Source organism: Oreochromis niloticus, linkage group LG3 (genome assembly GCF_001858045.2).
Source record: "Oreochromis niloticus isolate F11D_XX linkage group LG3, O_niloticus_UMD_NMBU, whole genome shotgun sequence".
Classification (NCBI taxonomy): domain Eukaryota; kingdom Metazoa; phylum Chordata; class Actinopteri; order Cichliformes; family Cichlidae; genus Oreochromis; species Oreochromis niloticus.
Window position 1 is genome coordinate 14346310 of NC_031967.2, and position 143009 is coordinate 14489318.

The 143009-nt window shown below is 40.3% G+C and overlaps 9 protein-coding genes across 15 annotated transcripts in view; 3 read left to right on the forward strand and 6 right to left on the reverse strand.

Moving 5' to 3' along the window:
• Positions 1–581: 581 nt before the first annotated feature.
• Positions 582–4742, reverse strand: dctn6 (dynactin subunit 6). Its single transcript, XM_005468253.3, has 7 exons — positions 4522–4742; positions 4221–4285; positions 4009–4114; positions 3806–3894; positions 1898–1945; positions 1250–1392; positions 582–1141 (listed from the first exon to the last, which is right to left on the reverse strand). The coding sequence occupies exons 1-7, from the start codon at positions 4554–4556 to the stop codon at positions 1043–1045; spliced, it is 585 nt and encodes a 194-aa protein (XP_005468310.1). The 5' UTR covers positions 4557–4742; the 3' UTR covers positions 582–1042.
• Positions 4743–6676: 1934 nt separating this feature from the next.
• LOC100690306 (zeta-sarcoglycan) lies at positions 6677–60418 on the forward strand. The gene is made up of 8 exons (XM_003450333.5): positions 6677–7061; positions 19900–20094; positions 28759–28860; positions 39299–39386; positions 41777–41899; positions 42949–43021; positions 55746–55869; positions 59253–60418. The coding sequence occupies exons 1-8, from the start codon at positions 7023–7025 to the stop codon at positions 59442–59444; spliced, it is 936 nt and encodes a 311-aa protein (XP_003450381.1). The 5' UTR covers positions 6677–7022; the 3' UTR covers positions 59445–60418.
• A 4123-nt stretch (positions 60419–64541) lies between these two features.
• On the reverse strand, positions 64542–74391 carry LOC100690038 (tetratricopeptide repeat protein 31). 3 transcript variants are annotated; one of them, XM_025905609.1, is made up of 19 exons: positions 74204–74389; positions 74021–74043; positions 72816–73013; positions 72630–72696; positions 72347–72528; positions 72186–72266; positions 72030–72098; positions 71765–71947; positions 71387–71554; positions 70781–70844; positions 70559–70649; positions 70332–70473; positions 69300–69404; positions 68966–69065; positions 68547–68802; positions 67549–67623; positions 67320–67422; positions 66633–66748; positions 64542–65164 (listed from the first exon to the last, which is right to left on the reverse strand). In XM_025905609.1, exons 4-19 carry the CDS (start codon positions 72679–72681, stop codon positions 65128–65130), a joined length of 1824 nt encoding a protein of 607 aa, XP_025761394.1. In that variant the 5' UTR covers positions 72682–72696; positions 72816–73013; positions 74021–74043; positions 74204–74389; the 3' UTR covers positions 64542–65127. The 3 variants fall into 3 exon arrangements, with proteins under 3 accessions (XP_025761394.1, XP_005468311.1, XP_003450380.1); XM_005468254.4 differs by having other exon boundaries at positions 72801–73013; XM_003450332.5 differs by lacking the exon at positions 72816–73013 and having other exon boundaries at positions 74204–74391.
• Positions 74392–75160: 769 nt separating this feature from the next.
• Positions 75161–84017, reverse strand: mfsd8 (major facilitator superfamily domain containing 8). Of its 2 annotated transcripts, none has more exons than XM_003450331.5 (12): positions 83440–84017; positions 82925–83010; positions 82678–82721; positions 79713–79953; positions 79490–79603; positions 79257–79401; positions 78242–78300; positions 77877–77985; positions 76859–76993; positions 76676–76779; positions 76305–76531; positions 75161–76185 (listed from the first exon to the last, which is right to left on the reverse strand). In XM_003450331.5, the coding sequence occupies exons 1-12, from the start codon at positions 83493–83495 to the stop codon at positions 75979–75981; spliced, it is 1527 nt and encodes a 508-aa protein (XP_003450379.1). In that variant the 5' UTR covers positions 83496–84017; the 3' UTR covers positions 75161–75978. The 2 variants fall into 2 exon arrangements, with proteins under 2 accessions (XP_003450379.1, XP_005468312.1); XM_005468255.4 differs by having other exon boundaries at positions 75979–76185; positions 82925–83007.
• Positions 84018–92504: 8487 nt separating this feature from the next.
• Positions 92505–98431, forward strand: LOC102080609 (butyrophilin subfamily 1 member A1). The gene is made up of 10 exons (XM_005468256.4): positions 92505–93189; positions 93370–93432; positions 93681–94043; positions 94145–94438; positions 94546–94644; positions 94773–94808; positions 94909–94923; positions 95678–95701; positions 95810–95854; positions 95950–98431. Exons 1-10 carry the CDS (start codon positions 93186–93188, stop codon positions 96546–96548), a joined length of 1542 nt encoding a protein of 513 aa, XP_005468313.1. The 5' UTR covers positions 92505–93185; the 3' UTR covers positions 96549–98431.
• Positions 98432–98493: 62 nt separating this feature from the next.
• LOC102080699 (uncharacterized) lies at positions 98494–111236 on the reverse strand. Of its 2 annotated transcripts, none has more exons than XM_019352992.2 (8): positions 111080–111236; positions 106794–106904; positions 106136–106220; positions 105091–105286; positions 102561–103636; positions 101634–102433; positions 99826–100032; positions 98494–99731 (listed from the first exon to the last, which is right to left on the reverse strand). In XM_019352992.2, exons 1-8 carry the CDS (start codon positions 111219–111221, stop codon positions 99487–99489), a joined length of 2862 nt encoding a protein of 953 aa, XP_019208537.1. In that variant the 5' UTR covers positions 111222–111236; the 3' UTR covers positions 98494–99486. The 2 variants fall into 2 exon arrangements, with proteins under 2 accessions (XP_019208537.1, XP_019208532.1); XM_019352987.2 differs by having other exon boundaries at positions 106788–106904.
• A 2962-nt stretch (positions 111237–114198) lies between these two features.
• Positions 114199–118876, reverse strand: LOC100712389 (ciliary neurotrophic factor). The gene is made up of 3 exons (XM_003450330.5): positions 118486–118876; positions 117692–118003; positions 114199–115322 (listed from the first exon to the last, which is right to left on the reverse strand). The coding sequence occupies exons 1-3, from the start codon at positions 118591–118593 to the stop codon at positions 115182–115184; spliced, it is 561 nt and encodes a 186-aa protein (XP_003450378.1). The 5' UTR covers positions 118594–118876; the 3' UTR covers positions 114199–115181.
• A 5639-nt stretch (positions 118877–124515) lies between these two features.
• LOC102081064 (E3 ubiquitin-protein ligase ZFP91) lies at positions 124516–133569 on the reverse strand. Of its 2 annotated transcripts, none has more exons than XM_013274483.3 (11): positions 132923–133569; positions 132661–132692; positions 132428–132556; positions 132272–132308; positions 132083–132166; positions 131812–131973; positions 130434–130478; positions 129615–129693; positions 129408–129522; positions 129147–129246; positions 124516–127085 (listed from the first exon to the last, which is right to left on the reverse strand). In XM_013274483.3, the coding sequence occupies exons 1-11, from the start codon at positions 133255–133257 to the stop codon at positions 126164–126166; spliced, it is 2040 nt and encodes a 679-aa protein (XP_013129937.1). In that variant the 5' UTR covers positions 133258–133569; the 3' UTR covers positions 124516–126163. The 2 variants fall into 2 exon arrangements, with proteins under 2 accessions (XP_013129937.1, XP_013129936.1); XM_013274482.3 differs by having other exon boundaries at positions 132428–132559.
• Positions 133570–141190: 7621 nt separating this feature from the next.
• The window catches only part of LOC109197608 (mucin-5AC-like), a 6048-nt gene continuing 4229 nt past the window's right edge, over positions 141191–143009 (forward strand). For both annotated transcript variants that reach the window (XM_019353007.1, XM_025905603.1), the window contains exon 1: positions 141191–143009. This exon is cut by the window's right edge. In XM_019353007.1, the coding sequence (XP_019208552.1) occupies positions 141228–143009 (1782 nt within the window). In that variant the 5' untranslated portion in view covers positions 141191–141227.

Below are 143009 nucleotides of genomic sequence, written 5' to 3' on the forward strand. Positions count from 1 at the left end.
GCACTGAGCACGACACCAGCCCTTTAGACTCTGAAGAGCATGAGCAGTGGCCTTGAGCTTGTTTTACAGCTAAAGGAAGCAACTGTAAACTGTGACTTCTGAACTTTTTATGTCAGGTGATTCAGGCGGTGATGCTCTACTGACTGTCCACCAAACACACACACACACACACACACATTCAAATCTGTGTCTGTGCTACAGATGGGCTCAGCAACTCTAAAAGGGGGCTTAGACACGATGAGGGGAGGGCAGCCAGGCATTAATCAGACCCATCCTGCAGCAGAAATTCAACCACACCCGCTCTGTGTGGAATTCCCACTCTACCCACTCACAGCACCAATTTGGCAACCCCTGGTGGGATGGCACATGACTGGCAACACCAACATATCCAAGAAAGGGGGCTGCCACACCCATTCTTATCTTTTCAAGGCCTCACTTTTGCTCAGTAATCGCATTTATTAAATGATAAACGAGTCGCAGCCAAATCACGCTTTCTTTGAAAGGACTATTTTTAACCACGCACAAACTCGATCGTATGAGTATTATTTCTGGCACACACAAAAACGATATTTTTAGTCATGTTATTTATAAATGCTGCTTTAATTGGATATTTTGTATCACCTGATGAAACAAAGGCTTCATAGCCAAGAGCTGCTCAACAGTTCCTCCTAGTGGTCAAATAATATAATAATAAACTGAGCTTGAAAGGAAACCTATTTGAATCTTTACTGCATTATTTATGTCATTTTATTGGAACATTTATAAATATAGATGAGACACATTAACATAAACAGACATGATACATTTGAGATTTCAGGTCCAAAGTAGATCATAAATAGTCACAATAGTGATCTAAAAAGCCAAAGTGCACGTGGTCGTTTTCGCTGGATCCGTGAAGACGGCCATGAAGAATCAGAATCAGACAGCGAAATGCTAAAGTGTAAGATAAGTACACATGAATTTAAGTGAAGTGCATGAGTGTAAGGTGTCTGTGTCTGGAGGTGCTTGGGACTGCAGGAGGTTTCAATCCTCTGGATCCTCATTAGTTTCTTACAGGCGTGCCGTTTCCTTTCACCGTCTTCTTCAGGTGGTGGTAGTTGGGAAGGATCTTCATGAGGAAGTCCAGCTGCAGAGTCTGAGGCTATGTGATTAAAAAATAAATTAAAAATCATCCTAGGTTATTACAAATGTGCCTACAAGCCAACAGAACCTGGAGGATCGCAGACAAGCATCAGCATGAAGCACTGACCTGTGGCTTTTCACTCTGCACACGCCTGATGCAGTTTGATCCGTACACGACTGTGTTCTCCGGCACGACCTCGCACGTGTTGATTTGACAGCACGCGCCGACGATGCAGCCGCTGGTCAGGATCACGTTCCTCCCGAGATCAGCTGGCAATGAACATTAGAAAAACACACTGTGAAAAATATGAAAACTGGGCTTACTGTAAAACCATATTTACACGTGAGTTTTAGTGGTTTTTGTAGATTTAAGTAAAGACGTGAACAAACAATTTGTCTTTGTGACAGGCTGCTAGTAACACAGTAGCTAATGATGCATTATAGTAATCTTTGCTAGGTTTTCTGTTATGTGTTGTGACACAACACTGTCAAATACAAAGTTCATCTCTTAGCTAAGTGACTTTATGCTTGAATGATTGATAGGTTGGTAGTGAGTGGCTTTGACAGACAAACGAAAATGGTCAGGTACAAGGACTAGACTGGAAATGGGTGAAAAAGCAGCCAATGTCCAATGAGAAATTTTAAAAGACCTTCAGAAAGCCTGGAGAACTATTGCTCAAGAGCACTTTAAAGTCTGGATCCTTGGAAGCAAAATATCAAGACCTCAGGGCAGGCTCAAGACTCGAGTTTTATCTAATGTTAATGCAGTACTTACCCTTGGACTCAATCACATTGTTGTCTCCAATTTTCAAAGCTTGAGAGACTGTGTCAGAATTGTCAAGGACTTCAACCAGTAAATCAGGGGAATGAAACAACTGATATGTAATCAAAAGATATTGCATACTGGCTTATATTGCTGTTTTCATATGTGCTTTTCCTTATTTTCTGTCACATGTTACAGTAGTGAGTAAACATGGACAAAGTTTTAAATACTAAAGTACAAGTAATCCCTGTGACCACTGAACTCATTTTCTACTCTGGACAATGTCAAAGCGAGAGCATAGCTCTAAAATAGTCATCTCAGGCACACAGCTATAGCTGTGACCACAGAAGCTCCACCCACCAGCCATTTAATCCATCTGTTTGATAGTGACAGCCAATCAGAAGAAAGTTGTCTTAAGATGATGGTTCTCAAAATTTTTCCACCATGCCCACTTTGGAATCTAAAAGTTTGTTTTTTATAATGTTTTTTTTTAACAATAAACAATAACAATAAAAAAAGATCCAAGATAAATTTGACTGAAATGTGATGCAGCACATTAAAAACTAGCCGAAAATGCATACCAAGGATCCCAGCTGAGCACAAATACAAGGAAACGATGACACAGTGATGAATAATCAGACTTTCCAATATTTGAAATGCTTGTTATCTTAACTTCACTGTCTTCAAACATTCTCAAAACTATGTCAAAAAAAAAATTTGTTTATTTAACAGTTTGTGGTGCATAAACTGCAACTAAACATGGCACTACTTTGTCCTAAACCTCTCGGGCATGAGAGGAAAATCCCTGCTCAGCACAGGGGTGCGACTCGGCCAGTCAGCCAACAAAAATTGCCCCCTTTGGCACTGCTGGTAACTTTTACATCTTTAGCCTGAGGCGATAACGCTATGTGGATTGTGATCATTGGTTTCCTGTAAACCTGGTGGAGTTTTTAATCAGAGATTTAATCATTTACGAATGTGTTACGACGAAGTATTTTTCTACTAAATCATCGTCTTTCAAAGAATTGCCACAGTTTGACATCTTCGAGTTAAAAATTCATAGAAAATAAACAAAGGGAAATTGATTAAAACTGCTTGTTGGCATGGCAACCTACATGTTTTTAAATTCCAGGAAACAAAACAGTTTTCACACACTGTGCCAAAAAACACCCCCCCCCCCCCCCCCCCCCCCCAAAAAAAACTGGCCTCCTGTTTCTTAACTACCCCTTCATAAAACAGTTCATGTCACATTCATGTCATGTCGTCCAAATCAAATGTGTCTCTCACAAGGAGGCCTGCCCCACATGTTTGAAAACAGCTGGGTTGAGTGGATGAATTTAGAGGCAGCACAGTTACTTTTAGAATAGTTACTAGAACAGTTACTTTTTAGAATATAATAGAAGTGTGGGGTAGATGGAAATGAGCATTAAGTAATTGCACTGTACTGTATGTACATAGTATGTGATGCGCAAGCCAAAGCCTGTTAGTGCCCTCTGGTGGACAAACTCTATATGGACAACAATATTCCCAAAAGAGAAAATCATTTTAACTTGTAAGGCAACAACAACAAAATTTAAAAGATAATTTAAAAATAATAATAATTAAAAAAAAATCAGGTTTGTATGTATTTATTGATGTGCTAATAATTATAGAGGGCCACGAGTGCCAAAATGAATCAAACAAATACATCATTAAATGTGTCATTAAGTCATTAAAATTGGAAACAAATACAAATAATTAATTAAATGTATTATATTAATTGATACATAATTAATTATTCATATATTTAAATAATTATTCATTGCCATTTTAAATTAATTAACCACATATTTAATTAAAGGTTTCATTACGTATTTATTTAATTATTTTTGGCACTCGTGGGCCTCGATAAACAATGGCTATTGTTACAGCAAAGGATACCACATCCAACTTCAAACACATTGTTAGTCCCGATTGTCATGGCCTTTGGCTCGACTCCCTCCGACTCTGGCATTATATTCTCTGGATAACTATCAAGAGACATTAAAGGAATGAAAGTGTGCATGAAAATGATCACTCGGAAAAAAAAGAAAAAGAAAAAAAAAGAAGCGAGACTGTAAAGTCACACATCACCTATGGGTTACCTGTTAATGATAAGCGCCTGCTCCTCGATTAGATTCCCCTCTCCGATGATTATAGGCCCTGCTTCTGCTATGATCCGCGCTTTTGGGTGGACCACAGTTCTAGCGCCTGTGAATGAAGAACTGGATTTACATGGAGCTTAAAGCAGCAGCTGTAGATTTCTTTCTTTATTTCTTTCTTTATTTTGAAGGTCGTAATGATATAAAAGACTCACCGATAGTCACATCTCCTCTTATTTCGCTTTCAACACACACAACGGCTCCAGCGGCGATTTTAGCACTGCAGGAAAACACGCACAGACACACAGAGATATACGAAGATCATCATTCAAATAAACGAGGGCTACACGACAACGAGAATAAGCAGCACATATAGATCATCGCCTGGCTGCTACAGTGTCAGCCAGTGCAATACATGGAGAATATGATTGAACATTTTAATTTCCTGAAATCTGTCATTGCTTCAAAATACGCCACGCACGGTGCAGTGCAGGTTGGAAAGCAGGGGGGGTCTACCTTTTCTGTGCCATTAGTTGCTTGGCGTCTGACATCTTTGAGATGAAGAATAAATTGATCCACGGTCGATTATTTATCCTTCAGCTTGGGAGCTCTTGGCTTGATTGCATTTGTCTGGCTGGAATATCGTTTTCCCCCTCTGCTGGGACTCTTATATAAATGCTCCAATGGACTCCAACGCTAAAATCGAGGGGCACAAAGTGCGGATTGCAACGTAAGCGACGCACAGTCTGATTTATCTTTGATTTCAAGCCCAGTTTAATGAGCACCAGAAGTTTGTTTGTGTTTTTACACACTCACGCTGACATAAAGATCGCCTCCTTTTTGCTGCACTGTCGGTGTGCCTCCTGCAGGGTGCAACAATCACCAACTTTTGGGAGCTGATGGAGCTGTACAATGAGCCAGTGACATTAATGCCTTTAACTAACAGAGAGGAAACAAACTCTGTGCTGACCTGCTTGTTCATTTAGTGTCAAATACTCTCACATTTTTGTGTCTACTGATTTCTCCCGGAGAGCTTAGGCTCTTTCAGAATAATCCAATTTCTGCCTTTAGATTGTCCGTTAAGTGGGATTTATATTTTGTAAAGTCAACCGGAGTTCACTAGGAGTAAACCGGAAATTGAACAATATCTTATTTTCAGATTAAAACGGTCTACTTTGCAATGTTTAAAACAGAAGCTCAGTTCAATTTCCTAGTCATTACAAAGTGCATCTGATGTTTGTTATGTCACCCTGTTATTATTATTATCATTATTATTATTATTATTATTATGAGAACTTGATGCTTGGGACGCTCATCTTGTAACCGGAAGGTTGCCGGTTCGATTCCCAGCTCTGTCTGTCTTGGTCATTGTGTCCTTGGGCAAGACACTTCACCTACCGCCTACTGGTGATGGCCAGAGGGGCCGATGGCGCGATATGGCAGCCTCGCTTCTGTCAGTCTGCCCCAGGGCAGCTGTGGCTACAACTGTAGCTTGCCTCCACCAGTGTGTGAATGTGAGAGTGAATGAATAGTGGAATTGTAAAGTGCTTTGAGGGACTCGAAAAGCGCCATATAAATGCAATCCATTATTATTATTAATATTTTTTAAAAATAAATTTGTTGGGGAATGCCAGGTATTTAACCTCTTGTGGGGGTTGTCCCCTTTGGCGGTGGTCTTGAAGTCTGTGGACCCACTCTTAATTGTGTGAGTCATCCAATGAATTTAATGAAAAAGGCTTGGGTCATCATTGTGCCCTATACCATTATGTGACCTAATGAGGTCACCTGAGGCAAGGTCTGAGTGGGGGTTGAAGGGATTTCAGGATGGCATTGTGGGTGGCTGACAGCTGGTGCCGTAAGCCATGACTGTCGTAAGTCATGTCGTAAGCCATGACTTCTGTTCAATGATGGTCCTTTACGGTGGACATAAATGGCCTCCTTTACCCCTTTTTAAAGACACATGTCTTCTCAGTCCAAAATGTGAATGTTGGCATCCTTGAAAGACTGACCTTTATAGTTTAAGTACACATGTATTAGTGTAAAGCAGATGCGTTCTGCCAGAGGTTTCTTCCTGTTAAAAGGGAGTGTTTCCCTTCCCACTGTTGCCAGTGGCTGCTGGAGTTTCTCTCTATATTTTTAGGCTCTTTACCACACATTGAGGTGACTAAGTTGAAGACACCCACATTCTAATGAATGCATCAGAGAGCAACTTGGGGTTCAGTATCTTTTCCGAAGATATTTTGACAAGCCAGGGATCAAACCACCAACCTTCCAATTATTAGATGACCTGCTCCTGAACTAGAACCATCCAACAAAGGATGTAGGAAAAGGAGCTTTCAGTGGGGAGGAAACGAGGAAGACCTCAGAGGAGGGTCATGTAGTAAAGGTGGACATGCAGAGGGTTGGTGTGATAGAGGAGGATGCTGGGATTGACTGATGGAGACAGCTAATAAAGCAACTAAAGCAGAAGAAGAAGGAGAAGAACGTGGTCACTTCTGTATACAGATTAATTCGCACAATTTAAAGTAAATTAAATCGCTTATAACTACAAACAGCATGTTGATTGCTGTGTTTTCCCCTTCTTGAGCAGCGCTGAATAAGCGACACCATTTTCCGACTTTTATTTTGAAGTTAAGCAGCGGAAGTCCCGCGGGTTATTCCGTCATACTTGTCGGCTGTTGAGTTTTGAAGGAGAGCGAAGCGCGTCAAAGCGAGCTGCGGAGGGGGAGAGCGCAAGTCGGAGTACATTAATTAGACGGCAGCCCGTTTGAACACCGGCTTCCGTACACAATACAGCTTAAACACAACTTAAGTGTACAGTTAATATATACATTAAAAAAAAAAAACAACCTTCCTGAAACAGTAGGTATATATTTTTTATGCCTCTTCATTTCTCTCTTGTTCTTTCTGTAATGAGAGTGAAGAAGTGGGTCTAGCCGCGCGGCGGGGGAGCTGAATTTCACGCGTTCGCGTCAACTTTGTGGAAATATGTGAAGTGTGACAAATGCCACTGGAAAATGGAGCAGTCGGCTACTCTGGACATAGAGACTCTGAAGGTAAGCCAGTCACAGTGGAAAAAACACCTTTTTTAGTCTTCGTTTTAATTGGAACCGCGCACGTGCACAGGTGGCATTAACCATAGCTTAAGGCGCATGTCCAGTTTGGCATTAAAGGAGTTTCAGGCGTGTTCTGGCGGGCAGGAGGACACCTGTGGATGCCGGTGACATTTTTATCAACGTGGATGATGTTGTTCGTTTTAAATGCAGCAGCTCAAACTCGCGCAGAGTCCTCTCTGCAACAGGTGCGCCCTCCGGCTTCAAGTGTTCCTGTTAAAGAAAAAAAAATCCCAGCTAATTAAAGATGAATGGAAAGTGTCTGCTTCTCTCTACAGGCAGTAGTGTGATTAATAACAACTGACCAGCGCTCAGGCACTTCAAGAAGCCTGTCTGCATGGACTCCTTCACACATCTCCCCCTGCTCCTCCTCCTCCCCCTCTTCCTTTGCACTACACCTCATATTGTATGCATCCTGCTCTTCAAGAATCACTATAATGTGACAGCCTATGAATATTCTGCTGCTATGCTTTCTCATTATTATTCCAGCCTAGCAGTGGAGGCAGTAACCTCTGGGTACAGTATGTGCATCTTGTCAGTTCTGCAGCCCCCCCCCAAAAAAAGCTACTCTGAAGTCCATCACCCGGTGGCTGGGTGACTCTTATCAGTCGAGAAACCCCTCCTGCCCCGCTCAGAATCCGTCCTGCAACTTTTCCTTTCACCATTTCCTCCCCGTTTCCTGCGAACGCTGTGCTCCGTTGAATCCTCTGAATTGACACTGTGTTATCTAATTAAAACAGAGGCTTTGTTCGGGGTGCTTTGTGACATTATTTCTGTTGATAATGCTGCGCTCAGTCTGGCACTTCACCCTACCCCTGCCCCCAGTGCGTTCCTCTGATGAATGTAAATGATGACTACGGGGTGCTGTCCAAAATGGCCCCGTTGGCTCTCGGAGGATTTGCCGGGGATTAACAGGGAAAGCTAGTTTACTGTGGAGAAGTGTGCGTCTGTTTACATCAGCAGTTTGTCGACTGTCTCGCACACCATCAGTACCACGTTCCAACCTCGCCAGAGCTGCTGAAGAGACTTCACACCAGCTCTCGACTGTAATTAACGATGCGAGGGTCAGAAGGTATCGTCGGCCACATGATAGGTGAGCCACGGCCGCCCTGCCCGTGTTGCCACAGCGTCCTTGAGTAAGGCCCAAATTGCTCCCCGAGGCAGCTGCCGTTTGTGTGCGCAAGGAAAACACATTGTGAAAACACTCTGTAAGAACCCATCTACCTCTAAAAGGCTCTGTATAAGTGCAGGCAATTTGCCATTTGACGGAAGTGTCTTCAAAAGCAGAGCTGTGTGCAGCAGCAAAAAGGAAACTCGCCCCCAGCCCTCCCCCCTCAAATGGCATCTTCAAACAGCCTGTGATGTGATGCTCACTCTTGGTGCCTGTGAGTGCTCCGACTGAACAGCTGCGACCTTTTGTTGCGCCGGGCTTATTGGAGATCTTTGATCCCCGCTGGTCTCGTACTTACAGTAGAGTTACCTTGTTGCTTTGACTTTTTAAGGAAGCGCGCACCCGTCCATCGATTTGCCCAGAAAGGGCAACCAAACCGCAGAAGATGAACCCATTGACAAACTCCGCCGCTATTGTATCTCCTGCAGAGATGAAGGAGCCGCAAAAATTGGATTTCGCGTACAAGTGGAATGACTATTGACAGCAGCACCACCCTACCCACCCCTAGCACCCAAGTGCTTGATTGTCACATCAACAAAATGTGAGCGGGTAACGTCGATGCGGCGAGCTTGGCTTTGAGGAGCGTAATTGGCTTTCCCGCTTACAGTCGTGTATTCAGGCTCAACTGTGCGACCCTTTTGATTGAACTTTCTGTCAAAATAAAAGCCCAAAGAACTGAAATAAATAGGTGCTTTAATACTGTGTGTCAGACTTGGAGCTAGATCGTGTCCATCTATTTTCCGTGCTGCTGCCTCAGCGATTGTGCAGCGCTCGCACGCGGGATGGACGCGTACGAGCTTCCCAGTCATTAGTGCATCTCAAATGTTTTCTTACCTCCAGCTGAGGCGGCCCCGTGGGACTCCAGTGGCACCGCCGAGCGAGAGAGTGCTCGCCGATTTGCTGATTAACGTTATCAAGCATTAATAACGTCTCATTTTCTTTCATTAGGGGCTTCTCAGCTGTATTTTGCTGCCTCTGCAGCATGTCGTGCATTTGATCAAAGCAGCGTGTAGAATATCACCCTCTGTGCTAATTGCTGAAGATGAGGCACGCCAGCAGTGGGAAGGGACTGCTGGGTAATTGCTGGCTTTGGCTTTGGATCCAGCTGTAAGGTCTGTAGTGAAAGCTCTCAGGACCTGGTCCCACCCCCGAGGCGAAAAGTAAAGTGACAGATTCAGATCTCAGCACAAACTTAAATGGGATTGATGAAGAGGCATGTGCGAGGATAACTTTGGTTGTGCAACAAATCCACGAGGATGTTTCCAGCACACTGTTTCAGCTACAGAGATATCAGCTTTTTGGCCTTTTGTACCTCAGAGAAGCTCGTTTCTGTGTAGGAGTTTACTTCCTATTAATAGAACCTGCATGTAAAATGGGCTGTAGATGGTAAACCATCTGAGAGGATTTCAGACCCACCTGTTCACGATAATTCGTTGACATTTGTCTTGAGTGCTGTAGATCATATTTCGATGATTTCAGCGCTGATAGCTCTGTTAAATTGCTTAAACTTCTCCTTGAAGGAAACTCGTCTACAAATCGGTATTTAGAGATTTTAGGCGTCAGGTTAAAATCATTGTCAGACCTGTAATTGTGAACACAAATGTATGGTTGTTGTCAGTGGTGTAAAGCTTAATTGTTTATTTTCAGAAGACTTTGAGGCTCATTTTGGTTAAACTACATGAATACTCAACAATGGTCAGATTATTTTTTACTTTAAAGCAGTTCTTGTGACCTGTGAAAATTTTAAAAGGTCGAGATTGCTGCGTAATATAACAACACATAATGCTTTATCACAAATTTACACACGTGCAATAGTAGTTGCTGGGCGTGGGGGATCGATACAGCATATAGTGTTGCGACATGTTGCATGGTGATTATGTGTGTGATACAGGGTAACCAAATTTCAAATACTTATTAAATAAATTAAAATACTCCGGAAATAGTACGAACTAGAGGGATCATCTCATGCACCACCATCCTGTTATAATGTTAGTTGAGCAAAATTACATTAAATTGGCTCGACTGAAAATCCATCCAACACTGGGTACACTTAGTTTGACAAAGCTGCCTAATTCAGACAAAGCTAACAGCTGAGTCGCACCGGTAAAAATAGGAACGCAACATCGTTCATCTACATCTAAAAACAAGAACCAGTGTCTGCCTGGTGATTGTATTGAATTTCAATTGTGACCGCTTTTGATGACAGGGTGATAGCACAGGTCGCCTGATAGGAGGCAGCTTGTCTGCAAACAGTTACAGTCTGACTTGGACTGACTGCAGTCACTCTCAGATTGTCAAAGGGTTGCAAATAACTGTTGTCTAATTTATAAACAGATTGCCATCAGTCTGAAAGAGTCTTTGTCAATGAGCACAACCCGAGGGGACTCAGCCTGCCAGCTGCTTGTACTCTGGTTATATTCCTGTAGAACAGGAAGGCTGATGAGAGCAAATGTAATAGTTAATTGTGAGTTTATGTATATGTGATATTTGTATTTTTTACATATATTCATCACAGTTAATTGTTGTGTTATCAGAAATAGACTCCATGTAATTCCCAGCTTGACCCCCAGTCAATCACAGACTGATATACGTGATAACAGGGGTTGTATTTGTGATCTCATTTTTCAGCATAAAAATCAAATACAATTAATAATTTATAAAAAAAACTTTATCTCATATATTGACAAAGATTAAGTTTAAGCACATAATTTGCAGTGGAAAATTGTTATAAATCACAATATATGTCATTGCAGTCCTAAAAATCTGAATAATATTGCTTCGTGGGGTTTCTGGTGATTATCCTGTCTTATGGTTGCCAGTGAATAAAGCGTCAGCAGGTAAACAGGTGGTCTTTGTAGTACAGACTTTTAAATAAGTCGTAATTCCAACACAGAATCAAGAGGCTTTGAAGTGGATGTAGAAGCATGCATATAAATTAGAATTAGAAAGAAAATACTTTGATGAATTGCCAAATGCACTTGAATGGGCATTAAGATATCTGGGTATGCCTAAAATGTAGACTTAAATCTTCAGTAGTTTTTGCTTAAACCCAACCTGTGTATCGACTGATGTTAGCTATTAGCTAGATGTATCGGTATCAGTATTTATAACAGCTCATAAATGAATGTTTAGAAAAGTAAAGAAGAGATGAAAGAAACACCCTTCAACCATGGTATCAGTGTTGATATTGCCTGCTTTTTCCACTAGAGGTCACTCTGCAATTTCTCTGTTGTCAACACGTGTTTGAAACAACACAAACACAACATAAGAGCAGAGTCAGGCAAGAGTAAACGAGTAATCCACAACTTGTTGGTACAATAAAACATTAAACTTTATAGTTTTCTCTTACTAAGGACTCATAAATAACTGCACCTAACAAATGTCAGAGATTTTCTTTGTCAGAAAGAAAAAATAGATAACAAAAAATAGATTTTTAAATCACCAAATGTCAATATCGGGCTTAAATACCCCATTTTGGTCAGGCTCTACTTTTAACTTCTTTCTAATTGCACAAATTGTGATATTCTAGACCAATCATTAAAAAACTGATAATTAGAGCAGTTTTATTTGTTATCAGTGTTTTCTTCTTAAAAGTCACAGTTGTTTCTTGCACTTGGGTGCAGTTGGACATCTTCATTGGTCCAGGCCAGCGTGTTTGAGAGCGTCAGCTGTGACCAGCATGCTGAAATGACAAATTGACAAAGTGCCAGCCACTATGCACTCCTCCATTAGCTCTATGAATAACCAAGCTTTAGGAGGCAAGAGTGGACCAGGGTAATATATGCATTAAAAACCCTTGCAAAGAAATCACAGGATCTGCTAGCATTGGGAACAGTGGGTTGCCATAGAAATTACAAGTGCTGAAGTTTCCCCTAGCAACAGTGGATTGAAAATAGACTAAAAGTGTCCAGCAGGGCCATGGCTGTAGGCTAAAAGATTGGTTCGAAATAGTTTTTTTTCTTGGAGTTATTAATGTTGATAGGTCCTCTTGGATACCAGTTGTGTAAAGATCTCATGATAATTTTGAGGGTTCAGTAGCTCAGGTCAGTTTTGTGTAAACATCTTCCAGTGTTGTGAAAAGTTGTGGCTGTGAAAATGACTTGCATGACTACACCGAGAGGTGATTTTATGCCTCTGTGTAAGCACCTCTCATAGTGTTCTTGTCCCTCAGCTGTATCGCTGGTTAAATTGGAATCACTGACATTTCTAGGCCAGCGATATGGGTCATTTGTATTTGCTGCTAAGTCGCAACATCCATTTGTGAGACATCTGCCAGCACCAGCAGATGTGACCCAAACTGTTCATCCATGGAAACAATCACTTGAAGAGTGGATTAGGTTGTTTAACAGCAGTAAGCTTGTGGAAGTCTTGTGTTAGATGCCGTGTTTGCAGCGAGGTATGCTGTTATTATCCCCCCCGCTTTAGAGATTGCTCAATCATCCTTGCCCTTCCAAGGAACAATGTCAGTAAAGTGAAGGGTTTGGGAAAAAAAAGGTGCTTCATTGCTTCACTGCACAGCTGAAATATGTGATTTTAAAGGGTTTGTAAAAATTTTAAATGACAGAAATGACTTGGATTATATAATAGGTCATTAATGTGCCATGAGCAGATTTTCTTCTCCTTACTTTGCAGGTATTAGTTTTATTCTTCAAGGCTTAGCTGTCCTATGTTTGAATGGCTTTTTTTAAAGAAGGATCTAGGACACCAGTTAATGGTTAATTTAATTATTGATTGAGCTGTCAACGTAGAAAAGGGGGTTTATTGTACTACATAGGGTGACAATGGTGGATGCTGGGCTCAGTCTGAAGTATGACTTCAAATAGCTCTAAAGTTTTTTTTCCAGAGCGGAATAATGGCGCCAACATGGAAGTGGCAGAAATTGGAGTTTCTCTAGGTCAGGGGTGTCAAACATAAGGCCTGGGGACCAGAATTGGCCTGGCAAAGACGCCAATCTGGCACAATGGAAGATTGATAAAGTCTCCACCCAAATTTTCATTCGTACTACACCAAAGCGGTTAAGTAATAGATACACAATTAAATGACAGAAAGTTACTGTTTTTCCACTATCTATTTATATAAATGACTGTTTTTATCATACTGGCTCTGCTTAACAAAAATAAATTGTGAATAAACAAAAACATTTTATAAATACAGGATAATCTGGGCAACTATCTACCAGAACGTTTCCAGTTTATGAATGAAACTTGAAACTAACCATGTTAACTTCTGGCTGCAATAAACCAAAGTGGCGGCCGATTCTCAAATAAAATAATATTCAACAATATTTATTATTTATTTTCAATATGGGCTGGAGGGTTATCTAATAATAAAATAAAACATGTTCTTTTACATTTCAGAAGGGCTTTTGAGAAAGTTTTCTCAAGTCCTTAAATTAACAAAAGAAAGTAGTTTGAGTTTCCCCTTTCGTTGTTTTTCGTTAACAACATTTCACATGTAACCAAGCTCAGGAAAGACGGACAGCAGCTCTTTTCTCTCTTTCTGTTTCCCTCACTTACTTCTTGGGACTTCTGCATCTCGTCTCGTCACAGACGTTTCTGATTACACACACAAACACACATATGCACACACACATCCTCAATGAAGTGACGTGATTGGCTGAGTAGCATCACCTGGATGAATTGCATAGGTTTGGGACTTTCTGTGTGTTTGTTGTGACTTACCAGTGTCGACTATCATAGTTAAAAATAGAACATTTATTAAGTGTTGTAAAAAAACATGATAATATTGTAAACAGGTGATGGTTACTCACCAGTAACCAGTGCATCCTCAGCTTATTGACACACTCCAGTAGAAGAAGGTGACTGCTCCTAACAGCATTCACTCCCTCCCCTCACTGAAACTTCTCTTACTCGCTAGGAAGAGACTTACCTCCCACAGCAAACATTGAAAGTCAGACTGAGTCACTCACAAAAGTGCAGTTAGGCTATTAGGTGTTGAGTGAAGCAGTGGAGACAGGCGAACTGTTGCAGGCTTAATTTTGGATTTAACTACCAGTTTATTATCTGTTCTTTCTCTCTCTGCGTGCTGTTTAAATGCCCCACTGTGCCCGGTCCTTGGCTTACAGGTGGGCCTGCAGTTTGTGCTGACTGAGTATTTTGTTGTGGTTTAGTCAGGAATATTTTTTGGTAGCATTAGAGACATTTATTCTGGTAATGTAATTGTCCTCATTTGATATGCCACCAAGCACCTCCTTCATTCCCATAACATCAAATACCTCAATCCACTGGGCACTGAAATAAATGGCCATATTGGCCGTGTAGTATAAATCTGATGTTCACAGTCCTAAATGCTCACACTGACCATTTTTTCCTATTCTTGGCTCTGCATGATGTCAATGATAAAAGATATTCCGAATACGGTCATGCCCACAGCTCTGGCTGCGAGCACAAAAGCCCCACCCACCTGCTGCTGATGAAACCTTCTCTTTAAAAGGGGCATCCAGTGGGAAGAAAGTTGGCATGAAGGGGAGGGGAGAAGGGAAGGGGAAAAAATCACTTTTTACAGACAGAGGATAAACTGGGGAGCTGCACGAAGGCCTGGTATAAGATAAATAAGGATTATTTTGAAGTGTGAGTCATGAAAACTCTCTAGTAGAGTTCAAGAATAAAAATACGGAGCATGGAATGAGCAGCAGAGGTCCCATTTACATTTTTGTGTGTGTGTGTATATAAAATGTTACAGTGAAAGAATAGTTATAGTGTATACATGATGTGATAGGTTGCCCCTGAGTGTAGGAAAGCTATAAGATTAATTCATGTTTTGTCCCCTTGGGCTTTTGAGTATCACATTCTTCAATGAAGTCACGAGTTGGAGTTGTGGAGCGAGTTCCATGAACTCATCCACAGCCCGAAGGTTGTGTGTCTATTTCTAGCACCAACCTTTTACCACCACTCCACACACTGCCTGATGATGCAATGCTGCACAGTTGTACAAAAACACCTTCAGTGTCTCTGCTTTTATAATGACTAAAATTCATCAACCGCTCACCCTTGTAAGAGATATTGATTTGTTGCAACAACACAATACCTTCACAGCCTGCGACTCTCTGTCCTGACTGTTAAAACAGATATTGTGCAGCACAACTCCCTCTATAAGTAAGACGTCTGCTACCATATATATATATATATATATATATATATATATACATATATATATATATATATATTCTGCTTCACCGTGCTCAAACCCTGGCAAAGTAGTTGAGTTCTTCTTGGAAAAAGTCTTTACCCTGCTGAGAGTCTTTGCCCGTTCTGCCACAGTTAATGAGAGCCTGTCAGGGGGGGAAAAACACATACAAGCTAATGATGCCTGCCATAAGTGTCTTATGCTAATGGCATGCTGAGTGTGAATAAAGCATGTGGGGCAGGGCTTTACTTGTGAATGCATTACACATCTGGGGGTCCCTCAGGGGGGAACTGTGCACAGGTGTGTCAGTTATGGATATGTGTGTAATGCAATTAAAGCATTTCATACTGCTTTGATAAATTTATAGTTTCTGTTTCTTTGTGGGTCTAAAAAAAAAAGTCAAAAAGAACAAAATTGACATAATAAAGCTGGACGTTTTATCTTGGATTGTATGGGCTGGTATCTTTTCTTCATGTATATCTATGAGAGTGAGTGGCATGCCAAACTTAGTATAAATTCAGGCCAGCTACAGCTGAGCAGAGCAGCTGAGAGCTCAGCCAACCTTGCACCCTGTGATCGAGAGTTTCACGCTGTCAGCCAGCGGTCACGATCTGCTGAAGAACAGCGACTGCTCGCCCTCATTCGGACAGCCGCACTTGACAGACATCATCTTCTCTGATCTCAGATCAGAGCTCCCATGTCGCAGCTTCTTCGTGGCTGGCAGGCACCTAGTTATTCAGGCAGAGTGGTGAGGCACTTTGATGGCGCAAAATCGACCCTTCAATCAAATTCCAGTTTATCCTGTTTTGATTGATGTGGAGTGGATGGAAAAACACAGAAATGATAATCGTAATTTAAACTGTGTTATGTGGATGGGGTGAAGTGGAGCACTAAATTCTCTGTCATGTTTTGTTATTTTGGGTTCAGCAGACTGCATAAAAAAATGAAAGAAAAGTACATTTTTATTTTTTTATTTTCAGTTGTTTTGAACGTTACACACTAACAGTGCCTCATTGGACATTATTTCATCTCACAGTTAAGACCTCCAAATGCTGGCATATTGTAGAAAAAACCAAAACAAATGTTAGTAATAAATCAGCTTTGAAGTCATAGTGTGTAGAGGGCCATCACTGTCCTCAAAGCCAAAAGCTTATTTAAGTGATTTTTCTTGAACAAGATCTGCTGGTGCCTATTTGTACAGGACAGACAGAACAGAGCAAAATGAAGATCTGAAGGGACTCTAGCAGGGCTTTAACCCCCCTGAGCACATGTTCAGATCTTTTAAGATAACGATCTATGAACACTGAGTGTAGACATACAGTATTGTTCAAAATTCTTGAGCTGCCCTTGATTTCTTTATATTTTGCTTCCCTTTTAAAATTGGTCTTGAACAATAGTCCTCCAGGCTTTCTGACGGTCTTTCAAAGTTTTTCTGTGGACATTTGGACATTTCCACATCTGCAAAAAAACGGTGGAGGGTCAGTGGTGCTGGAAACAAGCACAGTGAGATTTTTGTTCCATTGTGTAAAAGCATCTGGAAAGCTTCTGATTGGCAACAGCTTAATTTTTCTTGCCTAAGAGAGTTCAGGCTGTGTTGAAGAATAAAGGTGGTCATAAAGTTATTGACTTTCAGGCTTCTTTTTACTGTATTTCCATGTGTGTTTGCGAATATTTCAATAAATCTCTGAAGGCTATTCACTATTTTCCCACCAAATACAAAGAGATGAGCAGTGGCTCAGGACACTTCTGTGTCTCCGCAGTGCTAAACATGCCTGTAGCTTAAGTTATTGCTTTGGCGTGGTTTGAATCTCCGAAAGGAGGCAGCTTTAATGATGTAGAGAGAAGAGCTCGCTTTTTAGCCTTTTACTTATTAAAGATGGCCTGATCCGGCTTTTCTTCTAGTTCCATAGTGATACCTCGACTGTGTGTATCTGCTGATAACAGGAACTGAGCTGATACCAGTGTTAAATTAATAATGTGTGACCATAACTGAACAGCAGAGACCGAGAATCATTGTTATATGTGTAAAGAAACATCAGACTCAACTTTAAAAATCCTTTCAAACTTTGTAACATAAAGTGTAAGAAAAAAATACATTCAAGAAATTTCCAGAATTTCTGGTGTTAGTTAAATAATAATTGATATCAAGAAGATAAATACAATGGAAAAGCAATGTACTTGTTTTATGCCTCTAATTTATTTGCACTGGACTGACTTTGAATATCACAGTGTCTGCTACTGTTTCATTGTCACACAGCTACGGAGCTGACAGGAGACAGCTGAAGTGAAATAATATTTAATGGCATTAACAACGCGTTACTTTATCACAAGTATAATGAAAGCTTAAAGCAGCGTCCTTCTAACGTCTTGGACAAACTCTCTGAACAAAGTGAGAGTGAAAGTGAGCAAATGAGTGAGAGAAAGAGAGAAAGCCACATCTGATCTTTTCACCCATGGTCGCTCACTTTAACCACAGTTTGTTCTTAAATTAAACAGTTTTGCAAACATACAGACAGAAGCTGTTGGTGTAGCTACAGTGAAACACCTCCGACTCCAACAGAGAAGTGAACTGTGTTGACCGACACCGGATGATTGTCAGAGAGATTACTTTACAATATAAAGTGCCTTGAGGCGACTGTTGTTGTGATTTGGCGCTGTATAAACAAAAGTGAATTGAATTGAATTGATATGGGCTCCACCTTTTTGGGTCTATATCAGGCTGATATCCAGTCCAAACATCGAGTCGGCACATCCCTATTACTTATGCTAATTGACCTTAGACTGTACATAAAAGATGGCTATCACCTTTTGACTTTCTGGCCACACGATTTGAAGCCTCAGAGTTGGTGCACCGACTGGCACATTTTTGTTTTTGTAACCATAGGTGAGTGTTTGCAGATACCTGCTGGCCACAGCTACCCATGCCCAACAAAATCCAGATGATTTAGCTTAAAAAAAATAATCTGTGATATTGATTTGAAGGGTTAATTCTTATCTTGTGTTGTCTTGAGGCTGGAGTTGACCCATGGTCACTGTCAAAACACACTTAATAGATGAATCATTCATCACAGTAATTGGTTGTAAAAATCAGAGGGAGTTTCTAAGTTGCATACTGAACAGCAGGGCTTCGTGCATTATGTTGGTCTGTGCTGATGTCGCAAGTATTTTACTTGAAACGTCACGCAACAGTCGAGGTTGTTAACAGTGTGTTTTCTCAAACATTAATTTAGGTGACGAAATGTGAACAGGAATGAGCCACAGCCCGGCGGAAGTGAGTTTGGGCTTTGAGACAGTCCTCCCTCTAAAGCAGGTGGGCTGGATTTATAACAATGCAAAATGAGAACATCACCGAGAAGCTGAAAATGGCACAAGGACCATTTTCCTCTCGATTATCTCGTTCTCATAATCATTGGAAGTCAAATTAATTGAAAAAAAATAATTGAAAATAAAATAGTCTGGGGAGAACTCCTATACCTAAGTCGTGTACTGACTGCCTGTGGCAACCGTCTGAGTGTGTTTCACATCTTGTGCTGGATGTAGCTCCATAAAGCCAGCCATGTGAAATATTTTCCACTGAAAGGTTGATGGGTAGTAACATTGTGAAGTTCTCAGCCCGAGGCGAGTGCTGCACAGGTCATCTGCAGGAAGCCGTTGCTCTCAGTGACTTTCTTTTCCAAGTACTGGAATGACAAAATGTCAACAAGTAATTAGCAGTGAAAACAAAGCTGTGACACGTTATTAAGCCGGTACAAATGAAGTTTGATTTTTAAAGAACGTAAAAACGAGAAGAAGAGAAAGGTCAAGGGCCTTGTTTTCCAGAGTGTAACTTACATTAATCACTATGATTAGCTCGTTAGTATCTAGATTTGGCTGTAGATTTATGTTCATTGACTTGCAGTGTATGCTGTTTAAGAGCTTTTCCACTTCGGGGCCAGTTACTCCGACAACTGATGGCTTTTCTTCTGATCAATGAATGTTGACAGACGATCCCTCTTTCCTTCAGTGGGTTGAAATGCACAACCTTTTAAGGCTTTGATTTGGTTTCTTATGTTTTTTTTTAAATAAAATTAAGTCACGAAATGACCTTGTCTTTTGGACACAGCTTGATTAATCACTGGGCTACTGTGCTGTTTCCAGGTTTATGCACATTGCAAACAACCAATAAATAAATTGGCTATTTGCAATTTCCTCAATAGAAATCTGTAATTGTGGTCTATGATGTCGAGATATAAATTCTTAATCTAGTGCTAATACCCGAGCTGATATTCATGCCATGCTTTCATCTTTTGGTTTTTTGCGTACCACTTTAAAAAAATTGTAAAATAACACAGCCGTGCCTCAGCCTAGAGTCATTTTAGCTGCACTCGCAAGGTAATAACCACTTAGAATATGTGATTGCTTCTGTGCGGAGTGAATATATCCTTAACAGCCGGCTAACACACAGTTTGTTTGTTTGTTTTCCAGATTACCCAGGAGCAGTTTATTCTTGCATCCCAGTCCCTGCACCTCCAAAGACCAGGATGCGATGCCGTGTACCCGGTGGGTTTATACGGGTGGAGAAAAAGATGCCTCTATTTCTTCCTGCTACTGCTCCTGGTCACCATGATAGTTAACCTGGCCCTCACCGTCTGGATCATAAAGGTTATGAATTTCTCAGTGGTGAGTACAGCACGGCAAACACACACTTTGAGTTATCAGAAGGAAGCTTAAAAAGTTTAAAAATGATCTTGTTTTATTCTCACAGCAAGTCGTGGATTACTGTGCCCGGATCAGCTGGTTCTTTCCAGTCCAATCCAATTTTATTTATAGAGCACTTTTTATTGAAAACTCAAGTTTGAAAAAGTATCATACAAAGGAGCAGTACACTCTCAACAAGACAATGAAACAAAAAAACCCTTAACAATAATATTAATAATAATAAATAGAAGGTAAGAACACACCACTCTGATTCTGATTTAAATGCCAAGGAACACAGATGAGTTTTAAGATGTGTTTTAAAGGGAGCCAATTTAGCTCAGTGGGTGAGCAGGTGACCATGTGCCCCATGCAGCAGCCTGGGTTTGATTCTGACCTGTGGTGGCCCAGGTCAGAATCTCTCCTTACTTTCCTGTCTTCACTGCTCTACTTTCAAATAAAGGATAAAAAATGGCCATAATAATCTTAAAAAAACAGTCAGGGGGCCATCCAAACATGGGCACTGCGCTACTTTGGGGCGGTAACTGAAAAAGCTTGATTGTCCCTGGTTTTGAAATGGGTTTTTGGGCTGCCAGGAGCAGATGGTCCATGGACTTCAATCTTCAGGGAACAATTGGAGTCAGCAGCTCAGATATGTATTGTTTTGCTGACTCTTTAAATTTTTAAAAACAAATAAAAAGAAAAAAAATCGTAGTACTAGTCTAGATGTGTTGTGATAAAAGCATGAATTAGAAAGTGAAAAAAGTGATCCTTTGTGAAAGCCTTAGATCAGCGGTCCCCAACCCTGGGCCATGGACCGGTTGTTCGGTACCGGGCCGCGAGAGTTGAGGTTCGGGTGTGAAATTTATGGTTGTCAGGTTTTCAAGTATGTTTTTTTATGATTAACTCGGTTTCCCTGGGTCTTTTCCCGTGTTATAGTTGTGTGTCTGATTTTGAAAGAAATATTTACGCGTTACCATAGCGACCAGAGAGCATTAAGGGGCAGAGAGGAGGACGTTACTCTCAATGTTGTTGGTGCATTTCAGGAGGACGCTGCTAATAAAGTTACACACTTACACAGTGAATTCGCGTTTAATATTAAATTGACAGAATACCACAGTTTTTGTCTTGGTTGTATCATTTTATTTTGTTGTATTTATCCGTGACACCTTAAAGGCCGGTCCGTGAAAATATTGTCTGACATTAAACCGGTCCGTGGTGCAAAAAAAAGTTGGAGACTGCTGCCTTAAAAGGTTAAAAACTAGGTTTTATTACAGAATTTACAGAATTTATCTGCGTGTCTTGCATAAAATCAAAGGGCAGTTTGAGACCAAGATTAGCCACTGTGCTTTTAATGTACGGCTGCAGAAGGCCCAGGATCAAGAAAGGAGCAGCGCACTACAGCAGTGGTTTAGGGGAGCTGACATCATTACTTTTTATGGACATGTTTACCATTTCTATGCAGATGACACCCAAATTTACAAAGCTATGGTTAAAAAAATCAGCCCCAGCAGGAAAAGGTAAAGAAAAAAAAGAATTCCACATGACAGAGAGGCTAAGGAAGACAGTAGCTCTGTCCCGAAACGTAGGCCGCATCCTCCTGAGGCTGCATTTGTAGACCGATTACGTCACAGCGACGCGACAAAGGCTGTCCCAATTCATAGACTCCTCCGAGTGCGGCCGACAAATGCGTCCTCCTTTTCCCCAGATTTGAAGGATGTATCGGGTGTATCCTTCGGGGCCCACCATATCCCAGAATTCATAGGGCAGCCCAGCCAATTCCAGTTTCCAAATATGGCGGCCGCTACTAAGTTTTAATATTACTCTTATTATTCTTTCTGGGTCACAAAATAAAGTTTTAAGATATTTTCAGGCGAGAATGTAGCTGTGTAAACTTCAAATATCTGCTCGGTTTATCAAGACATCGCATATTTGCAAAAGTGCTCCGACGGTTTCGGAGTTGTCTGTTACCCACCAGATCGAATAGCTAGCTGGAGGTTCAATGGTCACTCGAGCTGGCGAGAGCAGCAGACTCCCGGCGCATCGTTTTCAGACCCCTGCGGTCTTTTGCTACTCAGGTTAAACATGATATATAAGTCACTCAGATAACTTGAAAATGTTATTGTTTGGCTTTTTTCAGTGTTTTATTTGTTCCGGAATAAAAAGTTTTGGTTGAGATCAAAGTTATTAGATTAGATTTGATTAAATAAAACTTTATTAATCCCTCGAGTGCGTTCCTCTGGGATTTTCACACAGCTGAATAAACGTCAAACAGAAAACTGATTAAACAGAAGTGTGAGATGGTCGAGAATTTACGGCAGTGTCCTGTTATATTTTAGATAGCAAGGAGCAGACGGCTGAGCTTATTAAACTCCACCGACACAGTGGTGACGCTAATCAGAAGGCTAGACCGTCCCATTTCACAGCCTCGCACTTCCGGCTTTCTCGGTCTTCGAAGGACCCGGCCCACGTAGGCTGCTGCAGAGTCATGAAGGTGGACTACTTTTGTTTGTGGCGTTCCAAAAACATAATGCCTACAAGGAAGTTAGTTAGTTAGTGCCCTCTGGTGGACAGACTATGCAATGCCAGCACTCATAATATTGGTGGAATAGTGTTTCTCACCTTGCTTGTGTAATATTTAAATGTTTATTTACCAGCTGATAAAAATCCCGGTAGATATATATCAGGAAATGGCTAATATTAGGCAATAATATCCGCCTGCTGCTATATCAGTCGCGCTCTAATCCAAAGTATGAAACGCAATATTTGAATAAGCCAGGACTTGTCTGTGATTTGTGGACTGCTGTGGGTAGAGGGAGCAGTCATGATTTTGGCTGCTTTGCTGCCTCCTGATTCCTAACAGGTGGCCATTATTGAGGGGAAAATGAATTCCCACATTTATCAAGTTATCTTGCAGAATAATGTCAGGGTGACTCGCCGTCAGCTGGAGCTGAGTAAAGTTTGCAGGGCAAATAAATCTCCGGCTGAATTTGATCAGACAAAAAAATAAACAGTATTGTGTTTGGGGTGGCCTAAGAGGAAATCTTATATCTGTATGTGCAGGTAGGTATTTGAGACCAGCACTAGAGATCATATATTTATACATATATTCGTGGGATCTCTAGTGCTGTCCTCAAACATGTAAAGAAAACTGGTCCAGAATTTCTCCTTAAAGCTGTCAGGCTCTCCTCCAGAGCTATCAGATGTGCACAATTAAGCTCATTGTTGCAAAGAAGGCTTGTCCTCTTATTAAATCCAGCATCACTGAAATGAAGTGTCGGTCTTAGCTCGTCCTCCTGTGCCTATCAGGGGTGTCGACCGCTAACTCAGTAGGAGAGCCATAATGCTGTATCCAGAACAGCATTTGTGGTGTGCGTCTTGTTCTCTCAGTCAGATTAACAGTTGTTGGAAGCTTTTATTGCACTTAGAGTAGGCTAACAAGTTGTTGGCAGCACTGTCTTCACTTTAGCCTGTCTTTACCTTCTCTGATATACTCCAGTCTGTGCTGTGTCCCAACCCTCTCCTATGAAAAGGATTTATAATAATAACATAATTATGTAAATCAGACAAATCAGCCAGTGTACAGCAGTAAGATTTGATTGAGACTGCTTTAGTGTCTAAACTAAACAAGTATTGACAGCAGGGTTGCAAATATAAGGGATCAAATATATAACGGGCATCTCGTGCTGTGTACTGGATTCGTCTGGATTCTGTAGTATTAGGAAAAGCCTTGGCAGCAGAACGTGTTAATCTCAAGCAAAATCCAAACAGGCAGAAGCTGCGAGCTCCTCCCATGACATTTTCAGGGACAATGCACACAATTTACCATTTTGTCAACAAATTCCCAGTGGCAGCACCCCTCCCAACCCCCCAAAACCCCCTCGACTATTACAATCACTCCTCTGCTCCTTCTTCTGTCATCAATCTATGTCATGAGTAAAAGACCTTATCAGTGCTGTTGGTGTTGCTTCAGAAAATGCACTTCGCTGCTCCCGATCTCTCAGGACTCAGCAGGTTTTATTAAAAAAAAAAAAGCATAACAGTAGCTTCTAAGAACCACACCATGAGGGCATTGCTGTTAAAGTTGCCACTGATTATCATTTACTAAAATGAGACAGTATTGGAGAACTTGCATAAAAAAATAAGTCACTTTGAACACTTGGTGCACATAACAATGCTTGATTTAAAATAAAGCAAGATTTTCCACTCAGCAGCCATATTGGCAACCTATCAAGGGAAAAAATCCTCAACATTAAGTTTCTTTTTCTCCAGTACATAAAAACTGCATTACTGCATTTCTTTGCAGCAAAATGAGATTGTCAAGCACAACAACACATTTCATTAAAACCTGCTATAAACGTTGCCAGAAAGAGTCTGCTATCAGTGAGTGATTAAATGGAGTCAAATTGGTAATATAACTGTAATAAATCATCAAAAATCACATATCTGTTATCTACGTAGACAGAAATCCACAGAAATATAACCAGACTATAACCAGCTGGCAGTCAGTCGGGTCGAGTCCCCTGGAGTTGTGCTCACTGACAAAGACTCATTTAGACTGACGGCAACATGTTGGCAATCTGTCTATAAATGAGACAAACCTTCGACAATCTCTCTCAGAGCGGTTGCAGTCAGTCCAAGTCAGACTGCAGCTGTTTGCAGAAAGGTTGCCTCCTATCAGGTGACCTGCGCCATCACCCTGTCCTCAAAAGTGATCGTGAGTGTGCAACACCCTCATGTTCTGGGTAACCAGTTAGTCAGCCACAGAATATGAAAAAAATCAAAACAGCCACCAGACAGCACCTGATTCTTTGTTTTTTTGTAGATGCAGGATGTTGCTCTCCTATTTCTACTCATGTGACCGAGCCATTAGCTTTGTCTGAATTACCTTTGTGAAGCTAAGTGTGTCTATTGCTGGATGGTAATTCAGTTGAGATGATTAATGTAAGTTTATTTGGCTAACATTATCTCTGGATGGTCGTGCACGAGATGATCACTAATATTTGTAGTATTTCCAGAGAATTTTCATTTAATTTTTTGATGAAATATCGATATTTGGTATCCTTGTATTGATACAATGTTGCAGTAGTACAGTTTGTTTGGTTTGTCTTAACATGGTAACAAGGTTTAACATTGTAATATGTTGTGTAAATACAGTATATTTAATTGCTCAATGATAATTCCATCATTAGAAAAGTAATGGACTGTCTTGCTTGTTCACTATGTTAATGCATTAGCAGGTATCTAGAGATACGCCACGGTGCTGTTATCATATCTCTGACAACCTAATCACACATTCAGTTGCTTCTGAATTTGACTCTCTATCCTGAATTTCAGTAAAAGTAGTTGTTCAGTATTTATAATCTCCAGGATGAACATTATTAGCTCAGTTCAAACAATGATGTTAAGCACTAAGGCCCACAGGGATTCATTGCAGGTCTAGCAATCAAGCTCTTAAGACTTGGAGTCAACTATTAATCTCAGGATTAATAGTTGACTCCAGTGGGACGGGATAAATGCTCACCATAAAGCTGCCCGGTAAGTCAGAAGTCACAACCTGAACGTTTCCGGCAAGCTGAGTGTGTGAATATCTCTGTGGTTACATCACACAGGCAGCCTGATGATGCACACTGCTCAACAGCATTGATTGTTAAAAATAAAGTTTCTCTGAAAATGCTTTTTTTCCCCTCTAAATATAGGAAAATGGATTATGTGACTCAATCCTTTTTGAAGTCACTGGTCTGAAAACCATGTGGGCTGTTTTCCGTTTTTATTTATTTATTAATTTTTTCCTGGGTGAAGTGTTAGGCTATGTGCGTGCGCTATCTTGGATCCCTCATCCTCTCACTGGATCAAATAGGATGATAGAGCAGATATGTAGCATTAAAGAAACAACTCCAAAACTTCTGCCCGTCTGTCGAGGGCAGAGGGGGTAAAGCTCAGGTTGTTTTTCTTTTAACCGTGGCAGGAGTTCCTCCTCTGGAACATCACCCTTTCTTTCACTGATGCTGAGGGTCTCCTTTAGGCTTTGAACATTATCGAACTGGGGCTGTTTGTGACGCCCTCCTTTTTCTCCTACCTCCCATCTACTTATTTAAGTGACTGCAGCGTGTGCTGAATTCTTCACACCCACTATGCCGCCTCCTTCCAGCACAGCAGCGACTTCACAGTCTGACCTCCACATCGCCACACACACCTCCTAAACTCCCCTGACTTTGTTCTCCTGTCTGTCCCTGCTCTTTGCTCTCATGCATGATGGCGCTCTCCCTGCTGTTCTCTGCCTCTGTAATTCACTCCATCCATTTGTGCCGCTAGCACTATGGACTCTTTCAACACATCCCTCAGGGCCAATCTGTTCATACACATCCCTACAAAGCTGCCCTCACACTTCAGTCTGCTCATTGTGGTGCAGCAAGGCATAACCTTGTCCAATTTCTACTGAATTATATACAGTCCAAAATCAGCCCCCGAGTAAATGTGAGGTGAAGTTGCAGGATCATGCTTCATTTCATACAGTATTTGGTATTTCATATTTTTTTTAAAATTGATGTAGCTTCTGTTGAAACGGGATGGCAAAGAATCAATTTAAGTGCAAACCACTGGGCTGTTACCTGTGGAGAGAGGTAGGACTAGCTGTACAGCTACATAGTTGAAAAATCGGCGTGACTTTTATTGGCGTGACTTTTTTAAAGCGCACAGGTGAAGCAAAAGATCCCACCAAAGATGTGGTGCTTTTCAGAAAGTTCAATCACACAGATGTCCAGACAACTTTTAAAGCTGAAAAGTTTAAATTTAGCTTCTTACTGCAGGAAAATCTCAAGTGAAACAAATTCGTTATTAACGATCCCTATTTTTTTTTCATTCCAACGTTAATTAACAGCTATGGTTACCCAGACGTTGTGCTATTAATAATGAAAACTTAAACGTGAAATCCTGAGGTAGTTCACATGGAACAAATTTCTTTTGAGACTCAAATTTTTTTAAATATTTTTCTATTTCCATAGCAGAACACAAACTAAGGTGCACTGAACATCAGAGAGAAAAATTAATTAATAAATTAATTAAAAGAAAAGAAATTACTTAATTAAAACAATTATAACAATAAATAAATAAATGAACAATTTAAATAATTTTAAGTACTAGTATTGGGACAAAAATAAGCTGGTAATTACCAAAATCCTTTTTTATGTTAACACGAAATTATAATTATTGTTGTCATCCATTTATTTCCAAATGTAGTTTTACAAAAAAAAAAGTAGGAAAACTGAGTAAAGCACATTGTTGCTTTTTTAATCAAGATACCAAATCAGTTATTTTCTTGCATTCCTGAATAGAAGAATCAGTTTTAGTGGTTGAACTTGAACGTTGAACTAGTTTTAAGCAAATATTTTGAGAGATTTCCCAAAATTTCTTGTTTTTATATATAGATATGTATATAAGATGTTTATTTGTTGCCACCACATACTTTTTATTTTTTATTTTTATGAGTTTATGAATGACACAACCCATTTTGTAGCCAAATCATCAAACAGCATCAAAGATGGTACAAAAAAATGAAGTGGCTTAAATCTGAACACCATAGTTGTGGCTACAGAAAGACTTCCTGTCCTATAAAGTCTATGAGAAAAACAGCTTTCTGTCTTGACCTCTGTGAACTCTTTCCTGCAGAGTTTATGGGCTCAGTCACACAGTTTGAGAAGTGCTTATGTAAAACATGAAGGTGAGTAAGATAATGGATAATAGCTGGAACGGACCATCTCTGCAGAATATGGATGTCTTTAATGTCACGTGCCTCTCCTTTCTAATGGTTTTCCTGCTATTACATGCCAAGTGCCTGATTTGACTGTTAAATTCTAATACAGCGTGCTGCTTGAAATGTAAGTTGGTCCTTTTTCAAAAAGGAGTTGGCTGGCTCTTGCAGTTATTAATCATTAAACTGTGTGTGGCGAGGAGCAGCTTGAGCCATTTTGATAGCAGTTAAAGAAAGCTGGTGTGTAAGTGGCAGTGACTGTCAGGTCTCATATGGTTAAAAAAGCTCTGTTGATGTTCGCAGCCATTATTTTCCACAGCAGAGTCTTTAATTTTGTCCAATTTATCACACATGCCCAGTTATGTAAATGGAGTGGACAAAACATTAGCAGCAGCTTTGAATGTATCACAGTGCAGTACAACACTACCCACTTTGACCTTGGTAAGAAGAAAACCCCCAAAACTTGCATATTAATATACAATACTGAGCTAATACTATTTCATGCAAATCAGCAGGACCATAAATCTAATTCCTTTCTTATTTCCATGAGTCTTCTCAACATTCGCTTCCAGAGCTGCCACATTAGTCTGTTCCTCCTCAGTTTGCCTCCCACTGCATGCAGCCTGTCACCCTGACAGTGCTGAGTGTCTGTGGCATTGTCACCTCGATGTCATGTCCTACTTCTTCCCTGTCACTCAGCCCCGCTGCCTGTCCACCGGCCTGTCTGCTACACAACAGCTTGAGCTCCGTCTAATGTACTTCACCGACGGCAGGATTCAGTTTTTTTTTTCCTTTTTTTTTTTTCAAAAAACATTTGGGAAGCTATAATCCTTTAAATCAAATCAGGAAAATGAACACAGCTTCTTACAGCATCACTGATGATCATGACTCTGTTTCAGGATGGAATGGGAAACCTCAAGCTGAACCAGGACGGGATTCGCATGGAGGGAATCAGCGAGTTTCTTTTGCCTCTGTATGTTAATGAGATTCAGTCCAGAAGGGTAAGTTGCTCCCTTTTCTCACCAGCTTCAGGTTGATCAATACTCTGACTCTGATGCACTAGGAATAAGTACCATTGACTGAAACGCATATGAAAAGCTCTCAGGGAGAAAGATGTCTCTAAAGCTGCAGACAAGCTCATATTGATCTTTCACTGTTGAGGAAGTTATGATCAATTCATTATCAACAAAGGCCAACTTTCCTCTGAGCTCAGACTTGATGCGTGCCTGGATTTAAAAAAATAAAATAAAAATAAAATAAAAGACGACCCCTTTCCTCTCTGTGTATTACTCCTTTCCTCTTCAGCTTCCCTCATTTCCTGTCGTCCTCAAACAGCGTATTATCAGGGCCTCCCATCGGCAGGAGGTGGGTAATAGGCTGCTTCTCAGCTCCTCTCAGGCCACATACAACCTACAGGAGATTACAGACGATTACAGGGGGGGACCAGAGTGTCCCTGCTGGATTTCCAATCAAGCCCACGCGATAAATTCCTCCCCCTGTGCACTTCCTCCCTCTCCTTTCTCCTCTTTGATGTTTAGTAGATTAACCAACACAGCTCCAGCCCAAAGTTGATCCAAATGTTCTTCTCCCACACAAATCACAGACGCTCAGTTGGATCATCCCCTTTTTCAGTGATTAGGCATGGTGCAGAAAGCAATTTCAAGCACTGTAGGCTAGGGTTCCAGTATAAATTTGATTTTTTCCTTTTTTTCTGTTTTTTTTTTTCTTGAGGGACATGGATGGAGGAAGTGGCTCGATTGTGGCTCCAATTTGCCACAGCAGATTGAGAAACAACTCGGAATTGCCCACTCGTGCTCTTTGATGTCCTAGTTGGAGCTAAATGTTGATTTAAATATAACGCTCTTGTGCCTGAAGAAAAACCACCTCAAGGCCATAGCAGATGCCCAAAACTGAATATTGGACAAAGCCAATATTTCACCCCCCAGTTCAATACCACCTGCAGACATTTTTACTGTCTTGTTTTACAGACAGCGCTGTGCAGGGCCCCTCTTATCTGCCGCACCAGAGATATTTGCAGGACAAAAGTCTCCATGGGTCACTCAATATTTCCTCACCTGAGGAAATATGTCAAGCACACACAGAGCAGGGATTATGGTTAAGGAGTTTACACAACAGTGCACGGTGCTTCTCTTCAGTCAGATAACCAGCATTGATCAATAAGCCATTACCACAAATGGCAGTGAACTTGGTACTGCATCAAAGGTTTCTTAAAATCAAATATAGCATGAGCGTATTTATTTATTTATTTTCAAGCTGCAGCTGCTAAACTCACAGTAAGCTGTAGTTTGATATGTTTTTTTTTTCCTTTTCACGAGTCAATCATTGCTTTAAATTTTAATCAGTAACTGAAGCTGTAATCTGCGGATACCATATTGAAATACTCCCTCTGCTTATTTTGGCAGTAACTCTGATAGCTGGCAGCAAAGTACATGCTGAGTAGCCCCTTAAAAAGGCAGAGTAGTGTCAGAGTAGGTGACAGCTGTTCTCTTTCAGTTTACATTGATTAACTGAGCAAAATCATGAGGAAAAATGCAATCGGGTTGTTTTTGTTGTGTTTTTTAAAGTGTCAGCAGGTTAGCATTTTGACCTGCAGACTCTTTTGCAGGTCAAAATGATTAAAAAAAGAGTCAATGTGGATGATACGCTCTGTTTAAAGGCGTGTGTGTTGTTGTGGGGTGTTTTTTTTGTTTGTTTGTTTTTTTCGTTTTTACTGTCATTCTGCATCATTGCTGCTGTTTGGCCCTACTTTCAAATTCAATTGAATTCAATTGAGTTGAGTTGAAGTTGAGTTTATTCCTGCACATTTAATTGTATCCACCTACCTGTCACCCAGGGGAGGGAGGCAGACAGGAGGGAAATAAGAAAGGAAGGAAGAAAGAAGCCACTGTTAATCATAAAACCAAAGTCTTGTCGGTTTTGTTTAAATCTTTATTTAACCATGAAGTGGAGCTCTTGAGATTTACGCCAACCTAGTGTTTATTTAATGGCAGCTTAATGCAGTTTACAGTCTCTGTGTGACGCTGGTGATAAATAGGCCACATTAATAAATCAGGGTAGTTATCCACAAAACAAAAGCTAGAGATTTAAGCAATGTTATAATGAATATATTAGTAAGAGTTTAAATTTGATTTTGAACACATTTTATTTCATTTTGCTTGTAGTATAAATTGTTATTTAACAGTATTTATTGGTTACATATAACAAGTTTTGTCTCACGCAGTGTAGAAAAATACTGAATATTTGGATTTTTGTGTGACTTTTGAGCTTAAAATCATGTATCATTTTCCCAAATAACCATATGTGTATCACATTTCTTGCTCTGATGAACCTACAGAAAAAGGCTCTTCAGTTTTCTTCAGCTCTACAGTTTTATTTTGCGTGTGTGTCTTTTGGCTCATCTTTTCGGAGTGTTTTTTGTTTTTTTCACCCACAACTTTAGAGTTTTGAGTCACTCTGTCAACCTCAGCAGCAGCATATGGCTGTTCGAGTAGAAACCTCTGATAAATCCACTGTTCACAACTTGTTAGGCACCAAACAGCAGGCAGAGTCGACGGTCTGCTGCTGAACATTTTGCAGATAAAGAGTCCGATATATGACCGAACGGAGTTAAAAGGAAAGCGCCTAAAAGCATCAGTTCAAAGGAATGCTAATGATGGTCGGCATCTGCTGCTGTATGTGTAAATAGTGTGTTAGTGTTAATGGGTTACCCATACTAACATCATGAGATGATCATATGTCTGCATTCACAGCTTGTTGCACTTTACCAAGTGGTCAGAAAATTAATTATTGCTGCTTTCAGTTTTGATATTATTAGTAAGTTTTTCCAGCCGTGTATGTGTAACCTTATAGCCATGAAAAAGTATTTGCTCCTTCCTGATTTTTTGCTTTTCTGTTTTTTTTTTTTGCATATTTCTCACACTTTTTTATGGTAACCTGAGTAAATAGCCGCAGATGCAGTTGTTAAATGTTGATTAATTAAGAGAAAAAAATATTAAAATCTATTTGGCCCTGTGTGAAAAGGTAATTTGACTTCGTTAAGTCATGAATTAACTGTGATAAACTGCATTTTTTGGAAAGCTGAGTTCAGTTTTACCAGCCACGCATACAAGACCTGCTGAATCAAGAAATCACTTAAACAGAACCTGTCTGAAAAAGTGAAGCTGGTTTTAAAAAGCAGCCAAAAATGCAATCTAAAAAAGTCTTTGGCATCTATCAGTCTGGAAAGTGTTACAAAGGGCTAGGGCTTTGGGATGCCAGTGAGAGCCATTATTCACAAATGGAGAAAATGTTGCTGAACTAAAATTACTCCAAGAGTACCGACGACTCACTGAGGAGGTCACAGAAGAACCCAGAACAACATACAAAGAGCTGCAGGCCTCACTTGTCTTACTTAAGGTCAGAGTTCATGATTGAACCATAGAAAGAGACTGGGCATCCATGGGAGAGAACAAAGAGAAAACCAGTGCTGACCAAAAGGAACTCAAGGGCTCGTCTCACATTTGCCAAAATCAGTCTTGATGATCTCAGAGACTTTTGGAAAATATTCTGCGGACTGACGACACAAAAGTTGAACTTTTTGTCCTTTTACATCTGCATAAAACTAACACAGCAATAAATAAAAAGAACACCAACATTCAGATATGGTGGTGGTAGTGTGACGGTTTGCTTTGCTTTTTCAGGACTTGCTGTAACGATGAATTTTTCTCTCTACCAGAAAATCCTGAAAGAGGATGTCCGGCCATCAGTTCGTACCCTGAAGCTCAAACACACTTGGCTTATGCAGCAGGACAATGATCCAAAACACACCAGCAGGTCCACTTTTTAATGCCTCATAAAAGCAAATTTAAGCTTTTTCTAGTCAAAGTCCAGACTCAAATCCAATTGAGGGGCTTTGGCTTGACCTTAAACAGGCCATTCATGCTGGAAAATCCAGTTTGACCCAACTTAAAAAAATTCTGCAAAGAGGAGTGGCTGAAATTCCTCCAGAGTGACGTGAAAGGCTCAATGACTATAATCAGAAATGCTGCCATGATGACACAACCGGTGATTAGGTTTAGGGGGCAATTACCTTTTCACACAGGGCCGAGTATATTTCGATAATTTTGTTCCTTTTAATAAAAAATGCTTTGCCCATGTTGTAGCAAATGTTCAATCACACACACGTCATTAAATGATGCTCTATTATCTATATTCATTCTAAGTGTTACCATAATGTTGAGTTGAAGAGTTGAAATAGTAAGGACATAAATGAAGTGTAAAAAGTTAGAGCCTAACACTCAGCTTGTTTTAATATGTGTGATAATGTTGGCCTCTTTTGCTGCACTTTTCATATGTACCTGTGCTGAGTTGTCTGTCAAAACTGACAGGCAGATGGATGGAAGGAAGATTTTCTATATTATTTTTTTCCTGCCCTGAAGGCTTCCTCACTGCCTGCATGTCTGTCCACCTATCTCATCCCTCCCTCCTTCCCTGCCTCTCTGCCTCCACCTGTCAGCTTCTGCAGATAGCACAGCACATGCAAACTTGAGCTGTTCCACCAAACACAGGCTCGTATGAGGAGCGTGAAAACAATACCGCGAGATGACCTTAATACCAGACGTTTGGATTACAACAAAATTCAAGCATATGATTGCGAGACAATAGCTTAAATTACACCTGTGAACGCCACAATACTGTTATAATTTCAGGCATGACAAATCAGTTTGAAACTCGACATTTTTTACCCGTCTGAGTGCAACAGTGCAACAGCAATTTCAGGCTTTTTGAAATCCTTGTCACACTTGGAGTTTTACCTGCCAGAGGAACACTGCATTTATAATTTCAAGTGTTTGTGAAAGCAGACGTGTGAGTGGGCATTTCTTACCCCTCCCGCTTTCATCGAGAGGAAACTTCTCACAGGGTAGATCAGTCCGAATCACTATCAGTATTGCAAAGATGTTGGAATAAATAAGGGTTGGATAGCTGGTTAGTAGAAACTTTTAAATGATACTGGGACTGCACAGATGAATATATATGGCTATCTGAATATTTGAATATTTTGGTTGGGGCAAAGTTGAAGTTAGTTAACATCAAGTTAAATGAAAGATTTTAGGTGCGATGTTTCATCTCATCGAGGGAATGCATAGCTTAAATTCTCAGCAGATTTCTCTGCAGACAGAAAATGAATACACAAAGGAGACGAGTCTTGAGTTTAGCAATTTATCTTTTGGAATTGCTCCTGTTTTCCACATGCATTAGGCTAATAATCTCTGCTGCCTTTAAGGACAAACTGTGGTCAAATTAGATTCAGTGAACAGCAGTGATATATTTTAGCAGAGTGGTCAGTCCAGTCTAATTAGTCTTTTTGCTGTTTTTTGTAATTTAATGATGTAATTCCAAGAACTTTCAATTATTGGCCATTAAGAGGCAAGTGTTTTTATTTATGATAAGAGCTTTTTTTTCTTCTGCCAGCTCAAACGTTTACAGAAAGAAAGAAATGAGCTGCTGGACTGGACATAACACAAGGCAGGAGGCCTGGGATGTACACCAACTACAAATTCTCCATTTATGTAGTAAAATAATTGTAGCTGAATTTCTTTAACCCTCTCCAGCCACAGCTTCTTGCAACTGTAGAATTTTACCCTCCATTAGGAATGACACTACGGAGATCAAATCTGACAGCTGGGAGGCTCTAGATGTGGGTCTTTATTTAAAGGTAATCTTCCCAAATCATGGAGCAGACATGGATTTTATAATAACACAACATTTCTGGGGTTTTTATAAATGATCTGGTAACTTTTTAACCACTCGATACAGATGGTACACTGTCGCTGATAAAAATGTAAATTAAATGAAAACTTGGTTGGAATTTGAAAACTGAACACTGTGGTACGAGTGCATCGCAGTGCCCAGATACAGTTAATCACATCTCTGCTGTTCAGACTGTTGGCTCTCGTTATCGTCTCCGGGGAGCCTGACTGATCTATAAATAGCCGCAGATGCAGGTGTATCTTTATTGGAGTGAAACTTCTCCTTCACTAAGCCTCACCTACTTGCATTTGATAAGCACGAGAGAGCTGATTGTAAGCACTATTTCTGAATTCAAGTCGGCAAAAGACGGCTTAAAGCCATCCACCTGTTAATCTCGAGCAGCTTAAACCGCAAACTGCAGCGTCGCCTCGGAAAGCTAGAACCGCTTTGATTTGCATTGCACTAAAATACAGGCAACTTTTAATATTGAATATGACTGCAGACATGTTTTTAAACAGCCTGCTGCAAGATTTCATATTTAAATGAGGAAATTAAGGCATAATAAGCATTGCTTTTTCACGCCTGGCATTTTTAAAAAATTACATTTAGTTGTGCGGCTCAGTATGTAAATGAGCCTCCAGCACAACAATCGGTATAATTAAAATTTAAATGTCTCTATGCAAATAGATGGTTAGGCTTACAGTTAAACTCTGAACAGTGCTCTTTATCTGTGCTTTAAACAGATTTCATTTTATACTCACTCGCTGAAAGTCAACAGCTTCAGACAGCACAGAGTTGCTTTGTTTTTAAACTATTTCTTAGGAGCAGGGTGACGTGCTCTCGCTTTCTGCTCTGAACTTATTCATCATATGCGGGGAGGCATCCTCTGCCTTACACCAGTCATGGTAATTTTTCAGTCTGATGGGGCCCGGTACACCTACAACAACAGGCTCCGTTTATGTGCATTCACTCTGATCTGCGCTTGACCTTCCTCAGCAGACACAGTGACTTTAAAAGCCTTTTATGTGATCCCGGGGAGGTTTTAAGGAGAGCACGAGCGTCTCAGCCGTGCCCCCTCAGGATACTGTTAAACACCTATAAACTCTTTAAAGGGATACTTCAAATCAAGAACTCAAATTTCTCCATGATGCCGCTGCCTCGTGGTGAAACTTGATGATGCACATTAACATCGGAAAGGAGCGAGCGGGGAATGAAAATGAACCAAATGACCTCTGCAAAGTTGAGATAATTATTAAGATTAAGGGAACGGCAGAATTATTTGCTCAAATACTAGACTGTGACTAAATGCTTGTAAATGTCACTTGTTTTAGTACAGTTGTAAAGATGGTGACATGACGTTTTCCCTGGGTCAGAATGAGCCTGTGGTTGACTCACACACTGCAGAACGATCAGCCTGCTACAGTAATAGTAAAATTCTCCATCAGCACCAGTTGATGTTTTAAAGAAAGTAGCAGCTGGCTTACCTGACTAAACATAAAAAACCTTCTACAGGTACTAATGTGTAATAATACCCCTAACATGTATGAAGGTAAATTCTCATAGATGCAGGCCACTAAAATAGTAAAATAAAACACACTGATGGTAACAGACACTGGCAACGAGTGCCCATGCTGTTTGGTCTGTTTGCACAGTTGGCATACTGCAATGCTTAATTACATTGAAAAATTAAAAAAAACAAACAAAAAGATTAAATCAAAGCTAAATATAGTACTGTTTATATGGAGTAAAATATATTTAAATCCCTGTGTGATTACGGGACAATGCCAGCTTTCCATTGTCTGAAAATAAGCACACTCCTACACTTGTCAGCAAGACACTGTCCACCCCCATTTAGTGTGTAATAAAAAGTTGGTAATCAAGACTTGAGTAAACACCCATATGGTAAAAAAGGATTTCAGAAATTAACTGTCACTATGTTTGCATGTTTGTGCCTTATGGTTTACCCATACCTGTGAATAACATCCACCTGGCAAAAAAAGCTAAAATTACATGCTTGAAATGGACCCTGCAATGTTGTACTGTATAAATGTCATTTTAGTCTGGTCTTAATACATCATGTACACCATTCAGGGATAACTTTATGAGCACTGATAGTGAAGTGAATAAGACTGATTATCTCTTTATCATGGCAAATGTAAGTGAGTGGGATATATTGGGGAGCAAGTGAATGTTTTGTCCTCAAAGTTGATGCTAGAAGCAGGAAAAATGGATAAGTGTAAGGATTTGAGTGTTTAAGGTCAAACTGTGATTTCTTGACAACTGAGTCAAAGCATCTCCAAACCTGCGGCTCTTGTGGGATGTTCTTGGTCTGCAGTGGTCAGTATCTATTAAAAGTAGTTCAAGAAAGGAACAGTGGTGATCCAGTGACAGGGTGATAGGTGAAGAAGCCAAGCCAGTGAAGTGTGATGGTTTTGGGCAATGTTCTGCTGGGAAACCTTGGCTCCTGCAATCCATGTGGATGTTACTTTGACACCACCTACCTAATTATTGTTGTAGAGCATGTATGTCCTTTCATTGAAACAGTATTCCTTGATGGCTGTGGCCTCTTTCAGCAGGATAATTCACACTGCCATAAAGCAAAAATGGTTCAGGAATCGTTTGAAGAGCATAACAATGGGTTTGAGGTGTTAACTTGGCCTCCAAATTCACCATCCAATCAAGCATCTGTGTGATGTGCTGGACAAACAATTCCAATCCACGTAGGCTCCACCTCAAAACAGCCTAACATCTTAGTGCCAGATACCACAGCACACCTTCAGGGGTCTAGTGGAGTCCATGTCTTGATGGGTCGAGGCTGTTTGGGCAGCAAAACGGGGACCAATCAGGGGACCTGAGCAGTGTACATCATAATATTAAAGCTTTGTGGATATAGATTAGATGTTACTGTGGTTAAATTGAAATGATACCATGATTTTACAAAGTGTTAAAAGGTGCTTTTACAGGTCACTTTGTTCATCTGGTGTTTTAACTCCTCTCTTTAAGGCCACTCTAATCCGACTTTCTTCCGACTGGCTTTTACACACATACAGAAGGTTTGGATGGCAGGTGGTAAGGATACCCCTCTTATCGACATCATGCAGATCTTGAAATAGAAGAAAGCGTCTGAAATTGACTGTTCAGCAGACTCACATGGATTACTTGCACATATATCTCAGCTCACATGCAAGCAGAATAGATCCACTTTTAAAGAAAAGCTTTTCAGCTCTGTGGCTAAAACATCATTGGGATGCACCAGTTATTCATCACTCTTTACCTCCTCCTGGTGACTAACCCACATAGAAGTATCGCCCAGCCAACCCTCTGCCACTAATTTACTCTGAATGGTCTTGTTGGAAAGATTGAGTTATGAAACTGTGCTGAATTGCATGTGTGCAGGGGGATCATTTTTAATTTAAAAACAGCGTGTTTAAAAAAGAAACAACACACAGAGCTCTCAAAACAATTCCAAGTGAAGGGTAATTTCACTCTGTGGCATGTGTCAAAGAGCACCTGCTTACTGCTAACTTTTCACCATGAAAGTTATACAGTGGTGCTAGGTCAGTGTTGCTACAGCTTCTTATACTGCCTGCAGATGTCCAAAAATCAATTAAGGCAGTCTTGACATAGTGTCTGGGTTTGCAGCCCTAGAGCGCAAATTGTCATTATGTCACTGAGCTTCCAGGCAACATGTATTTTTACAGAATTAATTTCACTGGATCTAGCAGTAATCATAGTCATCTTCCCACAATGAAATTGTTCTCGAGAACTTGCTCAAGCCTAGGAAAGCATTTTTTTCTTATTTATGTTGCTCTTATAGGTTTATAAAATATTTTGGTCAAGTACCGAGAGAAAGATCTCTAGCTCCTTTAGGACTGACAGATACAACACACCAGAAACATTGATATGTGCTTCACATTTTCGCAGACCCACATAACTCCCCACCCCCCCCTGAGTATGGTAATGCTCAACCATATACCATATTGTAGCGGTCAGGTATTTAAAATTTTAGAAGTGTCCTAAATGTATTCATAAGATGATGTTACGGGGAAATGTAGACATCTGAGGTAGAACAGGAGCATTTCAAAGCCTTTTCAAAATGCACATGTGCTATCATTCAAATGTCAACAATCTATAAACTTGCAAAATGCAAAGCTGCCAGAAAACAGGACAGGTCCACAGCCGAAATGTCTGCAGCGGTGAAAAGGATGCACCCACGCTCGTCACACACACACGTCCTCGGCTGCCCCGCAAACTCCTTCCTCCTCCTCTATCTCTTTCTTCACTTCATTACTCATCTTTCAATAATTCGGTTTTAATTTGTTCCATTTTAGCCTTAATGTTGTGTAATTCAGTGGTTATTATCCAGGAAAGATCCACTTGGGAAACCTTTTTACTGTAGACTACAATCTATTTCGAACCAGCATAATTACATTAATTCTGATTTCAACAAGACAAGGCAGTCTCTGATGGCTGCTGAGTGTGGGGATTTAAATAATTCCTATTCAGTGATCTTACATATTTAATTTCTTCCTTCCTCTGTGGTTCTTTAACATTGAAAGAATAAGTTTAACAGTTTCCAGCGCTGTTTATGAGATTTAAGCTTTTTAATGCAGCATTTCTTTTTCCTCTGTTCTCCGTCTCTCTCCCACTGTGTGTCTCGTCCTCCCCCCCCTCCATGCTTCCCCCTAGGACAGCTTGTTGGTCTTGCGGTCAGACAAGAACGTAACACTGAATGCCAGAAACGACCAAGGCCAGCTAACTGGTCAGCTCACAGTCGGTGAGTTTCCACTTCCTTCTTTGTGTACTTCTACGCTACTACTGCTGGTGCCATTTCCATCCTGAAACTATAAATTGCAGCTTGGCTTACCTGCAAGGAAACACCTGCTGTGGAATAACTGTCTGTAATGTAGCCTAAAAGTAGTTTCAATTTTTACAGTGCTGTTGAAAGGTCTTGAGCCATCCCTCATTTCATTATGTTGCTGCTTGCCATTTTTGACTTTCTTGCCATTTTAAACTTGTTGACCAGGCTTTCTAAAGTTTTTTCAAAGGCTTTTCTTGGAGATTGGCTGCTTTTTCACTCATTTTCTGTTCAGTCCTTGTACCTGACCATTTTCAGAGGATGGTTTTGTTTAATAAGCCATTTAATGCTGACCTATAAAACATTCAAGCATAAAAAAGGCACCTAACTCAAAGGATAAATCAGTGTTTTGTCTACACATAATAGGTAATAACTTAGCAAAGAACCAATTTAAAATTGTATATTCAGGCACTTTATCACCAGCAGGCTGTCAGAAAAAGGCTTTTCATCATGTGTATGTATGAAAATTATGATTATGAGAACACAGTTTGACAAGCATAACATTTTGTTTTGAAGCCCTACCTTCAAAAACTATCTTTAGTAGAAGAACAGTGTCTGAAAGTTATGTTCTTAATAAAAGGGAAAAACTCTTGACAAAGACCTGAGAGATGAGCCGCAGGTTCGACTCGAACCTTGGCTGCTCCATTTTAGCCACAAGGCATATGGGCGCTTGCTCAATCAGTAACCTAAACTGGTGCCAAAGAAGCCATTCTTAAGGAAGCAAAACAAGGAGAAAAGGCGGAGTTCTGCCAAATTACAAAAGAACTGGAAAAGAAACACGCGATTAGATTTTGATCCAACATGTAATACAATCTGGAAAGCTTCTGATTGGTATTTTTCAGCATGACAATGATCCAAAACACACTGCCAACGCAGTAAAAGAATACCTGGAATAGAAATAAACACACAGTTGGATGCTGTCCGTCATGGATGGCCTCCCCAGAGCCTAGACCTACACATTATTGAAGCAGTTTGGGATCAACTCGACAGAGAACAGAACAAAAATCAGCCAACATCCAAAGAAGAGCTTTGAATGTCCTTTAAGAAGCCTGGAGAACTTTTCCTGAAGACTATTTAAATGACAAGAAAGCTGCCTAACAGTTCAGGCTGTGTTGAAGAATCAAGTTTTTTATACCAGATATTGACTTTCAAGCTTGTTAGAATTGTAGAATCTCTGTTTTTGCCTTATGAATGTTTTCCTAATAAAATATATAAAGAAATAAGATGTACTTCCAGACTTTTGCACAGCATTGTATTCCTCTCTCTTTGTACAACTTATTATTGAAAAAAACTGGTCTTGGATTAATCTGGCCATAGCTGTCTAAATTACCAGATCAATACCATTTGTTGATGACTTCATTTAAGATTAACACAACAATTTATCTTAAGTTCTCTTTAATGCTTCTACATCTTATTCTGAGTAGTTTTTTTCCAGACGCTAACCTTTGATGCTCTTATTTGAAAGAGCAATAGTTTCATCTCTTTATCATCAGTCAGACTAAATTACCAAAGTCATTTACATGATTAATCACCACTAGAAAGCAAATGACCTGCTTATTAACATTAATAGCTATTGATCTTAGCCAGCATAAGTAGAGAGTTGATGGTGATTTGACAAGACTGTTGATATGACACGTTTCGGTCACGCTTGACCTTCCTCTGAAAATTACGCCTGCTTTTGTGGGTACTGCGTTTTGTCTGAAATGAGATGAAACTCAGCGAGAATAATTAAATTCCCCAGCCGTCGCAGGGCATGGATTAATGGCAGAGCGAGGAGAAGAGAGCAAGAAAAGGAGACGAATTTTGTGCATGCACATCTGGAAAAACACCAAAGTCTGGAGAACAGGAATTAATATTCCTCACCAGCGGAACAGATTACTGATTTGTCTTCATTCATCAGAGAAGCATGGCTGATCCAGCTTTGTTAGGAGCCTTTCATTTGCAAAGCAAGCACTCCACAAAGTATTTCAGATTGCTAATAGTCTTACATGCACAAACATACTGTAGCTTCCCGGAGCAGATTTAAAAGACCAGAGTCGCATAAGTCAACCTTTATTTGACAGCGCTATTTTCAAAAAGTGAAAGTTGTTACCACTGCAGACTAATAAAACTTTTGAGGTGGAAATTTTTCTAATCGTAACTAAAATGTATAGTTAGTTCTAGAAACATTCATAAAATACTGGAAAATGCAGTAGAGGTAAATGAATGCAAATAGGCTGAATTGTTCCTTTACCGTTAAATTGAGTGCACTCAGCAACGTTTACTGAAGGTTTTCAATGGAAACTTGAGTATGTACGTCTCTCTTGCAGGTCCTGAGGCTGTGGAAGCCCAGTGTCAGAGGCTGGAGGTGCGAAGCAGAGACGGGGGCACACTTCTGTTCACTGCCGACGAAGAGGAGGTCATCATGGCAGCAGAAAAGTTCACAGTCACAGGTAAAACGGTGCTGCAGTCTCACTCGATTGTCTTTGGATATCTTAAACAAACGGTGATCAGTGGTGTATTGTTTAAAACTAAAAGGGCAGATTTGAATCTTAAGTTTTGGTACTGTAGGTTTTCCCGGAGTATATTAGAAGTCCAGCACATTAATAAGTAAGGCATAAGTAAGACTTAAGACTTTAATCCACAGTATGTCAACACAAGTAATATACACTATCTGGTGATTTCATTTGGTACACCCGTTTGGCTGCTTGTTTGTCAGTTATCTAATCAGCCATGGCACCAATGCATGCAGTGCATTTGGGCATGCAGTCAGATGACTTTGAACATGGCGTGATTGGTCTACTAGGATTTTCCCTCAAAAACATCTCTAGAATTTGCAAAGACTGGTCCAAAACACTGAAAATATCCCATGAGCGGCTGTTCTCTGGGTGCTTTGTTGATGCCAGAGGTCAGACTGCTTCAAGCTAATTGTAACTCCAATAATCACTCGTTACAACCAAGGTATGCAGAAGAGGAGCTCTGAATGCAAATATACAGCAGCAGAAGACCACACTGGGTGACACTCTCAGCTCCAAACAGGAAACTGAGGATACAGTTGATACAGGCTCACCAAAATTGGATGTTGGTCGCCTGGTTGAGTCTTTTTCCTGCAACATTTTGATGGTAGGGTCAGAATTTGGTGTAAACAACATGAAAGCATGAGCGAGTTGCCTCCAGTGGTCTTCTGGTTTTACACATTTGCTTGGCAAGTAAAAAGGCAGCAGAGCTAATCACACAGCCACTGTGCTGCCTTAGCTGTTCTAAGGATTTTAATGATTGAAAGACTGCAGCAGGAGGTTTATGTGGACAATAAGTGCCCATTGCCTGCAGTCTGTTCACTTGTTTTTGTTCTCTTTTAAATGGTGATATAATGTAAACATGCCACTCACTGAAAAATATGGATTTAGTTTCATGGCTATGTTTAGATTGTTACCAAAAAGTATTTGGTGGAACATAATATAAAGCCGCACTGAACACGATCTGGGATTTGTTTTATCCGCAGGCTCGGAAGGTGCCGTGTTCGGACATTCAGTGGAGACTCCCCTGATCCAGGCGAGGGCTTCTGAAGACCTGAAGTAAGTTCATATTCAATGACTTTACTGAAATTCATTAAAGCTTAATGTCATCCGTTCATATCCTGTTAAATTAAAATTAAGATCTTTAAATAATGATGATAGATGTTCTGTGGCATTTCAAAGTCAGTGACTGTGCTTAAAAAAAACACATGTGGCAGGAGCCATTATTCACCAATATCATTATCTCAAGCACCCTCTTGTACTCAAGCATCTCCTGGTCGCCTTGTTATGATACAAATGTAAAACAAGATTTGACCAGTTTTACAGCCGAGGGTTGAGCTAATTTGTTAGTTATTCTCTGGCAAGCAGGATTTGATTAAAGCATTGAGAGAGCTTGGAGAGAAGGGGGTAAGGTTGAGCTACGTGTTGGAGTCCTATACTCCCTCGTGCATGTGATCCTCACTGCACTCTGCCTGAGGCTCTGAGCCCTGCGTCAGTCCATTAACGAGCTATAACGAGTGTGGTTTGTTGTCCACCTTACTGGTCCTGAAAGGAGGGCTGGGATCAAAGTTGGCAGAAAAAGCGGTGTTCTGGCAGCTAATTCCCCCAGAGTGAGAGGAATACTGATGAGTTTCACTTTAAAGCTAGTGCGCACACACAGGACTCACACAGGCTCAGCTCAGGGGCGACCATCTGCAATGTGGTCAAAGTCTTAATGAGAGGAAACCGAACAGGAGACGGTCGACACACAGAAACGGCAACATGACTTAAGCTGGGCTCTGATTTTCTTCTGTTTAAAAGCATATTCGATCAAAGATATTTAATTTATCAAAGGTTGATTCTGTTTGGGTTTAATTTAAAGATTTCCAAATTGAATTTCCTAAAATCCATGATGCCGTCTGACTGTGGACGACTGTCTTCCCTCACTGGCGAATTACTGAAATATTTCCAAGCAAAAAGATGTACAAACTGTACTGTGAGGACTAAATAAAGACTCCTTTTATGTAAACCTAATTTTCTTTCCAAATGTCTTATGAAAGATTGTTATTTTTTTATTTTTTATGTTGAGTCAAACGGTTTTCTTAAAAAAGCGAAATGAAGGAAACATAATCCTGTGAGTTATTTATGACATCACTTGAAGCCTAATAACATTCTGTCTGTTTATTGAAAAAAGTGGGTTGTGGGCAAAACAACATTGCTGTTGATGCAAAATAAATATAAAAGTTAATTTATTTTATTTTATTTTATTATAGTTCACAGAAATCTTCAGAGGATATCCTGGGGGACCTGCTTCCTCTTTAGTTATTGCAAACTATTAAAATAATCATTTAACGAGCTTTTTAATCAGATTTTTTCCATTTTAAATCTACAACCAAATGTATTTTTACCTGCAAATTACCAAAATCACAATTTTTATCTCTTAGTTGCAGTCATGTGAAAAAAAAAAAAAAAGCAGGACTCTTTGCAGTCTTGTGAAAAACTTAAGCAGAGCCTTAATTCTTCTATGGTAGTTAAGAAGTAGCAGCAAGGTAATTCTAATCAAATATACTTGCTTAATTGATCATCAGCAAGTGTGAGCACCGCCATGAAAGCAAAGGTTTTGGCAGTTTGCTGGTCTGGAGCATTTAACTGTGCGTTAACACAATGCCACAATCTTCTCAGGAGTGGAAGTGCCAGCAAATTCACCCCAAGTTCAAACTACGCTCAGAGAAACTACAAAAACCCACCAAGAGCTTTACTCAGACTGTACAGGCCTCAGTTGTCATGAAAAACAATAAACAAGTATGGCTTGTGAAGAAAAAGAATACATCAGTATGGGTTATGTTTTAAAGTGGCATCTGAACACAAGACTTCTTCGGAGAGATGAGACCAAAGTGAAGATGTTTGGTTATAATGTGCAGCACCATATTTGGAGAAAACTTAACACAGGATATCGGTACAAACACTTCATACCAGCTGTAAAGCACGGTGTTGATGGGGTGATGATTTGGGTTTGTTTTGCAGCCACAGGACCTGGATATCTTGCACTGGCTGAGTCGACCATGAACCCCTCTGAGTACCAAAGTGTTCTAAAGTCCAATGTGAAGACATCTGTCCAACATATGAACTTTGACTGGATCACTGCAACATCCTGATGCTTTTCTTTTTTAGCAGATTTGTCGCTGTGCTTTGGATCATTGTCCTATTTCATGACCCAATTTCAGCCAAAGTCCAGACTAACTGAAACTGAAATGATATAATATTACCTTAAGAGAGCTGTGCATAAATGAAAGCCCGTAAACATCAATGAACTGAAGCAACATTGTAAAGAAGAGATGCCTAAAATTCATCCACAAGAATGTGAGAAGTTGATGAACACATACTGAAAACGGTTACTTAAACTTATTGCTGCTAAACTTGGTTCTACAACCAGGTGATTCATCGGGTGTTCTTGGTTTTTCATAGATTGCTGTGAAAACCTTGTCAAAATGAGTGCAAATGACCAAGATTCAGATTAAATAGTAAAAATCTCTTGCACATTTTAAATTCAGTATGTCAGTGGTTAAATTTCTTAAATACTAAACTAGGCTTTACAGTAGAAATAAGATGAAAGTGGAACTTTGAATACTTTGTCCCGAAAAAAATAAAAATGTAATCTTAACCTCGAAACTATGTTCCTTTGTCCATTAGATGTGTTTTTTCCAGCAATGAGCAGTTAAAGCAGCCATGTTTGAGTCTGTGAAAGTGTGACTGTTTCCTAAAATAACCTAACTCTCATACCATGCCAGCAAAACCCCATCCCCGGAATTGCAAAGCAGAGACTTTTCATGATATAGCCAAACAGTAAATTGTGAGCTGGAATAGCCTCGAATGATTACACACGTAGATCTAATAAAGTAGTCAGTAAGGTGACATCATCTTCAGAAAACACTGTCACTAAAGTAAAATATATACTTGGATTTTTACTTTAATGCTTAATATAGCTCATTCAAGAATCTGATTATTTATCCAAAGAAAACATTTTTTTCCCACATCTCCAATATTTCTTTTAAAAGTGGCATTTGCCTTGTTCAGCATTGTTTATGTATGCAGCTCTGGGCCTTTCCGTAAATACTAATGAGGCTCTTCCCTCCCTCCACCTCGCTGAAATCATGACAAGTTAAGCCCTCCTTGCAAATCGTGTGTCACCTGTGCAGTAAGCCCCTCCGGATGATAAGGACACAGCTTGGCTTGCGTCCACGTCACCTTTCTTTCCCCGTTTAAAGAAACATCACTCTCTTTGTGATGCGTTTTATTTCCCTGAAAGCCAGCAGTAATCTGGGAGATGAACAGAGCAGAGTCAAATCAAAGAAAGCCACATGAGATCTTCTTCCTCTTTGAAGCACCTGTTCTTCTCTTGGAGTTCACCCGTGTACGCTGGCACTCAAATCTGTCTTTGTTTGTTATGATCATTACCTCTAAAATAATGAGTACAGTAATTCATTTTGCGATTTAATTTCTTATTATTTGTGACTCATAATATTTCATCTTAAAGGTGGACAAGTGCAAATGACTTAGCCAGAGTGGCTTCCTGCATCTTTTGCGTTGGCAGCCTGTTGAAGCGTGAAATAAATGAGATGTACAAGTTTAAGCTGAAATGAGAGAACTGGAAATCTGAATTTGAAAAATTATGATATGTATATTTGTTGAGGTAGATGCAGTCCTTAAAGTGTTTCTGGATTATTTCACAGCCAGATATTTTCCCATCAGGAGAACTACGTCCTTCCAAACTACAATCAAGAGCAGGAATAAAATTGCAGTGACATAGTTTCACTGACCAGAAAGATTGTGCATACTTTGCTTTATCTGCTGAGTCATCTGCTTTTTCTGTTTTCTCACTGTATAAAATTGTAGCAGAATGATGCGCCTTTGTTACAACCTACAACAGTTTTTAATTTGTTTTATTGGCTGGTTGCCTTGTGAGAGTTCTTAGTCTATGTGAGAATATCACCTGATAGACTTTTGTGACACAGCTTCAAGCGAATTTGTGAGGACAATCTGAAAGCCCTACGTGCTTGGGACTCTAATGTCCTGCTGGGGAATTTCAATGCTCATATGGTAAACAACTGTGTGACCATTGGGAGGAACAGCCTCACAAAATAATAGTGGTTTTTTATTTGTTAGACTTTCATGGTAATCACTTTTTCTCCATTAGTGCACTTGGCAACAGGACATCGTAAGTCAGAACTTGATGATTGATTTTATAATCATATCATCAGACCTTATGTCTTGGACACTAAGGTAAAGAGTGGAGCAAAGCTTTCAACTAATAAAAAAACAAGGTGGTGAGAGGGTGCTCTGGGAGCACCTATCAGAGGCCCTGATCTGCAAGATCTTCAATTCCCACATCCAGCAGAGCTTTGACAGCATTCTGAGGGAGACTGGGAACATGGGGAGTCTGAGTGGACCAGACTCCCCATGGCACCTCCATTGCCAAAGCAGCTACACAGAACAGCAGCCACAAGGTGGTTGGTGCCTGTTATGGTGGTAACCCCAAACCAGATATTGGACACCAGATATCTGGTATCAGATATCTTCTTCAAGCTGTCAAGTTGAAGAAGCAGTCCTATTGAGCTTGATTTTAGAGGTAGCCGACAAGTCAGGCCAACAGGCCAAGTGGATTGCAACCACAGCAATAGCTGAAGTCAAAATTTGGATGTTGGAGGAGTTCGGTAAGCAAGATTTTCGGTTGTCCTTAAGGCAATTCTTGGAAACTGTTGGCTGATTCAGGAAGCTGGAGTATCGCACTGTGTGATCCTGACTATACACTGTGTACAGTCAGGATGCAGTACTGGCTGACTGCAACTGAGGATATTTTAAGTCCCACTGATATACCTTATGTAGCAGGAGCAGAATTTGGGGGTGGTGGGTTGACTTGTGCAGCATCATGTGGAAGACGGGGACACTGGATTGGCAGACTAGGGTGTTGGTCCCATCTTGCACACTTCAGTCTGCCTGGGAAGGTATATGCCAAGCTGCTGGGGAAGAGAGTCTGTTTTTGTTATTTTTTTAAATCAAAGTTCGGATTCAAGTGGGGCAATGCGGTTTTCATCCTGGTTGTGGAACACTGGATGAGCTTTTAATCCTCTCGAGGTTATGTAATATGCCTGGGAGTTTGCCCAAATGTGTTTTGTGGAATTAAGAGTGGGCATTTGACCATGTCCCCCTGTATGCAAAGGCTATCTCTTACCCCCTCCCAAATGAGGTTTGTCATTCAGGAGGGCGTGAGAGACCCTGATAAGCAGAAGACGATGGATGAGCATTATATTAAAGATGAAACACACAGACCAGGGGTGTTAAACTCACTCTAGTTTATGGGTAATGTATAAACAAAGCTGCATAATAACCTAACTTTCTAGAACTAGCATTCTAGAAACAGTGAACAAACAATTTATAAAATGATGATGAACATCTGAGATTCTCATTAATAATAATTGTAGTAATATTTAGCAATATTGATTACTACATGTGCACTGCATATTACACTGAATCTGCAAAAAACCTTCACAGGTAGCGTTGAACAACAGAGGTATTTGACTTTTTATGATTCAAAAAACATGTTGAGACTGATTTTCTGAGACCGACTATTTTCTTCACAGTAACACTGACATCACCTCATGTCAGATATTAATGACTTCACTGCAATTTCCACACTTTCCACTGCACTCTAGGGGGGGTGGGATGGCTCTAGACCCCGGTCCTCGTGTTTGATGAAAACAGAAAAAGTCATTCTCAAGTAATTTCAGCCACAAATATGAAAAGACAAAATGCTACGTTTGCAGTTTAAAAATTGTTGTGATAAATATTCTTAATTTCTGAATACTTTGACTACGCTACTAGAATCTAACTAATTACTTAATCACGCTATTGTTTATGCTTTAGTCTCCTGTGTAATGAATGCTGTGACAGCAGTGTGCAAGGTTAAAACTGAGTAGAGTGTTTGGTCCTCTGCTTCGTCAGCTGCTAACTAAAAGGTATGTTTGCGTGCCGCGACTTGTGGATAATTGCACTTGTGCCAACAAAGAAGAGAACTCTTGATGTTAGGTCTGTAAAACGAGGGGAGTGCAGTTATGAAGCGGATCTGGTCCTGCTGGAGAGGTGCCAGTTTGTCATCTCTTGCTCTCAGCTCACAGCTTCATTACCTTTAGACATAGCTGTTTTCAGACTCCGATCAGCTCCCTCGCCCCACAGTAATTTCTTTAGTTCAGTTCCACTCGGAAAATGCGCCCCCGAGACTGAGTTTGAGACAAAACGAGAGAGATAATTGCTGTAAACTTGGCTCCGACTCTCTACCTAACTGCCCTCTTAGCTTGATGATAAGGAGCAGCTTGCTTGCAGCCCACAATTATAGGCTTAAATATTAAAATGTTTCTGTCAATTACATAATGACATAATTTCATATCTCATTCTGAAGGATGGTGCTCTGATTCCTAATGCGAATGTCCCAAATCCATGAGGATAGGCAAAGGAAGCTGTGTGATACTGCTGTGATATTAGTCCTGGTGTAGCTGTGATACTTCTGTCATCTAGTTTGCATACACTTAGGGAGACTTCATCTATTCTTTTGACATCTCTTGACAACAGATGGTAGATTCACTTCTAATCAATGTGACACAAAGTCTCCAGGTCTCAATTGTATCAAGAACGAACATACTCAGTTTTGGGGGGGGGGTTTTGCTGGCTATAAACTGCTGCTTGAAACCACACAGGAATCTGTAGTGAGAAAAGTCTGACATTAAGCAGCAAAGGCAGGACAGACAGGATTTGAAGGCTCTCTGGTTTCTTACAGTGCAGACATCACATGATGAATCAGGCCCAGAATCAGAGAGCAGAAAAATAGTTTTTCATTTCGTTTTCTCTGTAACTTTCTGCTACTAGAGCTCTCCTCTGCAATGCGGCCAGCTGCACGTCTGTCTACAGTTTATCTAAGCAGCTCTGAGGACAGTCCGTGCTCTAGCCGTGTCCACACATGACTGACATGTTCATTAAAGAGATAAAAACTCTTCTTGTTCCCTCTTAGCTCTGGTCAGACTCTACTACTGCTACCAGTTAGGGAGCACAGAGTTATTACAGGAGTGTGCGCATGTTCTTTTCCTCTTATTTTGACTGCAGCAGTGAAATATTGTTTCTTGGTTATTGCAATGGTCTTGTAGACCAGATGAAGAATGTTTGGACTGCTGATAACATTACTTACAGATATATTGGAAATAATTGGTGTAAACCTTGTTAGGGATACTGATTCACTGTCATACTTGCTTCTCCATGTGTCTTCATAAGTAAAGACACATGGACAAGTGTGTGGAGCTTGTGGGATATCTATTATCGTACCCCCTTCCTAAAGGTCCAGACTGCTTCAAATCTCAGCATACAGTTAGGTCCATGACTATTTAGACAGCTACACAATTTTGGGTCATGTCCGCTATGAAGTGTAGTGTACTAAGTTTTGGCTGAGTCTGAGCACAGAGTATAGCCGTATACACTTCAGAGTTCATCCTTCTGTCAGCAGTCACATCATCAATAAACACTCGTGACCTGGTTTTACTGGCAGCCTTACATGCCCATACATTAACTTTGCCTCTGGATCACGAGCAGTTTCTCTCCTTCTCTATACTTTTCTCTGTCTATCATTCTGGTACAAGTTAACCTTGGTTTTGTCTCTCAAAAGATTTTCTTCAGGCGTGTGCAGGCTCTTTTAGATGTTTTCTGGTGAAGTCTAATCTGCCCTTCTCATCGTTTAGTGCAACAAGCTAGTTTGCACCTTGTTGTAAACGTGTTGTAATTGCGTTGAGTTGAAGCTGTCTGCACTTTACATATTTCAGTTGGTCTGAAAGATTACTGATACTACACTGCCTGACCTGTGTCATATTTTCTGTGTATTTGAACAGTTTGAGGCATTTCAAAGTATTTGTTCCATCCTCTTTGTCCTCTTTGTCTCCCCTATGGGAGATTACCAAAGGGCGGGTTGATAAGACAGGAAATGTTTGCTCGTGAAGAGTTGGTGGATGAAGTGTTCATAACATCACATTTCTGGGGTTGGTGGTGGCATTGACCATTGGTGATTGGCAGAGATGGTGTCTCTTCATGACTCATGTTTGGTTTAAGTTTGAGTGGGTTCTATATTTCACTCGCCTGACAGGAGATTGTGACCTGAGGAACAATTAGGTTGATTTTATTTTTGTACTGCAAAAACCAGTCATGTCCTGCCTCTTTTGTTGTGCCATTGTAGATTGCATCCGAAAGAGTTCACTGGGAGTTCAAGTAATGCCTGTGTATGCATGGCTTTTACCTTAAAGATAGGATTTCTAATAGTGTATCTAAAGGGACCTTTTTAAATATTTCGGATCAGCTGCTAATATAAGGCTTTCCATGTTGATGATTATGACGGTGGTTATGTGTTCTTCCATTGCGGCACAGTTTAAATTCTGTCCATATTTTATATTTTTCATACTCCCTCCTAGGTTTTTGTGGCCTGAATATAGCTTTCATATTTATGGTGGAGAAAACAGTAGCATATTACCTTTTTTTCATTCTGCATCCATCACACTTACTGTTTTGTGGTAGGCTGTAGTAGTTTTGGAAAGTTTTGCTGTTGCTGTGTAATGTTTGAGATAGTTTTTGGGTACTGCCACACATTCACCACAACCAGTTATTGAACTTGTGCTAAAAGGGAAACTGATAAAGCTGGTAGTATAATAAAGCCCAGTGGATCCCTGTAAGTGATAGTGACCTATAAAAATAAATTACTCTTTCGCCCTCCAAGCAAACATACTATGCACTATTTAAACAAATCTCTTTCTCTTTGGCATCACCTTTTTGGTCATCAGCACATCCTACAGCTATTTTCCTCCAAAGCTCTGTGATACGGTGACCTTTATGTGGATGTAAAGGTCAGCTTGAATACACCACAAAAGGTTGGTCAGGTTTCCCAGAGAGCGGGAGAGCCTGTCATAAACAGCCTTTACGACTGCAAATACCAGATAAGTTATCACTTGTGACGGCTTTACGTTTCAAAGCCCTGAAATATGGTGGATACGTCAACCTCTTTTAACTGACGCTCTCATCAGTCAGCCTAATGATCGTAACGTTTTGGGGAATTGTGACATTTTAAGAAAAACTCATTTAATGTTTTATCACAAGAATGGGAAAATTCTTCTGCAAAGGCAGAAGACAGTTTACCAACTTTGTGAAAAAATAAAAAAAATAATGGTTAATGAAAAGCTGTGTTTTTCTTTATTTTTACCAAGTTTGTCAAAATGTGGTTAAAATCTGTGACACAGTCGAGAAATTTAACTATTGATTTGGTAAATTTCAAAAGCAGAACACAAACAACTTCAGTGAATCCAAAAATGTTAAATGTACACTGTACACACTCACTGACCTTGCTTCTAGTACTGGGTTAGAGACCAACTTTAGACTTCAGAACCCCAAAGATTTTGTTCCATATTGTCACAATAGCATCACACAGTTGCTGAAGATTTGCAGATCCCAAAAGGTGCTCTTTTTTACAATCTAAGCACAGTGAACTCATTTTCATGTTCAAGGAACCAGTTTGAGCTTTGTGACATGGCGTGCTATCCTGCTGGAAGCAGCCATCTGAGGATGGTACACTGCGGTCGTAAAGGGGGATGGACATGGTCAGCAGCAATACTCAGGTAGTGACTTTGGTCAGTTGGTACTGAGGAGCTCAAAGTTTGCCAAGGAATTATCCCCCACACCATTACACCACCAGCCTGAACCACTGTTTTAAAAGGGACTCCACTTGGGTGGCTCTAGCTCAGGAGGATCACCTACTAACCGGAAAGTTGATGGTTCAATCTGTCTGCATGTCAAATATCCTTGGGCAAGATACTAACCCCAAGTTGCTCTCCGATGCATCCATTAGAGTATGAATGTGTATAGGTGTTATATTGAAAGAGCTTAGAAGAAAAGTGCTTGTGTGAACGGTGTAAAGCGCTTTGAGTGCTCAGAAAGCGTAGAAAAGCACTATATAAGAACCAGTCCATTTACCATTTACAAAGCACGATGAATCATTTCGTCCAATTTTGGTGCAAACTTGTAGCCTTAGTTTCCTGTTCTTGGCTGACCAGAGTGGCATCTGGTCTTCTACCTCTGTAGCACATCTGTTTCAAGGTTTGGTGTGTTCTGCATTCAGAGATGCGCCCTGGAAAGCCTTGGTTGCAGTGAGTGGTTATTGGAGTTGCTGTTGCCTTCCTATCCAGTTGAAGGAGTCAACAACAAGGTATTTTCTCCCAGACAGCTACAGCTCACTGGACATTTTCTCTTTTCAATCCATCCTCTGTAAAACCCCAGAGATGGTTGTTTGGGAAAACCCCAGTAGATCAGCAGTTTCTTAAACACAGACCAGCCCATCTGGCACCAACAACCATGCCACATTGAAAGTCACTTAAATCACCTTTCTTCCCCATTCTAGTGCTCAGTTTGAACTTCAGCAGGTACTCTAGATCATGTCTACATGCCTGAATGCTTTGGCTTGCTGCCATGTGACTTGCTGATTAATATTTTGCATTAACAAGCAGCTGAACAGGTCTACCTAACAAACTGGCCAGCGAGTGTATAGTGTGCTAGATTTAGTTAAAGCCCATTTTCATCTGCACCCCCTGAGCGACGGCTTCTAATGATTCACAGCTTACTAAGAAAAACAGATAACCACTGTGGTAAATTAGAACCTGGCACTTAAAAGCACAAACACAATAAAACACTTCACAAAAAAGCACAAAATTAAACAAAATAACAAAACTAGAAGACAAAACAAACCCCCACACGCACAAAAAAAAAACCAATCATCAGAAAAACAATGGTCATTTATCATCAGCAAAGCAAAAAAAATGGAAAACAAACATTTTATCAATGCCAGAAAATTCAAACCACGAGTGCTGCTGCTGGCCCAAATGTTAGTGCCGCACAACTCTATCAACCTTTTAACATGTGGAGCTTATTAAACTCACACACGGCTCTTTTCCATTCACTATATTTAATACAGTTATCAGGAATATCAGAGTTAAATGAATCTAATGTTACACATGTAATGCACATCTTGAGCAGCCAATGATGAATTCCAATTGATATGTTATTAGTGATTGCTAGGTTTATTTATTTATTTATTACACCAGTCAGTCTCAGTCAGAGTGAAGTGTGACTTCACGCTGCTGCGTTAGCCTCACAAAGGCCATACATGATAATGGAAGGAGCCTGAGACGGTTATAAAACCGAAGAGACATTTTTAACTTAATTCATTTAATGCTTTTTTTTCTTCTGGACTGTGCCTGAAACAAGCACTCTTGGAAATTGAGCACTTTGTCTTTTGGCAGAAGCGCCCGCTCTGCCGTGTGTGCGCGTGTGTGTGTGCGCGCTCAGTGGGTGATGACAGAACTGCTTTGAATGGAGTGAAAATATCACAGGCTCATGCATTACATATCACAGATTTCTTACCGCACGGCTCAGCGGACAGTGTTTTAAATGGATCTTTTAATGACTGCCCTGTCCATAGAGAATCAGCAGACTCTTAAGAAATCATTATTGGGGAGTTTGAGAGGGGAGATGGGATTTTGAGTCCTGCCACTAGAGATGAATGAGTTTTGTTTTCGTTTCGGGTTTGTTTGTTTTTTTGTTTTTACACGATAAAAAAATTGAAATTAGTCCTTAAAATTACATTCTTGCCTTTTATCTGTAATAAGCCGTTATTTGCATTCACAAAACCAACAAAACAAAGGGTTTGAGATTAAAATTGAATTGGAAAACGTAATACACAAACAAACATGTCATAACACTGTATGCTGAAGCGTGGCGTATCTGCTCACTGAACAGCTTTCATGGAGAAAACAATAGATGGGTATTAAAAGAAAAGCCACTCTGTCTTCTTTATTCCTTCACGTCTAGAGCACAAACAATCCCGGGTCAAAGGCACGTTTTCACAGATCCCCTTCAGACTGTATCTACTGACAGGCTTTTCAAATGCAGATGAAATTCGTTTGCTCGTCTCTCTTCGCACCCTTATTTCCACTAGTGCATAATCCAAAATATGTGTCACTTTCAGAGGGTATGGAGATTTAAGCGATTTAAAGGCAGCTCCTTAAAGTCTTCCATTTAAAATTCATTGAAAACAGATTTGAGAGAGATGTGCGCGTGGGGGGGCGGAATCAATTTGAAACGGTTATGAGTTATGAAAACAAATTCCACATTGATTGGCTCTCACAGTTATCTTTCTCTGTGTAAACAAATAGTCCACAGGAGGAAAATGCAAATTGCATTAGCCTCGGCGTGGCTGAAGGTCAACATCAGCTGATACAATTATGGGCTGTTTAGGACAGCCATACTGCTTTGGAATAATGAAAGCAGCTATTTAAACATGAACAGCAGCTTTAATGTTCCTCCGGTAGGGAAGCGGTTGGTACGGCAAACCCCAAGCTACACTTATTCAGACAGAAATATCAGTACGCTTTCTTTCCTTCTTTCTTGTTAAATGTGAGACATTTTGACTCAAATTTGAAATCCTTGGATTTGTTATGAAAACAAAGACGATTCACGTCATTAATCTGGCCTAAACACGGAGAGGTGTATAAAATATGAACTGAATAACAATCAGTGTAACCTTGAATGAATTTTGTATCCTTAGCTATTAAATCATACTGAAAGGCAAAGTTTTAATAATGCAAACATGCTGAAAGTATAAGCAGAATAAATCAATGAGCTCATCTGCTGCATCACTGAGCTGCTGCTGCTTCTTTTTTTTCTTTTTTATCGCCAGGCTCGAGTCTCCCACACGAACCCTGACCATGGAGGCTCCCAGAGGGGTGGAAGTGAGTGCCGCTGAAGGGTCGCTGAAGGTCAGCGGTCGCAAGGACCTACAGCTAGAGTCCACTGAAGGAGAGGTGAGGAGCATTCGTTTATGGGTGGATATATATATATATATATATATATATATATTTGTTGTAAATATTCTACCACAAGGCATTTTATATGAAGCAATCAAATGTGACTGAGTAGTTTTAGCTTTAACACAGGAGGAAATAAGAGACTTTTTTATAGTCTTTCCATTTTCACAGACTTAAAGATCTCTTTCATTGTTTCTTTAATCATAAATTAAGGAACTCACAAGTCTGGAGTTGATTCCAAGTGTTCAATTTATATTCATGAAAAGAATGAATACACTGGGGCATTCATGAATGCAGTATTTATTCAAGTCAAGAATACCACAGTGGAAATAGGCCAGCTCTGGAACCAGATTCTGTGGATGAAACCGGGAGGAACTCGTAGAGGTGGCAACCCCGAGAGACCGCACAATACCATGTTGTCATGATACTCCTGATGTGATATTATTGTGATTTTAAGCGTTTTGCTATATGCTGTCACGTTAACATATATTGCGATTTATTCCCTTTTTTTCCAAACTTGGTCAGCATCTCTTTCTTCTACTTTGTAAATTTCTCAGTCTGTCGTCTCATTTCTGTCATTTTTATCGCAGCAAAATAGGACTGTAAAGCAGACAGACTGACCAACACTGTCATTAAAACCCATCAAAAATGTTGCATGCACCTGACAGACTGAGCTGTTTGTGCTACATTGTGTTACATTGTGTGCGACTGAATGCAAATGTGTGGGCTGCTGTACTATTAAAGGTATTTTGAGCAGCAGTAGCCAGTCATCTGTGAGATAATGAGCCACATATGAATCCACAGCATGTAATGTCCAGATGTCTCAAGTTAATGCAACCCTTTGCTGTACTCACATTTATGCCTAACCTCTCTGTAGAGCCTGGGTACAGCTGTATCCATCAAAAGGTGTCACACACCTGGGTTCCAGTGCCTTCAGATTGTGGAGGGAAAAATGCTTCGTTTTTGTCCTCCACATAGTTGTACAGCCAGGTGTCCTTGAGTTTCTTGAAAGGCACCTATAAATATTTTCTTAGCTCTAAATTGGGAGAGGTAGTTTTGTCAGTGGTCCCAGTGTTGGTTGTTTTGTAGAGATTGAGATTGATTATGAATCAGTCAGTTTTGTGCATGCACGGTAAATGCATAGCAGTGCAGACAAATAGCCGTAGACACCCACAGAAACATGTCTGCCAGCAATGAGGACAGAAAGTTTGCAAAGTTAACTGAAGGGTGAAATCCTCCCTAATAGTAAACCCAACCAGACACTATTTCACCTTCACAAACATGAATGTTTTCATGAAACTAACAAAGGCAACACAAACAAAGCTGAAGCTATCCAGAGCTCAGAGCCAACCGCAAGCTAGGAGCCTCGGTATGAGCAAAGGATCAAGACTGTTATGAGGGAAATTATGGAGACGAGTGAAACAAAGAGAAAAGGGCTCATCTGGTGACTTTTTAAAAACGCTGTAAAAGTGATTTAAGTACCTGACATTTGTTTTGTTGTGTAAATCGTTTGCTTTTGTTTAAGGTAAATATGTCAGGTAAGGGTGGAAGTGCAGCAGCTCATTTTCAGTTAATTATTTGTAGCTGTCTCCAGTATCAGAGCAGTTTTTCACTTGTTTCAGTGTGAGAGCACATGCTGCAAAATTGAATAATTTCTTTTATTATGAAGAATTTTATAATGTAGAAAATTAGATTTTTGTTTGAATGTGCTGTCAGTTTTAGTCCTTAAAAGAAAATCTGAATCAGCAAAAATCACTTTGAGCAGGTCACACACAGAGAATAACCGAGAATAACCAGAGTATTTTATGACACTCCCATGTATTATATCCACCTCCTTTGTCCCTTCCTTTTTTAAAAAAAAATAATACAAAAATAAGTCCATAGATTGGATTTAATACTTTTCTTTTTTTCTACAATGCCGCCATCTGCTTTTAAAACTTCCTCCCGTATGCCGATGTCACTGGGGAAAAAAACCCCACAAGATCACCATCTGTTGAACTGTTAAAGTAATTTCTTTTTTTATTCTAGGGCTAAAAAGTTAGTATTGTCTTTGCAGTTCATATAATAAAGTATCAATACAGTATTATCTCTCAAAATATTGCAGTACTGGCGTATCAGTACCCTCTGCCCCTGTTACCTGGATGATGGAAAGAGAGGGAAAGCAAGGACTAATTATCCAACGCAAACATCATTACTTGTCAAATATGGAGGATGCATTGTGATGGCATGTACGGCTACCTGTGAAGCTAGGTCTGTGGTATTAATTAGCTCCGGCAAGGAGGTTATGTGGTTTGTTTATTTAGTCTGTTTGTTAGCAGGATGTCTCAAAAAGTTAAAGATGATTTGCATGAAAATTTGGCCAGAGCCCGGGCTTGGCTCAACTTACTTATTTCAAATTTGTCATTTTACAAACTAGTCTAAATTCAGATATCCTTCTGGATCCAGGAACTCGTGCATGGTGCGGAGGAAATGATCAGCCTTGGCTGGGTTTTTGTACTCTCTTGTTGTGAATGCTGATAAAAGAAGCAGGCTAAATTCTGGACCGTGGCTCTACTTCCTGCTCAGATTCAGCCAAATGCTGTAAAACGAACAGGACGGCTTTTTACGGCGCAAATGAAGAGTGACCTCAAACATCCCAAAACAACCCAAGAGCTTCAGAAGGCAAAAGATATTTAATGCTCTTAAATCGATGAGTCACTTGCTTGATTTTTTTTAACCCAACCGAGCCAGCTGTTCACTTATCTGAGACAAAAACTGAGCCACGGACGCTGAGACAGAAGGCAGCTGCAGTAAAGGCCTGGCAGCGCATTTAGTGATGTCATTGCTTTCAGACTGCAGGTGGTAACTGACTGCAAACTGTCTGCAACAAAGTCACAATGCAATCCTTATATTTATGAGTTTGTCCAGTTGCTTTGAGCCTGTGGATATGGTGGAACTGAAGTCGTTTTACTTTCCTGTTTTTCTTTTTAACATTTGAGCCTGGTGGTGGATGGAAACAGATCTCCAGAGTTCTAATAATGGTTGTTTAGAGAATTGTCAGTCACTAATTGGGAAATCTTGGCAGTCTGTTTAATAGTTGTTGAGCCATTTCAGTCTGAACCAAAGCAGCGACCCACCAACTGACACTCGGCTCCCTTGAGCCACTAGTGTGGCCAAAAAAAAAAGAGAGAGACCAATTTAATGTTCCAAGCAAAATCCACCTTCACTGCTGATCTAACTCATCTGATCAGGACTGCTGTATTTCACTCCACCTGCCACTGTATTTACTGATTGTGCCACAGTCATTTATCAGTTCCAGTTGGTACTATATCACTCCAGGACACCCCTGACAGTGTTATTTGAATGACTTCCAGCTTGTCTCCAACGTTGTGTCCTTCCAGATACTTTTAGATGCCAACGCCGTTCAGTTTGGAAGCCTCCCGCTCGGCACCTACACAGCATCGCCCAGGCAGGCCCCGCAGGAGCAGACCGTGTACGAGGTGTGCGTTTGCCCCAGTGGAAAGATCTACCTCTCTCCCGCAGAGAGCAGCTCCACCTGCCAGGCCATGAGCAACATCTGCCTCTGGAGCTGACCTGGGAGCAGCGGCGGTTGAGCGGAGACAGCTAGAACATCTGCTCTGGAGCTGCAGAGAGCGGGATGGGTCTCTTCGATGGTACAAATGACAGAGTGGGACATTGAGATGGAGCTGGTAAGAGAGACTGCAGTCAGGTCAGCACAGAAGCATCCAGGTTGCTGGACTCTTCCACCAGTGGAAGTCGCAGCGGCTCTCTGAAATCAGGAATATCCCACACAGAGAGGAGAGCCTCCATCTCCTTATTAGATTCAGAGGACACGACTTTTATTTTTCTACTCCAGGTTGAGTGCTGGCAGGCAGTGACTGTTTTTATGATAAGGAAGAAGAGGCGAGGCGGGGACGGATGAAACACAGGTGCCTTCAGCTTTAAATGGCTTCATTCTAAAACTGTCTGTGCAGCTGGAGTCAGACATTAGCTGTAATGGTAGAAAGTGGAGTAAGCACAATGATGTTTTTTCCTCTAAAAATCCCATAGACTGAATATAAAAGATGGACATAATCACTGCAAAGCCGCTAACAGGTGTGTGAAGCCTTGAGTGTAGCTTCTTGATGGTCACCATCTTTGTTAGATCTAACAAACTGAGCGACACTGCACAAACATATATAAAAAACTTGCTAACTACACGCATTACCCAGTTTGTCCTTTATGACCCCAATGGTGACGTTTGTTAAAGTAGACCTGACAATACTGATTGAGCCCAAAACATGACAGAAAATGGTTTATTGTGTTCATGAAGAGAGAAGTGGGATCATTTTATCATACAGTCGAGCTTCTTTCGCAACAAGATGAGTCGCCCCCTGCTGGTCATTAGAAAAAAATGCAGGTTTATCCACATTGCAAAGTTATTTCCATGTTTTATATGCAGTCTATGAAAAAATTTAGATTGTTTTTGTTTTGAGTGATCTCAATAGGTCTGTGTTTGTTTTCTACTCTGTCAGAGGCTGTGTATTAAACTTGTTTCTATGTGGCACTCATTGTTTTTGACATTTAACTATTCCCCGAGGTTCAGGTGGACAGATTTCCAAAGACTTTGCTCTCTCAGATAACTATGACATGATGTACTACAACTTTAGCTGGAAGACCGTCTCATTGAGAGGACCTGTTTGGAGCGTATATCACATATTATGTGATATTCATTGTGCTGAAAATGAAGTTTAGCTGAATCAAGGATAACTCACACTAAAAAGAATGAACATCATGTGATCAAAAGCTCCAGAACAGCAGCTCAGTGAACCTTGGGGTAAGTGTTTCTTTGAAATGAGTTCAATGACAGGGGAAAGTCCCCCTATTCTCGAGTACTACAGCGCCACCAGTAGGGCAGAAGTTGAAAGTGCATTTAACTCGTACCTCAAAAAAAAATTAGGTGTGGTTGGATAACTTGCATCAAGCCTATTTCAAAGCACCCTATTAAGTCAGTTTCTGTCATACTGGATTTTGTTAAAGCATTTAATACACCGGGCACGTTTGTTATTTTCCCCAAGTCGGCACCAAAGACGGCACAGACCATCTTCAGATTAAGCCTCAAAAAGCTGAAATTAGTGGCAAAGTTGACAAACAAGCAAAGTCACATCCCATCAAAGCTGTGATCCGTCTAAACTAAACTCCAGACACATGCACGTTGGGTGACTTAGTGATTCTAAATTTGATGTAGACATGAGTGTGGATGGTTGTGTCTAAGACAAACTGGTGACCTGCTCAAGGTGTACCCCACCTTTCCTGCTATGACAGCTGGGATAGTCTCCAGCTTCCTGCGACCTTAAATTAAACAAGTGTTTAAGAACATGGATGGATGGAAATGTATTTAATAATCATCTCAAGGTATTTTAGATAATGCAGTCTTCACTACGTACTGTACACCTTAACTGATATTCACTATCTTGTTTCTTTCTGTTTAGGTCTCAGGGCTCAGCTGGTACTCCAGTCTCCTCCTTCATACTGGTGAATGCTGTAGGTAATACTCAAAGTACTACCACGCTTACAAAACTCCAAACTAACCCTTTAAGTTGTCGTGCACGTGTCATCTGTGTGGCCGCTGCAGCTTTGTCCCACAAGGTGTGTGGTGCACGTTTAACAATGACATGTGACGGACGTAAACATAAATCAAATTTTTAAATTTAATTGAAACACACCTGTTTATTTAAGGTCAGTTAATGATGTGCACAGTGTGTTTAGGTTCTCTTCTCTCATGTGAAATATCTCTGGCTGAAGAAAACAAAAAGCCAGAGAAAGACACAACATGTTATCCACCGGTACTTTCATAGCTGTGATCCTTTAGCTTCTCTGCAAGTATCAGAATTCTTTCTGAATACATTTCTGCTGTCTGTTGCATCGCAGCTCTTTAACATTTTAGCCACATTTTCTTGCAGAAGGTTTGTGCATTTTCCACTCTGCAGGAGAGACTATGGAGCTTGTGTTATAGGGTGATGTCATGGTGCAAAGCCTCTATAGATTGGACGAATTACACCCAGAAAAATGCATGACGGCGCTGCAGGTTGATACGCTCATTTCCCAAACCCCACCCGGTTAATCAGAGCCAGCCTAGAGTTTTATTCTTATAAATTGAGAGACAAAAAGGGAAGATTTTGGAGTACTTACGATGACACATCCCGTGAAGGGGGGAGGAAAAAAAAATGCCCTGCTTTTCCAGCCTTAATGCGGCCTCAAGAGGAATGAACAGCAGTCTGAAAAAGCAGCAGAAATGATTCAAACCTGCCTTTTAACAGACGCCGCTACCTCTCTTTTTCATAATTCTCTCTCCGCCCGTAATGTTCGTCGTGCACGGGAGCAGGAGCATTATAAAGCCTTTTTTTCTCTGCCACAGGCAGTCTGAACAGAAGAGGCAGAGGAGAGTGTTTAAGGAGCAGGGTTAAGAGCTGATATTATCGAGCCCGCTGCTGTACATTCACGGCTGGGTGCACTTCACACGTTTTCTGCCTCTAATTAGGTCCAAAGTTGCCATCAAAGAACCCGATTGGTGTCGCAGGAACTCTGTGGCTGCTGTATTTTAAAGTCTCACTTTTCAAGAGGGGCTCTGCGGCAAGCAGGTAGTTAGACGATTCACACAATTAACACCGCAGGCCCCTTCAGAAGTCGCATCAAATCTCCAAACTAATAACTCGCTCCCCTCCACCTGTAAGAATACATAAACCCCGTATGAAGGGAGTAGGGTGACAGGTGAGAGGAAATCCATTCACATTGGGGAGTTGAGTGTTTTCGCTCCCAGCTAAAGACGGCCTCTTTGCATTTGTGATCATGCTGAAGCATTCATTTGACTCAAACAGGCACCATATGCTTAAGACCTCTGAGAGTATCGCTGCTTTGGATTCGCACCTTCATATGCATATCAGTTAAGAAGCTCAGTGTGGATATTTGTTTCTGATCCCAAAGGGAGGGGGAGGCTTGATTGTTTGGAGTGCCGAGCCAGAAAAAGTTCAGATTTTATCCTCAGTTTGTGCTTCTGTTCAGATCTGTCCAATTCATACACCTGTTCAGTTCTTTTGCTGATGAGATGCCATGTTGTTAAAACGCCAGCATTTTCTTCGTCTTCTTCTTGCACATGGCTCTCAATCCACAGGTTGAACGCTTCTTGCCAAGCCTTCTGTTTCACTCGTGTCTTCGTGTGAAATATTAAGCACACTCGTACCCCGATGCGTTACAGTTGTAGAGTACTATACGTGCAGTCGCCCACGTAACAAAATGACTCAAAATTGAGGCTGCAAAGAAAAGTCAGTAACACAAAACCGTGGTGTTTATTAGAGTGGGTGTGTATTAATGTTTTCAGTGGAGAAAGCATGTTTAATGATGGGAAATGTTGAAGCTGCTGTAGCTCCAGGTGCTGCAAAAGAGGTGTGTGGCCCATGATTTTGACTCCATGTGCCATAATGGTGAGTTTATAAAATATAATTTGTCAGAATTTTTTTCAAGGCTGGAACATGATTTACCTCTGGTGCACATTTTAATTCGCTTGATTTTGCTGCCATCTATTGGCCAACATAGGTCTCACATTTACAGGTACCTGTTCAAAGCTGGATTACTGCCTGAACACAAAGGGCACATGTCCCAAGATCCACTCCCAGTTTACTGAGAGCTAATTATTTTTGATTTAGTTTATTGTAGACATAAAACGTGACACAGCAAGATCTCGGGTCCACTGGCTGACCTTTTTATGAGTTTGCATGTTCTTCCCGTGTCTGGGTGGGTCTCAGACACTTAAGACTTCCTCCCAAAGTTCAAAGGTATGCAGGTGTAGCGTACCTCTCACCTGATGACAGCAGCAACAGGCTTCAGCACAACCACAAGCCTGAACAGGATAACTGGAATAAAACAGGATTAGATGGTTGTGACCCATCTGTTCAATCACTTTAGTTTTCTCTACTTGTGAGTTTGAAAAATTACATTTTTTCCTGGTTTAAGCGTTTCACTGTTATTCTTGTTCCATGTTTGTACCCGCTGTAAGGAAATCTTCTTAGCAAGATGTTTTTCTGCCTCATTTTCACCCGTTTGGATTGCAGATGGTGTGATTTGTGTAAACATTGACCTTCTGTAGGGGGGAGCTGGAACAGCCCTAAATTTTATCACTTTGGAGAGGATTTATTTTATTGTGGATCATTGAACACCTCCATGTCAAGATCAAGGCCTGATTCAAACAGATCTGATCCACTTCTACAACCCACACTTTCAATCACATCTGTAACAGGACACCCCACTACAAGCTTTCTCTAGCAGTCGTATGTGTGGTCCATCTATGCCCCATGAAGTTGGTTCATATCTTAAAAACAAAAAGGACGATGCAGGAATTCAGAGTATAAACTTTAATTGTTGGATTAAGAACAACCTTCACAATTTGAGGATCTCTATATTAAAAAAAAAAAAAAAAAAAATGTGCAATGGCATTTTCAACCCTTGAGGTTTTTCGTTTAAGACACATTTCAGGTAAAAATAAACAAGGAGTACTGAAACAACAGCGTAATGCTTGTTGTGTTATACATTTACTATAAGCTTAATACACCTGTATAATAAGAATCATCGATGACCATAATGATTAGAGATAATTTAGGAAAACCGGCTGACCACAGGCCTTAATTGAACATGTGTTCAGGCTCTATGTATTATTTAAGTAAGATCGACATAAACAAAACTTTACTGATTCCTGCTGCTTAACATGTTTAAAAGAAATTCTTTTTAGAGCCAATGTAATACTGGCATTTGATGACCAATGTTACTTGCATAACTCAGAAATTGTCCACAGAACAACTTTATAATTAACACTCAAATTTACTTATTTACTGAAACAGACTGCTGTGCTCAGCTGTAATGCTGCTCTGCAGTCTTAGACTAATCCGCAGAGTTTAAATAAACATGTAAATTACATACTGTTTTTTCTGAATACTAACATTTAAAATACATACCCAACCCTTCCATGTATTCGTCAGGCTTTGAAAATTTTGGCAACATGAAGCTTTTAACATCTGAATTTATCAGCTTACAATAACACAATATTTTCAGACATCATTTACCAGATGATTTTACATAAAGCTATTACATCAGGAGAACCTGTAGATACTGTTGATTACTCTGTACTGGATACTAAGCGTTTATTGAAAACACAACATTCAGGCCAAGTCAAAGTAGCAGCTGGGTCTTCATTCAGTAGTCCCCTCTGTGGTCGGGGATGGGTTTCTAAGGACGTACTGTCCTTTGGCTGTTCTCGTTATGCCTGCAATAAAAACAAAGAACTACATTTTAGGTATGAGCCACTTAACTTTAGCAGTTCATTAATAACACACAACTAGCAGATTAAACATATAATCCTGCCATTTATGTGTTGGATAATTAAATAGCTTGTAGGGGTGCAACGATACACAAAATTCACGGTTCGGTTCGATACTTTGGTGTCACGGTTCAATATTTTTTTTCGATATAAAAAAATGTTCATGCCTTTTTAATTTGTCATTTATTAAAATTATAAATAGATATTTCAACTCAAAAGTACAGTTTTTAAATTTAACGTTGCTGAAACAACAAAATAATAATAAAAAAATAAATCTATCTGATCAAGAAATCACTCATCTTTGGAAAAAGAGAGTTTATTACAGAGAAATGGCTCTTTCCAAAGTAAAAGCTATACTATATGCTTCTTCTGGGCTATATTCTCAGCAGCATATTAAACATATCAGGTCCCCATAAGGAGAATCATGTGCTAACGGCTGTCTAAATGACTCGGGTAAAGTTTGTAGCATGCGTGCTTGTTGTTTTTGTCTGCTTCCACTTGTCTTTGCACTAGGATGATGTCGGCGTAAATGTGCAGTCATATTCATTGTGTTCCCACTAGTGCTGTCAGCGTTAATCTCGTTAAAATGACACTAACGCCATAACGCCGCAAATCTCCGTTAACGAGTTACCGTGGATGGCCCCGTGCGTGGGGCTGGACGGCGTCAACATGCTAACAAGCTAACTGCGCTAACGCACTAGTTCCCACCAATTGAGCATTGTGTGGCACATCAGACATACTGTTTTACTTTTGTCCATGACGCGCTTACCATCAGGGTCATGCTTCACATGAAAACCAAGATAGTTCCAAACGCCGGATCTGAATGAGGGGAGGGGGAGGAAGGGGGGAGGGGTCAATTTCGGGTAGCGTTGAGGCAGTTGCCATGTTGCAACGAGCTTAGCTTCTGTCTTGCTAGCATGCGCTGCGCTCAGTGGATTTGCACTCGACAGTGCAGCCTAGGCGGAGTAGCCGAACGCAGATTCACTGAGCGCTCAACACAGACAGCATCGGCAGAAGAAAAGTTGATAAAAGAAATAAAAAATTTTGTATTGTTCAATACATATGCGTACCGAACCAAAAGCACTGTATCGAACGGTTCAATATTGACACGAGTATTGTTGCACCCCTAATAGCTTGCTCCTTTACTCCAGGGAATAAAGTTCAAAGTTTTGAACTATTCCTTTAAACTCTCGGCCCATTTTCACACATTAAGTCTCATCCTGACAGGATGGTGTCCCCAGGTGTCATTTTTCTTATGTAGCATTCAGCAGGACACTTCCAGTAATGAGACTGACACCTGATGCTCTCTAACTACTTGAAATACTCGGTTTGGTTCAGGCAAGGGAGCTGCCCCGGTAGAGCCTGCAGGAGGCAGGACAGTCAGAGCTGTGAAGTCTGGTATGAAAGGACTCACCTCGCATTCTCATCTTGCAGGTCATCAGCTCTCAGGGCAGATCTGGAAATACCCAAGCCCGCAGGGATCCTGTCCGGATACCTGACAGCGAGCTTGTTGTGATTCAGCTCAAAGCCCTGACAAGGGAACACAATACTAGTTTAGTGGGTGGAGGAGTAACCTGTGCACGTGACAAAGTATTCACCAAAAATCACAGAGAGACGCGTGACCGTGACTCTCTGATAAGAGTTACACGTCAACAACGCATTCACAACATGATCCAGACAGTTTCAGAAGACTCAAACAAAAACTAGACAGACACAAGTGTAGATATAACTGGCCTAAGGAGATTAGGAAAGGAGACATCTCAAAAATGGAACCCCAAAAATGGAAAATTAAGGGGTTAAAGCGGGACAGATTTCTGACCCTGGAGATTCATGCACTTCTTTGCCTCCAGTCTGAATTTTGTATTCATATTTAGTTGAATAGATATAAATGACAAATTAAAACTCATTTCATAAATTCATGGGCTTTTGTAGCTTTTGTGTTTCAGGGAGTTAAAATTTAATGATATGTTAAAGAATCTAAAGCGGCCCCGCTTCCTGGATTTCTGCCAGAGAGCCATCCTGCAAATTACAACAGCGACTGCCTCTCGGCAACTTCACAGACATAGTAGTACTGAATTACCACAATAAAGGATGCACTTACGTGGAAACGTCGGATTGCTTCATCACAATGTTCTTGTTTTGTGAAGTTTACAAAGGCACATCGTTTGGCAGTCAGAACCTTGACGCTATAGACGACCCCAACCCTGCAGAACAGGAGTGTAAAAGACAAAACAAAGTTACCATAAAAAGTATCTCACTACACTACAGCAATGCAGAGCTATTTACTTTGATTACATAAGAAACCCTAGAACTCCACTACCAGCTCTTACTTGTTAAACAGGTTTGCAAGCATGGAGTCAGTTACTGGGAAATTCAGGTTTCCCACCCAAACTGGAAACAGCTCCCTGTTGAAAGAAGACACCATTTAAAAAAAAACAATATACGACCGATGCACACAGTCTGTTTTGAGGATAAATACACAACAATTTATAATATGCACAGTAAACAGTAAAAAGAAAAAAAGAAGCCTCTAACGATTTTCTGCTCTAATGATTTCCTGGGATACGCCGTCTAATTAAAGGTGAAGCAATACCAATAAAGTATCGTGTCTGTTGACTAATTAAATTTCGCCATTACAAAAACAAATCAAGAATCAGCTTTTTAATTAACCTTCCTATCTGCTGCCCCACATTCTCTATATACCACTTAATATTTCTTACACCGATCTATTGGAAGTGACACGGGGGGGCAAAAAAACAAAGTGTTGAATGTTTAGGTGCCCACATATACCCACGCTGCTTCTGCTTCATGTAATCAATCCACCTTTTAACATTAGCTGTGGATGAAATGGTGGTTATGAAGTTTGTGAGGCTGTGTCGTTTGAGGTCCAAGGAGAAACCAGTAAATCAGCAATAGTAACACAAAGGGCCATTTTTCAGCTAAAATATCAAACTTCGCTTTTGTTTTGTTTTTTCTTTATATTCAATCCAAGCAGTCTGACTGCAGTGGCGTGCTTATGACGTTCTCTCGCTTCATTAGTAGTGCCGCACGGGAACAGTAAACTCCTGGTGTACAACCTCAATCCCACATTGTTACTTCTGCAGTTGTATTAGACTACATTTACTCCAAGAATTAATCTGTTGTGAAATCTAAACTGATGTGTTTTGAGAACTTTAAGCCCAGAGTCCACTCTGGGTTTCTTTCCACCGTCACTTCCAAAGATCCTTCGTGAGAAACTTCAATGTCCACTATAAACATTATTGTGTTAAAATGCAACATCTCAACCTTCCACATAAGCACCCTGCGGTGAGAGTGAATCAGTACTCACAGTGGTGGTCGATTAACGCCGTTGCTGGCCTTCATGGGCTGAGTAAGAATAGGCTTTGATTGACTCTGAGCAGCAGATGTATTCTGGACTGCGCCCAAAGGTTTGTTCATAAGTGGTTTTTTCAGCGCATCCTTGGACTGAGCAGGAGGACACGCAGCGGCAGCAGGTGCAGCGATTGTGTTGGCTGAAAGGATTGGAGACACTCCAGTGACATTTGCTACTTGAACAGGTGGGAGAGAGCCGTTCGGAAGAGCTCCTGCACACAAAGATCAGCAATTAAACTGGATAAAAATACACAGTTAAACACACTTTGTCAGTTTAAGCCCAATATACAAGCAATACATTCTGTGGAGAATACACAGGTGGGCTACAAGAACAAAAGACTTATTTCCACAACTGCGGTGGAGTGAGAAACTCACCTGGTCGATCGTTTAACTTAGACAGCACTTCTAGTGCTTTTTTAACAGTCCCATGAATTATTAAAGCATTTGAGCTCTGCTCTCGAGTAAAACCGAACTCCTGAAGCAAAACAGAAACACAAGTTAAGAAGCACATTCAATGAAGGATCAGTCCTCATTTTCCCATCTTTCCCTCAGCTGAAAACTTGAGCTGCAGGCCATTTCTTTTCTCATCTTAACTATGAAGATGTTAGCGCTGTGTTTCTGTTTGGATTCAAGTACACAATGTAGTTACAGCACTACTTTTGACTCCTGACATGATGTGATTGCACCACTAAGCGCAGCTGCTACATACCATTAGCTGTGTTATCTGCACGCGCATCAGCTCCTGGGCAGCTTCTGCACACGAACTGTCCAGTTTGAAAACTTCCGTGAAAGCCTGGGCAGCTTCCTCATACCTCTGAAACATGACGGACAACAAGATCTTCAATTCAAAGTAAACCTGGGTTCAGATCATTTTGTTTCTTCACTAACTGGCCTAATTACTGTCTACTGCAATGAGTCTGAACAACGCTTCTTTCTCCAAACCACCTACTCAACTTGACCGTTTCAGTCACTCTCTGTTACAATCGAGGATCACCTCAGTGTGTGTGGGGTTGTTATAGCAACGCGGCTGATGACATCTGCATGTGAGGCGATGGTATACCTGCCGCTTAGTATACTGCTTTTTAACAGAGTTTGTGGAGCCATTTCCCTCATTGCCAGGTTTCAGAACTGGCGCTCTCATGACTCATCAAGTGACGTGACTGACTGGCCAATCAGTGACATGCGGTCTGTTGGCGTCACATTCTCAGATTGACTCAGCTCACTTGGAACCCCGACCGAGTAGGAAATTTAAAAAAGTTCCTGGTTCCAGGTAATACTACGTAATGGAAAACCCTGAAAACTGAGTTGAGCCGAGCCGAGTTGGTCTTGGAGGAAAAATAATGTGAGCCTGTGCAACAACTGCAGCAGTGCTGCAAACAAGGCGACATTATTAAAGTCACTGTAACCTTAACTGTAAACATTACAACCACTGATGGGTCACATCCAGCATGTGCCGCTACACAGCCGACTGCAGCTGCATCAACAAGTTAAGACTAAGCTAACTTCCATGTGACCAGCACTCAATTTTATGTCCTTTTTTAATGTTTCTCCTTCATTTGTTAGAAAAGTGTGTTGCTACTTCGGTTAAAGAGTGGTTTGTAACAAAGAACAAAGTGAGGCAGATTACGGCTAAACTCAAGGACGCTGTTGCACAACAGTCTGCTCTTAAATTCAGGAACACACAGCATATTAAACATGACATGTGAGGGTTGTTAAGATTAGATAAAAGGTTTGTTTTTACCTTTAGACCAGCCAGAGCTCTTCCCTTCCTATACAGGCCTTTATCCCAGCCTGGACATATGCCAAGCGACAACTCTGCATCCATTAAAGCTTTCTCGTATTCTTGCAGCTTCTCAAAACAGAAGGACCGATTTCCAAATAGCCTGCAACAGACGCAGAGATGGCATTAAAGCTAGAGGTGTAAGTGCAATCACTGCTGTTACTTAAAGTTAGGGAACATGTTCTTACTTAAACTCTTTAGGGTTGTGCTTAATTGCATCTGTGAAATACTTCACAGCCATATTAAAGTCTCCAGCACTCGCATGCTTATTTCCAATGACTAGGGAAAAAAAAAAAGAAAAGGGAAAAACCTCAGATGAAATCTCACTGATAAATATTCATTTTATGCATTCTTTACAAGTCAAATCACCTCATTGAGAATTTATGTGAATGAATAAAGAGGAAACTTACCGGCAAGCTCAGTGCTTTTTTTTACATGGTCTTCAAAGGAGGGAACGCTGGGAGCAGCAGAGTCCTACGTAGACAACAAGAACAGAGTTTCAACCTTTAACATGCACCAAAAGACACCATACAGCAGCTTTTACAGCTTTCTGGTCATTCTCCAGTGTTTCCTCCATCCTTGCTGTTTTATCTAAGATGTTTAACTAACAGATGTCCACACATTCATTTCTCTGCGGTGAGTTTTACACACACATTTTCGTTTTGATATCTTAGTGAGGACATCTAATTGACATAATGCTTTCCCTAGCCGCTTACCCTAACCCTTAGCCTAAATCTAACCATAACCTAAATGTAACCCTGACACTAAAACCACATTTTGAGTCTCAAAAATTCCTTCAAACTTATGAGGACAAAAGTGCCTCTCCTCACAAGTGACCGTTGGTCCACACAAGTATAGTAAAATTCCAATTTTTGGTCCCCACAAAGACGTCTAAACGGGTACAAACAGACACGAGTAAGAAGGAAGAAAAGCGTAGTTTCCAGGCCATCTCCTACTTAACTCACTCGTATAGAGGAAAGACTGTATCAATCTGATGTGTATGCAAACTTCTTCACCTTCTTTGCAACCTCCCGTTCTTTATTTGATTTTTCAGGGACTGTTTTGTATTCTTCTTTTTCTGGCATCTTCTTTTTCTCCTTCTTCTCCGGTCTGGGCTTCTGCTCCAGTTTATGCATAGCTATAAGAGCAGCTTTTCTCACAAAACTACTCGTCATATCGAGTTCCTTAAAAAGAGACGAGAAAAAATTTAACTGATGAACAGAAAGTGATCAAATTTACAGCCAAATTTTGTGCGATCATATTTTCCTGTGTTACAGTAAATTGGATTAAAAGAACAGTATCAGAATAATTTTACACCAGGAGGTATCAATCAGTGGCTCATTTTGAGAATGATATCCACTCTGCAGCAGGCCAAACCTGCTTAAATGTGCTACCTCTGAGTCGCCTGAGTCGTTCTTGGAGTTGCCGTCTTCATCACTGGAAACATCGCTGCTGTCACTGCTGTCTGTATCTTTGGCTGAGGCCTGTGGTTTAACACTAGTATTGTTATTGGCTTTGTGTTCATCATTAGCGGCTTTACCCTCCTCTGCTTTGGACTGCTCTGCATCATCTTTTCCCTGTAAAGCACAGAAGACAAGTTTGTTGAGATAAGAGGTCAGTTTCTTTTTTTCAAAACATGTTGCATAGAACGATCATCACCTCCTCGTTTTTTTCGGGGTTCAGCTTGTCCTTCTCCAGCTTCTCGAGACGTTTTCTTTCCTTCTGTTTCTGATCAACAAACACACGCAGTGAACATTACTCACACGAGCTGACATTTATTACCAATCACTTCATATTCAAGAAAGCAGGATTTACCCGTTTCTTGAGCCGCTTCTTCTCAGCCTTTTCTTTGCTTTTTTTAGATTCTTCTAATAATCTGGCTTTTCTTTCGGCATCCTGAAGAAGCAGATTTGAATCATTTAGAGTCTGCAGCACAACATCACAGCAAAAAGAAAACGGTAAAACTAAACACTTACACGCTCCTTCGTCTGAAATCTTAAAGGGGACGGGCAAGAAGAATTACGGGCTGAAGAGTATACAGGCTGATATACAGTGCTGGATGACCTCAGGCGGTTTGTAGGGTATCCATGGAAATCATGACTCCAACTAACATAATCATCATTTCCTGGGTCGTCTAGATCGTCATCGTAGTCAATACCTGTAGGAATAATAACGTTTCAGAAGTTTTGTACAGTCCTACAAATAAAGATCAACACACTCATGTGTGCACAGCAGACGTGTTGCACAATATCTCCTTACCAAGAAGGCCACATCTTATTATTCTTTGCATATGAGGACGTCCTTCAAACATCCCTAAAACAGTTCTCTAAACAGGAGGGAGAGAGAGATAAAGAGATTTGAAAAGTATTCACAAACAGTCACATACAGCCCTCAGACTAGCTCGCAGCCTCTTCAGCCTTGAATTCTTACCCACATTCCACCTACATCTGGATCCCAGTATGATAAGTGTGGAGTATTCCCACAGCTGCTGAAAAACTGCACCACTGCCAGCACTCAGCGTGCCTCTGAGCTCCAGTAAGAATGCTGGCAGTGAAAAGCACCACGTCCAAGAGTTTCACTTTCCTTTATCCAGAAGCTCTGAGTCACTGGATCAGCAGGCAAGCCCCTTTCTCTGGTCTTGCACTATAATAAATACACGTAAATGCAACAACAAAGAAGCCTGCGTCTAATTTGGGGATGTGGAGCATATTCTCATAGTGAATACTATAGTTTATTTTAGTCAGACTTACAGAAGAATCACTACAAGAGCTGTAATGCTGGGCACAAATGCAAATAGAAGCTAGATGTGATTAAACAAAGCCATAAAGTCTTTTTCCTCCACTTTAACAGCACCAATAAATTACAGTGGAGCAAAGTTTGTTTGGCACAAAAATAAATGTCAAGCATTACATAATCAGCTGTGCAGTTATCTGATCCACTGGGGTTTTTTTGTGGAGCAGCTTTTCGTGTTCAGTCAACTTTTGATGTGCTAATCTGTACATCTTGAGTACCGTGGCAGAAAAAGGAAACCCACAGGCAGGTTACACACGTGGGAGGAAAAGGGGCAACAACATGCCACTTAATGAGGAAATGTCACTAACCCAAGAGATACGAAGAGGGTACTTTTCCTTAGAATAATCCACGGACCGGTTTAGTATTTGTTATGGAGTCAATATATTATATTCGAAGCAGAGATGTCCAACTAAGACCACTTTGCACGTACAATACGAGATCATTACGTCAAATAACTGCTTCACTGTCACGCAAAAAAGTACAGCATGGTTTGCAATTCCTTGTAGACTGATTACTAACATCACGGTTTTCTAAAACTATTCACAGACATCCTGCTCATTGGTAAAACTGGGTTAGATTTCCGTAAGAAGCAGCTGTGCGTGTACAGCGTTTCTCTGAATACAGGATATGTACAGGAAGTGACACGGCGCAGTGTTTACATGTTTCCATTCAGCGAATTAGACTGTGCTGATTTCACGTCCAACCTGCGTGGAAGCCACTGATGATCTTAACACATTACCTATCCAGTCCGTAGACCCATAAACTCCCCCCACGAAGTAAGAGCCAACACGCGGGGAGCTTTTCCACAAAGTGTAAGCTAACGCGTGCGTAAACTTTAAGGAAGAGAGCGTACTTACGAACATATGAGGATCCGGAATCTCTGCAAAAGCAAACAAAAGAACAAAGAACAGTATAAATACCGTCGTTTCAATAACCGGGCTTTGCCTCCTCTCTACACAAACATGACTCCTTCAAGCGAGCTAGCTTCGTAGCCACGTTAGCCAACAACTTTTTAAAAGACACAAAAAGCGCTTTCTTACCCTCCTCTTCTCTATAAATCTCCATGTTTACTAATATAAGTCCTGTCACGGCTTTACACACTCTCACGGCGCAGTTAATTTCACCCTAAGTTTCATCACTAATGCTAATGTTAGCAGCCTCTAACTTTTGCTGCCAACATACTGGCGCGCTCCCTCTCGATCACTTTCAACATCCCGTGAACGCACACGAGGGCACGGGCGGGACTTGGCTTTTATTGAACGCATGCGCGCTGTCATGCTCCCTGCGCTGCCCCCTTGCCGGACAGATGGATGACCATTTGTTGTTTATTTGCAATAAAAATGTAAATGCAGTGGGTCTGTTTCAGTCCTTGAACCTGCAGATGTGTCTGATAGCTGTGTAAAGTCTACTTTGGTATGTGTGCTACTAGTGGAGGAATGTAAGAATTAACCGCATTAGACTGTGTTTACATGTTATGTCATTATAACAATATAGCAAAGTACGCAGCGTACACTGGATTGGTAAAAGCATTGACTCGTCTGCCTTCACACGCATATGATCTTTAGTGGCCATCTTTAGGTTTAATATGATGTTGACCCACAGCTTTGACAGCTTCCAGCTCTCGTGGAGAGGATTTCCACAAGGTCTAGGAGTGTGTTTTGGGGCTTTTTTTTAATTTTTTTTTTTTTAAACAATTCTTCCAAAAGTGCAAACTAGGGTTTAAATTTGAAGGCCCGACCCGCAGTCTCCTGTCTTATTCATGCTAACAGTGTTCTCTGGTTGAGGTCAGCACTTTGTGCAGGCCAGTCAAGGTTTTCCACACCAAACTCACTCACTGTCTTTATGGACCTTACTTTGTCCACTGGTGTCCATGCTGGAACTGAAGGGTCCATCCTTAAACTGTTTCCACAAAGTTGGGGACATTGTCCAAGATGTCAGTATGCTGAAGCATTAAGAGTTCCTTTCACTGGAATGAAAAACAGGCTCACACCATAATCCCCCCACCACAAAACTTTATTAGTCACACAGTATCGTTCTCCTGGCAACCAAATACAGAGTCATCCATCAGATTGCCAGAAGGGGTCTGCAGTGTTATTGTTTGTTTAAAGAGAGGGACCGCTTCCTCCCTCTTCTCATGGTTTTTCCTTTAACAATTTAAAGTGCACAGCTGGTTAAGCCTTCTCTGAGGAGCAACAATGTTAGGCTACACACATAATACAATATCTGATATAAAGAAGCCCACCTCATCATAAGATATACACACACTACAATACTGCCAGCACAGGGTTAGATAAAATCTTCAACAGTTTATTTATTATTCAGTTTATTGTTACCATACACACCCGCACCCACCCAGACATTTCTGAATATTTTCCAATAGACAAAAACCTGCAGTTTTAAACAACTACAGGTTAAGCCATTAACAGAATGAGGAAAAATAATGTTAGTATTTTTTCCATTAAGAAAAAGAGTTTAGCAGGAAATGTTAAAATTCTCAAATGTAATGTCCTATGATGTAATGCATGTGTAATTATGTTCATCACTCAAAGACATTTCTGTCATGCTTTCTTTCCCAACAAGTGAGCTTTGTGTTCACTGCAGTTTTAGCTCCTTTGTGAATCATGAAGCAGCGGTCTTCGATCAAGTTATGAAAAAACTGTCTTTGCAAGAGTTAAAAAGTCAAAACCCTGAGTTAAACTTTTAAAAGCTTATCAGTCCCAACATTTCAAAGTGGCAGCGACAGAAGGTTGTCACGATGGCCAGGACTTATGTGCTGAAAGCAAGTATAACAAATAGCGATCGCTTTCCATCAATGCTACTCTACAATCCTTCCATGGCGAACAGAAAAGGCGATGAGTCTGTGGTAGGCCGAGCTGAGGAGGATGATGGCTCCTGCCACCATGCCGCAGATGAGGCTGAAGGTCCAGCGAGGTCCCAGGTGGGTGTAGACATGGGAGACGAAGACCGGGCCAAGTGTCCGTGCCCCGCTGCCCGACGCCGTCAGCCAGCCCATGTACACACCCTGAGGAAACAAACAAGGCGCATGAGTTTAACTTTTAGGTTTCAAAATTAGACATTTGAGAAGTATATGGGCACATTCAAAATGAATGTGCCCATATTCTAACACATGTTAGTATTTACCTGAGGTTTGGGTCCAAGGATTTTGGAATACAGTGTGTAGGACATCACATTGCAGGCTGGGTATCCCACTCCAATGAGGAAGTCCGCTGAGAAGAACTGAGCTATGTGTATAGCAGGAGTATACTGGCACCAGGTTTGTTCGATTGGACACCCCGTTGGCTCCACAGTACTGTTCGGGGCTGGCATGAGGTCAGGCATCTGAGTCACAAAGGAGTTGTTTTTTACGTCTGTTTGTGAAAGAGGAGGATAGAAATTAGTTTAAATCTAAACAGATGCTTGGAAAGATGTAACAACTACACACTGAGCTGTCAAGAGTCAAAATGGCAACAACTGGAAACTAATCTGACTACTTAAAATCAACCGATCAATACCTGCCCACTGGATTTTAGGGTAATGGTTTCCCCATGGAAGAAGAATAAAGAAGCCACAGAAAATAATGATCAAGCCGATTAACAACACAGGCCGATCTCCGAATCTGGAAGGAAATAAACGAAATTCAGTAAACGCGATTCTTTATTTGATGTAATTTATATGTGCAGTGAGAGGGGTGATACCTAAGAGAAGCCACTTTTACAACCAGAAACACCAAGATTGATACAAATCCGATGCAGCAGAGAATGATCCCGTTGTACAGCACAGCTTCTTTCCTTGTCCAGGCAAACATGTCCATAGATAAGGGCGTGGTAATTCTGAAGAAAAACACAGTCACAGCAGAGCACAAAAGAGGCTTTAAAGAGAGAGAAAGACTGCCATAGACTGGATATAAAAGACAGGCATAGCACTGGCCCATAGACTTCAGAACAACTTTAGGTCTTTTCACAAGTACAAGAGTCACACCCTGCTGGCCAATAGAAATAATGCAGATTTAAGACACTTTGCACTGGCTTCACTCTTGAGACTTAGAACGAGGAGTGGGTTTAAAAATTAAAAAAAAATAAAAAAAAAAATAATTTTTTTTAGTTTGAAAAATGAGATAGATTAATTAAATCCTGAATCAATTTTGTAATATAAATGTATTTTGCCACAAGAAAGCCTCATTTCTGCTGTTCAACACCGAAGAAATCGAAACTTATCTAAATATGTCAAATGCAAAACGCTTAGCTGTATCTCTAACAAAACCTCTGTAACTTTGCTCTGCTTCACTTCAGGTAATGTTCATATGATAATTGATGTTTTCTTCAGTTTTTGTTCTAATGCAGAATATTTAAGGTAATCTGCTACAAAAAGCCAGGACAGGAAAATCTCCTTTATATTTTTCTGTTATATCCTCAGTTACTTTGACAGAAAGATATCTGCTGTGATGCTTACACCTCTGATGAAGTCTCAGCGAAGTGAAGAAGTGAAGTGTCAGCATTGTTTTTATACATAGATATAAAAATATGGACATGTACTGATAAATTATCAGAATTATAATATTTCTGACTGAGTCAAAATTGAATCCTAACCCTAAACCCCCAAAACAGGACCTTGTGAATCAGAATTGAATCACTAATAGAAATCAGTGGCAATACCCAGCTGGAACCAGCTTTAATGTACCATCTGTGAGTCTGACGTCTTTGAAGAAATACATACGTCTCAAAGATGGCAAAGATGAACATGACGATGAAGAACAGGATGTTGGATGTCATGACAGCCACCTGATCGATGCTTTCAACAGTTTCTTCTGAAATATCAACTCTCTCTAGAAAACATAAATATATCTTCCATCAGAAACTGTAATACATGACTCATTTATTTTCATATTCAAAATGTATGATTCCTTTAACATTAGCCATTCAGAGTCAGCGCAGTACTGCTTTATGTCACTCTGTATTTTAAATGACTTAAAAATAAATAAAATGTTTTAGTCCAAAATAGTTTTCACTTTTTCTCTAAATTGCCTTCAGCAAGTCGTCCTTCCTTGGCATACAGTAAATGCTAAAGAAAAATAGATGCACCTTCTGATGTATAGTTGATAGATTGAATGTGCCTTCCATCTTCATCAACGTGATGCTCTCTGAAAGAATCAGACATTTTAGCTAAAGGGTAGATCCACAGTATTTTTATCGTCTATGTAAAATAATGAAATGACCAGTCAAATACTGAAATTTTCCAGAACTATCCTACTCAAGACAGATCCTTTTTTTCAAAAAAATGGTTAAGGAAAACAACTTCACATGTTAAAGACAAGTCAAAAATATTTCAGGATGCAGGAGTATCATTGTCAAGGTCTACAATGACCTTCATGAATGTAAATACGGATAATTTAAAAGGTGCAAGCAACCAGCTGAAGGCCAGACTAGACTTTGCCAGCAAACATCTAAAAGAGCACAGTTCTGGAAAAAATATTTGGTCAGATGAACCCAAGATTAACATTTATTAACTTGTATCAAAATGATGGGAAGAGAAAGGTATGGAGCAGGAGAGAAACAGCTCATGATCTGAAGCATACCACATTATCTGTCTAACATGGCGGGGCTAATATTATGGCATAGACATGTATGACTGTCAGTGGTGTTTCTGTGACTGTTGATAGAAGCAGCAGGGCTGCATTCTCTGCTCGGATTCAACCATACGCTGCTGATCAGACTGTGTAAACAGATAATGACCCAAAGTACGCTGCAATAGCAATACGTTCAATATGTGTTATGAATATGTTTAATAAAAATCAAAAGCACAAACAGTGCTTTAAGACAGAATTTGAAAGAATTGTGAACCTACACATTTATACGGCATTTAAAACATTACAATATAAATAAACTGACACCAGATCAATAATACTAAACTCTCAAACGGTCCTGATTTAAATCTTTGACCCTGGTGACCACTGAACCTAAAGTTAATTTAGGTAGAGCCTCAAAAAAAGGCCCAGTTGAGGGGTCAAGACAGATTTACTACAGTACATAGATCAAGTTTATGGTGACACCATGTTATACACAAACAAGAAGTCACATCAAGAATTTGTTCAGTCACCTCAGCACAATGACGACGAGCAGGATGTTTATGAGGCCAAACACTGCAGCCAGTAACGCTGGGGTGGTGTACATGTTGAGCTTCAGCGCTATCAAGTCCAGTGTGACACCTTGCTCTCCAATGAAGGACAGACATGCCTGCAGGGCTGACATATACACAGAAACATAACCAAACATTAAAACTGATTTTTTCTTCAGCAAACTCGCAGCTTTGCTCCCTGTTGTCAAACTTACCTGGCCCGAGGATGAAACCCAGGGCCTGGCAGGCACTCATGTTTGCCATGGCACCTGTCCTCTCGTTCAGTGATGTAGCTCCAGCAACATAGGACCTCACCACAGCTACGTTACCTGACATGGAAAGACTAAAATGTGTCATGGATCATCATATAAGGGAACAGATCAATTTGCTTACTAAGGAAATTATATCAAACTTTTAGGTCTACATTTAAACGATCACCTGCTCCGAAGCCCACAAAGACTCTGGACATGAGAATGTGATACTTGTTATTGGTCTTCGGCAGGTACGCGTAGGCATAGTAGATGTTGGCTGCCAAGTTAATGAAGATGGAACACACCAGTGGTTCCCTGCGTGGCCGATGATTGGACCACCAGCCAAAAATGGGTGAGGCCACCATCTGTCCGATGCTGTATGCTGCAACCACCCATCCCAGGAAGCTGGCATTGGTGCTGTCATCAGTCTGTAAGAAATGAATGCTCCATATTAGACCTCATAGGAAACCTAGTACAACATCAGAGCCCCACTGTTGATCAAAGCAACCACATCTGAAACTGAGTACACGTTTAGGCAATAATTCCACTAACTTCCAAGCTGCATGAAGTGGAGGGAAAGTGTGAAGAAAAACTTGACTGGTAGACCACTGTGTTCTGGCTAAAATGTCTCCGTGTAACAGTAAAAGCGGAACATGCAGGGTCCTACACATTGTCCACACATAAGGAGGATTAATGCACATTATTTCACCTCTTCATTGCATACAAGTGTATGTAGAAAGGTCACAACATTTCAGGTTTTCAAATATACTTGGAATCCAGTTTTAGGACACTAAAGCAGTGGTTCCCAAACTTTTTTTGCCAGGCCCCCCTTTTTTACAAGAAAAATGTTCGCGCCCCCCCACCACCTAACCCCGCACAAACACATCCTCCAAACACACACACCCATATTTTGTTTACAAACTCCATTGCGGTTTATTTCACACCTCAAACATTTAGTAAACAATTAAGCAAATACAAGTAAACGGCAATAAATTACAGGTAGTAATAAAATATACTACTAACTCTTTTACGCTACGTCCACACCTACACGGGTATTTTTGAAAACTCAGCTGTTTCTATGCGTTTGGGCTTTTCGTCAACACGTAAACGGCGTTGCGATTCACCGAAAACGGAGATTATTTAAAACTCCTTTTTTGCGTTTACGTGTGGACGAGGATTACAGAGTTCGTCAGGCAACGTCAAAGGCATGTGCCTTTTTTCACGTCACGCTGTGCGCCACGTTATTGTTTACATGAGATGAATTGCAGAATGGCAGATAGAGACAAAATACTGTTAATCTGACTATCTTCAGGTTTTACACGCTTACATATACACACGCAGTTACTGTCCCTCCACTTAGAAAGGCAGAGGCGTCATGGTGTAATTATTTTACGTGTAGTTGTTTTTTTTTCCTGTGTAATAATATTCAACATTGCTATCAATACATTTTTCAAAAAAATGCCTCCCTGTGCAAAATGGGTTTAAACACATAAACAGCTGTGGGATACTGTTTGTCCGTGATTTGAACAGGGGGAACAAATTACGACAGGATCAGCCTGATATTATTTGTATCCCGCAGTAACTTTACTGCATAAAGAGCTAACATCATGTTAGTTCTTGATTTTTAGTTCACAAACACTTCTTGTAATAACTAACTACTCCTGACATTTAATGTCACTTCTTGTAATAACTAACTACTCCTGACATTTATGTCAGGAGTAGTTAGTTATTACAAGAAGTGTTTGTGAACCAAAAATCAAGAATGTGGGATACTGTTTGTCCGTGATTTGGAGAGCACAGCGCGTGCTTTGGACATGTTAGTAACATGTCCAAAATGTCAGGAGTAGTTAGTTATTACAAGAAGTGTTTGTGAACCAAAAATCAAGAATGTGGGATACTGTTTGTCCGTGATTTGGAGAGCACAGCGCGTGCTTTGGACATGTTAGTAACATGTCCAAAATGTCAGGAGTAGTTAGTTATTACAAGAAGTGTTTGTGAACCAAAAATCAAGAATGTGGGATACTGTTTGTCCGTGATTTGGAGAGCACAGCGCGTGCTTTGGACATGTTAGTAACATGTCCAAAATGTCAGGAGTAGTTAGTTATTACAAGAAGTGTTTGTGAACTAAAAATCAAGAATGTGGGATACTGTTTGTCCGTGATTTGGAGAGCACAGCGCGTGCTCCCGACGCAGGGAAACTAATTTTGCAGGGGAGACCTACCTCGGCACTTGTGCAGGTGAAGCCAAAGGGAAGATATGCTTCACCATATTTTCCTGTCTTTGGCTTGGAAGGAAGTTGGTTTGGAAACATATTTGGCGATGCTTCATCTCCTGCTTTGCGTTTGTGTGGGAGCCCCGTCAAAAACCTGTCCACAGTGTCTAAGCGCTCTTTTTTTTTTTTTTTTTCCCCTTTCATACCGCGCCCCCCTGCAATGGCTCTGCGCCCCCCTAGGGGGCGGGCCCCACACTTTGGGAACCTCTGCACTACAGTGACATACAGGAACTTCTACTGCTGAAGTGTAGCTTCAAAAGCACAACATGTGGTGCAACTTAAATATACTGCAACATAAGTAAGACAGAAGTTGAATTTAACACAATGGAACGAGTGGGGGGGGGGGGGGGGGGTAACAAAAAACAAAAAAAACAAAAACCACATAGTAGAAGCTCAAAGAGAAAAACAAACTCACAAAACATGACTGAAGTGTTTTTGGGGAGACAATGGCATGACAGAACAGCGGTGGACATGACAAGCTAATAGAAAACAGTGAATTATGCTATTAAAACTCATCACCAGTCCGTTCATGTGTATAATGAACAGACTGCAGTTACATTCAAAGCAGTTTAAAGCACCAAAATCAAAGAACCTTTGTAAACCTTGAAAACACGACATAAGTTCAAGTATTGTCCAGCACGCGTATAGGAACCCTGCTTACAAGTGCTTAATCATTCAGTCATTTGACAAGGACAAAGAGCAGGGTACTATGTCCTAAATTAAATCCCCAACAATCCTCTTTGCATCTTTCACTTCCTCTTTAAACACCCAAGACTGCATTTAAGTAGCAAAAACAAACCACAGAGCTTAGTTTGAATTAATGACACCAGTTGAACCAGGCAACAATGTTCAGCCCAAAGTACACTGTGTCACTACTTACCTTTTGCAAATAGGGCCAAAGGGATGTGATGACAATAGTGAAACCTAAGAGAGAGCACAGATCACATTGATGACTCACAAGCTGTTGAAGATGCTCAACATGTTTTTAGGCTAGAAGTGACTGAAGTTATTTCATGTCTCTTCAAATGGCATCACAGGTCAGAAGCCACAGTTTTCTGTTTTTCCTGTAACAGTGCTGAGATCATGACTTTGAACGTGATAAAAGTGTTATACTCCCGTGTCCTCACCTACACTACTGAGGAACATAGTGAAGTACATGACTCTGATGGACCTCCACCGACTTCTGTAGTCCTCACCCTGAGAGTCATCGCTGCTGACATGGAGTACAGATTATCCATTAAGTTATCCATAAAGGATGACATACCAGCAAGACAATGTAACCTATAGGAGTAATGTACTAGCTAGCAAGATATATGGGCAAATGACAGGTCAGCGTCTCCTTTTTTTATAGGGGCGAGAACACAGTATGATAAAGAAAACTGGGTTAAAGAATAAAGGTGAATAAAGCTGCTGCACCCACCATCTCTGACTGCAGCTGCGTGTTTTATCGAGTAACCCAATGTAAATAAAGTCTGCCTATGTTAAGTTGCTTTGTAGCTTAACTTTGTTGCTTACATACTGCAAAACAGACACAACACAAGGCCAGTAAAACCAGCGCTTCTACAACCTGTTGAGTAACATTTACTCATACTCAAGCTTCCTCTCGTTGTTTTTATTTAGGGAGGCGGCTATCTGGACTTACCTGCTAGCCTCATCCCTGAGCAGCGGGGTGATGTCGTCGGGTTCAGGTTGAGACATTTTTTTAGCAAAACGCTAACTCTGCGATATTATGACTCAACCCGTGGACTTTGAAAAAGCAAAACACTACTTCTAAGTCGCCATGTAGTCGAGGGTCAGTGAACTACACTTGCTAACTTTCACCTCTTCCATAAAGCTCCGAGTAGCTAGCTAGCTAACGTTAGGGACAAACATTTGACACCTTAAGTCATACGCACGAGTCTAACTGATACCACAAACCATGATAAACGGTCGTTTCACCAAGAACAAAGCACATAAAGCACAGTACGCCACATAAAAACCCGCAAAGCTGGACTATGATACCAGTGACAGCGCTAACACGCAAGGCACCCATTATTTAAGCATCGGCTTCCGGTAAATTCTTTCAAAATAAGGCAAATTGAGTCCCAATTAAACTGTGTTCTGCCGGGATTTTTCTTCAGTACGCTTATCATATCTTATCAAAAACTTAGCATGAAATTATTTATATAAACATTAAACACTCTGAGGTGTCTTTTCTTTATTGTTGCACCGGCTGCGCAGTGTTTTAGACGCTAATTTCGAATAACATCCGTTTTTACTCGGCTGTTAGCGCGCACTTTGACGAACCGCGCTCACGTGAAAACTCGCAAACCACCCAAACACAGTCCGAGGGTCACTTGATTGGATCGGCGAGAAGGACGCCGTGCTGCGATTGGTGGATTCAGTTAGAGTGCGGGGCTGATACAAAAGTAATTTAAAAGGCAACTAGTCCAGCTATAATATGGAAGAATCTGAGCACAATTATTGACTTATATATGTAAAAAAAAATTAGAATAGAATAGAATAGCCCTTTATTGTAATTGTACATGTACAACGAAATTCTACAGGAATAAAATGTAAATATTAAGACAGCATAAATAAATAACAAACAGGAGAAATATTTACAAAACAAGAGGAATATATACAAAACAATAGAAGGACACACATTAGTGAACAGGATGCAACATGCTTGAAAGTAGTGCAAAGGACTTGGTCTGAATATAGTTCATGTGTGAGTGACCTGAGTGTTAAGGGCTTCTCAGACAATGGCTCAGATCAGTTAGTGGATGGGTGGGGAGGGTACGGAAGCGTAGAGCTGCCACCCAGGCAAAAGAAAAATAGAAGTATATCACGTTATAACGTGAAAAGTTTATTGTTCTAACAAGATACTTTTCATGTTTGTACAATATACTATCATGTTTGTACAATAAACTTTTGACGTTTGTTATAAGTTTTTATGTTTTTATGTGTTTTATTCGTTGTTTAGTTATCTTTAATTTTCAAGCATATTGTAAAGTGTTTATATATTTCACAAAATTTGCTGTACTTCCCCATTTCACAAGGCTTGTTGTACTTTTCCACTGCCATGTGAACTGACAGTGAACCCTGCAACACAAACTATCTAAGCAGAAAACAAATGCAACACCTAAACCACAAGAGTTCAAAAGTGCACAGCCATACACACATCTGACTCACACACACCCACACACAACCGTTGGTTTAGAGGAACTTGCTTAAAGAAAATGTGATGTGTTTGCATACGCGATGTAACCTATAAAAAGAACTGTCGCCTGCACTCAGGGTGTGTCTCGCCAGAGTTCTCACCCGTGCACGTCGCTGTTATTATATTCTAACTGTCTGAGTGTCTTTATTCAGCCTGAAGAATGTCTTATTCAAAATAAACTCCTGACATTTAATTGGTCCTTCGAGCCGGATTTAGGACATCGAATTATAACTAATTTTATGCTCCAACGGAGTGACCTCGTCGTTTCCTGACATCGTGGAGAGCCCGCGCTGAAGTCTGTCGACAGCCTCTTTCCTATGAAGGAGAAAAGACCAACTACGTGAATTCGGGGTTGGCCAGCGTTCTTAGTAAGAGGTCCACGATCCTGGGGAACGAGGAGGAATCTCTGACCGGCACTTATATCATCATAACCAGGTGAATATTAACACTCAAAGACACATCGCGAATAATCGTCTTTTAGATTGACACTTTTCTAAGGAAGAAACTCGTCCTGTAGGGACTGGCAGTTTAAAAAAGGACTCGCTTGTAAGACGAAACTGGCAGTCCAGAAGAGACTCGTTTCGCAATAATAAAAGCTGGTAGTCGACAAAATTTACTCCGGGAGTAAATGGGAAAAGGAAGGTGTCAATTAAAATAGGATTACACTGCCGCGTATGTGAATTGTTTGTATTTAAAAAGAGGAAGTGAGTGTCATTTGAAGAGGGACAGTAGGACCCTACACCACTTCTATTGTTTTCCTGTGTCGACTGAAATACTGGTGAGGAAGGGAAAAGGTTGCGCTTCATCGCATAAAATTAAGGCCGCCCTTGACATTAGGACAAGGGTAGAAGGCTGCCTTAATAACCTCCCCTAACTCTAATACCAGAGAAGGTCACACAGTTCTGTTTGTAGTATTAATAACACAAAATCAAAATGGGAAATAAAACAACAAAACTCACTGCTGACGAGCAGTGGCTAGAAAAGAAATGTCCAGGCGCCGGACAAATTAGTGCATATAGATGGAGAAATCCAAAGAAAACTAAATGTCCCACGTGGGAGGGAAAATGCATTAACTAAATTATAAGAAACCCTCCAAGCAGAAATAAATACTGAAAAGGAAGCTAAAAAGAAATCGAAGCATACACAAGAGTTGTAATATTTTAAAGCATGGAAAGAGGAATGAAGTGGAATGAACAAAAGGTTAAATTAAGGTTAACTTAAATTAAAGCAATGAAACAAAATTGGGAAGACAACCAAGCTGAATGAATAGAATGCGTGAAACCAGATAATTCACACAAAATATACCAAATAAAACAAAGAGTGATGTTTTGTTTAAGTGTTGAACCAGGCTAATACTGCAACATACCGTCTAGTGCATGATCTGCGAGCAATATATGAAATCATCTTATTTATCTTTAAATAAACTCCAATTATGGAGACCTGAAGTCACATGCTCAGGGCACACCCTCAGGTAAAGGCAGAAAGCTACTAAACAAAGAAAAGAAGCTATACAGAATGCGCCACAGCCACAAAACTAAGTATTCACATTCTTTCTGACTCTTTGTGAGCCTGAGTTATGACCTTGGCTCCCTGTTTTTCTGCTTCCACCAAGGGTGGGGGTGACGCTCCCGTGGCATGTGCTCTGTTCTCTTTACTATCACAAAGAAAAAAAAGAGAGAGGCCCCTACTCTCTGAATACAATATTCTCTTCATAACTCGGCAGTATGAAATGTCATGAAACAGTGTAACTCACTCACAGTAAATCAGCAGTGAATCAGCAGTATAGGATAACACAAACCTATCTAATAAATCTAATGATTTTCAAATTCTTTAACTAAGAAGTATGATGTGGCCTACAGCAGTATCATGATTCACTCATTTTGATTACAGGTATAATGTAATATATGACAGCATAATAATCTCACAACTGCTACAAGCACATTTGCCTTTCTTAACACACGCGAGTGAAAGGCAACTGTTAAGAAAATGCCCTTTTGGGTGAGACAGGCCCAGAGGCCCTGCATGCAAGCGTACTAACACACATACATGCAATGAAGAGCAGCTTACACTAGAGCACACACTATATGTGCGCCTCTATATCTCACATTGGTGTTAAAACAGGAAAAACTTAATAGTTTTGTTATCAACTGCTGAATTTACCCACTACTGACATTTAACTCTCCAGCTTGCAGGACAATAGGTGAAACGTTTGTGAAAACAGAGAAGGAAAAATAAAGACGCAGGAACATGGTCAGGACTAGACGAGGCTTTCCAGAACATGTTTGGGGGATGGGTAGACACAATCAAAGTATTAGCAACTGTCTTATGCAGTATTTTAGTGATGTTGGCCATTATTGTTTGTTGTATTATACCATGTTTTAAAGTTCTGATTAAGAAAGTCGCTAAAGATGCTGCAACCGGAGTTTTCCTAGCACACGCTTATAGTCCCATAGCAACTGAAGAAGAAGACTGTGTTTAAAATTTCCTGTACTTAACATGATGTAGCAATTGAAAATGCGCAAGCAAGTGATTGTCTACTGAAGTCTATAGAGTATAAGTGAAATATATTAACAACAGGAGGGAATGTTATAAGTTTTTATGTTTTTATGTGTTTTATTCGTTGTTTAGTTATCTTTAATTTTCAAGCATATTGTAAAGTGTTTATATATTTCACAAAATTTGCTGTACTTCCCCATTTCACAAGGCTTGTTGTACTTTTCCACTGCCATGTGAACTGACAGTGAACCCTGCAACACAAACTATCTAAGCAGAAAACAAATGCAACACCTAAACCACAAGAGTTCAAAAGTGCACAGCCATACACACATCTGACTCACACACACCCACACACAACCGTTGGTTTAGAGGAACTTGCTTAAAGAAAATGTGATGTGTTTGCATACGCGATGTAACCTATAAAAAGAACTGTCGCCTGCACTCAGGGTGTGTCTCGCCAGAGTTCTCACCCGTGCACGTCGCTGTTATTATATTCTAACTGTCTGAGTGTCTTTATTCAGCCTGAAGAATGTCTTATTCAAAATAAACTCCTGACATTTAATTGGTCCTTCGAGCCGGATTTAGGACATCGAATTATAACTAATTTTATGCTCCAACGGAGTGACCTCGTCGTTTCCTGACATCGTGGAAAGCCCGCGCTGAAGTCTGTCGACAGCCTCTTTCCTATGAAGGAGAAAAGACCAACTACGTGAATTCGGGGTTGGCCAGCGTTCTTAGTAAGAGGTCCACGATCCTGGGGAACGAGGAGGAATCTCTGACCGGCACTTATATCATCATAACCAGGTGAATATTAACACTCAAAGACACATTGCGAATAATCGTCTTTTAGATTGACACTTTTCTAAGGAAGAAACTCGTCCTGTAGGGACTGGCAGTTTAAAAAAGGACTCGCTTGTAAGACGAAACTGGCAGTCCAGAAGAGACTCGTTTCGCAATAATAAAAGCTGGTAGTCGACAAAATTTACTCCGGGAGTAAATGGGAAAAGGAAGGTGTCAATTAAAATAGGATTACACTGCCGCGTATGTGAATTGTTTGTATTTAAAAAGAGGAAGTGAGTGTCATTTGAAGAGGGACAGTAGGACCCTGCACTCAGGGTGTGTCTCGCCAGAGTTCTCACCCGTGCACGTCGCTGTTATTATATTCTAACTGTCTGAGTGTCTTTATTCAGCCTGAAGAATGTCTTATTCAAAATAAACTCCTGACAACGTTTGAACAATATAATATCACGTTATTACAATATAAATATTATATTGTACGAACGTGATAATTATGTATATTGTAATAACGTGATATTATGTTGTTCAAACGTGAAAAGTATATTGTACAAACATGAAAAGTATCTTGTTAGAACAATAAACTTTTCACGTTATAACGTGATATACTTCTATTTTTCTTTTGCCTGGGTGGCAGCTCTACGCTTCCGTAGGAGGGTGGCCCAGGGGAAGAAGCTGTTTGTGAGTCTGGAGGTGTGGGACCTGACTGACCTGAGGTGCCAACCTGAGGGCAGCAGGTCAAGCAGGTGGTGGGTGGGGTACAAGGGGTCACTTGTGATGGCCCTGGTTTTCCTGAGACAGGAAGATCTGGCGATGCCCTTAAGGGGTGGCAGAGGGCAGCTATTTATTTTTTGGGCAGTGTTAATTGCCCTCTCCACAGCCTTTTTGTTCTCAGTAGTGGCTCCTGCATACCAAACACCCAGGCAGTAGGAGAGCACACTCTCCACTGAGGAGCAATGGAAGGCCAGCAGCAGCTTCTGGTCCAGGTTATGGAGGAAGAGCAGCCGCTGCTAGGCCTTCTTTACCAGGGCATCGGTGTTGTGACATGAAGACATTCATTATTTATGTCACATAAGTATACAGATTTCTGCATAATCTCTAAAAAGAATGGGTGTGTTTTTCTTATTATTCACAAGTTTACTGAATTACATATAAAAACATAAACACAGAACAAGGCAGTTCAAATACATTGACATAGAGTACGGTGTGCAAAGAAATGTGTACAGTAAGTTATTGGGTGATATACATTTGCCAAAGTGCACAGTTTCTCAAGATCAATACAGGTTATGTTTACACTTTGTCTTTGGATTTAAACCCACAGAAACTGTCTCAGTGGTCTTTGGCCTTTTCATTTTTACATTTAAGCCTTCTTAACATCTTCTCACATGCAGCAACAGTGTTCATCATCTGTCCAGAATGGGACTATGCCAGATATTTTACAGAATTCAAGTGCAATAATTTAATAATAACAGCCTATTGCAAGGTCTTGAACTCATGGCTTATTAATTACATAATGCTAAGCAAGCAAATTATTTAAATTAGTAGAATAATAACCTTTATTTATAACAGTGTTTTGAGTGCGTGCAGGACAAATGTTTTAAAACTTTTCTTGGTTTTATTCAAAGGTGTCTTTTCTACCTCACTACATCCACAAACCTCCTCTGGTCTTTCTCTGTTCCTCTTACATGGCAGCTCCATCTTAAAGCTCCCTTGTCCAGTATATACACTATCCCAGCTCTGCACATGGCCCTCCTGTTATGCACCTAATTCTTTGCATCGTCTGCTCTGCCACCTCCAGTTCAGCCACCGGTTGTTTGGTCAGTGTCACTGTCTCCTACCCGTACATCACCTCGTTACCACCTTATAAACAGTTGGTTGTCCATTATTCTCATTTTTAAAATTTTCTGTTTTTACTTTTAAGAATAAATACTGTATATCATTGTGACAAAGTGGGTGAGAACACCATTTGTCCGTATTCTTAGTTAACATTCTTGTTTTGATTTAGCCATATCACATATGTATTCTGTAATAGGCAAAACATGTACTATCCCGGGTTTGTTTATGTTGTGCACTTTTACAGATTATATAACATAACATCCTGGTTTAAATCAATTCGGACAAGTTTGTTAAGTTAACATGTCGTAAAATGTATTGATTACACCGCATAGTTTTTATTGTTAAGAAGAAGGAGCAGTACAGGTTGAGTATAGAAATGTTTGCTTTACCTACCTAATGAAATAGTCCAGGGGTGAGTGGACTATTTAAGCAGATGAACGCAGGTGTTCGGTGAAAAAGGACCAGGTCAGTGTAGCTGTGTGCATTTTGACCTTAGTTTCCGTTGCTTTAAGTTCAGTTATGTTTATTTGTACTGAGTTAACTATGGAGTTGAGTTTCTTATTTATTTTTTGTAAATATTGTTTGGTCACAAAATGGTGAATAAATCACTCGCTACACTGGACAGCATCTGTCTCCTGCCATTCTTTAGCCGCTTAGGTCAAGTTCTACCACAATCATGATGTGTCATTAAAACTGATCTAAATATTAATGATGAATGTCATTATTTTGCTAACAGAGGTAGCTGATAAAAACCTCAACAAAACTGTTTTTAATGACTTCCTACAGAAATGTCTGTTTTTAGGTTTTGTTTATTAATTTGTATTTTTGTTTTTTGCAATGGATCCACAAAAAATAAATTTTCTGCGAATAAACACAAACTTTCTCTTTTATAATTAAAAAGAGAAGGTCTGGGGAGCGAGCTACCAGAATCTTTCCTGTAATTTTACACATTTATTTCTTAAAATTTAAGACCAAAGAGTCAAACTAAAAGATTTTTCATGTACTACATCAGTATTTCTGTCTCATGGAAAATCTAGGACATACTGTTGGAGCCGCATTTCTTTTTCTTATATTATGATGTGTTTTAGTGGTCTATTATTGCCGATACCAATAACGATACTGATACTTTTAGCTAATAAAGCCAGCTTATGTAGGGGAGATCTGTGTGTCATGATAACTAATGAGATGAATCATTAATTTGCAAACTCTGTACACGTTTTAACGACCACTAAATTTCTGTGAGTTTTATTTTCCACAATAATTAGTTAACACGACAAAACACCTTTCAGCTTTTCATGAATTTTGAAACTGGGACCTTTGGAGATCTGGAATGTAAATGTCTGTCTCTGAAACACTGTGGGTGAACTTCTGCTGTTTAAATGTGCTATAGGCTATAAATAAAACAGACAAAACGTACGGACATTTTGATTTTTTCATTAACAAAACAACATAAAAAACACAAAAAAACATTTATTTGACACAATTCAGAGGGCTACATACTGAACAGAGGATATAAACAATGTATTGATCCTATTTCGCTGGTATCGCAAGACCTGTCAGCAGTCTGGAGTTACTTCACACTGAAAGCATTTGGAGACTCATTACATGCTGCCAAACCGGCATTTCATCTCCGAGCAAGCTATCCCAGAGAAGTAAAGCAAGTGTGTAAGTTCATCTCTGGATGTTTGTAAAGCATTCCCACGTTAAGCTCAACAACCGATATATGGCGTTCAGACGTCTGTGCGTTGTCATTGCTAAGTCTGACCGTACAATGGAAAGACTCAAGTTTTACTTGGCAAAAAGCAGTGTTGCGGACGAAACAATTTCGTAGTTAAAAAAACAAAACCATGAAAAACACTTTATTCATCCTTGTGTTAAGTTGTGTGTAGAAATTACACAAAATTCAGTCTCAGGTAAAATGTGATAGAAACAGCTTACACTGACATCCATGTTGATAAAAGATACTGTCATGAAGCCATGTTTGCATTTATTTGCACTGCTTTCCACTCTGGATGTTTATTTATGTTCAGCTTTAAGTATAAACGGGTCCATTCTACAACTTAATTTTTTAAGTTGTTGAATATAAAAAATATTTTTGTGCTGATATTGCAGTTCTTTTTTTTCCAGAACCAAAGAGTTTTTGAAATATTCATAAAATTGCATTTTGAATTACTTTTTGAATATTGCTTAAAATACTTAGATTTAAAGTTCTGCCAAAAGTTTAAAGAAAAAGATCAGAATTGGTGAACTTTAAAATGTTTTGGGTGCAGTGTATTTTTGCGTACAGGTATAATAGAATAGCTTTAGTGTTTTGTTTGTTAAAACTTGAGTATGTACTTATACAAAATGCAGCAAGACATAAAAAACAGTTTTATTGATTATAAAATACACTTTATCAGATTCATATCAGTATCGGCAGATATCCAAATTTATGATATCTGTATCGGACATAAAATGTGGTGTGCCATCTTTGGTCTGTACGTAGCTTCATCTGTATGAGGGCAAAGAGCTGCACGCCATCGACCCAGTCTGCGGCTCTTTTTCAAAGTCTGCATTCATTCGTAGCGATGCATGAAACAAAATCACGTGCCCAATACAAACTACGGTGACCGTTAAGTTACGTGCGAGCAACCTACGTTGAGCGTGTCACGTGAAACAAACGCAAACGGAGAAAGTAGCGTTACACTGAAGTCCAAAACATTTTAGATTCACATCAAGTCTTTTTTAAAAATCATAGAGATTGTAATCGTGACTGTATGTGTGGCGATGTTCGCGCATAGTTTTGCTGAGATTGGCCCAAACGACAGACGTTGTACTTACAAACATACTGAGATCAATATAATGAAAGATTGTTTCAGAGTTCAAATCCTCGTCTCTCCGCCCTCTCTGACGAAAATGAAAGTGAAAGTGAGCAGCAAGCTATCGAGGTCAGCGGAGAAACTGCAGAGAAAGAAAGAACAAACCGGACTCCTGGATTTCACGTTTTTCTCGTCCGTCTCTTTAAGCAGCACATCTCTGACTGTGTGAGGGAGATTTCTCCGTGGAGCTACAGAAACACGATGTGTAGGTCGACACTGATCACTTGTTTTGTCGTTTAGCAGCATGCTAATCGTGAACTAGCCCTCGGCCTTTTTTTCTGCCGTCAACACTAAACGTTTGTCTTCTTAAGCGTTACTAGATTTGAGTTATGGGGAGGAAATTACAACGTCTCCTTACAATTTTCCGTCACCTCCCTTTTTACAGATCGACGGGTGATAGGTCTGTGTCTCCTAACGCTGTTTATATGTCCCTGCACTGCTGCTCCCAGTAAGTCTCTGATTAGTAACACACACACACACGCACACACACACACAATCTCAGTGTCTGATTCTGCTTGTACCTTTAATATTTCTGATTTCTTCACATTTAGCCACATGTTATTGTTACTTCTTTTGCTAAACCTCGAAACTTGATTGACTTCGTTATAATAAGCTTTATCTTTCTGTCTTTAACCATCTTTTCCACTCTGCCAGTGTAAAAGATAAATGATGCCAGTGTTATTATTTATCTTACAGCTTCAACCAATCTTGTGGTTACCACCACACCTCGTGTCACTGTGACTCGTGGCCGTGACGTCATATTGCCGTGCTGGCTCAGTCCACAGCAAAATGCAGAGGACCTGGAGGTACGCTGGTACCGTACTAATCGCTTTGACAGCCCGTTAATGCACTACCAGTCAAAAACGTTCAAATATGAAGAAGCTGCCTATGTTGGCCGAGTCTCATTTGGACTCAAGGATGCAGCGTCAGGCGGGCTGAATTCAGGCGATGTGAGCCTGAAGCTGCTCAACGTCACAACTGAGGATGCAGGAGAATATGTTTGTTATGTCAGCAGCAGCCAGGGTTATGACAGTGCACCTGTTAATCTACTTGTGACAGGTCAGTGACTTTGGGGTGGAAATGTATATGATGTTAAAAGCTTTGCTCTGAACCCTCGCATTAAAATGTTCTTCATCTTCCCCCTCGGACCCTTTACCTAGCTTCGGGAAGTCCCCCTTTTCTATCAGTAGTGTGGGGAGAAGATGACAAGGTGAACGTGAGCTGTGAATCTGAAGGCTGGTATCCACAGCCTGTGCTGCGCTGGTCAGACAAGAAGCAAGATGTGAAACCTCAAAGTCTGGTGTACAAAAATCTCTCTTCTGGACTTGTTTTAGTCCACAGCTGGCTTCTTCTTTCCTCCACCTCTGAGCCTTCCTGCTCAGTGGGTCTCTCTGATAAAGAGGTAAAGGAGGCCAAAGTGAGCCTGGGAACTCTTCGTAAGACTGCTAAACCTGGTAAAGAGAATTTTTGTGTGTGTGTAATAGTTATATTATCTTTATTTGTTTTTGATTGTAAATATAGTAAAAGCTAAAAAAAACAGATTTTCTTGCTTTTTGTTTAGAGTCAGGGTCCTTGCCAGGTGGGTGGGAAGCCTTCGGAGTGCTTCTTGTAGCTGCATTAGTGTTGGCTGCATTCGGAGTAATGTACTACAGAAAGAAAGGTACCGAATACATACACAATACATTTATATAATATCTTTAAATAGATAACACTTTAAAGTTATCCACTGTCATATAAAAGTGTTCACTGTTCTAAATTAAATCCTGAAATGTTTGTTTTGTGTTTTAGTGAGGAACACCCAATCAGGAACAGACCAAATTGATGGTAAGAAAGAGCACACGACAAGTTTAAATTAATGCTCTCAGTTATATAAACATGTGCCGGGGCAGAAACTGAATTCTGACATGAATATTTTGTGTTTCAGGGAACGGCTTAAGTGGTAAGAACGTCACACTGAACAAATCATTTTTCACATCAGCTGTGGTTTTGTTATATGTGGAATAACGGGATAAAAGGATGATGCATTTCCTTGAAGATGGGGCAAAGTCAGCCTCTCACAAAACCTGGATCCTACTTCTCCCTGTGATTTGATATCCCCATGTAAGTGTTGTGCGTACATCATCATAATAATGTCAGTCCAGGATCAATATCGCAACTCTCCAATCATATTGTCTAAACACTTCGTTAGCATTAGCCAAGAAGTTAGCTGATGCTTAAAAAAAACTGTCTCTAGGAAACCAACAGCAGTAGCCTAAATTTGGCTAACAGCAAAGGTAACCTGATAATATATTTGTTATACTGAAAAAAATAATAAATAAAACACCCGAAATGCTTATCATGTCTTTCAGAAGAGAGTTTTATCTAAACACAGACAGTCTATTCTTTTCTCCCACACTACAAAAATTGAAATCACAACATTGTGATTGATTGGTTGCAATCTTGATCCTTGACCCACATTGTTATGATGATGCAGGAACAACACCAACATGGAGATATCAGATACACCTCCTAAACTACAAAAGTTATAGGATTGCAGTATCCCACACTAACCCATCAGTATCACTGTGGAAATGCAAGGCATTCTGTAATCATTTGCACAGTGTTGTACTTCCATGACAAAGAAATCTGACTCAAATGAGTTCTTCCATTAAAAAGAAAAATACTGATAAACTATTTGTTGTATTTCTCTACAGAGACTCAAAAACTTTTACCAAGAGGTAAGACGTTACTAAAGCTGACCTTGTTCTTAGAATCACTGTGACTCATGAAGGTTATATCATTAGGACATAATATAATAAACACATGTATTCTCTATTTCCCTACAGGAGTGGTGCAGCCAACATCTATTTCAGAAGCTAGAAATCATTATGGTAATAACTCAGTTCATTTTGTTTATAGTCTCACATTTTCACTGTTTTTTCTCTTTCATGACTTTTGTCACTCTTTCTGATTCAATTTTCAACAGTAAATGTTGAACTTGAGGACAAAAAGAACCAATACCTCAAGGTTGCAGGCAACAAAGTGAGAGAGGCCAACCCAAATGATCTTCCTGAAAGGTGTTTTCCTGATGGAGACATGGTTACCTGTATCACAGCTATCAAAGGAACATCTGCCTTCTCTTCTGGAAAACACTACTGGGAGGCTTCTATGAGGATAAACGAGAAGCTAGGCATCAAACAGTCCTGGTGGGTAGGAGTTACAAGTGCAGCTGAAATCCCCAATAATTCATCCACATCTTTTCCAAACACATCTAATGGTTTCTGGTTTCTGTCTTCGTCTCCCAAAAGAGCAAATAGTTTTCAGTTTAGCACACAACCTGAGATATTAATACCTCTCCATTCAAGACCAGAGACGGTCGGTGTGTATTTGGATCGTGACAGTGGTGAGCTTTCATTTTATAATGTGGAAGCGAAAACACTGATTGGATCTTTCACAGCTACATTCAAAGGTGAAATCTTTCCATTATTCAACCCTGGGAAAAGTGACAAATCACCTATGGAGATATTACACAGGGAAGTACAGAGTCAAACAGGTGATGAAGGAAATTGTGCAGGATTCAGCTGAGAACAAGACTTAAACTTAATATTGCAAGTAAGGAAAACTGTACAAACAAGCTGAAACATTTTCTTTGTTTTTATGGGAAAAGTATCGAATGACCTCACATTACTTTTATACTGACTTACTGAGACATTAAATCCATCAATTTTGTCTGATGTTCAGGTTATTTATACAGTTTAAGGATAAAGCTCAAACTTTGGAGGTCATATTAACTCAAACTCCATGGCTGCAGCATCATTTTATGTAAATACAATTTAAACTATGAATTTCTTGCTTATGGTTAAAAAAGTTAATTAATGTCTCTATTAAATCTTTGGGCAGGCAAACAAGTAAGAAAACATTTATGCTTTTAACACATTTGATTCCAAGTGGAGGCAAAATATGGTAAACAAAACGCGTGCTGCTGTGGAGGTTTAATCATCAAATTTTGTAGCTAATATAAAACTAAATGAAGAGACATAAATGTGTGCAATTTATTTTTAATTTTTAATCTGAAATAATTCCGAAGCTAAGTCAAAAAAGTGAATCAAATATTTAGCAAGTACGAATAAAATAAGGTTAAATGCAAGAATTAAGAGCAAGAATACAAAAATATATAAAAATGTGAGTCAAAAATAAAAATAATGATCTGAAAGATAAAAGTAATAAATTCATGCACACTAATACAAAGAAAAATTAAATGAGGCGAGTAAACCAGATAACCTAAGTGTTATAGCTGGTTTGTAGTTCACATGCCTGTCAGATATTGCCGAGCCAGATTACGTAGGGCCTGATAAATTTGCATAATATTTTAACATCAGGTGTAAAATTTAGAGGAATGAGCTTGGTGCCTGTGTTACAGGCGCATTTATTCACCTTTTTTTGGTAAACTAAAACCATGGCTGCTGTAAAATTCTATAGACAGGTAATGGAATATTTCTGTTAGCAGTGTGTTACTGTGCTCCGGCCAGTGGTAAAGATAGGGCAAACTTTCTTATCATCATCCTGGGAATAAAAGCTCCTTACCTTTGTGATATTCCCTAAATGATAAAATCCTGGAATGTGAGGTCACTGCCTTGCATCTCCAACTTGTGTGAAACAACGGTTAATATTGTGTGTAATGATGATGATAGTACCATAAATTATGATTCTTGATAAGCTAATGCAGATACCACAGGGTTAGCTTATCAACAACTGATCATTGATAGTTTATCACTGTTAGAAACCATAAATACTACAAAATAGTAAAATACTACCAAAAATATTAATACAAACAGAGAACACTACACATCCAGCCATCAGTATCTGACAGTGTTTCAGTGATTTGAAATATTTCTGTTAGCAGAGATTATTGTGGTTGTTGATAAAGCTGACCCTGTGGTAACAAAGAATACAATAATTGACCTAAAGCTGATCCGGGAGAATACCACAGATCTGTAAATAGTAGTTAGCATCACTCAGTACCTTCTTATACACGGTAAGCAGTGTCTGTGGCTTGGTTAGTCTTACAGTTGTTCTCAAACCCCTCTGATCTTTGTGTGGAACCAATGCTACGTTGTATGTTGTGTGTTTTACTTTACGTCTGCCAATACACTCCATGTGTTACTTATACTGTGATTAGGACATGTGTTGCTTGTGTAGTAGCTATAAGATTCGTTAGCATCACATGACCGTTTTTAAGGTTTTCTTTTTCGGTGTGGGGGTGAGGCTGTACTGATGTGTTAGTTCACTTTCCATTTTAAATTTTGTGATGTGGCACTATTGTAGTGGTCTTTTGTATTGTTTTCAAGTTCTGTATGGTATGCATATGTAACTAGAATAACCTTTGAAATACTTTGTGCATTTTGTTTGATAATGTTGACATTTTGCATTACTACCTTTTTTTTTAAATAAACAAAATCGATACAGGATGAGAATTTGTCATTTCATTTTTCTTCTGTTTTCAGCTTACACAAACCAGTTTACGAAAACACAGCAAAATGTCATACACTTTAATAAGTACAGACAGTATTTACAGTATGTACACCATAACACAATACTTTGTAATCACTACTGCATACTTTGATAGATTAGTAAGTATTTACATTGTGAATAAGACCATATGTTGATTTTGAAATACAATTTTTTTTTTTAAATTATGTTACTTGATAAATTCAAATAGGCGTGCCTTGATACATACTAGTTTGACTATGATCATGGTATAGAGGTTTGCAAAAAACACTTCACAGGTGCATCATGGTCCGAGATTTTGAAGAATACTTTTTTTAATACACTCTTCATTTGGGAGCCATGAGTTGGGAGAACAACGTCAGTCAGTATCAAACACAAACTATACAGTTTCATACATTTTTTCACATGACATGTAGTCTAGTTATAAAGATCAGAACCACTGGTATCTTCTTCCAAAGCTTTACACATTCATGTTTGGTCTTCAGCCTTCAGTGGAAAGAAATGCTAGACCAAGGACTAATTGCTGTAGTCAGAGACCTTTGTTGCTTGTTTCTTCTCTCTCTCTCTCTCCGTTACACTCACTCACTTGCCACTGTTTTCTAGTAAAGCAAAATGACATTAAAAAAATAAAAATAAAATAATACAAAAAAAAAAAATCATTCCTTGTGTTTCAATGCATATTCACACAAAAGTACATTTTTGTACAACCGCTTGAAAAGACATTTAAAAAAAAAGAGACACCGGGCATCCGCAACACCGAGTACACACATCATCTTGAACTGGAGTAACCCATCTGTCTTCTTAGCTTACTCATTGTTATTACACTACTCCCATATGACCAGAGACGGGGAATGCAGCTATACTTCAGAGTACGGCACCCATGTAAAAAATAAAATAAAAATAAATGGGAAAGAGAAACTGCGTCCCATCGTGATCTAGAGTTTATCCTCTTCATTGTGATTGCTGGTGGTTTTTACATTATGATATCTGTCCTGTGCCGCGTCTGCGCTCGGCCCTAGCAGACTGCAGCCGCGCTCTCCCTCCTCCCCTGCTTCTTCAGCAGCTGGATGCGGTTGTGGACGTAGAACTTGATCGCCCTCCAGTCTCGCTGGTTGCTCACCAACAGAGGGCAGAGTTCGAGGCATCGTTCGCAGTCCGCCTTCGCGGGGACGCGCAGTTCCATGAGGTTTCTCTTCAGGTGAGTCTCCACTGCTACACGCTCGGCTTCTGACCAGGGACGCTTCAGGACACCGCGCTTCCCTGTGTGACCGAGGCAGAGGAGTGACACAGTTTAATGACTGAAGTATTAATACAAATGTTTGTGAGGTCACGCACTAATAATGACAGATTTTACCTGATTTAGGTGGAATGTTTCTTCTCTTATGGGCATTAGCTAAAGACGGGCTGATGGCAGGTGACGGAACGGGCGCCTTTTTCTTCCGCGGAGGTCGGCCCGGTCCCTTCTTTTTCACCGTGACCTCCGTCTTCTCTTTAATTTCCTCTTTAACTTCCTCTGCCTCAGAATCTTCTGAGAAGGAATCTGCTGAGTTGCCAGACATGACTGTATGAACAGAGATCAAACAGAGGTTAGTTATCCAAACGTACTAGCCTGCAAAACTGTTCAACCACAAGGTTAATGTTACTTCAAACGTTAATAAATAAGTTCAAAGTTGTAAAATGTTCTTCTCAGACAAAATGATGTCTTTCAGGTAAGTTTTTTCTCGAGGGCTTAAAATGGGTCTCGGATTTGTAAACTTGCTCTCATAGGTGTGTTGCAGTTTAAATTGGAGACTACAGTATTTAAATAATGTTGCATGAAAATAACTGAATACATTTTAAAAATGAAATTTCAGTAGCTACTTTGCATTTTTAGAACTACAGTTTACATTATTCAAGTTTTTTTTACATTATTCAAGCAGGTGTTTGGTTTAGCATAACATAGCATAATGACTGGCTAATCGTTTTCCCTGTTGATTTTATGCAAAGCAAAGCTAACCAGCAGCTGGCTGATGCTCATTTTTTAAAGATGAGCTGGAGTTGCATTGATACTCTCATTTTATTCAATGAGCACACTACATTTCCCTGAGTCACTCAAACACACACACACAAATCTTTACCCTTATTTAAAAAACACCCCCCGCCCCAGTTTCATATTAACCTGTAGTGCCATCTAGCAATGCAGCTGCACTAATTTGTTTTAAATCCATGAAAGCTGCACTCTTAACTGGTGAAATTAGGGTTCACTGAACTTTCTAGAGAAATTTTAAAAAAAGAAAAAAAGACATGATGCAAGTCAGATAATCCAAATCTTTCTGGAAATATTCTTTAGTTTATATTACACGTTATACTCCTCAGACATTACTGTTCAGGCCACACGTGGCACTTGTGTTTCTTTTCTCATTTAATCATTATTTGTAATAACAGGACTAAACTATCCCATGGATATCACAATAACAAGCTGAACTGCTTTCACTGATATCTGTGCATAATAAAACCACCTACTGCTACCATCTTCTTTTTTACTGAAAGTCATTTATGTGGCTGAAACTGTTTCCATTAAAGTGAACAACTATGACAGTGCTGAGTTATAATTAGAGGACAGCAGACTGATCCATGGTATTGGCATCGTATTGATACTAGGATGATAGAATCAAAGTTTTGCTCCTATCTTATATGTTCAGTATGTAACCCTCTGAATTGTGTGGAAATGAAAACATTAAACAATAGAAGTTGACCCAAAGCGCTGCAGAGACGTTCACATTTACATTCCAGGTCTCCAAAAAAACAGTTTCAACATTCATGAGAAGCTGAAAGGTGTGCTTTATCGTGTTAACCAATTATTGTGGAAAATTAAAAGACCATGATTTAGTGGTCATTAAAATGTGTTCAGAATTTGCAAACTGATGAGGATGATTCATGTCTTAATCATGAGACACTGATCTGCCATTCACAAACTGCCTTTATAGAGTACAAGTATCAGTAATACTGGTACTGTATTGGATCAAAACTAGAAGCTGTAGTATTGCATAGCGCTAGTTTTAATAGGCAAAGAGAAATTCATGCATTGAAGTAGCTGTTGATGGGCAAATACTCCTCGACCATTCAATCATTTCTACTGAATAGAAAAAAATTAAGACTAAAAAAAATAAATCTTTTCCTTACCATCCAACTCGAGGCAGATGTGCTGCAGGCTCATCCCTCTGAAAAGCACTCCCTCCCTCTCTCCATAGAGAACGACTCGACCCACACGACCCATCAGTGCTGGGTCTCGTATGATAGTGGAGCAGTTCTGGGTCACGTGGTACTCGTGCTCCAGGAAGTCCTCCAGCCGTTTGATGGCTCCTCCCTGGCCATCACCCTCCTCCAGCAGTAGCAGCTGGGTAAGGATGGCTACCTGTCGCCGCACTCGTGTTGCCGTTAATGCTCCGGGGTTTTTAGCACCACTGGCTCTAGCCAGGTTTCTCAGGAGGTCTGTGCCGCGAAGTGGGGTGGCAGGGGAGTGGTAGGGCCGGGAGAAGACGTAGGGACTCTCTGGGTCCACCCCCACGTTGGGGCTGGTTCGAAGAAGCAGGTCGAGGCAGGATTCGCAGTGTGGCGGGAGAATTAGAGGCTGAATGCGCCCTCGCTTGCCTAAGACACCGGCCCGTGGGAGATGACACAAGACCTGGCGCTCAAAGGGGGACAGGAAAGCTTCCATGCCAGAAGGGGAGCTGTTGCTGGCGTTGGGCTGAGGGGTGATGCGGTTACGGTAGTCCTGGATAGTGAGCTTGGCCACCTCGCATTCTCGGTGGCGATTGTAGAGGATGAGCAGAGAGAGGCTGGAGTGGCAGAGCAGACGCCAGGCCTCGGCAGAGTGAGGAGAACGAGTCAAAGAAAGGAAGGAGGAGTGCTGCTGACGACGGAGATATAGGACCAGGCAAGAAAGGGAAGAGAGTAATGGAGACATGTGATGTCTGTGTGTGCTGGAAAGGGAAGAAAGAGAAACATGCTTTTAAAATAACAGTTGAATCACAATCAACTTTCAAAAAACCCCAAACATAAAAACACTCAGACACAGCAGAGCAGAAAAAAGACGACAATTCACCGCACCTTACAATCTCTCCATTCTTCTCTTCTGGTGCATCGTCCTCCCCTTCTGCACTCAGCTCCAGCTCTTCATCTGGATCAATGTCCGGCTCCGGTGTAGGAGGCGGAACTAACTCCTCTTGATTTCTTGAGCTTTCCACTTCGACTTTCTGCTGCTCTTCGTGCTTTTCTTTCTTCATCCTCCGGCCCCTTCTGGGGGTAGATGGTGGCGGAGGTGATGGACTCTTTACCCGGGGCACCATCGGGGGTGCTGGGGGTTTTGTGGCGGGCAGTGGTAAGCTGGGTGCTTTCTTAGCAGCTGGAGGCTGAGCCGAAGCATTTGGTGAAAGCGAGAGGGAGAACGAGACAGCGCCTGTGCTCGAACGGGTGGCAGGTGATTCCCTCTCCCTGGGGAAGAGAGAAGGGGGAGTTGGGTTGGAGGAGGACGACTGAGGGACTGCGAAGGAATGACTGTGAGTAGCAGAGGTGGAGGATGAAGAGGGGTGGGGTTGTGAGGCACTGCCATTTGAAGAGCTGTGCGTGTGGAGGTGTGCCAGCTCCATGGCTGTTCTGACTTCCGGCTGGTTGGCGTGGTGCTTCTCCAGGTGGCGTGCCAGGGATCGGTAGTGCCGGCCGCAGTACGGGCAGTGCTGCCGCCGGCTCACCGTGGGACCACTAGAACTGCCGATGTTTATGTTGATGTTATTGTTTATGTTAGTGGTTGGAGGTGTCAGAGAACTGACTGTGGGCTGGGGCTGGGATCTAGGTGGGGGTGCAACAGGTGTCGGGCGGGAGAAGGAGGAGCAGGGGCGCCCAGGTCCTCTGGAAGAAGTGGGTGCATTATTCTTCTTCTTCGAGTTGACCGCCGCAGGCAACTTGCGTTTCTTGCGGCGCCGAAGCATTCGACCCCTTATCTCTTCCATTTCCTCTTCTTCATCATCGTCGTCGTCGTCATCATCTTCCTCCTCTTCATCCTCCTCCCGGTCTGAGTCACTGGGTTCAGAGTGGGTGAGTGGGGAGGAAGAGGGCGATAATGACCACGAGGGGGTAAGGTAATCAGAAACAGAGAGCGATAGTGGGTGGGGGCCAGCCTCTTCCTCCTAAATGGACAGATTAAAAAAATTAAAGATCTAATTTTTTTTAGTTCAGAGTAGAGCTGGGCGATAGAACGATAACGATATGTATTGCGGAAAAAAATTTTCTATCGAGAAAAATTTAACTATTGCGATAGGCCTCATCTCTCTTGTCCTCTTAAAAGAAAAAGAAGAACAGCCAATCCAAATTAAGTAGCGCAGAGCCGAACCAATCACAGCCGCAGCGTCACGTCACGTGACTTGTTACGTACAGCACAAGTGCCAAGGCGCACATGTGTATTTGTTTTTGCAGCCGGGCTGCCCGGGTAATGGAGGAAATGAGTTTGCCGACTAGAGAAAAATCAACCGAGAGCGTGAGCGAAGGTTACCGAAGAAAAAACAGATGATGGTTCCAATGCCGGAGAGATTGTCGAACGGAAGGGCCACAGAAGTTCCGTAGTGTGAAGGTATTTCGGCTATTTCAAGTCTGACAAAAAACAGAGTAGTGCGCACTGTAAATTGTGCCGAAAGCAAGTCTGGAAATACAATAAAGCGGTGCATGCTCAATCTCTGACTGAAAGCGCTAATTCGTCATTCGGCTTCTGTCAGACTAAAGTCACTGTTCAAACTGTTTGAAAAGCTAAGCTATACAACAAGGAGAGATTGAGAATTTCCTTTTAGTTCTCAGTTTATTTGATATTGACAAAAGTTAGTCAATTTTGTCTGTTCTTCTGTAAAACAAACTAAGATTTATTTTTAGAATTAAAATTTTGTTTCTAAGTGGAATTGACAATTTAGTGGTCTGTTTTGTTTTTTCTGTTTTGAAACTTAAACGCTTTAGCGGCTGCCTTTTGTGTAGTTTGCAATATTTGCCTTTATTTATCTGAAACTGAAGTCTCATGTCATGTTCCTTAAGTACATCTACCCTGTTGAACTTATTATGGGAAATAAATATTTATATCAAAACAAGCTGCTGATTATTTCACATTTTACTTGTGAGCAACGGCACACTTAAATCTTACAAATATAGTTATTTGGCTTATATCGTGATATATATCGTTATCGCCTGAAATGAAAAAAAACATATCGTGATATGAAAAAAATCTTATATCCCCCAGCTCTAGTTCACAGGCAAAAAACAAAAAGAAAAAAATGCTCATGTTTGTCTCTCAATCGTTTCATTCTGTCTGCAGTGCCCATTTGAGAGTCTCCTGGAACCTACTGAGGACACAGAGTCACGTTTATGAATGGCAAAATAATTCCCCACACAGCTACCATCTGTAGCTTTTAGCATTAGGGCTTAAAGCTTGCTTATGCATTGGTGGACTGTCACCTCATAGCAACAAGGGTCTATGACACAGAACAACTGTAAGGAAAGCTCTTAGAAGGCTCCATTCACTGTTGAGCTTTTATCTTTTCATCCCAGAGACAAATACAGAATAACACCAAACATGTCATGTTTCCATCAGTCGGTAACTCACCAGTGCATTCTCGCCCCAGTCCGTTAGGCTGTAGTCCACTGTGATCTCCTCCCCTTTGGCGATGTCTCGGATCGCTATGACAACTAATCGCACCTGGGTTCCGCAGTGGACTTCTCGAATCCGGCAGTTTGGCGGCGGGTGGAAGAGCACGGGTCCTCGAACACCACTTCCCCCCTCCTCCCCCAACTCTGGCACACTAGAAACATGATGTCAAACTTGATTTCAACATATATTATTGACTTGATCACAACAACAATAACCTTCAATTCTGTCATTCTCATACACAAGTGGTCCACATAAAGGCTTCCACAAATCAAAACAATTCAACAAGTCTTAGCCATTATTCCAGTTAATCAACCGAAAGTGTTTTACAAGAAGGCCACAATAAAACCAACCTGCATCAACATGAACATGGCATCTGCTGGGAGTGTGGTGCATTAATAAAATCAGTCACATGTTCATGTGAAAGCCAGTTTAGTTATTTTTTTCTCTGCAGTTATATTTATACAGGTACACTGCTTGCTTCACAAGCCTGAACATGACAATCATTCAGTGGGAAATTTCAAAAAAAGCAAAACGCATGGATGCACATAAAAAACTTACAAATCATCAACCTCGCAGTTTGGTTTTTTTTGGTGTAAAATCACCATCTGAATGGCCTAACCAACTTGGCAATTTCCTTTCATATAATGAAACTTTCCTTTACAGCTGCACCAGACAGTTGCAGCTCTCTGCCTCTTTTCCATTTCAGTGACTTTCTGAAGCTCTGTACCCCTACGTGGCTCCACGTCTTTACATGTGTGTGGTTTCAAAATGACAATGCAAAGCACATATGAATGTTCTGAGGTCGATGAATGTATGAGCCTTGCTTTTTAGTCAGCGAAAAAACAAACTCAATTTAGCACCTCTCTTGAAACTTTCTGCCTACAGAATTAACTTTCCTTTTCTGTGACACTGTGTTAGCCTGCAGGTGTGGCTAGCTCCACATGAGTCTTTTTTCCCCCCTCAAAGATCATCTGAGCAAAGTGGTGAGGGTCCTACTTACCAGAGCTGAGTGGGGTCAGGCAGGTAGTAGGGACTGCCAGGTGGAGGGAGGCGGTCTTCTGCACCCTCAGGGTACTGGCCATCACCTGGGACAGAGTAAACATTTTAAAGAGGACCCATTATGCTTCTCCATATTCCTTTTCCCATATATACACAATGTTAAAATGTTGAATTCTTTTATTAAGCATGGCAAAAGTTTCAAAACTTCAGGTCTGCATGAGCTCAGAACAACCCCAAAGCTTGTTTTTTATGCTTGGCTCTGTATGTCGTTAAAGGCTATCCATAACAAGGTCCTCTCAGCTACATGGCTTTGGTTGTGGATACAGAATCCCCACCCACTTGCTGCTAAAAATTGAGGGGCATCCAATCAGAAAGAAAAGAAAAAAAAAAAAGTAGCAGTAAATGGAGGTTGCCCTTAAAGTAAAAGAAAACAGATTGAAACAAGCGAAACAAGCTGTTATATACTGGGTCATCTCTAACGGAGTCCAAGAATACAATTATGAGTTGGAAATTAGCATAATAGCTCCACTTTAAATCTCACACTTGTTATCACTTCACAGGTTTGGAAAGTAACATTTTCTTTCTCTCACCTAGGTATCAGTGGAGAAAAATACATCAACACCAGGTGGCAAACACATTGTGTGAGTCTTTACATTTACCGGGGCTGTAACTGTGCTCTGACATGCTCTCCTCCTCTTCATCTTCTGTCACATATGCTCGGTCACACACCTTTACAGGTGTTCCCTTCCTTTTCCTCCCACACACACGGCTGTAGAAACAAAGTCAGGCCTTCATTTATTAAATTAAAAAAAACAGCACACTCACACAAAGACTTTGTATAAACACGGGAGTGGATCACAGAACAAACAAAGTGATCATGTGTACATGCAGCAAAGCAATACAGTTGTATGCTCATGTGGATGACCTACTTAACTAGTCACTGTGGTAAAAAGGGATAAGAAAATCATTTTAAACTTGTGACTTTAAAAAAAAAAATACTGGATATATGATGAAGACTAGAGCAGGATCTAGGAACTTTAGTAGTGTTGGGTTGATCTATTAAAAATGAATTCTGTGACTTTATGCATTTACTACACTGCACATCTGAATCAGTGCACCACCTGCTAGTGGGAGAGCAAACAAGGAAAGAAGGAAGGTAACAGGAAACAGTGTGCTGCTGGTGCAGCCAACAGCTTTTCTCTTTGTTCAGAATCATTTGTAACTTAACCACAAATTGTGGCTGAGCGAGCTGGCACGACTGATGTCAACACTTTCCCTGTCAGCGTCTCTTTCTCTCGCACTCTGACTCGCTGTCACTCTCGTTATGTTTGATGCAACATCTGTGTGGAATTTTTTTTTTTTTATTGCATTTACTGTAACTTAATATTTAGTTGTCAACTCAACTTAATGTTAATATATCTCAGCTCTACTCCACATATGTGTGTGTGAGAAAGCAGGTGCACTCACAGTGTCAGCAGGGAAAAGAGTAAACTAGCCACTTTAAATGGCAAGAGGATGTGGTAAAATTTTTACGGCTGAGCTGAAATGAGACCAGTTCTAATAAATTAGGTTGATAATAAAAATAAAATTTGTTCTTTTAATAATTTTTACTAATAAATATTCACTTTTCTACATTTTGTTTTATAAAGATAGGAATGCGGTGTTTAAGTCAAGCCTGATGTCATCACATACATTAAAATATCCCCAGTCTCCTCCTCAATGAGGAATACATTGTACTAGCTTAACACTGGTACTGAATCAGTAGTCTGTCTCAGCAAATGCCCAAAGTTTAGATACTGTGATCTAATAAATGCTTTAAAAATGCAAATACATACAAGTATCACAGAAAATTGTACTAAACCCTGCAAAACATATTTAAATTTGTTTGGCATGACTAGCATTGAATTTTGAGATTGACCTAGTTTAAAGAAAAAACAACAACCAAACAAACTCTAATATAGTACAACACCATGATTCAACAGCTTAAAGAACCACCTCAACTTGAAGTAATTGTTTTCTCCATGATTTTATCAGGAATTTTGGTCCAGCCTTCTTTACAGCGTAGCTTCAGTTCATTGTGGTTTGGAGGCATTTGTTTATGCTCAGGTCTCGCTTCAGTATTTCAGTTTTGTTGAGGTCTGGACTCTGACTGGGTCATTGCAGCACCTCAATTCTTTTGTTTTTCAGTCATTCTGTTGTAGATTTGCTGCTGTGATTGGGATCACTGTCCTGCTGCTTGACCCAGTTTCTGCCAAGCTTTAGCTGTCAGAAAGATAGCCGCATATCTGACTAAAGAATACAGGTCCTTCTCAAAAAATTAGCATATTGTGATAAAGTTCATTATTTCCTGTAATGTACTGATAAACATTAGACTTTCATATATTTTAGATTCATTACACACAACTGAAGTAGTTCAAGCCTTTCATTGTTTTAATATTGATGAGTTTGGCATACATAACTCATGAAAACCCAAAATTCCTATCTCAAAAAATTAGCATATCATGAAAAGGTTCTCTAAACGAGCTACTAACCTAACCATCTGAATCAACGAATTAACTCTAAACACCTGCAAAAGATTCCTGAGGCTTTTAAAAACTCCCAGCCTGGTTCATTACTCAAAACCGCAATCATGGGTAAGACTGCCGACCTGACTGCTGTCCAGAAGGCCATCATTGACGCCCCCAAGCAAGACGGTAAGACACAGAAAGAAATTTCTGAACGAATAGGCTGTTCCCAGAGTGTTGTATCAAAGCACCTCAGTGGGAAGTCTGTGGGAAGGAAAAAGTGTGGCAGAAAACGCTGCACAACGAGAAGAGGTGACCGGACCCTGAGGAAGATTGTGAAGAACCGATTCCAGACCTTGGGGGACCTGCGGAAGAAGTGGACTGAGTCTGGAGTAGAAACATCCAGAGCCACCGTGTACAGGCGTGTGCAGGAAATGAGCTACAGGTGCCGCATTCCCCAGGTCAAGCCACTTTTGAACCAGAAACAGTGGATGAGCTTAAGGCCGCTATCGAAGCATCCTGAGCCTCCATAACACCTCAGCAGTGCCACAGGCTGATTGCCTCCATGCCACGCCGCATTGAAGCACTCATTTCTGCAAAAGGATTCCCGACCAAGTATTGAGTGCATAACTGAACATAATTATTTGAAGGTTGACTTTTTTTGTATTAAAAACACTTTTCTTTTATTGGTCGGATGAAATATGCTAATTTTTTGAGACAGGAATTTTGGGTTTTCATGAGTTATGTATGCCAAAATCATCAATATTAAAACAATGAAAGGCTTGAACTACTTCAGTTGTGTGTCATGAATCTAAAATATATGAAAGTCTAATGTTTATCAGTACATTACAGGAAATAATGAACTTTATCACAATATGCTAATTTTTTATTATTATTTCTTTTCTTACAGGAAAGGTTACTTTGCCTTTAAAATGCTGGCAGCCGGGTGAAGTGTGTTGACTGTTTGAATAAAGACTAATCGATTGTGAAAGAATAACACAATTTGCAATCATTGGGAGTGTGACTACAGAAATTACCATGCACATTAGAAGTTTAAATATCCAGCTTGCTGTGGTGGTGGACCGTAACTATTATTTTGTGGCTGCTGCTAGTTTCATGTGTGAAATCAAAACCTAACAGATTTTTTTTTTAAAATCACATCGTGAACATTACATTGTAGGTCTACAACTCCAGAGGGATCAACTCATTCTGAAAAATTTTGCGAGCACCCTCAATGAAACAGGAAGTCCTGACGGTGGTAGTTGTCCCCCATTTAGAAATTATCTGACCCCTCTGGACTCTGCACCACCATCTGCTCAGCACTGATGTGAACATGTGCTGCAGATGGTGCCAAGAGTATTAAAACAAAAAACAAACCCCCACACACACACATAAAAAAGCTTGGCATCAAAGCAGCTCTGCTGGAGACCAATTCCAAACAACTTCCCAGAGAATCTCTTGCATTATGTCCAAATAAGTTTAATATACGACAACATATAAGCTTCATAAGGACATATTTGTGTTTAAGTTATTGTTCTGCAAACAAATAGATAATTGCATTCAACAGAAAAATAATCTCATGCAGTCTACTCAAATACTACTGGATTTACATCATGTGGCTGACTAATAAAAATGCAGAAAAGAGGTGATCACTGGAGAGGATTAACAAACACTGATCTACTGCACAGCTATTGTGAGGCTTAACACTACACTTATTAATCAAAAATGGCCCCACCCCTTTAAGCAATCACGTCAGTCTGTAAAAAGGAAATGACCAAAAAAAAAGAAGCATGATTAGCAAAACACTGCGTGCCTAATTCTCTGAGCACGGTGACAGTAAAGTGTTTTTGGAGGCATTTTGGTCGCGGTCAGCAACTTTGTTTACTCACACCGCACAAGCCACGAGTCATGATCTACACCAGCTGAGCACTCGAGAAGTGCTGGGAGCTGAACGACATTGTCATTGAATAATACGTTCAGTCTAAGAAATCATATGACTGAGGTTACCGAGGAGAGGGAGAGATATAACTGACAGTCTGGGTTACACAGCTGACGGCTCCTGCTGAGGACATGCTAACATTAATGCTAAACCACGGCTAGCCCCGTTAGCTTCCAACGGCTAACGCTGGTACTTCTGTCCCGTCAAAATCTCAAAAAATAAAAGGATGGCGCTTAAATGCACAGCGGGTTGGATGGGGGGAAGATGCACCCTCGCTGGGCACACCAGCTGCAACCCGCAGGTGAACGAAATTCACTTTCCATTCCCCGTTCTCTGCAATATTACGCTGAAATCATGCACGCGAAGAAAAAGGGCTTCTAATGGTAACTAAACAGACGCGCACGGCGCGTGCGTCTACGGCGTTGCATTTTGCTCACAAATCTCCGCTGAGAAAAAAGGACCGCTCGCGGCCACAAACCGGAGGCTCGCCGGTCTCACTCACCCCGTGGAGGCGGCGGTTTGCTCCCATCCCCGTCGCTGTCGAGGGTCGGTGGCTCCCGGTAGTCAAAAGGCGACCGAACATTCTCCGCCATTAGAACTGCCTTCCCTACCTCTCGCGCTCCGGTAGATTGCACAACGCGCATGTGCACAAGATCCTTTGGGGTTCTATTGGTAAAATGGGGTGCACTCACCTCTATGAGCGAGAAGCTAGTTTAATTTTATTGACGCGTTATTTATTTATATTTTTACTTCATATGGCGACAGTTTAACTTTCAAAGACCTAAAACAGAAATAAAGACTAGCAGCAGATACGAGTGAAATACAACTAATATAACTATAACTGCTAAATACATGTATCCAAGTGCGTTTAAATTTCGTATACCTCACGATAACACAGAAGAGCATTTTAAAGTCTAGGCTGTCTTACAGCTTTAGTCATTATGTCTCAGATTACAGTCTTTCATACCCTCAATCCCAGTGAAAACCTCCTAAATTTTAGTGTATAATATACAGAATGATTATACGTGGATAAAATTGTCCTAACTTTTGAGCTAAAAAGCAAAATAAACATTTTTAATAACCGTCTGCAAAACAGACTATCACAAAGACGAAAAAAGGTTTTCTGAGTGCACGAAAAGCTGTTTTTTAGAGTTAAGGGGGGTTGGCTGTTGATCAACAGCTAGAGCATGTTCTTGTTTGCTCAATGACAGTACATATACATAACACATTTTTACAAAAATGTAAGACTTACTTGTTTCCCCTGCTAGTGAATGTTGACTATGCCTCATTGCACTTATATGATTACAATACTTTGAAACGCATTTTCTCACACAAAAACTAAAGATGAAAATTTCAGAATACAGATATGAGACACATTACATAAGACGTTATTAACAATTTTGTCTTTGGTTTGCATATATGGATGAATGAAGCAGGACAAAGGGGTCACCTATCATTTATCATTTTGTAGCAGCCCTGAATGTTGCTGTATACATATTCACCATCATATAATGATAATATATGATTTTAACTGCATGTTTTTTTCTTGTTTTGTTTTTTACACTCAGTTGTGTGGTCCTTTTTTACCATCTGTGCGCTGTGTGTGTGTGATCTCAAAACAGTGGCTGCGAGCATTGATAAAACTGTTTTGATGTTTGGTGTTGTCAAGAGTCTGAGATTTTGTGAATGTATTTTTAACAACCGGCTTTTGCACTTTTGAGATAAAAAAGGTGGAAGGTTTCAAGAAATGGAGCTTCGCAAATGTGAAAAATCATTACACGCAATTCCCTAAGTGAAAACACAAAGTCACTTTCTTCCTGCTTTTTTTTTTGTTTTTGTTTCTCATGGAAACCAGTTATAGCTGGTGGGTGGCATGGATCAGTTTACTTGTGGAATATTTCTTCACGCTGCTTTAGCGTGGAATAAAATTGTGTCTGGTATTCTTGAGAATCTGTGACCTGACCCCAAAAAAGACACAAAATGCTGCTGTGGCAAACTAATCATGGAAATCCCTTATTCTGCATTTACGTTTTCACTCAGTTTCCATTTATTTTTGAGCCACAATACCTGAGAATTCAAATCTTTTTGAAAATGCATGCATTTTTGAGTTTGTATTCTTTTATGTCATGTAACAAAGTTTTTCAGCGTTCCTTAAGCACCATCCCTACAGGTGTTGATGTCCTGCAGTGAAATTGAGCTTAAATGTAAGATTACTTGGCCTCAGTGAAGTAAACACAAAGTTTCTTTCTATGTTGAGTGATTTGTTGGTTACAAACCAGGAAACAGTTTCGAATACAGTGTTGACTTTTCACACTTTTTTTTAAAGAGAAAGGACCAAAATATCATAAAATATATTAAACAATAATGGGAAACAGTAACATAGTACATTTTATGATAACTGCTTAATATATCAACAGATGTACGGTAAAATGACCTTTCACCTAATCTCAGCTGCAGCAGCATTACCTCTCTGTTGCTCTGCTCTGCTGTGTGCATTTCTTACATCACGACTTTCAGATATTGTTTTATTCAGAGAGAGGACAAACTTGTCGATGAGCTTGTTATATTGTAGCGTGTAGGTTGTGAGATGGTTGTGGCTTATATATCACGTGGGAGAGCCCTTTTAACTCTTATGCTTTTTCTTCAGTAATTCCAAGACTTGCACCACTACTGAACCTTCCTCTCTCTTACTTCACTAGATGTTACATGTCCTCAGGTTCATCCATGATCAGTAATTGTACTGCTTAAGCGATCTTCACAAGAACCTAAAACAATGTGCCACTGGTTTAAAAAGCAAAGAAAAAGTAAACACAAAATTGAAATGATTTACTAATTATTACATATTATGCGACATGTGTAAATCATATTTCTATCAGGGGTGGACAATTCATTTTCCCAAGAGGCTATTTGAAAAACTGGGACTGCAGTGGAGGTCCGCACCAATAAGCTTATAAAAAGATACAACTGAGCAAAATGGAGTTCATCTTACTGGTGCAGCCTTTCACAACAGTCCCAGTTTCTCACATGAGGTCTTTGGAAAATTAAGTGTCCATCCCTCATCTATACTTGTGGTTTATTTTCTTGGCACCAAAACAGCTAGGAGACAATCCCTTGAGGGCTGCATCAGGAAGGGGGCATGGTTGCTGGGTATGACCTACTGTTAGGTCAGCAGGAACATTGACACAATTTCTGTCATTATGCTTCTGTACGCCACCAAAGTGGATTTTAAATCAACAGACAAGCCAGTTGTCCAGGGACTTTTCAGTTTCTAAAACTGGGGGTTGTGTATAAAAATGATTGTAATTTCTAAAAAGGTCAAGTAGTATTTTCATTAAAGCCCTGAAGTTAAAGCTGAAAGCTGGATTAAAATCCCCCGTAGTGGTTTGCAAAGAAAAAAATTAGAACGAAATGTGCAATTGTCTAATAACCTAACCCTAAGTGCAGTTCATCATACTGTCTGCATGCCTCAGACCTGATGCCCTACCCATGTTTATTATAGATATTGCATCTTTTACAGTGTGGCTTGAATTAACTTGTATCCAATGCCAAGCTGACATGCTTCACATCAGAGTACATAGGACACGACCCAGAAGAGAAAGTAGAGCCAATACCAACAAAACACAAAGATTAAGATGAGCTTTTAATCTTCAATACACATCCAGTTATTCATCACAGACATAAAAGAAAAGCATGGTCATCGGATATTCACCATACGGGCAAGTGTGGAAGTCACAGCTCATTCACTGCTTGAGCGTATACTGTGTCAGGCATCTTAAACGACAGTGAAATCGCTGCGTTTCAGAATGTTTATATTTTTGGTTACAGACAGTACGGCCCAACTGTAAAATATCCATCAGAGGGCCCGGAGAGAAAAAAAAAAAAAAAAGTTTTAGAACCACTGGTCTAATAGTTCCAACTTGTGAACAGTGTAGCAGCAAATTCAAGTATAGCAACAGGAGAGAACCTGGCGACCAGAGCAGCAAAACATGACACTTGATCATCACAGACTGTGCCAGCCCCATAAACATCCGATCGGCCAGCCTATACACGACAACATGAAATCTAATTTGGAATCATTAGATATGTTAGTAACGTGGTACATGAAGAAAAGCTGTTTAAATTAGTAAATGGCTACATATTTAGCTGCATGTCAGTCACAGTTTAACAGTCGTGTTTTTATGGTGTTAGTGTAGCAGTCAGATTTTGGAGTGTTAAGAACAGCAGGTACTTAGTCATCAAAGGTAAATCCACTTAAATAAAATAAATTATACACAGCATACACAAAAAAGTCACTTTCAAACATTCTTAAATGCCACTGCACAAAGCAAACTGTAAAGTGTAAAGTCTGCACACTCTTTTTTTTTTCTTGTCCAAAGAACCGACAACTGTGGCAAACCAGAGGGCTCTTTAGCGCTTGCTGTGGAAATACTAATGCCTAGGAAAAGCTGTTTACTTTGCTAAAGGAGCTTAGCTGGGATTTTACTTGAGTGTTCACAGAGTATATTCCACATCATCTTACAATTTTGAATTTGGAATACATCAAGGGGAAAGCTGGCTGCTGAATAAGCTCGTTCGTAGATGCTGATCGACTCTAACTAGGGAATTTAGGCCTCCTCTGCTCCTTCTCTCTCCGTGTGCAACACATGGAGAGTTTTCGCGGCATGATCAGACCAGTGGATCAGCTCCAGCAGCACTCGATAGGTCCAGAGTTTGAACCCGAAAACTCCCCCAGAGCCGTCGGTTTCCTACACAGAAGAGAGCAAGATAAAGCAATAGATGCCTCTCATTAGGATTGAGCCCTAGCATACAAATTCTGCTAAGAAACTGTTTTGGCCTAATGAACATGTCCACACTTGGTGAAACTCATTTGGATTGTTTACTAATTAACTAATTTAAATTAATGTCACCCTTTATATTTGACAATGACAATGTCACAAACAAGCACTTAAATCACACATCCAAAGGCTACAAAGTACCATTAGCATACATCTGAAGTTATCAACAACCAGATGACTTCACATTAAATATTTGGTGCTTCAATTCAGTTGTATATAGTGCCAAATCACAACAGGAGTCACTTCAAGGTGCTTTATATTGTAAGGTAAAGACTTCAATAATCAGACGACCCCCTATGAGCATGCACTTGGCGACCAAAGGAAGGAAAAACTCCCTTTTAACAGGAAGTAACCTCTGGAAGAACCAGTCTCAGAGAGGAGCGGCTATCTGCTGGGACCACCTGGGACTTGATCTGCTGGATGTGAGGGGAGGAAGAAAGGACTTAAGACACACTGTGGAAGAAAGCCACAGTGGGTGGAAAAAAGTGAATAAAGAATAAACAGTGCATTATGGGAAGCTTGCAGCAGCAATGGAGGATTCAGGGTCATCTGATCAAGCCCTAACTATATCCTTCATCTAAAAGGAAAGTTTTAGGCCTAATCTTAAAAGTAGAGAGGGTTTCTGTCTTCCGAATCCAAACTGGGAGCTGGTTCAACAGAAGAAGAGCCTAAAAGCTAAAGCTTCTGCCTCCCATTCTACTTTTAAATACTCTAGTAACAACAAGTAAGCCAGCAGTCTGAGAGAGAAGTGCTCTATTGGGGTGACCTACAGCCCTCTGTTTTGTTCCCCACCAACCTGTGGGAGAAATATCCATCTGTTTAGTCTGTTGTCGATGTAAAACTAAGGACAAGTACAACCAGGGTTTTCTTGAACATTTCAGGGCCTGAACTAATGATTTGAAATGTTTGTATACAGCGTTAGTCACATTCACACAAAAGCTGTAATTCATGTAATACAGGGTTTAGTCACAACCATGCTGAGATTTTAGGTTTTCCATCTGATGAGAATGTAAAGTCAGAGCCTGGCTACTCTAAAATAAAGTTTTTTTTCGGGCTTAGTCAGATTTGCCGTACATGATCCAAATACTGTGATGCCGTTAAAATAAATGCATTTAAGCTCATAGATGTAGGTGTTGAAACTGAATTTTATCCACTTCAGGGGGTTTACTTGGTCAACCCGATGTCAAAGGGTTGAAATCAGTTACATGGAGAAAGCCAGGGACATAAAGACAAATCATAATAAACCTTTACAGCACTCTGTGCTGCATGCACGGTTTTAGTCTATATGATGCCACAAAGTTTAAGTGATAATCAGGGCTGTGTCGGACCATATCACATGCGATGATACCTGTATGAATTCTTACGAGATGTAAAATATATCACTGCTGACTTCACTGCTATTGCGACACCATTTACATTCCCTAGAGTGTAAATCTAAATAAAGGAGACAAACCCAGGCATGTCTGACGCCGAGAGCTGTGCGTCAGCCTCCAGTGATGATGATTTAGTACCTAAAAAGGGAGCTACTCCAACAAGCTCCAACAAGCTCAAACAAAACAGAAAACATCTGCTCCCACTGAAGGTGGAAATGACAAGCTGGTGATGTGCCACCACAGAGCAATCAGATGACTCCACGATCATCGCTGGAGCGCTCACTACCTGCACTCGATGCGTCAGGAAGAGCAGACGGTGGATGGAAATTACTGATGTGGTTACACGGTGGTGAAGGAGGGATTTAAGCAGCTGGTTAAAAAGCTTGAGCCGAGATACAACACTACAGGCAAAGCATATATTTTCAGTGTTATTATGTGATGATACTGTGCTGCTCCTGCAGAGTTAGAGGGTTCACACTGGACTTCAGTGTGAAGAAGTTATTTTATACATTAGTTAAAATTTCCGGGGAAAACTCTACCTAAGCCACTTCTGAGCTCACATTTTCCTGTCCTTCGTCACTGCTATTGCACTATAATGCAACTGCTGCTGGCACCTGTTTCCATAGATTCACACTTCACAATAAGGAAGTGTGTCACCTCACTGCAAAAGGATGGAAAATGCTGCTAGGTTGCAAGTATCAATAAAATGTTCTTCAGTATTTTTCCCTAGATTGTCAGAAATCTCCCAAACGTTCTTGAAATATTGTGATATATTTTGAGGCCGTATTGCCCACCGCCACTTTTAATGTGTTATGGGCTGTGGACAGTGGTGAGTGTCATCATATTAGAGGAAAGGCCACAAGGACATGACTAACTACAAAACCCCCCAAACGGCACCTCATTTACCTCATTACACTGATTATCAGGGGTAACCTCCAGGTTTGTGCCGTCGGTCTGCACCAAACCTTTGGTGCTGTAGAGCAAGTGTTCCAGTCGGGCTTGCACGCTCTTCCTCATGGACTCGTACTCATCCTCCAGCTTGCCCCATTCCTCTTCTTCCTTCTGGATAACACGGTGGAGCAGCCCAAGGCACTGCCGCAGAGCAGAGTGCAGCAACTGCACCTGCTCCTCCGTGCTGGGTTCCTCAGATTCTGGGGACGGGGACACGAGGCGCTTCCCATCTGGGGTGTAGCTGGACAGGAAGGTCTCCCTCTCCGTCTGAAAAGATAAATAAATATAAATTTGTCCCACTCCGATGCAAACGGAGTGGGACACTTACCTTGCACCCTTTAATCTCATTTTAGTATAAGTCTATTTTAGGGACCAAGAGATAACCATTGATTAAACTGATCAATTAAGAGCTTTTCTGAAAGGATGGATGGCAGCACGGAAAAAAATCCAATCCAATCTATCCATTAGGTTCCCCTGGGGAAATTGAGTGGTGGGGTGAGGTGGGGGGGCATCTTTTTGTGTAATCACCCCCCTCCCTCCACTGCACAGTATCTGCTCCAAGAACAAACTAGTCAGCTTTAAATCCTGCTGTGAAAGACAGACACAGTCCAAAAGCGACAGGTAGCTAGCTGCCTGGGTACTGAAACACTATGACTTTAAAGAAAGCTCCAAATAACTGGGAGGGGAGCGTCCCAGACAGAATGACCCGCATGAGCTAAGCAGAAAGAGTGGCTACTCTGATCACTCACGTATAGCCGGAGCAAACTGGTACACTCATGGTGCAGTAGCCGGGCAAGAGCCACCGCTTGTCCCGTCAGCGAGCGGCCAGCTATCGGCTGCTCCTCCTGCTCTGCCATTTGCTCTCAGCCGTGTTTATGTCAAAGGTGGGCTAGCAGCGAGCGGGGCGCAGACCGACCGACAGGAGCAGAAACAGTCCCCCTCCCCTCTGGCAGCGAAACTACGCCGTGTGGCTGTTTCTGGATACTTTTGCGGTCTGAACACGAGCCGGAGATCCACGCGGGGGGAGAGTCAGTGGAGCGCGATTGTGCGGGTGCTCATTTGGCATGTACACCACCAACAAGAGGGGATGTAATTGGTTCCGCCAGCCACGGTGTGCGTGTCTGTGCGTGTGTGTGAGTGGGGTGTACAGAAAACGTCACCATGCGGCCCACCCATCCACCCTCCACGCATAATAAAAACTCTGTTTATTGGAATAGCTTCCCCCCCCCCTTCTCTCCAGCAGCTGTAAACAACGATGGAAAACTACATAGGTTTGTTGTATAAGTAAAAAAAGAGAGTAAGTTAATTTTTGTTCAATGCATTGTTTGTTTAGTTTTTATAGTTTTTATTAAAAGGCCAAGGCTAACAATTAATTTTGCGATGCGCTGGAGATGTGTGGGAAAGTATATCTCAATTAATGTTTAATGTGGACCCATTTTATTTTCCTTATTTTGTGTCTACACACAGCTTTGTGCAAAAAGCCTTGCGCCACCCTTCATTTCTTTATATTTTACTTCTTGTGATTTATTTTTGAAGTGGTCTTAAATAATAGTTCTTTAGGCTTTCTGTAGGTCTGTCAGAGTTTGTCTTTGGACATTAGCTGCTGTGTCCTTGTGCCTGATCAATTTCAGAGGAATGTTTTTTGTTTGTTAAACCATTTACACCGACCTATTAATCATTCAACCATAAAAACGCACCTAACTCAAAGGGATGAACCAGTGTTGTGTCTACACATGACAGAAAACTTAGCAGAGGACCAGTTTTAAATTGCAAAATTACCCCTCATTTCTTTACTTTAAGCGACAAAAAATGCCAAAGATAACACAGTCTAGCTGGCATAAAATAGTATAAGGTGATCCAGCAGATGAGCAGAATCTGAAAGTCATGTCCTTAAGTAATAGGAAAAGGTCCGGCAAATACCTGACACAGAACTGCTGATCCATCTACTGTTCAATGAAGGCTCATCAGAAATGCTCTAAATGAAAGGGTGGCTGGAAAGACCTTTTTTTAAGGAAGGAAAACATGAGAAAAGGATGAGGTACAAATACCCAAGGGCTGGACTGAAAATCAGTGACAACAGGCCTGATGGAGTGATAACACCAAAACTAAGATTTTGGTTTAAATCATCATCTGTAAGTACAGAGGTGGTCAGGCAAGTGGTAACAGTGTCTACAGCCATCTGTAATGAAATTATGAACACAGAAAGGTACCATCGGATATGCATCCATCATGGACTAACACCTGGAAAACATCTGATTGATAGCAGCTTGATTTTTCAGCATGGCAATGATTCTAAACATAGAGCAAAAGGCAGTCAACATTCAAAGAAGAGCTTTGAATGTGCTTCAGGAAGCCTGGAAAACTATTCCTGAAGTCTGCTTAAAGAAATTAAAAGAAAGCTTGCCTAAGAGAGTTCAGGCTGTGTTAAAAATAAAGGTGCTTGTACCAAAGGTGCAAGCCACCTGGATGCAGTGTTGCCAACTTAGCGACTTTGTCGCTATATTTAGCGAGTTTTCAAACCCCCTTAGCGACTTTTTTTCTAAAAAGCGACTAGCGACAAATCTGGCGACTTTTTCTGGTGTTATTGGAGACTTATTTATGACGACTTTTTGACGTGAAAGCGCGTATCGCTTTTACTCTCAACAAGCTGCGGGTGCTGCCGTGGGCACCTCGCCCGTTCCAAAGCGCTCACGGGTGGAGGATAGTCCTCCCCCAGCTGCTATCAGGGCAGGAGATGTTCGCACCTATGCGTCCAAACTGCAAATGAATCGCGCATGAGCGAAGCCGCTGCTCCTGCACTGACTGTAACGCAGTCAGTTCTTCTTTTACTCTTATGCTGTTTTGTGGATCACAAGGTTTAAAACTACTTATACACACACACACACACACACACACACAAAGTAACTCCACTAGAGTGCCTATTTCGGGTCACTTTTGCCGGTCCAAGCCCGGGTGAAGGAGCAGGGTTGGAATTGTGACATTAAAAAAACAATAATTGCTAAAAGAAATTTAATTTGTAGTTCTAAATAAACTCTAAATGCATTTAGGACGTTTTTTACTCAATTTATGTCTCTTCCACGATGTTATTTCTCTCTCCAGCAACATAGGTTACAATTACATTAGCATGACCAATTATGCAAAGTAGGCGATGACGTCATTTAGCGACTTCTAGCGACTTTTAGGACAACCAATAGCGATTTTCCTTACTGAGGAGTTGGCAACACTGCCTGGATGGCTTGCACCTTGTCGTGAACCCTCTGTATTTACTTTCGTGGAGTCTTCTGTTTATGGTGGACTTGGAAATTGATACACCTACCTCCTTGAGAGTGTTGTTTACTTGGTTGGCTGTTGTGATGGGGTTTCTCTTTACCATGGAAATTATTCTGTGATCATCCACCACTGTGGACATCCAGGTCACCAGTTCACCAGTGCTTGTTTGCTTGCCTGCTTGCTTTCTTAGGATGTTTTTGTTTAATTTTTCTGTTTTCACAGCTTAAGGATGGCTTGTTTTACCTGCTCCTTTGACTGCATGTTGGAAAATCTGCGAAATGCAAACACTACACAGTCACCTCAGATCAATTCCAGGTCTTTTATCTGCCTAATTGATAATGACATAATGAAGGATTTGCCCACACCTGCCCATTAAACAGCCTTTGAGTCAATGTCCACTTACTTTTGGTCCCTTTCAAAAGAGGGTGGCACATGATTTAAAGATTTCTGACCTGTGTGACAGCTCATACCTCTGTTTTGAACTGATTTGTGCAAAAAACCACTCCAATAGAGTCAGAAGAATATACATATGCAGTTAGAAATTATCATAAAAAGAACACCCCAGGTTTTCAGTATAATATGCTAAGCCGATGCTCTACTCTGCTAGTCTCTAGGTATCAATGCATAAAATTATTTATTAAAACAGAAATGAAAATGAACAGAAATAAAATGTATTGCCTAATGTGTCCACCAGGGGGAGCACTGGCAAGGAAGAAGCCATACCAAGAAGGAGTGCCATAACCTCCTAAGACCCGAACTCTTCCACGACATGCATTTTTAATTTCTCTTTGATATTTGGGCATATTGGGGCCCAATGAATGTAAAAACAAAGAATTTCCAGATTTTTTTTTTTTTTTTTTTTACCTTATTTTTGTTTTTAAGAAAAATGAGAGCCACATATGAGGATATTCATTTAAAATTTTGATAGAACAATAGCAGTATAATGTCCTGGTGCAGTGGTTCCCAAACTTTTTTTGCCAGGCCCCCCTTTTTACAAGAAAAATGTTCGCGCCCCCCCACCACCTAACACCCCCCCCGCACAAACACATCCTCCAAACACACACACCCATATTTTGTTTACAAACTCCATTGCGGTTTATTACAAATACAAGTAAACGGCAATAAATTACAGGTAGTAATAAAATATACTACTAACTCTTTTACGCTGCGTCCACACCCACACGGGTATTTTTGAAAACTCAGCTGTTTCTATGCGTTTGGGCTTTTCGTCAACACGTAAACGGCGTAGCGATTCACCGAAAACGGAGATTATTTAAAACTCCTTTTTTGCGTTTACGTGTGGACGAGGATTACAGAGTTCGTCACGCAACGTCAAAGGTATGTGCCTCTTTTCACGTCACGCTGTGCGCCACGTTATTGTTTACATGAGATGATTGCAGAATGGCAGATAGAGACAAAATACTGTTAATCTGACTATCTTCAGGTTTTACACGCTTACATATACACGCAGTTACTGTCCCTCCATTTAGAAAGGCAGAGGCGTCACGGTGTGATTATTTTATGTGTAGTTGTTTTTTTCCTGTGTAATAATATTCAACATTGCTATCAATACATTTTTCAAAAAATGCCTCTCTGTGCAAAATGGGTTTAAACACATAAACAGCTGTGGGATACTGTTAGTCCGTGATTTGAACAGGGGGAACAAATTACGGCAGGATCAGCCTGATATTATTTGTATCCCACTGTAACTTTACTGCATAAAGAGCTAACATGTCCAAAATGTCAGGAGTAGTTAGTTATTACAAGAAGTGTTTCTGAACTAAAAATCAAGAATGTGGGATACTGTTTGTCCGTGATTTGGAGAGCCCAGCGCGTGCTCCCGACGCAGGGAAACTAATTTTGCAGGGGAGACCTACCTTGGCACTTGTGCAGGTGAAGCCAAAGGGAAGATATGCTTCACCATATTTTCCTGTCTTTGGCCTGGAAGGAAGTTGGTTTGGAAACATATTTGGCGATGCTTCATATCCTGCTTTGCGTTTGTGTGGGAGCCCCGTCAAAAACCTGTCCACAGTGTCCAAGCGCTCTTTTTTTTTTCTTTTCATACCGCGCCCCCCCTGCAATGGCTCTGCGCCCCCTCTAGGGGGCGGGCCCCACACTTTGGGAACCTCTGTCCTGGTGGATATCAGGCCCATGTAGAGCAAAATTGAGTATTTTGGTCAAAATAACCAAAAATGTGATGTCCACATATGTGGACGGCAGGTCCTAGGAGGTTAAAGTGGGGAAGAAATTCTGACTTTGAGAATCTTTTAAATTAACAATTAATTCAACAGAGGTACATTTAATTGATTCCAGAAGTGTCACAATTAGTCAAACAGCGACCACCTGACTACAATTGATGTGTATTCACACTGAAAACTGTAAAGTTGCTATGTTGGTCATTTTAAACCACTTCAAAGTCACCTTAAATCTCAATTGTAAATTTTAGACTGTTATTAACCCTTTTACCTCAAAGTGTATATTTACTCCCCTTACCTCAGTCTCAAAGTGTATATATATTTATTCTTCTTTTTCTTACTCTTCCTATATTTAATGTTGTTCTTTTGAAATGTATGGAACTGGAGCCTCGTCATCTCGTCTCTCTATATACTGAACTGTATATAGCAGAGATGACAATAAAGTTTACTTTGACTTTGACTTGACATGTAGTAAAAAATTGTGTCTCGGAGGTCCAGTCTCTGGTTCATCAGTATTCCTGCTACAATTGACTCCAAGCAACTCACAGAAGTCAAGAGATGGCTACAAAAAGATTTCCAGTTCACTGGACATCCCACAGAGTTCAGTTAAATCCATCTTTAAGAAATGGAAGAAATATAGCACTTGGTCTAAATCTGCCTAGATCTGGCCATCCTCACAAACTGAATAAGAGAGGCCACCAATACACCTGTGACACACTGAAAGAGCTTCAGTGGATCTGATGGGAGAGAGTGTACATATTAGAACTGTCTGCCCGGATGGGAGAGTGACAAAGAGAAAACTGAAAAAAACTTGCATGAAATCTTGCCTGGAATTCATTCAAAGGGATGTCGGAGACTCTGAAGTTAACTGGAAGAGGGTTCTTTGGTCTGATCCTGGAGGATACTCTATATCCACAGGGGAACTACGACTGGAGAGAAGATATATTTTCTAGCCTGGTTCTCAATCCAATCAGGAAGTTGTGGCTGCACTTCAAAGGTGTGCCCGATCCCTGAGCAACATAGCAACACAGACTCTTAGCAATCTTTCCTATTTTTTGTATTTATACTATCTTTCTATATACAACTTGATACTGATTTGCTTTTTATTTCTTTAAAGACCAGGCGCATTAGAGCCCAACTGTCCAGATGTTGAATTAGTGTCTTAAAGTGGTCTATATACATTAGAATTTTGTGATGTAAATATCACAAAACAGTGCATTAAGATCATACTTCTGCAAAGGCTGCCAGACAAAAGAGGCTAAGAAGAAGAAAAAAATGTGAAATGTATCACATCAATGACATGTGGCACATAAAGACTTGAGAACAGATTTATTTTTAATAGTTTTTCTGAACACATGGAATTATCTTGTATGTCTAATATTAGCAACATACAGAAGTTAATATAATTTTTTATCATATTACAGTGGTCTGATAAAAACACTTAACACAAAAATTATCAAATTAATTTTAGAGGGAACGTATTTTCCTAACATAATACTGCTGCCTGTGAAAAACGTGAAGATTTGGAAAAACAATTTATTTCTCAAGTGTGGTGCTCCTGGTTTACTGAAATATAATAAAGCACAGAAAGCAACTTGAATCTTTTCTTTACAAACTGCAACATATGGGAAGGAAGAGGAGCAAGAGAAGAACAAACATAGGTGGTTTTCAGAGCTGTTCACACTAACTCACTGTCACAGTGGCTGGGCCACTAGAACAGAAACGTTTATACACTACAGCATCAGCTTACATTGTGGACCACATACAGTTCACTTTGATCTCAAATGACAAGATCAGGGAAACTCCACCAGTGTTTTTACTTTTTTACTGTGGAATGTAAAAACATTCTCTCTATTACTTAATTACTTTTGTGTAGAATGAATGGCAATGAGGGATATTTTTGTTAATAGGAACAGCTGTTTACCTGATGAAAGAGTTAATAGTTACAAATCTAAGCACTCTTTCACATTTTCCAAAGCTACACCGGAATCTTTCCCAGGCCAATTCTGGTCCACGGGCCTTGTGTTTATAACCCACTGTCCTACTATGCCAACTCACGAGGACTGCAGTGAGACGTTTGTTAACAGATTTTAAAATGAACTCAGTTACATCAGTACAAGGTGGAATCGAAATGTGCCGGCTTTGATATCAGCCTCATAAGATCCTTGTGAAGTGCCGGGTCTCTTCCTGGGGTCCCTGGAAGTCCCGTTCAGACCACTTGAACTTGTGCATTTATGTATCGAGATAGTGTTAAAATGAGAAAAAGATGAAGGTGGTGAGTGACGACTGTATTATTCAGGTCGTTTAAGCTGAATGTTCTCCCTCAGATGCCTCCAGATGATTTCTTTTTTTTCCCATGTAGGAAGAATTTATGGTGCACAACTCCATGAACGTCCAAACCCCGTGCCTGAGACTATCCAAATACAAATGGTCACAATGGGCTTTCAAGGAGTGATCCAAGCTCAGTCTCACAGTGATTTGTAAGGTTTTGCCCTTAAAAGGACAAGCAACCAAACTGAAATCAGGTATGGTTGTTTTTTATAGTTGGAGGATTAATTGCACCTTGTAATTCTCATTAGTTCACCATTCAAAAGGACACACATCAACACAACAGGAATACTACAGGGAAATACAAATAAGCTGTGATCTTCTTGTGCATAACGTACAATCATTTGATCTCGAAATTACATGACAAACTCCAAAATTGATAAAATATTAGGTGGTCAAAAAGTATGCAACCCATTGTATTAATTAAAAACAACAACAACTCCCTGATACAAAGTAGCTCTGTACTGAAAGTGACTGTATATAGATTACATAGACAGCTTCTATTATTTTAAATATCCATCATGTATGCATTTCAAGTGTTTCAGTGTTTTATTGGAATAAAAGCCTCCTTTTTATTGTGCGTTTCCTTCATAAACATAAAGTCGCCCTTCAGTTCATTTCGCCCTCTTTGCATCTAGATCAAACTGTCTCCACCTACATCCGCACACTGTGACAGCCGCTCTCCCTCCCTCTCCCAAACAATGCCTTCATTTTCCTTCCTCCTCTCCGTGTTACCCCCCCACATCATTTCCCCTACATCCTGTCCGCCCCCTTCCACCACCACCCTTTCCCACAGATCACCCTCTCCGCAAATTTGCGCATCCGCGTCCCCCTCCCTCCCCCAGTGCACGGCCTGCTGGGGAGCCACAGATGCTGTGGAGGCCAGGGTGGTGACGGAGCTCAGGGTGAGGAGCGTGCTCTGGGGTTCCACACAAGCCACGGATGTGACTGCACTAACCGGAAGAGTGGACAGCTGGATGAGCTGAGGATAGCTGGCGCTGGAGAGGTGCATCAAGGTTGGGCCCTGCTGCTGATGTGAAACTTGCACCATGCGGGGCAGTTGGAGAAACTGTCCTTGAGATACATCCTGTTCAGACTGTGGAGCAATTGGGAGCACCACCTGCTGCAGTGGAGTGAGCCCACCGCTTGCCGCTTCCTGGCTCTCCTGACTCTTTTGGTCCTTGTGGCTCTGCTGGCTAACAGACGGCTGCACAGGCTTAGTGAGTAGTGGAGTGGTCTCGAGGACCGGGGTAGTAGTGCTTATTACTGAGCAGCTCTCCTGGCTGAATGAAGGCTGCTCAGACTGGATGACTGCTGGAAGAGTCTGGAGGACCGGGGTGGGTGTGCTTATTACTTCTCCTCCGTTGGCGGCTAAGGCTTCTGCTATGAGCACCTCAGGGTGGGTCTTGGCTTTATGGGCAACAACAGAGTCCTTTTTCTCAAACTTTTTGCCACAAATGGAACAAGAGAACTGGTAGGAGGCTTCTGCATCATGCTTCTTCATGTGCCAGTTCAAGGAGGCCTTCTGGCGGCAGGTGAAGCCGCAGATTTCACACCTGTCACAAGATGGAGACAAAAAACAGCTTAAGGTCTGAACGCACACTGAGGTCAAGCTTCACTTAAGACACTGTTGCTTTAGTTGATTTTTTTCCTGAATCAGTGAACGAGGTTTTATGTATTTTAATTAAGATTAGAGTAGAATACATTCCAGTACATTCCCTCACTGACCAAATGTTGCAGAGTGAATAGGAAAAATATTTCAGACCTTCCACTGGAAAGATGTCAAATTTAAGTATAAACAAGTGTTGTTGGAACAGGGTTGGAGAACCTTTATGGAAATGTGTGCAAGACCTCGATTTCTCTTGCAGAGAATGAGTGAGAAGAAAAGTTTGTTGTACTTCTGAATTTCTGAAAAGATTTCTTTTTGGAGAATTAAGTTAAATAGGTCATTTATTTGCTGGGATGTGGACTATTGTGTGGAACAGGAAAAGCACATCATTTTTTTTGTTGAAAGGCATGGATTTTATTACCATTAAAAAATTGAGCATTTAAGATCAACATTTTGCATCAGCAAAATACGTAAAAACAAGACATATCACAATCATAATGTTTGATTGTTACTATCATTGACACACTGCCTTATAAAGAGGTCTTCCTTTTGGGGATGATTCAATAAAAAACCAAAACAGAGTTAAGCAACCTTAGTAATAATAATAATAATGGATTGGATTTCATATGGCGCTTTTCCAAAACCCAAACCCAAAGCGCTTTACAATGCCACTATTCATTCACTCTCACATTCACACACTGGTGGAGGCAGCTACAGTTGTAGCCACAGCTGCCCTGGGGCAGACTGACAGAGGCGAGGCTGCCATATCGCGCCATCGGCCCCTCTGGCCAACACCAGTAGGCGGTAGGGTAAAGTGTCTAGTAACACAGGTCTACACATTCCTTTTGTTCATTTGGCCATTTGATTAAACAAAATGTATTTTAAGTTTAAGCAATTGAACCATACTTGAAAAATTAAAAATAGTTTTTATATATTCCAATATTTGTATTTGATTTTTTTGTTTGTTTGTTTTTGGGTGGGAGGCCAAAATCTACTTGATGGATGCATAACGTTTTTAATATGAGAGACAAACCCTAATTTATATAAACCTGACCTATGACCTTTAAGGTAAAAATCATGTGTGACATTGACCGACATATCGATACTTGCGTTTATAGCAACCGATAAAAGACAATTAAAGAAGTAGAGATTAGACAAGAAACAACACCTTCAACCATGTTGTGAGTGACGTTGCATAGTTTGACCACCTGAGGGCACTATGCATCTTCCCTTATATCTTACTAAGGACTCTCAAATAACTAACAATAACAAATGTTACGAAAATCTGTTTATATCTTGTGTCTGAAAAAATACCATCCAGTACAATGGAGTTTTAAATCACCAAACATCGGTACCCTTCTCAAAACGTCTACATCAGACGGGCTCTAATGTGTAACGTTACAAAATAAAAAACGAAATAAAGTATAATTTTCCTAGAATTTTATTTACCACACTGTACCAGTGAACTTTGCACTCTGTTCCCTGCCTAGAAAAGAAAAAGGTTTTCAGGGAGCCTTAAGGAGAAATTAAAATCCTTTGGAGTGACGTTTAAACAAGTAAAAACTGTATCACTAAGATGATCAGCTGAAAAAAAGCTATCTCACTAATGATTAAATCATTATCTGATAAGAAACAATAATAATCCAGCCGCTCCCATTAGCGGGTACATTGTTTGTGAAGAGGGGTTGAAACTTTTTCATTCAACTGAAATGAGTCAGCAGTATATTCTGCATGTGTAAGACTTGTGTGCCTTGTTTATTCTAGCGAGTGCTATGACATAGATGGCTTTAAGCAAAACTGAATTCTGGTTATTCAAGTTGCATTTCTTATTTTTTCCCCACCTTCAGTAAACACTTCATGTCATTTGTCTGCCAAAAATTGTTTCCCAAAACTGCTGCTTTCTTCTTTTGTTACTGAAACTTATGTCAGACACTCAGACATGACTTTTTGTTTTTCATTTCATTCTACCTTGTTTACTTGTGTAACATTATCAGATGTATAAACTCACTGTATTGGCTTCTCTCCTGTGTGGATCATCCTGTGCACAGCCAGATTATGGGAGCTCTTGAAGGCCCGAGCACAATACTCACAGATGAAGTCCCTCTGATCTGAGAGAAACACGTGAAGAAGACAAGAACACTAAGTATGGACAAAAAAAGAATATAACTGAGTTTTAAATTAAACATCTTTTTGCTTTGTGGGTACTACATCTTTTTCCTAGTCTAATGAAAATTGTTGCCGGCATTGTGTATAAACATCTTTGTATCACCTGTGTGATGTTTAGCGTGGCGCAGCAGCTGCTTCTGCAGGCGAAACAAGCGCCCACATGAGGGGTGATCACACACGTACTTCTTTTTTAACAAGTGCTGGTATTTTATATGATGCTGAAATCAAGAGATGAGGAGAAATGAAACTCGTTAAAAGGCAAACATCACAGAGTAATCGATCCATTTCAGTTCCCCTGGTGACAGCAGACCTGTAGATAGCGTGGGTGGGCCAAGACAGTACCGCAGCCCTCTATTTCACAGCGGACGTACTGCACTGGTGGCTTTTTCCTGTGAAGATGGAAAATGAGAAATGTATAATCAATAAGGCTTTAAAAAATCCTGTCCTGTCTGGCAGCTTTTGCAATCAGAATTATGATCTAAATGCACTGTGGTGCCAAACATATTTTGGTTTTGCAAACACAGTTATACAGAATCTCTGTAGGCTCTGCTTGTTCATGTGAAACTTTTGTCTGTTTACTTATTCATTTTATATTTGTGTTACTTCAGTTATTACTTTATATGTTGTATAGTATGATGGGGTATAAGGCAGGACAGGCAGGAAAAATAATTTTTTTTACAAAGAAGGGGGAGAGGGGTATGATAAAGAAAAAAACAAACACACAGCACCTGTAACACACAAATTAGAAAATACACAGATATATAAATCAACAGTCCTCTTATAGTGTGTGTGAGAGAGAGCAAGAGTGTGTAGGAATGCCTGCGTCTTTGTCACAAATGTACTTGATAATGGTGGTGGGAAGCCACAACAATACACCCCAGGACCCACAAGCAGAAAGAGGTGGAACCAGCACAACCGCACCATCTGCAGCCCCCAAGAGTTTGAATGGGGCCACTGCAGCAGCCCCACTCACCAGCCTATGGGTAATGCACCTGCCCCCTGAGGTACCTATCTGTGTGGTGGTATGTTATGAACTGTAATGACTAGAGTAATTAAAAAGGACGCTCTTTTAAAAAAAATAACAACAACAACAACAAAAAGCACTAGGGAGTTATAACGAACACTTTACCTTCGTTTTGGCTGCCGAGGGGATCGATCATCTCGTTTACCTCGTCTATAGTGAAAAAAAGAAGAAGAGAGATTTAGATTTAAAACAGATTTCAGATTTGGCTTTAAATGAATTCAGGTTTCTATGATAAAAATCAGTAATGAGTTTTACTGATAAGAATCCCATTCTTGAGGTGTTTAACTTTCATGAACATGAGAATTAGAGAGACAAAACAAAAACCTACAACATGAATCACTGTGGAAAGAATGTGTTCCACAGGCATGGTCACTGAAACTACATCAGTGGGCTTTCTTCAACCCCTTAACATCTACATCAATTATGAGTTAGTTATATTAGTCAAGGCAGTTTATTTCAATAGCACAATTAAAACAACTTCAGTTGAACAAAGTGCATAATATACTCAAAATATGCACTACACACACTCACTATATCAATAATAAATATACAATAAAATACACAATAAAATATAAACCTTGTGAATTGGGGGAAAAATACATTGAAGGTTCATGTGTTATTGTGTAATATGTTTTATTAAAAAAAAAAGTACATTTCTCGACCTGTTAAAAGCAATACTGTAGGGACTCCCCCCTAAAAAAAATTTGAAAACCAAGTAAGCTGTTGCTATATTGTTAATTAATCTCAACTAATCCCTCTTTTAGTCAGCCTCAATAACAATGCACATGCTTCTAAAAAACAATCAACCTGCGTGCGTGATATGATTTGAATTGGTTTTAGCTTAAATTGGTTTTAAATCCAATCCAGAAAATTAAGCTAAATGTGAAACACACACTTAAAACAGGTTGCTTCCCCAAACAGCTGACGCAAAACAGGCTACAGCTCATTACCCTATGGGCTATTAAATAAGCAAAACTGAGAATAATTCTATAAAAGCTGTACAATCTAAAACAACAAAACTGTCTGACACTCAAATTCGTAATGTGGGATGACCCCCAGACCCCCACTAACTGTGCAGTTATACTGCTGAGACTTGTGGGAAAAGCTAAAGAGTGTTCATTTCAATTCGATCACACAGCCTCACACAAAAAGGCATGTGTTTGGGTTTTTAATTTAAAAAACAAATAAAAACAAAAATAAAGCATACGAATAAAAAAGCTTGTTCCCACTCATGTCTGGGCTAACTGATGTGACAGAAATCAGGGTGTTTTATTTGTCTTTACTGGCCTTTTGATAAGCAAAATTGCAATACCTTAGGAAGTGAACCACAGCTGATAAATGCTTTTAATTTTTCCTTTCCTTTCTTTTTCTGGGGGGGGGACCATTGACTAAAACCTCCCCAACAAGGTGCCAAAAATTCTCACACAGGCAAAAAAACCCCTCTATTATCTTTCAGTTTACTATCAGTACATCTCCTACTTACTTCCTGACTGGCTCGGGATCAGTGCCAATGACTCCATCTTGACCCTGAGCTACATTCCTGGTGGTTTCTTCTTTTTTAATGCCACAATCTTCTTCCTCCTTCTCTGACTCTTCTTTCTTTAATTCTTTGTGTTGTGATGTTGTGTGGCGCTTTGATTTATTCCTAAACAGAGGGGAACAATAAAGAAGAAAGAGCACAATTTCCACTAATGTGCTTAATCTGATGTGAAGTAAATTGCATGGTCGGTGCTCAGGCAGCATAATGGACATACGTCTTTGTCTCAGTTTTGACAAGGTCATTTTGATCATCCCTTAATGCAAGGTCCTCCTTGAGAGCCACGTCTGGATCTGCAACGCTAATAGGGACATTAACACCACACTGGACATGTTGAATTTCACAGTACCGGTGGTAACATCCTCCCACGTTCCCTCTGACGTGCTTTTGATAAGTTATCACTCACCTGCCATCGCTTTCTTTCACAGAACCAGTGTACTTCACTGAAAAAAAAAACATGCACGTCTTTCAGTTCATTTGAGTTGCTTGCACTTTCATTTCAAGATATGCACACAGTTCAACAAGTGCACAACAAAAAGGATGCAAGGGGTCTTTCTCTTACCACATGAAAACGCCCCTGATTCTGCTTTGGGCTTGCATGTTGCTGCTGATAATGTGTGTGAGGCCCTGGTTGAAGGTTTCCTCCCACCTTTTCTAGTTTTGGGAAGCTTTGGTCCAAGTGTTTTTGTGGCTGCTGGGGAAATAAATGTGATAATGGGTTAATAACACACTTGTTAAGTGGTAAAAGGGAAAATAACTGCTTGTAGATGAACGAGATTCATATATGTGCATTACCCCGACTGGTTGTAGGTTTCTTTATTGCACTTCTGCAAGAAAGAAAGTTATAAGAATCAACACATTTATAGGTTTAGTTTGATTGTTTAGTTTTTTTTTCGTATGTGGTAAATATACAGCTTTAAGAAATCCCACTGGAATAACACTTTCGAGAATTAAAACCCACGTTGTCCCCGCTGAGTTGTAAACAAACTTGTTGCCAAGAATGTTTCTAGCTTCTTCAAATAGTTTCGTCCATCAAAGTAGCGGCGCACGCACTTACTGCATGACAGGTGTGTTTCTGGTGCGTGATCCTGCAGGTCGACTGCGTGCGTCGCGTGGACTGGTCGCTTTTTTCTTGCAAGCGATATTTCTGGACTCGCAGGTCGAACCTGCTCCAGCTCCCCTTGGTCGTAACACACGCACAGAGCCTGAGGTGACGGAACGACTCTCATCGGAGTCCGGGGAGGAAAAGGCTGTTTTCGTCCGCCTTTTACTTCCGGCTCTACCGCAGGAGCGCTCAGTCGAGTCCGCGGATGCTTTCGAGGCCGCTGTCGAGTCTGCGGGCGTCCGAGTTTTAGGACCCGTGTCTGAAACCTCGTCTTTCCCAGACTCCATTTCGCTCGTACAGTTATACGCCTTACCGACTTTAGTTATTACTTAAGCCTAGTTACTTATGAGCATTCACAATGAAGGCCCAATGTACAAGGCCAGAGCCGGCTCAAGATATGTTAGCTTGGCCAACGGCCTTTTTTTTTTTTTTTTGCCACTGCATAAATAGCAAAATAGCCTGTTTAAAATAGATATGTTTAATGACGCATATTATTTTAGATATATGAAGTATTATTTAGGTCTTAAAGCTATAGCATACCTCTTATTTGTTTGACCGGGAGTACCCTCGAATGAGGTACGTCTCCTTTAAGAGCAACAGTGGCAGACAAGCCAGTATGTCAATGTTATTTTTGGACTGACCGGCTTCCATACTGATGAGGGCGTACGTGTATGGGAAATGTAGTTGTGGAAAATCGCAGCTTGGGTTATGTAACAACAACAACACAAAAGTTAACCATATATTGTAATCTATTTTTATGAATATTTTATAACTCATTGTCTTTTATTATTTGGCTTACAGTGTGTATTCCCAAATAACGAAATAATAGTTATATTTAAAAAAAATACATCAAAAAGTTATTTTTTTATTCTTATTTTTATAGCATGTATACATTTTATGAAAAAAATAGCTGTTCCTTTTATTTAAAGTGGCTTTAGCTGACCCTAAGCAATGAACAAGTAGCTTTCTCATATTACACAGTTTGTATGCAAAATCTGATAAAGGTAGGTGTGTTTGTCATGCACTGATCATAATTCATGATATCTCCTGCATGGCAGATTAAATGATAAGGAAAGTACCCGCTCCACAAACAAATAGATGAGAAATGTGTTATTATTAGCTGTAGCACAGACATGTGAGAGGTGTAGATGGCTGGGAAAATGGAAAAATGTTCCTTGTTTTGTTACAACTGTCCTTTGTTTTAGTCAGTTCCCATAATTGGCTTGGCTACGTAGCAACTAACTACAAAAAATGTGAAGGTGCTCTTGTTTAACAGGTTTGAAGACAGAGGAGCACTCGACTGCAGTCAGCGGATGAAACTTGGCACAGGAGAAACATTTTTTTATTTCATAACTTTCGAACACACCTGTTTCATATGAACTTTGTAACAACCCAAAAATCACTTAGATATCTAATAACATGCATAAAGTGGGTTATTATACACAGATTATCCATAACATCATCTACGTAGTACCATGTTCGGTAAAAAGAACTCTGAGCCTTTAAAGCATGGACACAACATGTTTAGGGGTGTCCTTTAGAGCTACCACTGGGATGTTGGCAGTGGATGCCTTGGGTTGTTCAAAATGTGGTAATAGCGAAAATGTATGTTAGAGTTGAAAGAACAGAAGTATGAACAGAAGTACACAACAATAAAACTGCACATCAGTGACAAATTTCAATCCTGTCTGTGTGGACAAATGGGAGCAGTAGTGCTCATGGAATCGGACCTATGCTGTGGTTTTTTCACACAGTACATGTGAACCAGCCCATCATTGAGGGAGCTGCTCAGTTTTTACTCGGTGTCCTATACAGGTTGTGATGTGATCTCTAACAAGGCATGTGCCTTATTTAACACTGCCCTGGTTATAGCGCAGTTTTAATCACTTCTTTTCTGTTATCCTTTTAGAAGCAGCTGCCCTAGCAGACTATTCCAAAGAAGATAGCTGATGCAAAGTGCAACACAGCCAGAAAGGTTTAGCAGATAATCTGCTTGACATTTCATTTGTTAAGAGTGGATCAGAGAGTTATTCACTTCACCTATTTTAATATTGTGTACTCAATTTGACAGTGACTAAATATGTGCAATTTTTAGTGAAATATAAATCTGTAAAAACTGAGACATTAAGTATTAAACCCAGCCTACATTACTTCTACAATAACTGCAACTTATAGGACAATTATATCTGATCATAAGTTGTTAATCCAGCTCTCATCTACAGTGTGTCTTTTGTTCTGCCTCCCTTCCCTCACCCCCAACAAGTCGGGGCAGATAGCTGCCCCTCCCTGAGCCTCGTTCTGACAGAAGTTTCTCTAGGCTAAAAGGGAGTTTTTCCTTCTCACCCTCTCTGTGCCTGCTCACAGGGGATTGTTTGATTGTTGATGGTTTTCAATATACAATACAAAGAACCTTGTATTTTTAATGTTTTTCTCTTGTTCTCATGGATGTTTTTTTGTTTTATTTCATATAGTGCATATTTTATGTGCTGCATAGCTTTCATTTTATGTGTTTCGCCTTCTTCAAAGTACTTTGTATACTAAATCTTAACAAGAAACAAATTGACACAATTGTTACCTTTCATCTGCTCAGAGCTCTGTTTAAAATGTGGCTGCACACACAAGAGCACTGGTAAATAACTGGCTGTTAAATTTGGAAATTAGATACTCTCATTAAAAAAAATTATAACAGAACATAGTGTTTCTTTTGTTACTAACTTACAACAAAACAGGTGTGGTATAAAACACTATCAGTTATCAGCCATGAGCTTTACTCCATTTATCTGTGTTGGGTGTGTCTAAACAGTGTTAATGGAATTCATGGGAATTTTTCATGCTGCAGCCAGACATCCGCGTCATAATGAGCACGTACAGAATGAAATGTTGTTGAACAGGACTGCGTTATCACAGATCATCAGAAAAGATGAGGGAGCATTTTTAGTTACAGTCTTGCAAGAAGTCCATCATGTTTTGTCATTTTTTCACTGAAAAATAATTGTTCAGATGACAAAGTCAATGAAGTTTACTTATTAGAAATAAAACATTTTCACTGGTTATGTGTTCCTTCTTTGTAAACCACTTCCTTAAATGTACAGTCACACACAGTAGTCATTGATTTGCTTACCTATTTACATCGTAACGGCTGTGAGATGCCACACTGACAGGTGAATGCAGCAGGAACAACTGGTTTCAGAAAGTGACTCAACATACCTCATCTTCTCATCTATTTTAAAAAAAAAAAAAATCTCATTTACGCTTGATGGTGAACTGAAGATTTGCACTAGATTAAGTAACATTGATGTCGAAAGGTGAGTATGATTTCTAGATTTTATGACTCACAAACTTGGGTCCTCCCAACTTGCCAAATTTGAAGTTCTTCCTCTGTCAGTTTCACATTGGTTCAGAAATGTGTACAAGTTAGATCTGGCCACTATTAAACTCTTAATTATACATCTTTTTAGGACTGTGATTCTCTAGAAGCAGAAGGAAAGGGGGTGGGGTGGGGGGGGGGGGGTGAGTGTGCATCTATCTGTATATATATATATATACATATATATATATATATATACATATATATATACATATATATATATTGGCATAGAACACAGTAAAATAACTTTGCACATGATATAGAAGATTCTTGTGATGGAATAAGGCGTTTCACTACAAATGCCAGTGGAAAAATGAACTGAATTTGTTTCCTCTTTGTGTTTGCAGTAGTATCAGTTGTACATCCTCATGCTAGGATAAGCATCAGCTGCCACCATGAACTATGCACTGTTTCTAAACCTGCTGGCAGGTGAGTCTAAACACAGCTTTCAGTTTTTCCATTAACCATATAAAAATAGCACACCAGACATCAGATCTGTTTATCAGCATCAAGAAAGTATGCTGGTACCCACCAGGCAACTGAAGCTGAACACTTCTTTTTTCTATTGGTAGAATATTATGGGCTTCATTGTAGTTATGTTAGCAAGCAAACATAACTACTACATCAATACTGAAAACTGGTGAACAATTATGTAAAATCCCCATAGAAGGTTTAGTTCAAAGATGGCAATGCACGCATCGGAGGTTTGCTATTTATTTTACCCACTAACGAATATGAATGAATTCATACCTTTGCTGAATAGGTAACTGTAAAAAGTTGTTTTCCTTTGATGTTGTAATGTTTAGCACTTTAATGTACTTATTTTTATTCATATGACTGATAGTACGATGTAAAATCAAAAACTTACAAAGAGAACAAAAAGTACAATTTAGCCAAAGTCTCCTTTACAGCAGTCTTCTTGTGTATCCTTGTCATTGTCATGTGGAACCCAAATTTGAGATCAACAAACATCATATACAGTGACAATGTGACCTAAATTTCATGTTGGGGAAAATTGTGTCACCACTTATCTCATCACCTCAGAGTTCAGGTCAAGAGTATGATCACGAACTTCTGGGTGTCTTCACTGGAAGTGCAGAGAAGGGCTTTTAGAAATACCAATGTGCTGACAAAACCTTAATTCTTAAAAATGTATCAAATACATCTGTAAGTTATGATTACCTGTCTCACCTGTTCACTTTTATTTTAAGTTTAATTAATTTGCCAAAAGGAAAATACTCAATAGAAAACCACGAATAAGACTTGAAATATTTAGCTCCTCTGGGATTTGTCCTCTTTGCAAAATGAAATAGAATAGAATACATCTTTATTGTTACTGTTACAAGAACAAACACAAACACAGTTTGGCATCTCTCCATTGCCAGTATGTACATTTACATTCAGATTCTTTTAGAACAGGAGAAGAAGCTAAATCTAGTGTGCATTACAAACACACAAAAGCAAAAGCAACAGGTGGACTCAAAGTGGTGCAGTGCTGCTCAAAGAATTGACTTTGAATCAGGTACAGTATTTGATTTTTCTGGTCAGAGTTGCAAAGTAACAGTAGCCAACAAGATTTGCTAGCTGCTGTTACTTTCCAACATTGTAACACTAATATAGGGGGGTATGTATAAAACTGATTTTCTGATGTTAAAATACAAATAAAAGTATTAAACCAACATTTGTGCTACACTAAGAAAATATTTATGCCTAAAATGCTGACTTTAAGTTATTTGAGTACATGTAAAATATACATCTTTTTTTGTTTTGTTTAATTGGTGAACCTAAAATTGCCCACAGTTAATGTGAGAGTGCAAATGGTTTGTCATTCTGTGTTAGCCCTCAGTTAGGCTGGCAGCCTCTCCAGGGTGTATCCTACCTCTGGCCCCAAGGTTAAAAGGAAGAGAATAGATGGATGTAAAATGTTAAAATTTTAAACCTATCTGGTTAAGTGAAGTTCACTTGATTGGTATATGTTCAGATTATACCAAGCAAAAGATCCTTAATGCATAATTATTTAAATAAGTAAACCTTTGATTTGATATTTTCAGCTGCATTTTACTCAAAATTATTGTTTCAGGTTTATGAGGGCAAAGAACCATTTTTTTCAGTGCACTGAGATACATATACTCCCATCACAGCAAAAATTATACAGGTTTAAATTTTTGCTATTACTTGTAGCATGTTATACTATATTAGGGTAATGTAAAACTGTTTGGTTTTCATCTCTTCCACAGCTTTGTACTTAATTCACTTTAAGGACAAATCGATAACTGAGGTTTTTGCAGATGAACAACACCTGCCAAACAGTGATCATTCATCCACACCAAAACCAAGGATTTCACCAACAGAAGCAAATACATTTACTCCAACAAGCACTCCGACAACCAGCTCCAACAGAACAGAGGAAATTCAAGCAGAAAACAGAACATCAGAACGAATGCAGAAAATAAATTCAACATCAAAAAATGAAATTCAAAATCTAACCACTGCTAATTTTACACACATGACTGATCTTCATGAACGTACCCAAATCAGCCCATCACCAAATGCAACCATAAGCCAAGCACTATCAGAACATAAAATTCTAACATTGACAACCCTAAAAAATGCAACCATTGATAATCTACATGCAAACATATTTTCAGCTACCATTGTAGCTACACCTAAGCTGTCAGAGGACATAGATAACAGCACGGCCAACAGCATTCCACATTTATCACAAACGGATGTCATGTCAGCAAGTACATTCCAAACAAGACAGATAGAGGAAACAAACCCGGCCTCAAACATAATAAAAAATATATATAACAAAGTCACTGCTGATTCGGTAGTAAACATATCTTCTTCAACATTTGGAGGGTCTGCTTCATCTGTAATTCCAGCAGAGACAGAGGTAGCTGAGGTAGCCAAAGACAGCTGTAGATTCAGAAAAAACATTAACTTTAAACCTCAGAATGACAATACAAACAAGTTCCTCCCAACAAAAGACATTAGCAGAGAACATCACTAAATATACGCCATCCTCAGAAACTGGAAATCCCTCTTCTACAAAGCAAATAACCACCTCTCAAATGCAGAATTCAGAACCGATTACAACACACAGTTCAACAGCCACAGTTTTAGGATCAACAGCTGCACTAAATCAAGCTAGTTCAGTTAAATTAAATGTAAGATCAGACCCAAATCAGGTGACTCCTTTCATAAAATCTGTCTCAACAACAACATCAGCTGCACCCCAAACAGAATCATCTGCAGAAACAGCAAAAGAAACAGGCATCACATCAATAACAAAGAAAATTCCTGAATCGACAGCAACATTGTACTCCAATAAAGTAACAAACACAGCACCCCTGACAGAAAGGTCGGATAATAATGTGACAATGGGAACCAAAGCTACAACATCAATAGAAACAGAGAACGAATTTGTAACCACAAACTTATCTTGGACATGGGAGGAAACTATATTGGCTAAAATAGCAGACTCAGACAGGACACAGCAAAGTTTACCATCTGAAGAAACACCAGCACCAACACCAGCTCAGACTTTTCTAAGAACTACACCAAGGAAAACTCAGACAAATTCAACAGCAGCATCTACCGTCACATTTAAGCAAAGTATGACCAACTCGCTGATACATGAAAATACAGATGTAGCAAAAGCATCAACTACGGTGACCAAGGAGGAAGGTAGCAGTATTGATCAGTTTACACAAAAATTAACAAAATCTGCAGGATCTGTGACAACTACTTCAGTAACACCAACTCAGGCCATGCCATCTATAGCAAAATCAACCACGACACAAAACACTTCATTGGAAACATTTCAGAGTATACCTGAGGGAACAACAGAATCACCAAAACGTACGGCTTTTCTGACAGCATCTACCACATCAGAAACGGCATCATCAAAAACAAATGAATGGTATACAACTTCAAACCATTCTGTTGGATCAACAGATGATAACAGTTCCACACCATCACATGGTGAATCAGTGACCAACACAATATCGCAAACTACAACAACTTCGGTTGCCACATTACAGGGTTTATCAACAATCTTAACTCCAGGAACACAGTCAGAAACTCCAGCAGGAGCAACACCATCGGAAACAGCCAAATCAGCGGCTTCATTAATGTCAAAGTCAGCATTATCTACAACAGAGCCATCCACAGGTGGAAATCAAACCTATGGCTCAACAACAAGCCGACACACAACACCAACAAACAGTACTCCAGGTTCTATTACAACAGGAGTGACACACCAAACTGCAGGATCTGTGGACACACTGGCCATTACAACTGCCACACAGTCTGGTCCACTCACAACTGATATACATGCATCTACAACAGCCCTTACATCAACACAAATGGCAGCCTCTATTACAGCAACACCAACTGAGCCTACAGCATCTACAAAGGAAAGCGTCACCACAACAAGGCAGACAACATCAGACACAGAAACAGGATTCACAACACCAACAAAAACCACTGTACCAACATCAGCGGACCAAGGAAACACAACATCCCTGACATCGAACTCAACCCCTACACCATTTCAAACCACATCAAATCAAAGAACCTTATCAGGAAAAACACCATCAGGGCAAAGTACAGGTGATGAAAAAACAAACATGCAAACAGAAACTTCTATTTTCAAAATAAACAGAAGAAAGGCAAACAGATGTCCCAAAACCAACCTTCACAGCATCATATACAAGTGAAGGCAGAACTCTTCAACCACCGGCCACAGCATCCACAAATGTGTCACCCACATCTGTAACAAGACAAGCAACCAAGAAGGAAGGTAGTAGTATTGACCAGTTTACACAAGAATTGACAAATTCTGCAGGATCTGTGACAACTACTTCAGTAACAGCAACTCAGGCCATGCCATCTATAGCAAAATCAACCACGACACAAAACACTTCATTGGAAACATTTCAGAGTATACCTGAGGGAACAACAGAATCACCAAAACGTACGGCATTTCTAACAGCATCTACCACATCAGAAACGGCATCATCAAAAACAAATGAATGGTATACAACTTCAAATCATTCTGTTGGATCAACAGATGATAACAGTTCCACACCATCACATGGTGAATCAGTGACCAACACAATATCGCAAACTACAACAACTTCGGTTGCCACATTACAGGGTTTATCAACAATCTTAACTCCAGGAACACAGTCAGAAACTCCAGCAGGAGCAACACCATCAGAAACAGCCAAATCAGCAGCTTCATTAATGTCAAAGTCAGCATTATCTACAACAGAGCCATCCACAGGTGGAAATCAAACCTATGGCTCAACAACAAGCCGACACACAACACCAACAAACAGTACTCCAGGTTCTATTACAACAGGAGTGACACACCAAACTGCAGGATCTGTGGACACACTGGCCATTACAACTGCCACACAGTCTGGTCCACTCACAACTGATATACATGCATCTACAACAGCCCTTACATCAACACAAATGGCAGCCTCTATTACAGCAACACCAACTGAGCCTACAGCATCTACAAAGGAAAGCGTCACCACAACAAGGCAGACAACATCAGACACAGAAACAGGATTCACAACACCAACAAAAACCACTGTACCAACATCAGCGGACCAAGGAAACACAACATCCCTGACATCGAACTCAACCCCTACACCATTTCAAACCACATCAAATCAAAGAACCTTATCAGGAAAAACACCATCAGGGCAAAGTACAGGTGATGAAAAAACAAACATGCAAACAGAAACTTCTATTTTAAAATCAACAGAAGAAAGGCAAACAGATGTCCCAAAACCAACCTTCACAGCATCATATACAAGTGAAGGCAGAACTCTTCAACCACCGGCCACAGCATCCACAAATGTGTCACCCACATCTGTAACAAGACAAGCAACCAAGAAGGAAGGTAGTAGTATTGACCAGTTTACACAAGAATTGACAAATTCTGCAGGATCTGTGACAACTACTTCAGTAACAGCAACTCAGGCCATGCCATCTATAGCAAAATCAACCACGACACAAAACACTTCATTGGAAACATTTCAGAGTATACCTGAGGGAACAACAGAATCACCAAAACGTACGGCATTTCTAACAGCATCTACCACATCAGAAACGGCATCATCAAAAACAAATGAATGGTATACAACTTCAAATCATTCTGTTGGATCAACAGATGATAACAGTTCCACACCATCACATGGTGAATCAGTGACCAACACAATATCGCAAACTACAACAACTTTGGTTGCCACATTACAGGGTTTATCAACAATCTTAACTCCAGGAACACAGTCAGAAACTCCAGCAGGAGCAACACCATCGGAAACAGCCAAATCAGCGGCTTCATCAATGTCAAAGTCAGCATTATCTACAACAGAGCCATCCACAGGTGGAAATCAAACCTATGGCTCAACAACAAGCCGACACACAACACCAACAAACAGTACTCCAGGTTCTATTACAACAGGAGTGACAAACCAAACTGCAGGATCTGTGGACACACTGGCCATTACAACTGCCACACAGTCTGGTCCACTCACAACTGATATACATGCATCTACAACAGCCCTTACATCAACACAAATGGCAGCCTCTATTACAGCAACACCAACTGAGCCTACAGCATCTACAAAGGAAAGCGTCACCACAACA

Bases quoted from the DNA above. Each gene is read 5' to 3' on its own strand.
- dctn6 (XM_005468253.3), bottom strand. From the start codon at position 4,556: ATGTCAGACGCCAAGCAACTAATGGCACAGAAAAG. The intron at 4,286-4,521 runs GTAGACCCCCCC...GTTTTCCTGCAG, and splicing joins CAACTAATGGCACAGAAAAG to TGCTAAAATCGCCGCTGGAG. The intron at 1,142-1,249 runs GTCAGTGCTTCA...TTAATCACATAG, and splicing joins TGCAGAGTGAAAAGCCACAG to CCTCAGACTCTGCAGCTGGA.
- LOC100690306 (XM_003450333.5), top strand. From the start codon at position 7,023: ATGGAGCAGTCGGCTACTCTGGACATAGAGACTCTGAAG. The intron at 7,062-19,899 runs GTAAGCCAGTCA...TTTGTTTTCCAG, and splicing joins TGGACATAGAGACTCTGAAG to ATTACCCAGGAGCAGTTTAT. The intron at 20,095-28,758 runs GTGAGTACAGCA...ACTCTGTTTCAG, and splicing joins AGGTTATGAATTTCTCAGTG to GATGGAATGGGAAACCTCAA.
- LOC100690038 (XM_003450332.5), bottom strand. From the start codon at position 74,228: ATGGAGATTTATAGAGAAGAGGAGG. The intron at 74,044-74,203 runs GTAAGAAAGCGC...TTGCTTTTGCAG, and splicing joins GATTTATAGAGAAGAGGAGG to AGATTCCGGATCCTCATATG. The intron at 72,099-72,185 runs GTAAATCCTGCT...TTTGTTGATCAG, and splicing joins AGAAGCGGCTCAAGAAACGG to AAACAGAAGGAAAGAAAACG.
- mfsd8 (XM_003450331.5), bottom strand. From the start codon at position 83,495: ATGTCTCAACCTGAACCCGACGACATCACCCCGCTGCTCAGGGATGAG. The intron at 83,011-83,439 runs GTAAGTCCAGAT...ACTCCATGTCAG, and splicing joins CTCAGGGATGAGGCTAGCAG to CAGCGATGACTCTCAGGGTG. The intron at 79,604-79,712 runs GTGATCGTTTAA...TTTCCATGTCAG, and splicing joins CTTTGTGGGCTTCGGAGCAG to GTAACGTAGCTGTGGTGAGG.
- LOC102080609 (XM_005468256.4), top strand. The intron at 93,433-93,680 runs GTAAGTCTCTGA...TTTATCTTACAG, and splicing joins TCCCTGCACTGCTGCTCCCA to CTTCAACCAATCTTGTGGTT. The intron at 94,439-94,545 runs GTAAAGAGAATT...CTTTTTGTTTAG, and splicing joins TCGTAAGACTGCTAAACCTG to AGTCAGGGTCCTTGCCAGGT.
- LOC102080699 (XM_019352987.2), bottom strand. From the start codon at position 111,221: ATGCGCGTTGTGCAATCTACCGGAGCGCGAGAGGTAGGGAAGGCAGTT. The intron at 106,905-111,079 runs GTGAGTGAGACC...TTTGTTTCTACA, and splicing joins CAAACCGCCGCCTCCACGGG to GCCGTGTGTGTGGGAGGAAA. The intron at 105,287-106,135 runs GTAAGTAGGACC...TCATGTTTCTAG, and splicing joins CCTGACCCCACTCAGCTCTG to TGTGCCAGAGTTGGGGGAGG.
- LOC100712389 (XM_003450330.5), bottom strand. From the start codon at position 118,593: ATGGCAGAGCAGGAGGAGCAGCCGATAGCTGGCCGCTCGCTGACGGGA. The intron at 118,004-118,485 runs GTGAGTGATCAG...TTATCTTTTCAG, and splicing joins CCAGTTTGCTCCGGCTATAC to ACGGAGAGGGAGACCTTCCT. The intron at 115,323-117,691 runs GTAAATGAGGTG...TCTTCTGTGTAG, and splicing joins CTGATAATCAGTGTAATGAG to GAAACCGACGGCTCTGGGGG.
- LOC102081064 (XM_013274482.3), bottom strand. From the start codon at position 133,257: ATGGAGTCTGGGAAAGACGAGGTTTCAGACACGGGTCCTAAAACTCGG. The intron at 131,974-132,082 runs GTATGTCCATTA...CCCTCTGTTTAG, and splicing joins GTCAAAACTGAGACAAAGAC to GAATAAATCAAAGCGCCACA. The intron at 127,086-129,146 runs GTGAGTTTATAC...ATCTTGTGACAG, and splicing joins ACAGGAGAGAAGCCAATACA to GTGTGAAATCTGCGGCTTCA.